At 40.8% G+C, this 144,179-nt stretch overlaps 2 protein-coding genes across 5 annotated transcripts in view; one reads left to right on the forward strand and one right to left on the reverse strand.

Moving 5' to 3' along the window:
- Positions 1 to 55,517: 55,517 nt before the first annotated feature.
- Positions 55,518 to 102,310, reverse strand: ATP6V1H (ATPase H+ transporting V1 subunit H). Of its 3 annotated transcripts, none has more exons than XM_086740808.1 (14): positions 102,245 to 102,310; positions 100,591 to 100,717; positions 92,864 to 92,966; positions 91,296 to 91,385; positions 86,948 to 87,061; positions 83,825 to 83,929; positions 82,675 to 82,728; positions 78,704 to 78,801; positions 77,006 to 77,198; positions 73,251 to 73,429; positions 72,317 to 72,442; positions 69,003 to 69,104; positions 66,512 to 66,625; positions 55,518 to 57,730 (listed from the first exon to the last, which is right to left on the reverse strand). In XM_086740808.1, exons 2-14 carry the CDS (start codon positions 100,692 to 100,694, stop codon positions 57,670 to 57,672), a joined length of 1,443 nt encoding a protein of 480 aa, XP_086596934.1. In that variant the 5' UTR covers positions 100,695 to 100,717; positions 102,245 to 102,310; the 3' UTR covers positions 55,518 to 57,669. The 3 variants fall into 3 exon arrangements, with proteins under 3 accessions (XP_086596934.1, XP_086596933.1, XP_086596935.1); XM_086740807.1 differs by lacking the exon at positions 102,245 to 102,310 and adding an exon at positions 102,096 to 102,230; XM_086740809.1 differs by lacking the exons at positions 92,864 to 92,966; positions 102,245 to 102,310 and having other exon boundaries at positions 100,591 to 100,719.
- An 8,965-nt stretch (positions 102,311 to 111,275) lies between these two features.
- The window catches only part of RGS20 (regulator of G protein signaling 20), a 40,190-nt gene continuing 7,286 nt past the window's right edge, over positions 111,276 to 144,179 (forward strand). Inside the window, exons 1-3 of one of the 2 annotated variants that reach the window (XM_086742334.1) lie at positions 111,276 to 111,398; positions 128,308 to 128,679; positions 143,204 to 143,352. In XM_086742334.1, the coding sequence (XP_086598460.1) occupies positions 111,276 to 111,398; positions 128,308 to 128,679; positions 143,204 to 143,352 (644 nt within the window). Of the gene's footprint in view, positions 111,399 to 128,307; positions 128,680 to 129,718; positions 129,878 to 143,203; positions 143,353 to 144,179 lie in introns of those variants that run through there. The other variant, XM_086742333.1, reaches the window with a different exon arrangement.

Below are 144,179 nucleotides of genomic sequence, written 5' to 3' on the forward strand. Positions count from 1 at the left end.
CTGCAAAAACATGTTTTCTCTGTTTCTCAGGGTTTCTTTCAAAAGCTCCACACCCACCCACACAGAGCAGAATTAATTCACTAGTCTTTCCATTGTTTTCACCTTTCTTGTTAGTGATTACAGCATTCAATTACAGCCTCAGGTCTGTAACTTCTGCAGAGCTATTTCTGCTTGCTTCTAGCCAGAAGAGTGCTGTAAGGGAGGATAAGGTAATAAAGATTGTTATTCTCACTTAAAAGAGCATGCACAACAATCAAGCAAATTTACATTAATATCACTGAGAATTGCTAACTTCCTCAGCCGATTCTAGAGCTGGTGTAAATTGAAGTTGCTCATTTGAAGGCAACTGAAGCTACAGTGTAGGTAGCTCCTTTGAAGTGATAGTGATTTGTTGCAACTGAGAATCTAAGCTGGAATCTGGAAAAATCAATGTTGCTGTAAAAATGTTGGCTTATGTAGAACCTACTCAATAAATAAAACATATTTGCCTTAGGACAAACACATTTCCAGGGGTCTGTTTACAGAAATATCTAGTCTGCATGGAACTAAGCATCAATTTTTGAATATCAGGTGATGCACAGAGCTGGCTGCAGTCTTCTCCCCATACCATAAACTTCCTACTCAGCCTCCACTTAGCGTGGGAGCAGGTGTCCTCCTGTCCTATGCCCAGCTCCAAGTCGTTCTGCACTGTGGGGAGCAATACTGAAGAAGCAACACTAAAAGCAACAGGGATCACACTCACTATTTACCACACTGTAGGACTCAGCTTTTAGACAAACTAGGCACTAGCTGCCCTGATCAAACACAGAAGCCTGGTTTGTAACTGGTAGCTGTCAGTGAGCTGGTCCCCTTTTATTGTCAATTGCATTTTAAACTATGAGAAAGCCAAAATACCACCCAGCTTTCCCTTCATGAATGCACTGTTCTTCCCAAGCACACATTGTTTAGACTCCTGCTTATGAAGAGACAGGTTGAGTGGAGTAGGGCATTAGGAGGTCACTCCCAACCTGAACAATTCTGGGACCTAATGCAGCAATGGCACGATGCAACCATCCATGTCAACTGCATACGCTAACCTGCCTGTTGGCTCATAGCCACCACCTTTCCTACCATCACCAGCTCCACAGGGCAGCACCTGGGAAGTCCTGTTTGGGCCCACCAAGTAATCATCCATTTTAGTGATGGTGGATGACAAACTGACCCAGGGCAACTTACCTGACCAGGGTCTGTGCCTGTCACTTTTCTTCCTTGGGCACTGCATGAAGGGTGTCTGAAGGAATGTTCCCAACCTTGACCCACTATGAGTTTTGCTTTTTTGGATGATTGCTGGTCTGGCGTCCAGTGGAATATTTCCTCAGTCACTTTGCCATGATTTTATCTAATCATCATCAGTCTCCAGTAGACCTTGTCCATCTACCGTTAGTTTGGAAAAATTGCATCTAAGGTCAACGGTTTCCTTTTGAGTTGTATCAGTTCCTTACAGCTCACCACTTCATTTTGTAGCTGTCTGGCAGGCTCTGGGTTTTAAGGGAAGGCTGTGTAGATTCCTCCACATAGGCGAGCTTCTGAAATGGCAATCATCTCCTGGAGGAAGCTCAAGATTTGCATTTTTTTTCCCACATTTTAGCACAAATCTGTTCCTTTTCATCTTGACCAAGAGTATACAAAGGCCACATGCAATGTAAAGTGGCACTGAGGGAGATGTTGCTAACTGCAGATGAATTCACAGTCCGGCCAGCTGTACATGGACCTCTCTGTTTTCAGGTTAATAACAGAAAACAGTAAGACATTCTGTTATTGGACACAGCAGGAAAAAAATGTGAAAAGAAACAGTCAGTCTCTCCACAGATCAGTTAATACAGCCTTCAAAAGGAGAGTGTCCAGTGTCTAGCCATCCTATTATCCTATCTCAGTGAGAACTGGAAACTGCTGGGAAAGAAATGAAAAGCAATAAAGAAAGGAATTGTGTAACAGGACCTCACAAACAGGAACAGTCATTTTCCTAAAACAGACTTCTCTTTCTCTGATGGGATCAAATATAGTGAATTAATACTTTAGCCGAGAAGTGGTTCATGGTTTCCAGAGGAACCTTTCTGGAGGAAGGGATGCATTCCCCATTTATAAAACTGATACTTTAGGGGACAAATATAGCTACAGCTCTGTTTACTGTTATTTTAATATAGTTACCATGTTTTGGGAGAGAGAAAAAAAGAAAAGGAAAGGAAAAGGTCAGCTTTCTGTCCTGACACGGTAAAACACTGACAGGCTTCAACTGGAAAATGCTGCTGTTTCCCTAGAAATGTTGTATCTCTGAGTTCTATAAACCCAGGAGGTTAGCAAGCAATAAACAAAAGTATTTTTGTTATTAGCTTGTGTCCTTGCTTTTATTGAGTCTCATGTTTCTTTGTCGGAAAGAATATTATTAGTTTTCCTCCTTTACCTCCCAAATGTCTTCTATGTGTACAAACTGGGGGGTTTATTCCTCTATTACACTTTTATATATTTCTATAAAAATACATATGTATACACGCATGGAGTGGGAGATAATTTTTATATAATATACATAGATATTAATAATTAATAATCATTGTTTAATATCTATATTTAAGGGAGATTCATGTATATGTATATATGCTATTGTGGCCCAGAAGGCCAACCGCATCCTGGGCTGCATCAAGAGGAGCGTGGCCAGTAGGTCGAGGGAGGTGATTCTCCCCCTCTACTCTGCCCTGGTGAGACCCCACCTGGAGTACTGTGTCCAGTTCTGGAGCCCCCAACATAAGAAGGACATGGACCAGTTGGAGAAGGTCCAGAGGAAGGCCATGAAGATGATCAGAGGGCTGGAGCACCTTTCCTATAAGGACAAGCTGAGCGAGTTGGGGCAGTATTCCAGGGGGCCTACAAGAAAGACGGGGAAAGGCTGTTCAGTAGGGCCTGTTGCAGTAGGACAAGGAGTAATGGTTTTAAAATAGGGGGAGGTAGATTTAGATTGGATATTAGGAAAAAATTTTTTACAATGCGAGTTGTAGAACATTGGAACAGGTTACCCAGAGAAGTGGTGGAAGCCCCATCCCTGGAAACGTTCAAGGCCAGGCTGGATGAGGCTCTGAGCAACCTGATCTAGTCAGGGATGTCCGTGCTCCTTGCAGGGGGGTTGGACTAGATGACCTTTAAAGGTCCCTTCCAACTCTAACCATTCTATGATTCTATGATTCTATATATCTAAAAATCTTTTGTGGAAAGATGCATGGCATCAGCATTCAAAGTTCCTGTGTATTTCAAAGAGTTTTGCTGTAATCCAGTGTCATGTGACTAAATTCCCTGTGTTCCCAGTTCAACCCATTTCTTCACTTTCTTTTGCTTCCAGTACTATGAATAAGGAAAACTATAACAGCCTCCCATCTAAAGCTTTTTCTAGAGGTCTCCAGTTTAGAAACACTGTACAAGTGCTAAATGTTTGGTATTAGGAACGTGCAAACCCCCTCCAGGTTTTGTAACCTGCAACTGGTGAAGATTTCCTGGCCAGGGAAAGATGAAGTTTCCTAGAAACAGACTCCTGAGCCTTACGTTGGGTCAGTCCTTTGTGATAACTAGGGAAACCATTTGGCAATTTCAATCAACTTTGATTTTGGAAGAGGTGCACAAAGATACATTCCTACATATAGTCCTGTAAAAAGTCATTTTAACATATTTATACCCACATGAGTAGAAATATTGAAGGAAGGGAAACACCACTATATTATGGACTGCTCACTACAAACAGTTAATTTAGTGAGCTTAGTTCACCGAGTATTTTTCTTTTAAATGGTTATTTACTATCTGTTCTTCTCCTTATCTGCCTGCTTTTCTGCTGATCCACTTCATTCATCTTTGCAAAAAGGTTTTATACAGGGTTTTTTTTTTTTAATTTGAGCCTCCAGATAAATACGTACTCAGAAATTCATTCTCAGGATGTCACTCCCATACAGTTTTAATTTTATACAATACATATATTTGAAAAAAAATAGCAGTGAGCTTTTTCAATTGATTTAGCTAATTTTATTAGCTGTGGGAAGCAGCAAAGTAGTCACCTCCAGAAAAAAAAAAAAAGAGTAGATGTTGCATGGAGGAAGGGAGATTATTTTCCTTTTTATATTCAGCATCTGCTTTAATCTTCTTTGACCTGTTGAACGATTAAGCTCCGGCAAGACTGTTTGCACTTAGATCTTCCTGAAGCCTCCCCTCAATGGGAAGAATTCTGTGTCTATTAGGAAGGATTTGATGATCTACCTATTCAATATTAACATCTTGCAGATAATCCTACCACTTCTTTATTTTCAAAAATAGCACGTTCCTTTTCTGTCACCTGGTCACTGCTGTGCGTGGAACAAGCAGCCCACTGCACTGAGTGTTAGAACATTTTCCCTTTGTACAACCTTTGCTTGTAAACTTAGGTCAATAAGAAAAGGCATCATAAATATACAGCATAAAGTAAAAAGGCTAGACTATGTGCCTGTTACCATTACACAATAAAAGTTTTTCATCTTGAAAATGCTAGCATCTGAATACTAATGGCAGCCAAGTGACCTTCGATGATCCTTTTTAGTTGCATGCACCAGTTTTATCTAGGCTGTGCTTCAAATGCAAATGCTGGGCATGTAATTACTGGTGGATGCAGATTTTCACTGACTGAAATAAAGGTGGACAGAAGATCTGGCTAAAGCTTTGTCCCAGAAAGCACATTAATGATGGAGTAAGTATAATTAAGCAAATAATTTCTTCAACGCATTTTATTTCTTTTTCTTGTATATGGAATATTTATTGCTAATAAGTATATATAAAATAGAATATAAAACAACTTTTCCTCACAGGTACTTATCCAACACTACAAACAGACAAGCTGTATCTAGTGTTCCTTCAACAGAGGCATCCTCCATCTCACACATTTGATCAGCATGAAAGCATGGACTCATTGGTGTCATTTAAACAACTATTGGTGTTACATTATTGGTGTAAGAGGAAGAACTGAAGGGATACTGTCCTCTCTAATGTCAAGTATCACTGTGAAGCTGTACTCCCTTTACTGTAAGGACTCAAACACACAGAGGTAGCAGTCAGTATCTGTGTAAGCATGAATATTCATGGAAGACTACTACAAAAAACTATATTACAAAGGAAAGTTTACATTTTATTTTGAAGAAATGGAAAGTCTATTCTTCTTTCTGTCCTGTAAACATAATATAATCTGGAAAAAAAAAAAAAAAAAAAAAACAAAGAAAAGAAAAACTAAAGAAACAGACGCCATAATGAAGAACCTTGAATCTTGTTAGAAAGCATACTTTTTATGGTGAAAAAAATTCTATTGTCATGCTCTCACAGATCTCATCAGTTATTTTTATGAGTAACTCCTAAATGAATAGAGCCCTCCCAGGCTGGCAGCAAGGCTGAGTGAAGATGGATGAGTAGGAGGAAGAGCCAAAAACGCCACTGTGGCCAGCCAGCCACTCCGACTCCAACTCTGCCGCATGCTGCCACTCCTGCTGAGACACTCACGTTCCACACCCACTCCCATGCATGAGGGACAAGGGATTAACCATGTGTAGGAACAACATGACTCGGGATCATGTCTTCCCTACTGCCTTAAAATGGCTGTAGGGTGAAGAGCTCTTCTTCACCTGCCTAGGAAAGGCAGGAGCTGCATGTCTGCCCCATTTACACCACAGGCAGTGAGACGTTTTTGTCTTTAGGATAAATCTTGGTCTCAACCCACAGAGTTAAGTGGGATCTGCTGAGGCACTTACCTCTACCAGCAGACGGATGACAGATGGGCAGAAAACAGAGGCTGAGCTCCCCAGAAGCAATGAGGATTGCTGGCCTTAGGTTTGCAGGGGCAATGGAGCACTAATTTCCTGCTCAGAGGAAAAGCAACTGCCGTGCATCACTGCTTTCACAGGCCCAAACATTTATTGCACTATGTAGTGTTTTGAATTGGACTGAAGAGATAGTTTAATCCTCAAGTGTATTTCAGATATCTTTTGCTGATCCTCTCAAATTTCCTGATAAATGTCAGAAAATGTGTATTTTAAAACACGTTTCTGTAATTCCGCACCTGCAAGGTTGATGAGATACTAGACAGAGGAGATAACACAGTGCATTACCACGCTATCCAGACACTGGCTGGCAGCTCCTATTCACAGCTATTCAGTACTTCCCTGAATAGCTTTGTCCATCAGAACAGGACTCAAGGCAATCACACTTAATGAATGCAGTTATTGTTTGTATGAATCCTCATTTTAATTGCCAGCTTAGTGGCCTTGCACAATTCACTTCCCCGACAGTTTGCTTCGGTTTCCCATTTTTGTAGATGGGACTGTGATAGAGGCCTTTCTGTGAAGTGTTCAGGAGCTGAGCTGAACTGATGAAATGGGTTGGTTGAAACAGGAGCCCTCACACAATTACTGTGCGATGATGATGATAATAACAACAATAATAACAGCAACATTAATAATAGTTTCATCTGGTCATTACAAGGACTGATTTTTCTCCTGCAGCTTGAGCACAGACATTCCAGAAGTCTTTCCCAACAGACTGTGCTGTATTTAAAAGAATGTCTCAGTAGCATATGCTACCATAAGATTTAAATATGGAAAAGCCATAATTAGCAGCAAGATGTTAGTGTTGTTGGTATCTGAAATTAAATTAGATCTTGCATTCAAATTCAGTCACATGTGTATGCACATGCTTGGTTTCTTTTCATATTTGCATTTTTTTTCAGAAGGACAGCTATCATCTTTCCCTTAAAACATCACCATATTATTTCCTTAAGCTTTAATGATTCAATAATTTTGTCCCCCTAAAATAACAGGTAGAGTATCTTGTGTATCTTACAACATCAAAATATTATCTAGGTTTTAAGGATTCAATAATTATGTTCCCCTAAAATAACAGATAGAGGAATCTTTCCATTAGCTATCAAGAGAGGCTGGGCATCTAACTTTCACCAGACATCTGAGTTTCTGATGACAAAAAAAAAAAAGTGTGTTAAACGGTATCTAAGATGTGTAACAGTTAGCATTTATAGTAAATTCAAAAGTAGAAGCTGGAGACCAGTGGAGTGAGGTGAGAGCATGACACATGTACAAATGACCCCCAGTGGATTGTGGTAAAGGAAACCAGCGACATGAACACCATATTCCTCCCAGCAAAGGACTCCAGATGCTGGTGATGTGCCTCACACCTCTCTGGACACCAAACCCCAGGGTGAAGCCACTGACCTTTGGACCCAGCAGAGAAGGGGAAGAGTGAGCATAACCCCAGAAAAAGGGGTAGAAACTAAGTGTGTGTGTGTGTGTGTGTGTGTGTGTGTGTGTGTTACAGTTTTAACTGCATTATAATTATTTATTTGTCTGTAACAGCTAGATCTGGCCTAACAATTAGACTCTTAAGATTCCAATTATACTTAAAAAAAAAAAAAAAAGAATTCTTGGCTGTGTAGGAAGGTCACTATTCAGTTGTGTTCTGGTTTTGTTAGTGAGGGGGGGCCTAAGGTGGTAGCTTCTGTAGGAAACTGCTAGAAGTCGCTCCCCTTTGTTCAGTGGACTCGGCCGGGCCTAGGGCGGACCCGCTGCTGGCCAAGGCCGAGCCAATTGGTAGCAGAATGTCCCGTGATAACGCCTCTGCGATAACGTATTTAAGTAGGGGAAAACAGGAAAAAGAGGGAAGAGAAGATGTGAAGCAGCTGAGCGGGGGGCAGAGAGGGGGAGGCGCGAGCCTCGTGGGCCTTGCAGGCCTCACCCTCTGGCCTCCTGCCGGGCAGCCGACTGGGCCCAACTCGGCCCGGCCCGGCTGCAAGAAGTGGAGAGGAGATGAGAAGTGAATAAGATGTAAAAAGGATCCTGAGAGGTGTCTGCCAGCCTGTTGTGAGGAACGGCTGCAGACGCCAAGGTCAGTGAAGAAGGAGGGGGAGGAGTAATGTGGCTCCTGGCCAAGATTCCTCTGCAACTCGTGGTGAAGACCATGGTGGAGCGGGTTGTCCCCCTGCAGCCCATGGAGGTCCACGGAGGGGCAGAGATCCACCTGCAGCCCGTGGAGGACCCCACGCCAGAGCAGGTGGAGGCCTGAAGGCGGCTGTGGCCCGTGGAGGGCCCGCTGGGGCAGCTGTTCTAGAGGGACTGCACCCCGTGGAAGAGATGACCCACGCCGGAGCAGTTTCACGAAGGACTGTGGCCCGTGGGAGGGACCCCACGCTGGAGCAGAGGAGGAATGTGAGGAGTTCTTCCCCCGACGATGATACAGCGGCGTAAAACAACGCGTGATGAACTGACCGCGACCCCCATTCCCTTTTCCCCCCCCGTGCCGCTCGGGAGGGGAAGGTAGTAGAGATAATGTTAAGCCCGGGAAGAGGGAGGGGTGGGGGGGAGGTTATCTTGTTCCCTGTCTCATTCTCCTGCTAATTTTAGAAATAAATGAATAGTTTTCCCCAAGTCGAGTCTGTTTTGCCCGTGACGGTAACTTTAAGGATTTCTCCCCGTCCTTATCTCAAACCTTGAGCCGTTTTTCTTATATCATCTCCCCCTATTCTCTCGGAGGGTGGGGGGAGCGAGAGAGAGACTGCGTAGTCTGGTCCTGATCGGGGCTGAACTACGACAAGTTGCTAATTATAAGCTTTGTAGCTCCTGTCCAGGCACAAATTCCTTCTCATAACTGCACCTCTGTTCAGCAACGTGCAGTTCCAGGAATATAAGAACTTCTTTTATTAACGTGGTAATATGTCATTTTCCTTCATTCACTTAACCCTCGCATAATCTTAATATTAAGGCCAGGCTATTTTTTTCACGAAGCTAATAGTAAAGTAACTCCTTTATTCATATGAACATTACTAAAAGTTACAAGGGGAATAAAGGTTTCAGTTAAGGGAAACCTGTGTGTACAATGAGAAACCAGGAACTTTGACAGAAAGATAAAAGAAAACTTGAACAAGTTCATCAAGAATCCTACAAAGAATTATTTCCATGTCTTTCAAATGAAAAGGAAAAGTGTTAATAACATCATATTTAGAGTAAGACATTAAATTATTGCCCAGCTGAGTCCACTGGTCAAAAGGGAAACTACTTCTAGAAGCTTCTTACAGAAGCTGCCACCGTAACCCCCCCTCACTAAGTAAAACCAGGACAATTCTTGGTAAATCACATCCCTCTAGCCTGAGCCTTTAATCAGAGCCCTACCCTGCCTACTAGTCAAAATTATTGCACGTATCATATCCATCTTCTGACTACTGTCAGTTTCATCCATGCAGATCATCCCAAATCCCTGTAAGTGATAAGCCGGTAAACTTTTCAAGACAGAAATGAAAACAGATGCAATGCCTGAAATCTCTTGCTATAGAGTTATGTGTAACAGAGGTCAGATCTTAATGTTAAATCCTAAGCCATGCCTAAATTTAGCATCCAAAAAACAAGTCTAGATAAAATTCTATCAGATAACTTCAGGATTTTCAAAGAGAGTTTGGTACTTAAATCCCTTTGAAAGTCAGATGCCTTAAGCGCAATGAGGACTCTGTTTAATTTAATTTAGGGCTATTAACTGTGAATGATATTGATGCTACAGATCTCAAGGATTCTATTGGCACTTTTAAGATTTAAAAATCAATCATCAATCAACCAACTGTTGATACTTCGCATAGATTACTGAAAAAAAAAAGTATAACTGTCCCATGCCACTTGTCCTCAGAGCCAAGTTCTTTTAGCACAGTGGCCCATAGCCACAGCAACCATCTACACAGCATTGCAATTGGGAATGAACCAGAAGCAGGACTGCAGCTTTCAAGGGCCAGGCAGGGCACATTTCAAATGTGACAATAAGTACATCGGAGTATGTACATGCGCTTGTATTTTTGAGAAGTAGTTATACCAGTGAGATGAATAAAATGAGTAACTGACTCATGTAACTTCTGAGAATATGTACAAAAATATTTGTCAGAAAGCCCACTGTCAATTTTGAAATGCTGGTTATTTGGGTGAGTTTCCAGACTGGGCAGATGAATGTGCACCTCAGAAACCTGGAGAGGACTCAAGAAATGTAGCTGGTTTATTTTAGTTCCTTCTAAGCAGACATTTTTATATTTCATCATTCTCAAATAATACAGAAAGCTATTATTCATATTTATACCTATGAAAAAAAATGTGTAATTCTGGTCAGGATTCAAAGTGTTTATTAAATATTCTACACCAGCTTACCAGTTCAAAGGGAGGCTGGGCATTCCAACCTTACAGACAGATAATTTCTGTTTCCAGAAAGTTAAGATTTTCCAACCCCGAGATTTTTATAGCAGAACCTATCTATGTTTTCACATTCAGAATTGTCATGAGAACAGCAGTTCTGCAGCTGGAAGGACTGTGGATTTCGACAAACAGCAGCTTTTTCTGCCTTGCCTGTCCCAGACCACTGGATATCAACTGCCATAATTCATGGAAAATCAGATGTACATGTTGGTATAGACAGAGCAAAGAGGGGAGATGAAATTCGGAAGTCTCCTGCTGTGATTCTTCAACCTGGAGCAGCTGTTCAAGTCAGGGTTTGTCAGATCCGATTCTGTGCTAGGCTCATTTATATTGGTTTCTCTCATTAAGATGAGCTATTATTCTGGAAGACTAAGTCCCAGGAAAATTCCCTGAATGGTACAAAGCTAATTTTGTACACCATTTCTGTACCAAGCCAGCAGCTTGGGGTGTACTGAGACACTGCCAGGTTTCCCTTATCCCTGCCTATTGCAGACACCACAATGTTATTCTGCAGTTGTAGGTACTCTGACCCAAATTAAAATCAGCAGTGGGGGAGAGTTCTGGTGCATATCAGAATTAACCTGGCCAAGAAAACAACAGGGAATCAATAAGCCATCTTTAATTTTAATTTTCTTGTTCTAAAAATAAGCTAAGTTGTGCTGATAGATCAGATTCACCAAATGCAAGATGCTCTCATGTAGCCCCGATGGTTTTACACGTTTTGCTTGAAAAGGGCCCCAGGGAATATGGCCACACATCGCATTATAGCAGTATAAGAGGGAAGGCATATGCAAGAGACGGCAGGTAAATCCTTTGCTGTTTGTTTAAATTCAAGCTGATTTGCTTGAAATAAGCTCTGTGTCACACCAAAGGCAGAGACTTCTTCTGTAATAAAGCCACATGCCAATGAAGTTTATCTTACCCTTCTACTGTATTGACCTGATATTTCCCTTGCTCAGGTCTTCCCTGGTGCAAACAGCTCAACTCTCAAATGAACTTCAGCTTAGAAGCTTTAAAGCTACCCAAGTCAACAACTTCAACTCACCACAGGTGTCAAGAACACAGTCTGGAGCCCTTCACAGCCTTCAGGAGCTCTTTCTTTTGGACCCAAAAAGCACCCAGCTGTGGCTGGATACCTATCTGCAATAGCAGGCGGCTCATTTAAAGTAGCCCTTTAGGTTAAGGGAACAAAATAGATCAGCTTGGCAGTGTGCTACCAACAGATTTTTTTTTTCTGCTACTCAAAATACAGATCCCAAAACACCAGTAAATCAATTAATAAATTAATTGCCATACAGGAACACTTCAAAATAATAAGAGTATCAGACATACAGACTCATCTTTCACATTACTAATAATTCACACAGTATTTAGAGGAAGAGAAAAATTCTCCCTGCTTCCCTACTTCCAACATGTTCCTGGAAGAAGGTCAAAGATTGTTCTGCCTCCCAAAATAGAGAAGTTTTGTCAAGTAGGTTACATTTGTTACACAAACAGATCAAGTCTGATTACTTTTTTCAAAATTTTTTTAACATTTTGAACTACAACAGTTAGCTTGGAACAACCCTAAACACTGATTTTGGCCTAGATTAACTCTCTTTCCTTGCCTTTTTCTGCTAGGAGGAAAAAGACCAATTCAGTGCAAAAACACAACTTAGCCACTCTGAGTTTCTCAACAGGGAAGCCTGTTCTCCATCAGCTGTAGAGAGAATGCATTTAAAAATTAAACTAACATTTGCTTTTGCTTTGGGTTGGTTTGTTTTTAATTAAAGTGCCCAAGGTTTCCCAATAATTTTGCAAGAATGCTTTTCCCCACAAAATGAGTGCTGGGAAAAGATTAGATTTTTCTCCAAAATAACTTCCATTACCACCTAAGGAACAGTAGGAGCAAATGCGCAGCTTTCTTGGGGAACCTGAAAGTCATCAGTTTCAGGCAACTTGAACTGTGAAGATCTTCCAGTATACCAAGCACCAGCACAGCTACAGCTACGATATATCTAAAACAGGAGTCATTTTCTGTGTATATAATGCTCATCCTGGCAGAGAAGAGGGTTAGAAATCAAATCCTGTGCCTGTAGCCAGTGCCCTGAAGTGGGGATATCACATGGGGAAGAAACTTTGTCAGCCTACCACTCCTAGAAAGCCCTGGAACAGGCAAAGTACGAGTAGTCCCTTTGTCATCCTCACCACATTTTGGCACTAACCTGAGTGTCAGAGTTATTTGATGGAACAGAGGAAGAAGTCAACCTTGGGGAGCTTTTTCCTCAGTGACAAATTAACAATAATAAAACCAACGATAGTAATAATAATTCCATACAATATAATTCAGACAAAACTATTTTGTTTTCCAGATCCAATCCTTCAACATGAAAAATGCTAAAACTGGGATGATCTACATAGCCTCCAGGCAGGCCTCCTGGGTACCATATTCATGTGTTCAAGTAATATAATTGAATTCTCCTCAGGATGCCTGCTTTATCTGGTGAATAGGATGAAGAAATTGTTTGAGGACAGGAAGTGTGCTACAGAAGTCTGAGTGGCTGGAACTACACAGCTGATATATTTTCATATAGATGGTATTTCTACCACAATGTCTGCTGTGCAAGGTCTGTGTGGGACGGTTTTATTTATCTTTAGAATAATCTAAGCCATTCACAAGTGCTCTATAGACAATCTAATTTAACTTCCAGATGGAGAGCTCAATTTCTTCTGAAGCAACTTATTCAAGAACAGATAAATGAAACACCCAACTCTGCAATTGGTTGCAAGTTCCTACAAGTGTTTTTAGAAAAAGGAATAGTGGAAAACAACCTGGCAGACAGAGCAATGTCATTTTTCTTGACAGAAATTTAGCTTACTTGCTTTAAGCTGAAAATAAATTATTTGGTCTTGTCAATATTCCTGTATGTCTACGTACAGTGATACCAATCACAGATCAGAACTGTATCTAGGTCAGTGTTGCTCTTATGAGTGACTGAAAAACTTACACTAAAATCTGAAGGAGAATAAGATCTAATTAAAGGAGTAAAAATAAATTTAGTTTAAGAAATATTTCAACAGAAATTTGTACTTTACAATCTGTAGCATTAATATTTTTGTTTCTAAAAGTAGGACATACACTTAGCACATGGACAGCCAATGCTTTAACTGCAGAAAACAGGAAAGCACATTAGTAAAAGCAATATTTCAACTGACTAAAAGCACTACTTGCATAAACTGTCCCTTTCACATTCTAAATGCAATGAACAAAAATTAGACATCATTTCTGCAAGCTGCCCCCAGTTGCATAGGAACTTAAGTGGAATTTCTGACTTTGCTGTTGAAGCAGTTTAACCCCAGATCCTTTTGAATACAAGGAGACGAGTCATATAATGAACACATGAAAAGGAAAGGGAAAAGCAGAATGTAGAAGAAAAGCAGACAGATGAAGATGAAACTAGGGGACATCCAATCATATTGTCTCTTCACAGATAAATTCTTTACAGGACTCCATTGTTTCATTTCTGGTATTTAAATTTTTTCTGTTTTTTAATAAACAAAATATTTCCCTTGCTATTAATTAAAACTTGTGATTATTTGGGGTTTTTTATTATTTTGTGTTCCCTTTACTTATAACATCATGAACATCAGATTTCTTTTGCACTTTTCTCTGAGCCTTCAGTAATGAAGAATTACGCTCTATAATTAAAATAGAATTGTCCTGTGCTCTGAGACACACTGTAAATTCTCATTACTGTCTCAAGCATGTCTTTAAAAACATGCCTTTGTAAACAGCAAAGTTATCCAAGGATACCATTTCAGTGATATTTGGTCTGTGAGGCTTTGTCTGTGTGTCATAAGAGAGGGGGTAATATGTCAACAGTAAATCTTATATGGGCTTGCAGCATTTCAGTATTGCAATTCTCTGTATTTAAAGCTTCCAAAAGTGTAACAGTATTCCATTTTAGCTTTATGTAAACCTCATTCTTTACATGGGTTTTCTGTCACCTTTCTTCAAAGAAAGAAAAACAGTAAACCAATATGAAAAAATTGCACATAGCAATCTTAACCAACAGATCTTTACACCCATGGCACTGAAGGTAAACTGAAAAGGAAAAGAAAGAAAAAAAAGAAAGCAGAAACAAGATACATCTTTTGCTTCAATCCAGGAAGACGCATCAACACTTTGAGCTATACATTAACATACATTGCTGCTCTCAGTTCAGTACAGAAAACAGTATCACAGCATAGAAAGTGCCTGCTCAGCATCAGGGGGACTTCAGGGCCCCATTTCTGAGGATGCAGCAGAAGCAGGGCCGCATTCCGGCCACACTCCCCTCCAGCCCCTCTTCCATGAAAATATGCCTGCAGGCAGCATCCGTCCTCAGTGCAGGAAGAGATTCTTCACTGTGATCACAGGAAGTATACCTTAAGAAAGGTATACTTGTCAAAAGGAAATTTTGTTCAGAAAGTGATTAAAGGAACAGGTGAGCAGGGGAACCACCACTCTGCTGTACGAGAGCAGGACCATAGCAGAAATTCAGATAGGAAACCAAAATGGACCAAGAGTCCGTATCTGTATTATGAGGCACTGAAAACATCACCCCAAACTGATGCAGGATGAGTCCATTAACTCCCTTCCAGACCAGACAGACATCATCGGCCCAAGGGGACAGACCACTCTAAGAAAGAATCTAGACAACATTGCCTCCATCAGCACAGCAAGTTGAAAACAAAATATCCATGCTGAAAACAAAACATCCACACCCAGCCCTCTCTTCTGCCCCAAAAGCCCAAGGCGTTGGCTGCAGGTACAAAGGATGCACGGACTCACTGGCTTACTTGCTGTTCTGGGGTACATAAATCTTCTTCCAAACCTGACCATGATTTCCAGGTTGAACTTTAGAGGCCTGTAGGGGCAGGTTTGATCAAAACTATTCTGTTCTACAAAGACACAGACACAAACCCTTTGGAAGACATTTTCTGACCAAACTGCGGGGTGGGGGGGGGGGGGGGATGTTCAAAATATTTTGACCAGTTCAGCTTCCTCTAAAAATTAAAACCTTTGTGGCCTTTTGTTAGCTTTAAACAGTCAGGCATGTCAGGATCAACAGTATATGGATGAAATTTTAGGACTGACTCCCTCAATGTGTTTGAACACTTATTTGGATGGGGAGAGGAAGGCTTTATGATTTATTTTTATTTCCCAGAGTTTGATATAGGAGGCTGGAGAGCTGCCTTTACAGCTTGGTAAGTCAGAGACACAACAGGGACTTTAATGCAAGCTTTTAAAGCCATTTCACAATTTTGAGATAAAATATAATTTCCATCATTTGTTCCAGATTCATTTTAGAGGAATAAGTGGGGTTTTCTTTTTGTTGTGAGGACAGGGGTTCTCGGAGGGACAAACCAAAACTTTATTCATCAGTTGCCTCATTGTCCTGTATGTCTCAAAGAATGTAAAAACAAGCTATTTTTTTTCTGCTTTCTGGCCCTTGTAAAAAGGGGTTTGTGACTGTACCGAGAATATGGACTATGCTTCTCTGTTAAGATGATCACAGTGCAATTCATGAAGGTTCCATTTGCTACAAGATTGGAATGACTCTTCCTTTTTAACTCACAAAATTGAAGACAGATACTCATCAGGAGATCTGAATGCAACTGGCTTTTCAGACACTCTCCTGCATCTTCATTTTTCATCAACAATAAAATAGTTACATAAGAAAGGGACTGTAATGATGCTGATGATGACCAAGGTAGAAGAGCTTCAGGCAATACACACCACCACAGTACCATTAGGATAAGATACAGCAGTCATAAGATGAGGCAAAAGTACTTCTGACAATGAATAGACAAAAGTCTCACCTACTTGAATTTAAACACAAGCATTCTTCATCCCCCAAAAAAATAAATTAAAAAAAAAAATCCAGTTAGATGAAAGGACGGGAGATCTCTCATAGCAGACTGAGGACAGAGGTGTTGTTGAGGGTTTCTGATATTATGCCAGAGTCTTTGGGAAGAGGGGAGGGCTGGGAAGGGGTAAAGTTTCCAGACACAGACTGAGGTACCCAGTACAGAAAAAAAAACTTTTCAGAGACAGCTATTTAACACTCACACTGAAGCAGCTCCTTTCTATTTCCATTCCCAGTTCTCGTCAGTGAGATGAGACCAGACTTCCTAAAGATGCTCAGCCCAGCCGTCCCTAAGGCAGTAAATTAGGGCTTGCCCACCCAGGAAAGCCATTGTTAAAAGGAAAAAAAAAAAAACAAAACAAAACAAAACCACACCTTAGGTGTCAAATGAAAGTGCATTAAGTAGTCAGTACCTGCTCATGTCACCAGGCTGGTTTGGCACACTAATGGCCCTGTTGTTCAATTTCATGGAAGACAGTCAACTTACCAAAAGGTTATTGAAGTTTAACTGTTGCAGACCATTCCCATGTGGTCACATCCTTCCATAGCAAACAGACAATGTCTTAGAGGAGGAAATCGTGTAATGATGCACAGCCTAGCACATCCGGCAACATTTCCGCCGTCCAACCCTCATCAAGAAGGACATGTAAAAAGAGTGTCCAACAGCAGTATTTCTCACCTTTCCTGGAAGTGAAGAACTACCTGTCTGCTCTAAAAGACAATCTAGCTGCCATCCCATGCTCTGATGCCATAGTGATTTTCATTTACAAGTGGAAGCTGCAGTGAATTTTGAACATTCATTAAGATCAACCTTGTACTATTATATTATGAACCTGTATTTTCTTCCTGTTTACCCTACTCATGCATACCTGCATGGCAATATAATGTTGGTTTGGTTTTTTAAGGTGGGATATTTTAAAAACAGTTTTGTAGTCTTTTCAGAGGAATTCTGGAAGTCTTCTAGGCAGAAGTAACCCTCAGGCTACAAGAATATCACTGCTCTAAAATTTACTCAGGCTAAAAGGGCCTGAGCAGAAAGCCATGCTCAAGCTAACAACTCCTGATGCAGTCCAAACTGAAATAGATTGCAAGTATTTTGGCAGAAGGTTGTAGGCCTTTGATCTTAAGTCTGAAAAGCTTAGCAAAGTACATGCCACAGAAAAACACCCTGAACCTCCTCAAAAAGGAGGATTTTCCCAGCATGCTTTTAATGCTCACTGTTAGGTCCATAAAGCTGTTTAAGGGTATTTCTCAGATGAAAGAACCCTTTTGGCAACACACAGCATGCCAGAAGTAGGTGAAAAATGGAACTGAACAAACCAAGGATGCAGGGAACAATTACCCACTGAAATGAAGAAATCAGATGTCTTTGCCTGTCAAAAAATCCTTATAATTTGTTATTCCTTTGGAAAGTTACCAGTACTTTAGCTTTGCAGAGGGTAATCTTGTTTCATGCTCATTTGTTTTCCAGTTTAAAATTTAAAGGCAATTTAAATGCTTCTTTGCAATAGTGTAGTGCTTCCTTTAATTATGTAGTCGAATGAACAACTTTCAGAAGAATGAATAAACTGAGAGGATGGCAATTGATGCTGCTCTAATAAAACATTTTTTGTTTCACAGTAATGAAGACTTAGAGGTTTCAAGCAACAGAACTATAACTGCTAGAAGTGGAGTCAAGTCATTTTGGTATCAGTAATATGTTAATTTTTCATAAGCAAGACTACCCCAAGAACTTCTCAGTTAAACACTCACCACCTGGATCTTGCACACTCTTGAGCTTTCCTTGGTCATGACACACTTGTTGGGTACAACCCCTTGAGGAATCATAGAATCATAGAATGGTTTGGCTTGGAAGGGACCTTCAAAGGTCATCTAGTCCAAACCCCCTGCAAGGAGCAGGGACATCTCCAATCAGATCGGGATGCTCAGAGTCCTGTCAAACCTGGCCTTGACTTTTACCAGGGATGAGGCATCCACTACCTTTCTGGGCAACTTGTTCCAGTGTTTCACCTCCCTCACTGTAAAAATTTTTTTCCTGATGTCTAGTCTGAGTCTACCTCCCTCTATTTTAAAACCATTACCCCTCATCCTATCACAACAGGTCCTGCTAAAGAGTTTCTTCCCAAGGGGAGAAGGGTGTTAGCGGTGCAGAAAAATAGTTCAGGCACTATGTTACGTTCTGGACATCCCAGAGCATAAATTTATACTGTGAGAAAAGTATATTGACTCCATATATAGTTCTTGGTGAAGAGTTCAGTATCACAGAAGTGGACCTAAGAAAACCAGCATGTACAGCAAGGCCTGCAAAATGAAGCACTCCATATGAAGTCAAACAAAATGTATTTTTCCACCTAAAAAGAAAAATTCTGTGGAAAAGGCTGAGGGAGAAAAATAGAGAGCAATCAAGTTTTCCACACTGCCCTCTTCAGTGCCATCAAAGTCTGATTGTCAGGCTGGATACTTCTCAGGCTGGAAAAGCAAAAGGAGGTTTAAAAATACCCCTAATGGCAGCATGGTATAGAGTGGAAGCCATAAGGGGTTGCTCTTGGGCAGCATGTTAGCTGTAAACAGGCTTGGAAGTGTGAGCAAGGCAAATGCCTGCCTACCACTAGGATTTCAGGCTAATGTGGGATGCAGGATGTGCATATTCTTTGTGAAGAAGTCATGAAAAATGTCTTTGCAATTTTTCCTCCCCACAGGGCTAATCCACCTTGCCTCTACAATTAGCTTAGTCCCTAACAGTTGCGATAACATTAACTTTGTGCCTTCACTTTAAGTGTGACATCAGAGCAGAGAGAGTTATAGTATGTGAACGCTAGATGATACATCAGAGGGAAAACTTAAAACAATAAGGCTACACCACTCTTACTCTCAGGATTTTGCAGAAGGCTCCAATTTATTGCAAACTCAATGGAAAAATAACCTGAAAAGTTGCACATATAGCTTCTGTTTGAGATGGCTCCTCAGAAGGAAGCACTGCCTAAAGAAAATCACAGCCAAAAGCATTAAGCCTTTATAAAACAATCCCATTTAAGACAGTGATATTTATTGCGTATTTAAAAGCACTATAAATTCATGAAGCATGTAGTACAGTATTTTAACACAAATACTTCTGTATTAAATTCATCATCTTTAAGTATTCAAGTGTGGCAAAACGTATTGTGAATAGCTAAATTTTAGGCATAGCTTTCATGAAGTTTTATGAATCTATAAAATAACCAAGAAGTTTAAAATTGTATTTCTCAACAGCCTTACTGCTCTGGAATAACAACCATTTAAAAAGTTGCAGCCTTTTCCCACATCAAACCTTAAAGTTTATAACACTTGCATTCTTCCACTGGTGCCTGCATGATTCAGAGGCCAATCAGTTGATGGCACCTTTAGAAAATTATTTAGGACATGGAAGTCATGATGGAAAGAAAGATAAAGGTGGAAAGAAAGATTGCAAACAATCATCTCTGGATTCCGCGTCACCCTCTTCTGATTTAATCTTTTCACAGATGGAGAAAAAAAAAGGTTCATCAGCTGCAAGAAGAAATCACTGATCACAGCAAGATGCAAGTTCACTGCACCGTTTCACTTGAGCCTGCTAGCATTAGCTCCCTCATGATGCTGAATTCAGAGGCTATTTACTCATGGATAATAAATTAGTAGAGATTTTTTTGTCCTTTTCAGCTTTTCTGAATGATTGTAGAAGCTGTAAAGTCAGCAGTACTACAAAACTACATGAGCTGCAGATTTACCGAACTATTTTATGGAATTTCTTCCAGGTGCAAAATACTATTAACAGTTCTGGGATTTGCATGAAAATAATTCAGCAAAAGTACCTGAGAACTGCCCACTCCTCATGCAAGATAAACACAAGGCATCTGCAATAAGCACCGCTAGTATTTCAACAGAGATAATTCTGTAAACAGTTTCCAGTGTAATCCAGTTCATGCAAGGAAATTAAGACACCAAGAAGTCATAAAACCACTTTTCAGGTAAACCAAATTAGTTTTCCAGGAAAAAAAGAAGGTTCAGTGTTGTGAAACCATCACATGGCATCACCTTCTTTATGGGATCTCCTGTCTGAAATAAGTACAGACAGCTACTGAGTGTTCCTCATTCTATCTCTTGCATTGAAAGTCCAATTTTCTCTGTCCTTTTGAATGCTATGGGGTTATCCTTTAGACATCTAAGATGTCATTCACATTTAAATTCAGCACTGTACCAGTGTGCAGTCAAAGGAAGAGTTTGGCTGTGTCAGAACAGACTCTCCGATCGTAGCCACAATATTTTAGTTTCTTAATTCTCAGCATTTCCTAAGGGCCAGTTCTTCTATTGTATGTTAAAAAGGGGGAGAAAAAAAAATGTGTTTTCCCTCTTTTTCTCTTGTTTTTGTTTCCAAATTGTCTCCACTTGAAAAGACTACCCTTCTCAAGCACATAAGTGTAGCCTTGTCTCACTCAGCCTTTCCTTAGTCAGATCAAGTGGGCAACCTGGAGATTATCTTCTCCAGCAACACTGGAGATCAAAATTAATCAGCACACAGAGCTACGCCAGGATATTTTTAAACAAATGCTATTATTAATATTGCAATAATCTTACCAGAAGCTCATAACACACTTACTGGAAGCAGCAAGAAGAGCGAGGCAGTAGACCCCCCCCCCCCCCCCCCGCACCATTTTACTATTTTGTGCATAGAAAACTTGCTCCACCTTTTCTTAGTGATACAGTTAATTAAGATGATAAGGTCCAGACCTGCATCTCTCTGAATGCCTTTATGAAACTGATTCATCTTTAAAATATTCAAATAGCCTCTTCTACCCTTGAAAATGAAACCTTGTTCTTGCCCGTGTGCATGCCTGGCAGCTCTGTGCCACATTTGAAAGATCTCAGCAACTTTGATATGAAGAATTTACTTTAAGACAAACCATTTAGTGGGCAGGACTGCAGGCACATTAGGTCAGGTGAGGGAAAGGTCTTGTGAGCCCAAATGAGTAGCAAGATTGATTTCAAAGTGTAAAAGTGAGAACTACTCCACTATCCTAACGCAGACTCCAGCACTGGGGCTAAAGCTCTGATGCCTGGGAGGAAACAGGTTAAGCACAGTCAGATACCAGCTCAACTGGGAGATGGCCATTTGCAGCTGAAGGAGTGTGGTGCCGAGGATCAGATGCCCTCTCTCCAGCTGTTAGTTACCTCACCTGAGGCCAAAGCTCTGTGCCTAGCCACGCTGCCCAAAGAAAGAGGTCAAAGCCCATCTAGAAGATCTAGCTTTCATATCACAACACCCAAACAAAGGGCACCCAAGAGCTCAGCAATGGGGTTTAACAGTGACAGGGTGAGAAACATGCTCACACCAAACGTGTAGAACAGGCATCACCTACACCAAAGTCAAATTTTGCCAAATCTACATATTTTTCTCAACTCTTTTGTCTCATCTGGGTGAGTTTGCAATAGCCAGCGTGAAATTCTGTAACTACCTTACACATCTCATCCCACTAATACTAATGAGCCTGCTGGCATGAGTAACAAACAGACTTGTAAGGAAAGCTTGTGAGCTTTCTAGATGTTGTGGAGACACAGACAATGGACATAAGAGAGATTTCCAAGCTTAGGATGCATCAGAAAGTGAATACACAACTTCTGGACTAGCACACCAGCAGGTGACACCAAGCAGGTTTTTCTTGAAATATAAAATTGTCTGATTCATATCCAGCCCAACACAAAAATGCAACACAGTTTTACCTTACTGTAAAAGATGAAACTGGGGCTCCCCTGGGGAAAAGGTACAGAAAATCCAGCATCCAATCTCGATGAAATAAAAAAAAAAAGTATATATATATATTTTTACACCGTAGCCTCTGTTCTGCACCAGCGGTAACTCTCCGAAGGGAGTATATTTCCCAATATAGACCACCAAAGCAATCCTATGGAGTTACCTTGGGGCAATGTCTCGCTCCTTCAGAAAATACTCCTTTTTGCTGCAATTCCTTACTGTCAGAGTTTTCCTGTCATCTTTGATGGAGCAGATTTTCACTGCTGTTTCATGTGTATGCTTGAATTAAAACTCAAAATCCCTTTTTATAGCTGCAAAGGGGGAAACAACGACATGGGATTCGTCAGAGAGCCACTCTGCTTCTGTTTGCAGAATGGCTAAAGGGTACCTCCCCTCAAGCCTCACATAACCATGTGTTCAAGGCCTTTCAGTTCCAGTCCACCCCATGCCCTACCCCTGTTCGATCTCTGAAGGCAAGGAAGTGGTGGGTTCCCAGGGGAGAAGCGGCTGCCCTGCAGCAGGGCCTGTGCAGGACCACTGCGGCATCAGCCAGATCAGGCAAGGGAGCCCCAGGAAATTCACTCAGGAGATGGCAGATCTATAATTTGTTGCTATGTCTTCTGTGGAAGACCAATTTCACTTCTACTTTTTTCGGACCGAAGCTTTTGCCTTTGGAGGAGCAGGAAAAAAAAATTGGAAGCACTATGATGGAATAGCATCTACAATTTATAAAATGCATCTCTCATCAGTGTGTTAGTCATCAAAGACACTACTGAAAATAACTTAGACAAACTACACACTTTATTTAATTTCATTTTTATTTACCTCATAAATTGCGAGGTAACAGTTCATCTGTAATTGATGCATTTATATTTGCATTTCTGTCCTGGTTTTGGCAGCGATGGAGTTAATTTTCCTCTCAGTAGCCAGTGTGTTTTGGATTTCAGATGTGAAGAATGTTGATAAACACCCTGATGATATGAGTTGTTGCTAATGAGACCAAGGACACTGTCTGGCTTTCTAGGTCTCACTAATGTGCAGGTGCAGGAAGCTGGGAGGGATACAGCCGGAATAATTGACCCAAACTGGCCAAAAAGAGAATTCCATGCCATAAACATCATGCTCAGTATATAAGCAGGGGTTGCTCAAGGAGCGTTATCGCTCTCTCTGCCTCGCTGGCTCCCTCTCACTCCTTTGCTTTCTGCTCAGTTTCATTTCCATGATCGCTACTCTGGATGGGCTGTATCGGTGATTGGGACACTGGGTGGGGAGAAATCGTGCATTGTTCATTTTGTATGTTTTAATATCTTTATATTCTGTTATTATTGTCATTTTCCTTTGCTATTCCAGTAAAGTGTCTTCATCTCAACCCACAAGCTTTCCTTTCTTCTCAATTCTCTCCCACTGAGAGGCGGGGGGGGTAAGCGAGAAACTGAGTGGTGACTTGGGCTAAACCACAACAATTTGAAAGGAAAGTTGACTGCATGGTGAGATAAAGGTGGTTTTAAAGTTTCCTTTTCTGAAGATATATCTGTGTTTCATTTTGTAATTAGGATGTTTCTCACGCAAAATCACACATGACATTTCTTTGGGCAATAGTTTCAGAAAGTATCTCAAAAAAAAAAAAAAAACGGTTGACTAAAGCAAAATGCAATCTACATACAAGAATTCCACTTGATTTATGCATTGAAACAATTACTCAGTGTGACTGACAATAACTACCAAAAATTAACTTACCAGACATATATGCAGTCAAAAGTCTGTTAAAAAGCATTTGTTGAAAAGCATTCATTTTAATTCAGGGTTTAAAAAGAAAAGAAGAAAAAGAGGAGTGGGATTTTTCCATTACTTCTAAATTGCCCTGGAGAGAGAGTAAATGCATTTCTAATGAAATTTTATTAGTTTAAATAAATAAAGGCTAATTCCAGCTGCCTTTGAATGAGAAGAATAACACTGGTTTTGAACCGAAGCATCTTGTAATCCTTCTTTTCCTATGTAATTTGCCTGACTAACACTTAGACATACCATAATCCAAGCAGGGATTTTTCCTGTGGCCATCCTTATCAAATCCTTGCACAAGCTATGGCTCCTGGTCAGTATCATCCATCCACCTCAGGATCAGGCTGTCCATCGACCAGCTGGAGCCCACAGAGCCTTACCATGAAGGGTCAGAGCCAGGGAGAGACCCAAAAAGCTACATTTAAGACCTTAACATCCTCTAAGCCTTTCCCAGGAGGGCACATCATTGTTGGGCACAGTTCTGAGTCCAGTGGATCAGAACAAGGTGAAGACTCTTGTTTGTACATGAGTTAGCCTCATGTACAAGCCAAAAGCCCATTATCTTCATCATGGAGCCTGGCCTCACAATCTTGGAGCAACAATTCAGGAGTAAAACTCTGCAAGTTTTTGTGAATCTAATGTTTTGAACAGCAAGGGTACAATTTTGCAGGTACCACTGGCAGAGTGCTGAGCAAGGCAAAGCCTCAGAAGCTCCTCTAATTACTTCACGTTTGGCCTGTTAGATTGTAAAGTCACAGACTTTGTACATACCAGCTTTTCAAAATCAAATTAGTTGAAAAGTTAAGTAATTGCAGACTACTAAAGAACTTTTGCTAGAAAAACATGATTATGGTCTTCCCATAAAGACTGAGGCACAACAAGGTGGAAGTTGTGCATTGACTAGGAGATACAAACTGAGTCGTCAGCTGCCACCCAGACTGAGTCATTTGCCAGGATGAAGAGTTGCAAAATCTTGCAATAGCACATGGGGTTTCATTTCACAGAAGCTCAGCTAAGAACGGGCAATGAAAGGAAAAAAGTTCACTTTTTGCAGACCCCACTTTAGCTAGGAGATTCAGCTCCAGCCCTGTAACTGACTTGAGAATCTGCTTGGATGGCTGTAATGTAGAAACCTGCTTGAAGTCAAACCAGCATGAGACTTACAGGTGTCATCTTTCATCATTTCATTGCTCTGCATCTGTCTTTGAATGAAGGAGCAGATTTCTTAAACTTTACTCTCTGTTCTTACCTTAAAGTTTGTCTGGAGTTGAGACTGGTTTGGGGTTGGCAAATAGCACTCAGGAATCCCACCCTTGGACAAGTCCCCAAAGTGCTAAATGCAAGGTCATAAGTTGCCAAGGTGTCACCCAGAGCCCTTCACCACATCGTATCAATGGACCTACAGGGGAGGGGACAGCAGGGTGCAGGGGAGAGGATCTGATAGTTATGCAATTCCCCTTGGAAAGTTGACAGAGACATTTTACGCATACATTTTGGAAACCGCATTTATTTTTTTTCCTCTATTTTTAGCAAAGGTTTTGCAATTTGTGTAATGGAGGTTATAGGTGATAATGAAAATGTTTTCTGTAAAATACATCACGCTGTTTGTCTAACAGCCTGGAACAGAGTGAACAGAGATCAAAAAGGGAGGGAATTTATCTTGTGCTCATTCATCAGTAGAGAAAGATTATTCTAATTAATTATTATAACTCAGCTATTTGACAAGATACACTGTCATTTATTCATGTCCTAGAGTGCAGCTGAAAATTTCCCATCAGAAGTCTTTTTGACTGAAGAAACTGAAAGATGCAACAGGAACCACAGGAACCACTGGATTTAATGTCAGGAATTTACGACAATGGGAATGTATATTTCAATGAGCCACACTTATTTTAAGAATTCACATTCGTTGCTCATTCACCTCAGAATAAACATTACCAGAAGTGATCCCACTCAAGCCAAAGATTGTCCTGCGGATAACGGCTGAAACACAGGTTCTTACAGCAACACAGGGCTTAGCGACCTGCAGTAGGACCTTTGGACTATAATAGTTGCTCCAGAGCATCAGTTCTACCATGGTATGCAGAGAAGTGGTGATGTCAATTTTAGGATGCAAGTTTGTATTCTGTATATCTTTAAGGGTAACATGAGATGAGACCAGGCCTGGGAAACATACAACTTCTGTGAAGCTCCTGTGAACACCAGCTACGTCAGCCAGCTTTCAACAACGCAACGGAGTGCAAGCCCAAGACTGATGGTAAAATTTAGTTAAGAACTACACTTTAAAACTGACACGTCTTCAGGAAAAACTGTACCTACTAGGGGAAAAACCTGAACTGCTACATGAAACAGTGATTTGTGGAACACACCATGCATGTGGCTGCTTTCATGCCTGCCTGGCAGTACAGTACATACATGGCAGAAGCATCCTGCTATACCCTCACAGCGATCTCCCACTCTTCTTTGGGACCACAATAAATGTAGCAGATCTCTGGAAAAATCTTCTTGATTCATCCAGCATGTGGAAAACAGAAGAGTTTTAAACTCCCACAGACATTCAATGTATAATTGCTTTGTTCTTCAGTGTGTCAGCAATGTTTTTTTCTCCAGCAGTTGCAAATGCTCACAGCAATTTATTCTGTATGTATAGCTAAACTGTTCCTGTCTCTTGGCTTTCCAAGCTTAAAATGGATCCTACTGATCTACATTACCATTTAAGAGAAACACAGATGCATATTTCTCCTTTTAAAAGTGCTTGGTTTAGGTTCGTCATGTCACAGTCTGGTCCATTATTCATCTTTACTGAAAATCAAGTCTGAATAGGTGTCATCAATCTCTGTGGTAAAAAAAAACTGATGTGAAGAAATCATGTCACATAACTGACAGCACTTACTCCATGGTGGTACCACTTTCCTGCAAGCTTTTCGCAGTCCAGTCACTACAAAACACACACCTGGTTATTTTTGTTCATCTCTGGCCCCATGCTCTTCAGTTTTCCCATTTTGCTCGCCTTTTTTAATTCCAACAAGACACTATTAACACATCTTGATTTCAGTGGGTTGGTCTCACCACTTTTGGCAAGATACTTGCTGAGATCTCATAATCTCTTCCTACTTGAGCTGGCTATTTAGTCAAAGTGTTAAACATATTTGTTTCTCCTTTTTCCTCATTTTGTCCGGGTACTGAAGGACTGTGATACTGTAATCTCAAACTCAAGCTTACATTTCTCTCAAGTACTCTTCTCTAATAACATTTTTAAGAATCCATATGTTTGCTTTATTGTATTCCCCTCCCATAAAGTTAATTCTATCTGCATTTTGAAAATGATAATCGAATTATTAGTTACACTGCAGTTTATAATCTGCAGTAAGCACTTCTGTAAGGAAGATTCTGTATCTGTCACTAGCAGAGTTTCTAGTTCTTGACTTCTCTGGTAATAAAAGCACACATATGATTTATGATAAGATCTTTTCTCTTGCACTTATCTTCCTTTGTATCACAAATAGCATATAAATTACTCATTAAAACACAAGATAGATCTCAGCTGTTGTAGAGTAAAGCAGGACTCGATCACTCCAGTGTTCCCAATTGCCAGTCACCTTTAGAGCCATCCCTCACCCTCTCTTCCCACACTTGAATGTCTATCCAGTAGTTTAAACCCATTTTAAACTCTGTGCTACCGATTTTTTTGAGAAACCTTCCTAAGACTGGCTGACACGCTGTCAAAAGAAAATGTTTGCAAGCCAGCTTTCTAGACAGGCAGCTAAAAATGACAGCCAGACATCAAGCAGAACTTGATATCTGGCTGTCATTTGTTAAAAAGGGGAGAAACAAGCCTGAAGGAGAATGGCTGGCTGGCTGCAGAGAGCTGGGTAGCTCTCCGATCACTTAATTCTGATTAACTAACCCTGCAGCAGAACAGCAAAATTAATTGTATTTCTAATTCCTCTCGGAATGCTAAAAAAAAAAAAAAAAAAAAAACCAGGATAAAAGCCTACCAAAATATTAATTAATGTCAAATTTTCTCACAAGCTATTCATGCATACGTAGGAGATGATCACAAGTGTAACTCCCTGCAGTCACTGGACTGGCTGAACCCTGGCTGTTTCAGTTGGTGTGAAACAGATTTAGAAATTTCTTCAGTTCTGTTTTGAAAAGAAGATCTGGAAAGCCATTGAGTTTGGCTTCCTTTAACTTAGAACCCTGCAGTGTTGTTTAGAATTTAATTTTAAATGATATTTCTTCATCTATAAAAATGTTATCTTTGCTATATTTCATGAAAGTTGATAATAATCCAGAACATACAGAGCTATTGCTGGAATATTCAGATGTGATGTTGTTGTAATAGTCATTATTCTCATTTCAATTTTAAAGTGATTAAAGACAGACATGTTTTGTATGAGATAGTACCTTGTCATTTCTAAACTGCAGCATCTCGTTTCCATTCTCTTTTCCTATTGTGATTATTTCCAGGATGAAAATGATCCTCTCAAAAGCCTGAAGCACTAACCTTGGAAGTGGCAGATTTGTGTTCACATACTTGTTGCAGTGAGTGGGACAGTCGCAGAAGAAGAGACTGAGAGGCTCATTGCAGAGTATTCAGGAGTTTTGTAGTTGGCACTTTTCCCTAGGATGCAGATCTGGAATCAGTTCCTAGCTCAAAATCAAGCAGAATGGAAAAAGATTTTCCTCCAGCCCAAGAAGCACCTTATCCACTGGTTTGGGGAATCTAAGGGACATGTGCATGCAGTACCAGAAAATATGTTCTAGGGTCACTTTTTAGACATGGAAAAGAATATTCACTTTTACAGCAGACTGGGCTCCACAAGCAAGGTAGACCTGGCTTAACAGTCGTACTAGTTGCCGCTTAGCTGTGGGCTGTTCAACCGGCATAATACAAATCCAACAGCACTGTCTAAATGTTGGCCATTGGCCATAAGACCCCTCTTGGACTTAGATAGTATTCACTAATGAGCTGAAGATATGGAGGGGAGGGGAATGCACCAGTGCTGTAAAATGCAAGTAAAAAACAGCTTCTCAGTTCTGTGCAGAGAAGCTCCATATGGCTCCCCAAGTAATTCCTGCGGATGACAACATAACAAGTAGGGAGTTGCCACATAAATTGTGCTCCTGTTGCCTTTTGACTGTTTCCTCATTCCCTCTGAGGAGAGGAGTCTCCCCTGTGCAGCATCTTTGAATACATTAGAAGTGATGTAGGGCTTGCAGGCAAAACTGCGGTAACAGCAACTGCTACAAACATTGGCTGGAGATTCTTCAGTGCATTGCCTGAAAATTTCTATTCCAAAACATTTCCTAGAAATATATCAAGTAACATTTGCCATTAAGAAAGATTTTGCAGTTCCGCACTGGAATATCCAGCTGCAGAACAGGGGCCTCCCCAGCTCCTCCACACCAGAATGAACAAGATCCTGAGAAGCTCCTCTTGGTTAGAGCATTACCCAGGGTTGTGAGAAACAGTTTGACATGCCTGATCTAAAAGAAGGCCTTTAACAGGAATACCCATGTCCCAAGTGACCTCTGGATTACCGGCTCCATCTTTTTTCTAGGAAAAGAAAAGGTTCATTCCTGAGAAAAATAAGAACATATTTAATTTCTAAAAAGTAAAGAAGCTTTTCACACATTAAAAGCAGTTAGTGAAGTGAAATGGTCTGTATAGGTGTGCATGGTGGGGAGTAGTTTTGACAGTACATAGTTAAACATATCAAATATTTTTTATTAAGGACAGTGGAAATATAAAATGGGCATTAAAAATGCATATTTATGAAAATTTACTAAGATAATCATGGGTATAATCATAAACTTAAATAGTTAGCTGATTAGATTGAGACACTTCAGAATAGTCTTAAAATTAGCCTGAAATACTGATTAATTCAGAATTAATAGTTTATCCATAAATCACTTATCTTTCAAATCATTGAATATAATTTTAAAAACATATAAGTAGCTTTAGAGCCTAAGTACCACTGATTTCCAAAGACACTCACATTTCTAATGCCTGTTACAGACATAAATCTAGATCCATAGATCACTTAGGCTTTTTTGAAAGCATAACATATTTATTATAACTAACACGTGTGTGATTAAATGATTACGCTATTTTCTTATCCCAAAGTTGCTGCAATATGCGGGGAAAATATAGTCATGTTTCTATACAATACATAGGCATTACTGCTTGTTCTGTTAACAAAATAATGTTTATTTTGACAGAAGCTGCTGGGAATCTTGTGAATACCCTAATCTTCCTGCCTACCTATTCCTTTGCTACAGATTTTGATGAGTCTGGCAACACAGGCACCTCCAAGAACAATGAGATGTTTTTAAAGATCAGCAAAATCCTTTCCTCTCTGTTTATCCCCCTATACATCTATTTATCCTCTTTCATGAGAGGAGATTTGACGGGTGTGCTCTGTGCACCTGCGGGGTTTGAGTGCATTTCAGGTGAAGACTTAGAATCATAGAATCATAGAAAGGTTTGGGTTGGAAGGGACCTTCAAAGGTCATCTAGTCCAACCCCCCTGCAAGGAGCAGAGACATCTCCAACCAGATCAGGTTGCTCAGAGCCCCATCCAACCTGGCCTTGAATGTTTCCAGGAATGGGGCATCTACCACCTCTGTGGGCAACCTGTTCCAATGTTGTGTCCAGTGTGCTGTGTCCAATGTCACAGCTGTGACTTTGAGAAGGGGCTATTAAGGAGGTGAACCGCAAGCTTTCCTGTGAAGGGCTGACCCCTGCTTCTCTCTGCCTTGCCCTGGGGTCTCTGGGAAGGAGGCAGTGACCAGGCTGAGGTCCCCAGCCCACATGGACACCTGGACAGATTGCTGTGGTTGCAGAAACACGTGGAGCAGCACACACGTGTGGGCACAGCACACCCAGACCCTGCTGTGCTGATGGGCACCTCACACCTTGCTCAAACAGCGATGGGTCACGAGGGACTAGGGTATATCTCCAAACCTTTCTCAATGTCTCAGCCCACCCAGGTGACAACCTCTGTTCCTCTTTAAGGCATGATGCCAAGGAGGCAAAAACATCATCAAGGCTAATCAAGGCTATGGCACATGTGTATGTACCTCCTGAGAAGCAGAAGCGACCACAGCCTTCATAAAAGTCTCTAAATTGTCTGCTATTGATTCTGCAGTCACATTATTCCCCATTTCCCCATCAACACCACTCTATTTACTCTCCCCTTCTCCCCAAGCTAGCTCTTAATCTTGAATAAAACACTACAAGAAGCCCTCAATTTTCTAAATCATCCTGATTTTCCCGCCTAAATGAGCTGCTTTGGCTTCAGCCACAGCAGCTGCTGTTTGCACCACTCAGCCTTTCAGGAGTGTTTGGCTCAGCAAAGCCCACTCCAAAAAAAGGGCAAGAGATATCTTTCTCATTTGACAAATGCATGTATGTGAATAAAAGCAGAGCTGCCTCCCTGCCTCAGAGAAAAGCCGTGTGCTCTCAGCAACTCTCTAATAACACGCACGAGTCTTAATCCAGGGCTAAATGGAATTGAAACATTTTGCCTTCTGCATTACATCTCACCCTGTATGTTTTTACAGTGGATGGGTTTAAAATGTCTATTTATTCCCCTGGGATTGTGCTCTGTGGCCACTGGGCATATGAGGAGTCAGAGGCCTCATGCTGCAGAGCACCGATAGTTTCAGTTCCTTTACGATACCCAGAGGAAAGCTGCTAATCCACAGTCACGCGCCACAAGGTCTGGTTTTCTGGTGACCTCCCTCTTTTACTGTCAGCAGACAGAAGCAGCACAAATAGTGCAGAACCCAGGAGAGGGGGGAAGACATTTCACATGACTCATTTTGCCACCCCATCAAACACGAGAAGTATTCACTACAAGAGGCTCTGGAGCTCTACTCATAAATTTTGGTGTAGAATTGCAGCTGTTTGGGCACTCATTTTGACTTTATGTGACTTTAAATTATTGCATAATCACATTTGGCAGGGTAGTTGAGCTACAGTGAACATTTGTAAGAGCTAGAGGGTATCATCCAGCAGAAGAAATGAATAAAAATGCAGACAAACAGGCAAAATACAGAGGCTCAGTTGTTCATGGTGCTTACATCACAGAAGTGCTAATTACAGCAATTTGATGTTGCCCAGATTGTAGCACTCCAAGTTAATGAATTTTAGCATGGTGATAAATGATTTTTGTTTCTACATAGGCTGTACAGTATTCTCCTTTCAGTGAAATTACTTGAAACCATTAAAATTTCAATTAAATTTCAGGAAAAAAAAAATTGTGCATGTGAAGCATAAGAGCATTTTGAGAAAGCTTTCTCAATGCTTCAGCTGTCTATTTAAAAACACATACAGTTAATTTCTGTTAACCAGTCCTGCCATTCGCAATTGCAGCTAAAACATGCAAGTCACATCATTCTTTATACATTTATACATCATCCATAGCACCAGATTGTGCAAAAGACTCTTTAAAGAGTCAAGGAGGTAAAGGAGGTATTTAGATTTGAATGAGTCATTTCTGTATTTTCAGAGCACGAAAATATGCTGATGAATGAACAACCCCACAGCTGCAGAAACAAATGGTGGTTTTCCTCCTGACTGCCTCCACCAGCATCCTCGCAGATGACTTACACACCACTTTTTCTGAATTATTGAAACACCCTGCTTGTACAGCTGTATGCATGTTGATGTTCTGCTGTTATCAGATGCTTACACTGCGGAACTTCTAATTACAGAATCGGATGCTGCCTAGATGATAATCTGTCAAATTAATAAATAATAACACAGTCATTTATGGCACCACAAATCCCTGTTGTGGTTTTGGAGGGGCAGTTTAAATGGTTTTGATTCAGAGCATAAGGATGTTAATGACTTCCTCATAGACACCAAGAGTACTATTACTTCAGAAAAAGACTTATGGGCAGGCTTGACAGAGTTGAGGCTGTTCAGCTTGGAGAAGAGGAGGTTCCAGGGAGACCTTATAGTGGCCTTCCAGTACCTAAAGGAGGCCCTACAAGAAAGATGGGAAGAGACTCTTCAGTAGGGCCTGTTGTGATAGGATATGGGGTAATGGTTTTAAAATAGAGGGAGGTAGACTCAGACTAGACATCAGGAAAAAATTTTTTACAGTGAGGGAGGTGAAACACTGGAACAAGTTGCCCAGAAAGGTAGTGGATGCCTCATCCCTGGTAAAAGTCAAGGCCAGGTTTGACAGGACTCTGAGCATGCTGATCTGGTTGGAGATGTCCCTGCTCCTTGCAGGGGGTTTGGACTAGATGACCTTTGAAGGTCCCTTCCAACCCTAACCATTCTATGATTCTATGATTCTATGATTCTATATTTATAAGGCATTCAGGGGCTAATACAAAGAATGCAGCTTCTTTTAGGCATGGGTCAAGCATTTTCTCTTTCACATTGTGTCTGCTTCAAGTAGAAATAACCAAAAATAAAAGAACAGGAGTCAAATGATTTAATGACTTGGGGGACACAGACCCAAGTCCTTATTTACAGGCAGTTTGATCGGGGTCTGTAAGGTGCTGCGCACTTCTTGCGAGGGAAGTGAAGGAGAGCCAGAAGACACCCAGCACCCCACAGGGCTAAACTCCGCTGGATAGTTTCTGCTAAACTCACAGCAGCAACCTCTGCTGACAGTGTGTGAGTGTATACTATGGCAGGTCAAGTTCATCCTTATGAGAAAAAAAAAAAAAAGAAATGGTTTTCAAATCCTAAACTACATGAAATTCTGCAATTTTTGGCTTTTTTTTTTCCCCTAGTGTAAACTTACACAAATTATAAGAATTTCCTCACTCCTGAGTGCAGGAAAGATTAGATTTTTAATTTCATCAGCTACAGTGGAAAAATCTAATAAGTTATTTTGATTAAATTAAGTTTCAAATTAATTATCTTGAAAGAAATAATTTCACCATCACCTCTGTTTTATATTAGCAAATAAGGGAAAAAAAAAGAAAAAAAAAAAAACTATGTGGTATGATATGCACAGAGGATGGATGGATGGATTTGTTTTAAAATTAATGAGCTAGGCGCTAACAGTAATGAAATAGAAGAACAAATAATCCCCCTGTTTCTTATGTGAGGATGACAGATCCATAAACCAAAACTCCAAGGACAATCAAACTCCAGTAGGGAGAAGCAATGCCAGCCCTGCAGCCACCAGTGCCCCCGTGCTGAAAGGCTAAATGCCCATCTACGTGTATAAGACCTGACCCTGAGCAAATGCTTTTAAATTCTCTGATCCTCTCTCAGGCTTTGTATCTGTCACTTGGAGTAGCGATACTTTGGACAATTGCATCTCTGATGTTCTTACAGAATCAGTTTTCCCATTTGAGTGTGCAATTCTTTATCTTGACCACCCAGTAAGAACACAGTATACCCAAAAGCACCAGTCTCAAATTCCATGTAATTCTACTAGTTTACTGTTTTGTAAATAGATGTGCATTTAGGGCTATTGCAAATATTATAAACCCTTATGTCTACATATAGTCGACAGCCAAAAGAGACAAATTAAGATGGGATTTAACACATTAGCTGTAGCCAGATGGCCAGGTATGGCTAAAACCAGAATCATTCCAGTATGAGGTAATAATGTATGTTTGCAAAGCATGCCTGCTCATCTGACATGATGTGTCCAATATGTTTTATTGCTGTAGCAGCCAGAGCATTTCTTTAGAGCCTCGCAGAGCTGCAATCCCACAGCCACGGAAGCTGCTCCACCATTCAGCCCTGATGCAGAACTGCATTCCCAGACTTCAGCTTTCTTTTGAGCCATTGGTGCATTTGCCCCAGACATGCTCCTGGAGCCTCATGGTGACAGAGAAAATACTGGAAAGGTGAATTACTAACAGCCCTGAGCTTTTTCTAAAAAAAAAAAAAAAAAGACAACATTTTTCTGGTATTTTTCTTCTTGATCATCTATAAAAGGTAAATGGAAGACGCAAACATCATCATGCTTTATAATTCCTGTAAGACAAAATCAGATTTCACTCTACAAGTTTTAATTGCAGTGCTGTCTAGATACTGCACGATTCCCTGTTTAAAAGAAAAAAAAACAGTTTAACAGTTCAAAAAGGTGTATGTAATGTGTGTTTTGCTTCAGTGACTCTAACCTTTAAAAATATTCAAGCTACTGTTTGATTTAACATTTCAACAGCAAATACATTTTAAAGCACAGAGGACCGTTCTCAAAGTTCACAAAATTGTTTGGATAGATGAGAAAAGGACAAAAAGATTGTAACAGAGGAAAGAAAAAAAAAAAGAAAATAGCTGTAGGCTGCTTCCAGGCATAGAATAAGCTGAAACCAGCATGTTTGCTCATGCACAGTCTGACACCGCACACTTCTGTCCATCCCCAGCTCCAGATCAGCATCTTATAAGCAGCTTGGTTCAGAGTGCACACAAATCACCAGGAAACCTTCCACAATTTCAATGGACTAGTTCATTGGATTAGATCCTTCTCACTTCCGTTAGGCATCTTCTGCAGCTTTGTCGCACAGCAGAAGCAGAGATTTTTGTGGAAAGAACAGACCTCTCATGAGGAGACTATGTGAAGACACCAGAATACAGGAGAGGTTACACCATCACCATTCCCTGGCCCCTGCCCTGACTGGGGATCACGCTCCAGTTCACTTGTTTTACTGACATGTTTACACACAGCATGACTCCAAAGTCAGATCCCTCTCACTTCAGCAGAAGTACTTGCTGTTTTTCTGCATGTGTCTTACCGGTATTTTGGCTTCCATTACTGTTGCTTAGATCCTACTGTTGCATCTCTCATGCCCTGATCTACAGCTTAATTCAGTCACCTGAACATCAGCACCTGGTGCCACCTGAGATGCCTCCAGGAATCCTACCCGCTGGCACAGACTGGCTAGTATGACTGATAATCTCTAGTTGCACTTGATGTGCACTTGAACATCTCAAGTTGCACTAGACACCCTCACTCGGGTAACTAAAATATGTCCATGCTGTTAGAAGCCTTCCCACTCACCTCCCCAGTACATTTGTGACCATATACCTTGACCTTGCATTGTCTCCACACCATCCAAGCCTCAGCCTTCACTCTTGTGCCAGGGACTGGCAGGGCTCTCAGCAAAGCGGGGCCATGAAGACAACACTGTGAACGAGGGCAGATCTTGGAGGCTCAATCTTCTCTCTTCTTGGGTTGAGGACAGGAAGCCCATCCCATTGCCCAGCAGTCACAGTGCTGAGCTCCTGCTGACAGCACATGGTCCGTGCACTGAGGAGCAACAGAGGGATGTGCCAGACAAGACATTTCTTCCTCCCTGCAGGATACTGTGAATTTACACACTCGTTCTCTTTATGACGGTTCACTCCTTCTAGCAAGAGCTAGACAGAGAGGGTTTCCTTCCTTGCAGGCAGCAGTATTTTCAAGCTCATGACATCCAACTGTCATATACATATTTGTTGTACATGGACTCTACTGAGGTTTTCTTTTTCCTGTTTATATTTAATTCCCAGCTCACTATTATCCTTTTGTAGACCCCATAGGGTACTATTGTAATATAGAGTGCTTCAGAAAAGCACTCAGCACATGAAGTGCTGTTTCTATTTCCCCCCCCCGCTCCCTTCACCAACATTCCTCACCAGTCTGAGGGGCTTTTGCTGATACAAACAATCATTTATGCCCACTGGAGCTATACTGGAGGCAAAGCTCCCAACTAAAGCCATCAAACTTCATCTTTACATTAAAAAAAAAAAAAAAAGAAAATCTATGCTTGCAGGATTTTTAAGGGGTTTTTGGTTTTGGGTTTTTTTTGCCTTTTTTTTTTTTCTTTCTTCTTTTCCTGCCAAGTCTGTGAACACTTAGTTCTTTTACCCCACATCTCCTGGTCAGTTCAAGCTCAAGTAGGGCTTGAACCAAGCAGCATGTGGTGTGCCAGCACTGGCCATGTGTTGATGGCTGCTTCTGCATCTTTGATGCTGCCAGTTTTGTCACTAGCTTAGACAGCTCAAGGTCTCTCATGGATGCAGAAGGTACAAATCCCTTTTGGGTTTTTGGTCTATCATTAGCAACAACTGAACTGAGATCTCTTCAGTTAGAACAAAGCAGCAGGGAATATGCCAACACTGGACATCTCAGTGCCTTGGATGGCTGCTTCTGTATCTCTGGTGCTGCCAGCGCCGGGATGAGTTCAGATGGCTAAAGGTCTCAGGCAGACCCAGAAGGAACAATTTCCTCTTGGACTTTTGGACTGTCACTAGCAGTATCTGAACTGAGACCTCTTCAATTAGAAAAGCAGCACTATGAACAGAACAGTCTCTACAAAATATTGTCAGTCTGGGGCTTTGTTTTTTTTTCCCTTTACCTAAAATAATGCACATACATTATTGTCAGGCCATGAGACCCCCCTCCTGTTTATCTCAGCTTTTGCGACAGAAAGCTAGGTGTGTTGTTTCTTTTTCCTAGGTCTAGTTGCATAATACTGTTTAATCTCTCCAGCTGGGCAACTGCTGGTTTTATGGATGTTGTTTATCTTTCTCTGCTGTTGTGGTATTTAAACATTCTGTCACAGACAGTGGCTGTCAGGCTAAATATTTTAAAAATCAATAAAATATTACTTGGGGAGGGGGAGGGGGAACTTTTATCATGACTGTACTGGATTTCACTTTTATGGTAGCCAACCTTACTGATACTCTGTTTATGCTTGTAGACATTTGCAGCTAAAAGTGAGCTTCAAGAAAAAAATACTAATGAAATATTGGCATGTATACTGGAAATTATTCATCAAGTTATTCATCAAATTATTCAACTCAATTCACTTTTGTAAATGTATTTTGGAAAATTCAGGAGCAACAACACAGCATAGGAGGAAACTGAGACCAAGAATCCAACTTATCCTTGGACTAATGCTCCTTTATCCTGCTCTCTAAGAGGACAGACAGTTCAAGAACAGGTTTCATTGAAGGGTCCAAGAAAGCTTTCCTTGCCTTCAGTATATGAAACTCTGCCTTTATTGAGGAGGGATTTAAATTACTGCTATCTCTCAAGACTTACAAAGCAAGAACACGTTCACAGTTCTTCACAATAATTGACACAGTGACCAATGCAGCTACCAATGTTTTTACTTATTCCAGAAAGTAGTTTTCACAGCTAGAAAGAAAAGAAAATAGTAATAATAATAAAAAAAAAACCTTTGAGTCTCTTTATTCTCACAGAAGTGCAGCAAGAGCGAGCGTGCAATTGCTTTCCAACTAAATGCTAACAGGTCAAAGGTAAAACAGCAAAAATAGAATAATAGAATCATAGAATACTTTGGGTTGGAAGGGACCTTTAAAGGTCATCTAGTCCAACTGCCCTGCAAGGAGCAGAGACATGTCCAACCAGATCAGGTTACTCAGGGCCCCATCCAACCTGGTCTTGAATGTTTCCGGGGATGGGGCATCCACCACCTCTCTGAGCAACCTGTAAAAAAAAAAGTTCTCTGAAAAATTAGTTTGAATGCTCATAGTGTTTTTTATTCCCAGGAATAATTTTGTCACCGTGCCATGCTTCACTGAGTTGTGTGGATGCTTCCTGTCAGCATCTCTCCAAGATACAGTAATACTGACAGAGAGGTGGCTCCAGGAGGGAAGCTAAAAGTCTGAACATACGGAGCATTAACAATTTGGGGCAGAGAGGGGGAGAAGAAAACAAAACAGGTAATTTCTTCAACCAAGAGGTGGTTATACTGGTGGACGAGAAGTTCAACATGAGCTGGCAATGTGCACTTGCAGCCCAGAAAGCCAACCGCATCCTGGGCTGCATTAAAAGAAGTGTGGCCAGCAGGTCAAGGGAGCAGCCCCTCTGCTTCACTCTTGTGAGACCCCACCTGGAGTACTGTGTCCAGCTCTGGAGCCCCCAACATAAGAAGGATGTGGACCAGTTGGAGAGGGTCCAGAGGAGGGCCACGAAGATGATCAGAGGGCTAAAGCACCTCTCCTATGAGGACAGGCTGAGAGACTTGGGCCTGTTCAGCCTGGAGAAGAGGAGGCTCCGGGGAGACTTTATAGTGGCCTTCCGGTACCTAAAGGGGGCTTGCAGGAAAGACAGGGAGAGACTGTTCAGTAGGGCCTGTTGTGACAGGACTAGGGGTAATGGTTTTGAAATAGAGGGAGGTAGATTCAGACCGGATATAAGGAAATTTTTTTTTTCCAGTGAGGGTGGTGGAGCACTGGAACAGGTTGCCCAGAGAGGTGGTGGATGCCACATCCCTGGAAACATTCAAGGCCAGGTTGGATGGGGCTCTGAGCAACCTGATCTGGTTGGAGATGTCCCGGCTCCTTGCAGGGAGGTTGGACTAGATGATCTTTGAAGGTCCCTTCCAACCCAAACCATTCTATGATTCTATGGCTCTGCCATAGGATGTTTTAACTATGAAGAGTTGGGTTCAAAAAGGCACTGGACAAATTCGTGCAAAACAAAGTAAACCTGAAGATTATTAAAGATTTTGGTGCAAACAGAAATAAACCCCCTCCAGAAGTCCCTGAACTTTACTGGATGCTGGTAAAGCGCTTCAGGACATTATCAAGGTTACCCTGCCCTTTCCCTGCCCCCTGGCTTTCTGGGGCCACCTGCTCTTTCTGTGCCAAACAGACTTTAGGCCTCAGCGAGTGCAGCCTTCCTCACGGTCACATGCTCATCCTCCCAGCACTGCTCCCCCAGGCAGCTGGCAATGAGCTGGGAAGGCTGCTCCGATACAGCAGCAGCCAGATGGAAATAAAACAAGTCACTAAAGGAGCTGTAAATATAACATTTTGGTTATTACTTCGTAACTCCTCCTAGGAGGCCAGTCCTACAACAGATCAAAACTTCACTGACAAAAAGCTTTGTCAGAAAAATGTCGAACGACAACCCTCACAACATATTTTTCAAAGTCCTCCTGCCAGGCGCCTCCAGATAAATAACATCCCAAGTCATTTGTGGCACAGTCATCTTCCCACAGCTATTTGTCCAAAGAACAGGCTTGAAATAACCACACAGCTCTTCAGTGCTTCAGCAGTATTTTACAGAAGAATATTTATTGATTTTGCCTTCCAACAGACTCAAGTTTTCAGCCTGTTATCTAGCATGAAGGTCCATATCCCCCTCTTAAGTCCTGCCAGAAAAGCAAAGGATTTCTGCCAAACTAGTTTATTGCTATTCTCTTTGCCCCATGGCTGTCGATACCACAGAGACCTGTACATCAGCCTTCTGCACAGGAATTGATTTTACCCTCCCGTCTGCCACGCGGTGGGTGCGGCTGGTGCCTTCCTGATGGACCTGCTTTTCCCCCAGGGTACCGCTAAGAATGGAGCACCCTCTTCACCCTAATCCAACTAAACTTTTAGAACCAGTATTCGTCCTGCAAACTGCATGCATATACTTTTATATGACAGAAGCAACCATTACAAGAAGAGGTACAATCCAGCAATGCCACCAGATGATTTCTCATACAATTGATCTTATTAACTCCAGCTTTGTTCAGTGCCAGGCATCCCAAAACCAGGAGAGCTAGCTTCATAAACACCTACTGCACTTCATTAAAAAAAAAAAAAAAAAAAAAAAAAGACGTAAAGAAAAGATCTCAACAGCGATCTCTCTTTCCCTGTTTAACACCAGGTCCAAGATGAACACTGGAAAACTTCCTTTGAAACAATTACATTTTCACTGATTCGGCTTCACAAGCTCCTTGTTCATTGCACCCTGGCACTCTCTGCACAGTGCATGCTTATAAAGCTGTTATCTAAATCTGACAGTTTACATTCCCTGAGGTTTTGTCCATGTACGTTTAACATAACGCTTATCAGCTGTAAGTGCCATCGGGATAGGATTTTTAAATTATTCCAAACAGCCTGTAACTAAATTGGCCAAATAAATTGCTATCATTTTAGGTTCAATTCATCATACACATAATTTTGGTGCTGTTATTCACAAAAAGGCCCTGAAGATGCTTTGCTTGCTGTCCACTTATTAAGCAGAAGAATTGTGATCCAGTTTTTACTGTATTTATTTCACTTACAAAGGATTATCAACCACTGATGTATTATTGAATAGAGAAAGCAAAAATCTCTTTAAATCTCAATTTCCCTTTTTTTTAAAAAAAAATTCAGTTTTATTAATACACCTTCTTTTTGTCTTTCAAATAATTGTTGGTTGCTCAATCACAAACATACCTTTCATCATTGAAAAAGCCCACAAGTCTTGTTATACTAATTCTCCCCTCCCCCATATAGGAAGAGTAGCCCAGCAGGCATTCATTAAACCTCTCCTTTGAAGTGCTATTATTCTGATGTCACGGACGTTTCTTCTAACCTGACCTTATGAAAGAGGCAATATGCTTTTCGCTCGCTACTTTCGACGTAATTTAGAGTCCATGTAAAGCAAGGAAATGAGAAATTATGCCTCTGTAAATTTGAAAAAACATGGGTTCAGACTGTTGTCCCACCTGCGACACCAGTTCCCTGCTTCTATGCTTGCTCACAGTGCTCTGGGGACCCTGAAGCTCAGCCTCCGTGCAGAGAAAAGCAAGTGTCTGCACACACTCTAAGGGAACCTTACTTTATCCACAGGAAGACACTGACCCAGAGGAACAGGCAGGCACGGACAGCACACACATTACTCATATGCTGCTGCCTGGCCCCAGGAATGGGCCCCTACTTGGCTTTAATTGAGAGAAAACAGTTCTCTACTCCCCTCCACCACTCCTTTGCCACAGCTTCCCTCTAAACAGGTAACAAGCACATCTTCCAGGGCTCACAGGGTTAGGTGCAGAAGAGAAAAAAAAAAAGACATGACTAGTTGATGTAACATTAATGATATGTTGCAAACTCATGCACATCGTGCATCTAATGCCAGACCTGTGCACACACAGCTGTCAGCTGCATCTTCTGGAGAGGTACCACATCCTCCTATTCCACTTTGAAGAGCTGTTGCTCAAACAGGTGAGGATGTGCTCTGTAAATGTTTTTGTCACCCACAGTCATCGGTTCACAGTCATCAAGTCCATATCCATATTTTTACAGTGAGGGTGGTGGAACACTGGCGTGGGTTGCCCAAGGAGGTGGTGGATGCCCCATCCCTGGAAACATTCAAGGCCAGGTTGGACAGGGCTCTGAACAACCTGATCTGGTTGGAGGTGTCCCTGCTCCTTGCAGGGGGGTTGGACTAGATGACCTTTAAAGGTCCCTTCCAACCCAAACCATTCTGTGATTCTATGATATCCACATGTTCCCAGCAGGCTCACCCTTGGCTGTGGGTCATGGTCTAAAGTGCTGCCGTGCTACCAGCCACTGCTTTCTCTGCTTGCACAGGAGCTCGTACTTAGCTTATACTCTGTATAAAGAGCATCTTTTAGGCATTTCTGTCACAACAATACAAAATGGTTACAGCTTCCTAGAGTATCTTACCTCTCCCCTTTTGGAGTTCTGCATTCCTGGATTTCTGCTATGCCTTCCTTATTACAGCCTTTATATTCTGTCTCATTTAATTGGCTTTTTATCAACAAAATAATTTGTTGACTTCAGTCCACTTCAGTCTCCATGGGTTTTTGTGCAGTGCTAAACTGTGGCTGACTCTACATATCAAGAACACAGCAGTGCCTTTTGTACACAGCAGTGGCAGCCAGAAACTCAAGAATATCTTCTCTCGGGTATTTGGGGTGGAGAAACTCTATTAAAGGAACATCAGAGAACTATGATTTGGGGAACTGCATTTTGAAGGTGAGTTTGAAAACAGAAATGAAAACATAGCAAAGGAGTGATAACCCTTGCTTTTGAGTTAAATAAGGTTTCAATCACTTTAGCAAAGTACTGAACAAAACAGAGAGCAAATACAGATTTTTTGCCAAACAATATTTACAGAGTTAACATGATCCTTCTGTGCAGTTTGAAGTCCATGGTGGTCTGCACATGCTAGTCTATTTCATTCTGAAATTCAGATCATAAATTATTTTTCAAAATTTCCATGGTCGATATATATTTAAATTTTCCATTAAGCAATTCTTTGTCTTTTTCTCTCTTCTTATTTTTCAACCTTTAAATAGAAAAGGAAAAAAAAAATCCAACACTTTTTTGGATAAACTTATTCTTCCACATTCTAAGATTATAGTTTTTTCATCCTTGTTCCTGTATCTTCAGCATAATTAAACTGAGGAAAAAAAAAAAAACAAAACTTTTTATTCTGATTCTCCTGTTTCACTAAACAGACTACTTGGGAGCTGACCAGGTAAAAATCATGTGCCAGCATTCCGTTTCTGTCTGTATTTGAAAATGAGTAACAAAGTGGTAGCGTTTCAGTAAACCTCTGCTACTCAGCAATTATTTCTAGAGAATTCCTAAAGATCTAAATGCTTTAGGCTGACTATCAGTCACTAATTTTTACTTTAACTAATTCCATAGGAAAAAAAGCCTTATGAGGAACACAAAATTCAATGCAAGAAAATTATAGTGGAATCGATTGCTATTCTTACAAACAATTTATCTAATTACTTCAGTCAGCCTTCAGAGAACAAAGTATAAGGTTTAGAATATTCATCTGTAATAACAAGTGACCTAAAAAAAGAAGGAAAAAAAATATGCTTAAATACACTTTTTTCAAAAGCACTGGAAATTCAACAAATAGGAAATAGCTTGAAATAAATCCTGATTTGTAACACTGGATTCCCCATGATATACAGCATAAGGAGAAACAAATCTGAAGGGCTGAGGGGAATTTTGGTATTTTTTATAAGCATCTCTGTTTTAATAGGCAAATGTGTATATTGAAGAACCAGAACTTTCCTTTCCAGAACAGAAAACCAGGGATGAGTATTGGAGATTAAATAAAAATTATATTGCTCAGACACCATGGAGAGTCATTCATTTCACCTTTGTTATTAGTGATTTTCTGTATCACTGAAGAGACATTCAGAGAGAATACAGCCTCAGACTTAAAAAAAAAGAACCAAAACAAAACACATAGTCCCCCAGTAACAAGCAGATTATACAGCTCATTGTAGAGATGCAGATGAAGCCACCACTAAAGATACATGCAGAGGATTCAATTCTCCTTTTGACCTCAGCTCTTATGTGCCAATTGTCTGCCTTGTTTCAAATAATTGTTCCTCAGCCAGTGAAAAACACCCGCTGTATCCATAGATGTTAGTCTTTCCACAGCCAAACAGAAGCTCTGCTCCAACAGCTCTGTCAGAGAATCCAAGGATTTAAGATGCTGCAGACACCCATTTTCCTGGGCAGCCAGAGCTTATTCCCTTTCCAAAGCCAGGTGCACAGGTACCACCAGAAGGACAGGACAAACCAGGCACAGCAAAGCCTGCAGAATGCTAGCAAAACTCTTATTCCCCTGTCTGTGCAATTCAGGTCATAAAATATCTTTGAAATCCTGGAATCAAAAATGCAAAAGGCTCTGGGGAGACCTTATTGCGGTGTTTCCATATGTAAAAGGGGCTCATAAGAAAGACAGAGAAAGACTTTTCACCAGGGCCTGTAGTGAGGGGGCAAGGGGCAACGGTTTTAAACTGAAAGAAGGTAGGTTTAGATAAGGAAGAAAATTACTTATTTATTTATTTTCACTGTGATGGTGGTGAGGGACTGGAACAGGTTGCCCAGAGAAGTTGTGGATGCTCCATCCCTGGAGGCATTCAAGGCCAGGTTGGATGGGGCTTTGAGCAACCTGGTCTAGTGAAAGATGTCCCTACTGTCCACAGTGGTGGTGTTGGACTAGATGATCTTTAGAGGTGCCTTCCAATCCAAACCATTCTACGGTTCCCTCTGTTGGCTTTGCCTCAGTTTGTGAAGGTTCACAGCAAAATTCAGGAGCTGAGCATCCAAGATCATCTGTTAGGACTCAAATCGCATTCAGAGACCACATAATAAGGGGGAAGCTGCTGTTTCATGATCTAAAAGGTGAAACAGCTTGCAGCTTTGCAAGAAAGCACATTAAGGATTTCTGCTTACAGATTATTGTAATCTTGTAAACAGAATGGCTGCAGAGCTGATGTCTCTTCCCACAAGGAGCCTGACAGCTGACAGCTGCTCATGGGGAAAAGCCTGCAATAAGTAAAAATTATCAGAACAGGTATTTTTCCCTCATCTGTTCCCCTTCCAAACTAAATCAACGAATTAACATTTGTTATTGCCCACAACTTCTGGTAATTCATTCTATGCTGTATTTTATACACCTAAGGAAGGAGGCTGAGGAGTAAATGACCATCTTGAATGTGGCCACAGTTCTTTTTCTCTTCTTCCCAGAACAAGAAGAGAACCCACTACACATACTCAACTTATAATCATAAATAAAAGTGCTCAAACATTTAAACCACCAAGGCTCTGTAGCTGATACAGCATATATGGGATGAAGGGCCCTATTTCAGACAAACAAGTAAGATGCTGAATGCCGAGCAAAAAGGGCAATAGCCCCCATCAGGGCAGGGAGAAACTACTGTAATATCAATAATTTGCAAAAGATTTCATTTCAGATCTGAACTCAGAACAGATCTAAAAATAAGCTATTATGTCTAGGATTGACATTTTAGATTCCACTTAGGTCAAGAAAAGTTCCCTGATCTGCTTTATTTACTTTTGCTCCCCAAGAGTCAAATCCTTCTCCCCATCCCATGGCTTTGACTTTTTCTCCTAATTACAAAGCTGTTTTCCTCCTCCAGTCAGGATATATAAGTGATAGATTGTGACTTATGTAATTACAGCAGCTCATCTAGCTTCAACTGATGGCATCAGTTAATCACATAACTGCTGCCAACAATAACAGAGAGGAACAAAACCCAGTTCTAAACAGAAAATTAAGTCAAATAAATTAAAGAACAAATAACCCTGATGGAATCAGAACCTGCTCGTAGGCATTTTATGAGCAAACTTCATCTCAATAAATCAAATAAATTCTGTAGTTATCCAGTCAACACTGTTTCTATCCAAGTGGATGAAATTTTACAGTGAATTTTAGAGAGAAACAATAAGCTGCTACATTAAAAATCAAGACAGTATTATATCAGCTCTTCTGTGTGCATGAGAGCCATCTCCTACCCAGGTGTTAAGTGGATTAACTTATATTGCCATATAAGATGAAACCAAGTTTGCCTGGCTAGATTTAATTTCCATACTATTTATGGAGAGTTCCCATTAACTCTGAAAAACGTTTAAGCTATTTAGGAACTTAAGTCTAAATGGAAAAATCTGCAAGTCTCAAAATAATGGTTTAACTATGCATCCTGGTTGTGAATACTCATGTTCAAATATCTCACCTACTTAATTTGTAATATCAATTAGAAACTACATCTCTCTCTGTAGAATGTTGTGACCACCAGCCTAGTGTTCTTGGGAAGTTTCTCCATCTGTTTCACTGGAGCAGCTCCATTTTGTATAGCTTATTCACTGAGACTGATATAACCTCTGTGTTTTGTGTCTGTAACAGGTGCTCAGACTACTTTGTTCCATTCTCTGCTCTAGTGCTTAACTTTCTATGTCAGGTAGAGAGTAGTGCATCAAGAGACAATCGGTTTCCCACATCAGCTCCACTGTCCACTTGGAGCTGGATACAAACTAGAACCATCCAAAAATGCTCACTATGATTTCAGACTGAGAACCCTCCAGGCCTTAGTTCATTATCTTGGAGAGCCTCGCATTTGCATCATCAGTTCAACAGCTATTAACGGCCTCAAGTTGCGGCAGGGGAGGCTTAGGCTGGATATTAGGAAACGCTTCTTTACTGAAAGAGTGGTCAGGCACTGGAACAGGCTGCCCAAGGAACTGGTGGAGTCACCATCCCTGGAGGTGTTCAAAAAACGCGTAGATGTGGCACTCCAGGACATAGTTTAGCAGGCATGGTGGTGTTAGGTTGACGGTTGGACCTGATGATCTTGGACGTCTCTTCCAACCTTAAAAATTCTATGATTCTAGAATTCCTTTTAAAGTAAGCATACAGGAGAGTTGGTATGATGCCCAGAGTAGTTACCAATACCATAACACTTAAGTAATTCAGCTAAAGTAACAAATCACTAACAGCTCATCCCGTAAACAGTTTTTGTAAAAATACAAAAAAAAAAAAAAAATCATGCTGTATTTACAATCAGCCCATTAAACTTTGGAAATATTTCAGGGCAATTCAGCTCAGGAAGAAGACTACAAATCCCCTTAATTAGAGTTTGTTATGTAGCTACATGCATGAAAAAAACACTCCTGCTTTTCAGGAAAACACGTTAGAAGACTTTTAAGTCTTGCAAGCACACACAGTAGTTAACCTCTTCTTAGCTCCAAAATGAGAGAAAGCAGAAAAGCTTCGTCCTCTCTGCTAACAAAGTTAGCAACACATACGCAAAGAGAAATTCTGCCCCTGTATTCTATAATCTTCCAAAAGCCTTACAAGTTTTTGCAGGATTATACCAGTTATCCCCATCAGGAGCACAGATGGTGCTCATTCGCCACAGTCAAGAATTAGGTTATGATGGCCCGTGTTCTGAGATACCAGCCAACGAAGGCCAAACAGAATGAATGACTGAAATAGAGGAGGACAGGCAGAACACAAATACTGTTGCACAGCTTTCATACTGATGTGAAATGGGTCAGCATAGGAAAGGCAGTAACACTGCCATCAAGGAGCATCTAATTAATAAGCAAGGTAGCACAGAATTATCTTGGATTGAACACCTACTTAATGCTATGTCTCTTCCCCTCATAACTTCAGCTGGCTATGCACCAAATAAATTATGAGGCCACTGTGAAGGCACTGATGAAGGAGGAATACTTATGTGATGGTAACAGAATATCATAGCACTTACATCAGAAAGAAACTATTCAAAGAAGAAAGACCACTTGTCGGAAAAAGATTTTGAGACAACAGAAGTGACTTTCCCTATTATCTTGAAGGAAACATTATCATGGGAATGGAGTAATGCAATAGTAAATAATACCTAAGTGACTTAGGATGGTTAAGGGGGAAGTGAAGATTGACATATTTGACCACATAGTCCTCAGGGTGCAAGAGAAAAACAAATTCAGGTAACAACATACGAAAAGTGTATTGTACCGCAGGGTGGTTCATTCTGTTTGAAAAAAAACAGTCAAACCAGCAGACTCAGTCACAAAAAAAATTATAAAGTACCATGTTTACAAAAGCTGTTTTTCTCCCCTATAAAAACAAACAAAAAAATACTTGCCCGCGTAAACTGCTTAATTAAGGCATTTTTAAATTTACATATAATACTGCAACCTTCCCCAGAAAACCACAAGTCTGACCCGGCAAAGTCAACAGACACATAGTGTATCAGTTCAGTAACTAAGGCTCCACTTAAGCACCAGCTAATTAGTTCTGCCTGTGCTCCTCATTCTTAAGATTTCTCTTTGTGTGAGGAGGTATCAGCTCCGTTACAGATAACACAGACACAGCCCGTGTCTTGTAAACCGGTTCCCTCTAACACAAATGTGAGGTTCACGAGGACTTTCTGATCCCTCTAGAGCATCAAGCCTGTGGGGCTCTTAGCTGTTTGCATTCTGACTGGAGGAAGAAAGCAGACTTTGCAATACTATCAAGCCCCATTAGAGACAGAGGTAACAGTTTGTAAGTGATTTCTCCCTGAATGACTTCAGGAGGTGTTGGGGGACAGTTACTGCCACCGAAGGTTAAGTAGCTATAGGAAAATATCAGCACAAGAATAAGTTACAATATTCTTACCATAGCTTCAGTTAATTTGAAAGCAAGAAGGTTTAAAGCCATGAGAGGAGTGGGGTTCTGGTCTGTTCTCCCCACAGGAAGAGTAGGAGCAAGAAACACCACTGATGCTAAGACAAAGGCAATTAATATTGCAGCCTCTGAAGACAGAGGACTAGAACCAACAAGCTGAGCTGAGCCCTCGCTGATCTTTCCTGAACCTTTCCTACAACCATGAGATAACGCTCTGCTTCCACAAATTCAAGGATTTGCAGCCCTTCAGGGCTACTGGTTAAGCCCTAGGAAAAATTAATGGGGAAACTGGGGAGTGGTTTTGCTTCAGAGCCCTCCCTCTCCCAGTGCAAACCTTCTCCATGCCTTGCTTCATCACTGCCTTGTGCACAGACACTTGTGCTGGTTTGAATGCTCCAGTTCAGGAAAGGTCCCTGCAAAGATCTGCCCAGGGAAACCAGATTGCTGAATTAACCTTTAAAAGGGACAAAATCAAGAATAACTTCTCTGCTGCAGGCAATCCACCAGTGCAGGTCCCTCAGCGATGCCCAGCTCATGCTGCTGTAGTGGTTTGGGGAGCAAACTCTCTGCACTGCTCACAGCATCTGCTAAAAAAAGCTGGGCCCTTCTCAGGAAAACTTTGTTGTTTAATGGAAAACAGTTCTTTCTTAATGCCATACCTCAGAAGGGAGGCCACACGGCAAGTTAGCTGTGGAGCCTGCTCTGTCTGTATGGCATATAACCAACTATTTTCATAACAAATTGCATCAGAACACATATTGCTTTTGTTTAGCCTCTTTGGCTTATTACAAATCCTGCGCTGCACCAGTGGTGATTAAATAGCATTCCCAAGAGCTGGTTTAATTAAGCAGTATCACTAAGTTATTTATGCCAGACAGGAGCTCCTGATAACATTGCAACCTTTATTTTTAACTCCTTTACTGCAAAGTTGTGCTGAGAAAAGCACCATCTGTCCTCTACTTTGGTCAGCCCCTTGGTATTTGCCAGACATCCATTTTCATTCTGCCATTTCAAAACACGTCAAGAGAAGGGCATGCACTTTTGCCAAAGTAATGTTTACCATAAGCAAATTCCCAAACACTTCGAGATGCTTTATGCAGACCCTGTTGTAAACGCCTATCATGGCAATTCTTGTATTCAAAATACGATAGCCAAAAGGTGTTTTAAATGGACAGATGATTTGCTACCTGGTCTGGCAACAGCGTTTCTAGAAGCCCAGAGAAGTTCATGAAAATATTAAGGGTTTAGCCTTTGGTCATCTCCTCTGAAAATAAAACAGAAATTATTATGCATACTGCTTCAGGTATATAAGGCATCAATTAACTTGTCAAAGACCAATACCAGAAATTCAGCCAGGATGTTGCAGCTTAGGACAGATGAAATTACTGAAACAGCAATCCAGGCAGAAGCTAGAGAGAGCTGCATGTTCCCCCCCAGTACCACCTCCCAGTGTCCAAACCTCAACATCGCATGGACCCACGTTGTTCCTGAGGCCCCTTCAGCCTCCTGTCTCCCTGCCGCAGCTACCCAGCCAGGCTGTGGAAGCACAGCAGCATTCTTTATTTGCAAGAATCTTTGCTGCCGGATATTTTTACCTGCACAGCCCAACCCGTTCGTCCTGACCTCACCTGGATTAATGATGCCCTCTCGGGCATGGTGCACGCATCAGCCTAAAGGTAGAAAAAGCTGCAAGGCTATTGTCAGCCCCTTGGATAATTCTCAGAAGCATCATTTGATCAAGTCTGTCTCTATTTCACTTGCTCCCCAGGCACTTCAGGGAGGAAATAGCTTGCCTACCACTTCATAAAATGACATGTTTTGTCTACAACTTCTAACAGCTTCACATAATAGAAAAGATAAAAGTAATAGAGATTTTTAAAAAGCAGCTTTAAAGGAAGTACAAACAACTCTCACCCCTGGAAAAGCTGCATGGGGCTCTTTAGCCCTAACTACACCGAGATGAAATACTGTCTCTCCTGCCTTGCCTGGTGTTTATGCCTCAGAGGGAGCAGGTTTTCCTGTGGTCATGATGGCAGAGAGAAAAAGGACAGCAGGCAACAAGCTGGCAGCAATGAAATATATTCAGCACAAGCCACGCAACCCCTTCGGCTGCTTTGCCAGCCTCCCAGAAAGCCAGAAAGTTTAAGTGGGAACAGCGAGCAGTTCTTCGCTGCCCTAGTCATCAGCATCTGAATGAAGACACAGCATGGAAGCAGGGTTAGCCACATTCGGGAGAACAGTGAAACAACTGCTGCACGCACACTACGCTGAAGCCTCAGCACAGCTTCTCAAGGGGTTTTCTTTGTTGGTTTCTTCCAAGGTAAGCAATGTGGTAGCTGTATAAATTCTTTTACAGCTCAGACAAGGCCATGCAAGCTGTTGACAGCTGAAGTGCGGCTTGAGAAATCATGGAATGGTTAGCGTTGGAAGGGACCTTTAAAGATCATCTAGTCCAACCCCCCTGCAAGGAGCAGGGACATCCCCAACCAGATCAGGTTGCTCAGAGCCCTGTCCAACCTGGCCTTGAATGTCTCCAGGGATGGGGCATCCACCACCTCTCTGGGCAGCCTGTTCCAGTGTTCTACCACCCTCACTCAAAAAAATCTTGTCCTTATAGTCAGTCTGAATCTACCGCCCTCTATTTTAAAACTATTACCCCTCATCCTATCACAACAGGCCCTACTGAAGAGTTTCTCCCTGTCTTTCCTGCAGGTCCCCTTTAGGTACTGGAAGGCCGCTGTGACATCTCTCCTGAGCCTTCTCTTCTCCAGGTTGAACAGCCCCCCAACTCTCTCAGCCTGTCCTCATAGGAGATGCTCCAGCCGTCTGATCATCTTTGTGGCCTCCTGTGGACTCTAACAGGTCCATCATCCTCCATTTACCAATCTTTTTTGGAAGCCATTTACCTGTCAGACATCCCCAATTCAGTTACTTCTATGGAATACAGATTGGGCACAAGGGAGAAGCAAACAGCTAGAGATGTCGCACCACAAGCGTTTTGAATGAAATACAGCTTGAGATGCTGAGCAGAGGCAGGAGTAGATGGTGCAGAGCCGTTTGTTTCGACAAAGCCTAAGGTGTAAAGGGCTTTTGCACAAGTCATTAGCATCACCAAGCTGCAACAGAGTTCAGTTCTGAGTGTTTCTCCCGAAGTAGTTTACACTTCACTGTTACTGATTAAGGGTAGAAAGGGCACTGATGAGGAAAAAAAAAGTTACCTTTGTATTTTTTTTTATTACTTTATTTCAGAATTTTATTTTAAATTGAGAATACATTACTGATTTCTGGTAGGATATGGAGTCCAAGGCAAACAAATTAATTTCCAAGTGTCGTGCTGCTGATACTGCAGAGCCTGGATCTTGTGAGATATGACCAGAGTGACTATAAAATACTTCTGTTACAAGCACTACATGGAAAAGAAAAAGGTCTTCAAGAATATGCTCTTCAGAATCGTAGCTTTCCAACATCTGATTCTTCATTCAGAAATAGTATTGGACAGAATTTGAACTGGAATGCATAAAGAAAACAGGGAAAATACAACAAGAAAGAAGAGGCAAAAATTACTCTTTTTTACCAGAGAAAGATAACTGTTTTTTTTTCTAAAACATCTCCCTTATTCTAGGTTTGATCCATCACCTCCTTGACACACTACCATGATGTATTTAGTTAAATTAGGAAGTACAACTAATTTTAAAAGATATTAGAATAAAATACAGAAAGAACTAGATGGCACTAAGAACTGGCACACTAAGAGAGGAATGACATTCAGAAATACAACAGAAGGTACAATTTGTGCACTTCGCATTAAGAATTTTTCCTGTAAGAGGACTTCACTAGTTGAAGACATCCAAGATGGATTTCAGTATCTCACCAGTGGGCTCATGCCCATACATTGGGATAGCAAAGGACCAGCTCAGTTCAAGTGTGCCAGCTGGGGAAGTCACACACAAAGTGATTTTTTTGTAAATGCTTTGAGATTAAAATACCCTGTGATCTCCTAGAGGAAAAAAAAGAAAAAAAAAAAAAAAAAAAAAAGAAAGTTGCAACACTGAAAAGTCTTGAAAGCAAAAAAGATAACATTTTGAAAAGTTATTTTTCTACTCAGTATTTTATATCAAAATTATTTTATCTTTTTAACTGATGACCAAAGTATCTTGTCTTGTGTTTGTCGACAACCCAACTATCAACTGTGATCCCCACATTGACAGACTCACAATCCAAAGCTGTATTTTAGCCACCTGAACCTGACAGAATAGGCTTGTTTTGCACACTTCTTTTCATGGAAGTTATCCAGAGAATTATGACCTTCAAGTCTACAATTCATCCTGTTTTCTTGCTACAAATTAATCTGGTACTGTAGCAGCTCTGTGATTTCCAAATCAATAGGTTTTAACTGTCATCGCCACAATCAGCTATCCAATTTCTTCGCCCATTTTTTGGCAAAGCTGGATCTGTGCAGCCTTTTTAAAATAGTTTTATGACGACACTGAAAAAGTTACTTAAATTTTCAGCTTGACAGTTTTGTCTCTACACAGTAACCAGACAAGGCAAAGTAATGGAAGAGTCTTAAAAACATTTTATCATGAATATGCACATCATAGCATCAAAGAATGACTCATGAAAAACTTAATTGCCCCCTTCTGCAGATTTAGTTTTCATGCAGAGGAACAAATTGTGCTCTGAGCAACGTGATCTAGTCGGGGATGTCCCTGCTCCTTGCAGGGGGGTTGGACTAGAAGATCTTTGAAGGTCCCTTCCAACCCTAACCATTCTATGATTCTATGATTATCAGGTTGAAAAAAAAAGATAAAATAAAATAAAATTGTCCCACTGCCCACTTTCATATGAAGAGGGATTTTTTTGCTTTTTAAGTTTTCTCCCCAAGAAAAATTACGTTCCCATAGCACAGAAGTCTTCTTGGATACAAACAAGTAACAGAAACAAGACACTCTGCAGAAGTCAGCCATGATTTAATTTCTGTTTTTTATTAGGCTCCTTACTGTACAGTAACTTAGCTTACAAGCAGCAGTAAAGCCAAGGGGCAAGTCATGCAAAATTTTCTTATATAAAGGATATTAACAGTTTTTAGCACATCATTTGTGTTCAGCAATGTCTGATGCATCTCAGAACTGGCTGTACTGATGAAATATGCACATCCCAAGGTAAGAAGAGTTCCCAGGTAACTCCCAAATTGCTACACCTAACATTTGTAAGCAAGGTTGCTGCTGTCTGTGGTATTGGAACGATAATACCTTCAGCCATTTGAAAATTTCAACAGCAGTTCAGATTTTTTGACTAATCATTTTGGAGTCTCGGAGAAAGTGAGTATAATCAAGTTAGTAACATATCTGGTCATCATGCAAGCACTAGCTCTGTCCTCAACGCTGACGCAGCATGTGGTTCGAAAGACAACTCACAACTACTCTGCAGAAGCTGCCAAAAGACAAAACAAAAAGGTTCCTTACAGAGATGAGTCAACAGGATTCCTTCTGACCCCTTGTCACTCACTGGGCTAAAACTAGCATGTCATATTCACCAAAAAAAAAAAAAAAAAGATTGACACAGCAGGTCTGAGTATTAGAAATTGTTGACAATCTTCATCTGTTCACGCAGGTGCACAAAGACATTTCTGCAGTTCTGATGAGATACTGAAGAGAGGTTTGATGCAGTGTGGTACATCCAGGGCCCAGGCAGCTCATCTCCTGCTCAGCCCTGGTTTGTTTCTAGCAGAGTAGCTCACACTGGGTGAAACCAAGATCAGGTCTCCTCTTCATCCAGCTGCAGGCGTTACGATCTTAAATGGCTTGTGGGAATAAACATGCACTAAGCATAGGATTAAAGCATTTTCCTGCCTTAGTTCCAGATGGCAGTACTGTTTTTCCTCACGTTTCCCCTCCATCCCTCCTGCATTGAGTTGTGACAGGTTTAAATTATTTTTACAGTTGCTGCTTATCTTGCAAACTTACTCAAATTTGTTTCTATTTATATTTCAGACTGAGACCGTTTAGAGAAAAATCATTTAAGCAGATGTATCATGAAAAGCAAAAGAAACCTCAAATGCAAAACTTTAAAGTCAGCCTATAAAGATTTCAAAGACTCTATTACTTTCATTATAGGACAATTAAACTCCATTTATTCTTTGATGCAACATAAAAGTGAAAACAAAAATTAGGAAAAATGATAAATCAATGTTCTCTTCACAGATAGAAGACTGATTACCCTGATTTGGAGGAAGGTAACTATCTCCTAGTTTCAGAAGCAAGTTAGTCATTTGGTCCATGGCAGCTAATCTCAGATCATCTCTAAAATTGCATCACCAGAGGGAAGGAAGCAAGCTGCTGGCACACGCTTCTCTTCCTAACACTGAGCTCTACCCAGGCTGCCACCACACAGCCCTAAGGCGTTCAAACTGCCACCATGGCATCTGTCTACCTGCCCCATGCCAGATTTTGGGAGAATGAGGTTGAGCATGTGAGCTAACACAAACAGGTGAATAGTAAAAGCAGTGCTCAGTAGCAAGTGTTAAAGCTAATTCTAACCTGACAGATAAAAAACAGTTGCAGCAGAAAGTTTTATGAATTGGTTGAAATTCAATGAAATCTTTTGGTCATGTTTTCCCAGCTGCCAAGATTAAAAGCTCTAGGACAGCTCTGCCCCATTTTCTCTCTTTGGGCCACGGATCCAAGGCCTTCCAGTGCCCACAGGTATAGCCCTGCCTGCCACGGGATGGGAGATGGAGAACCTGTGAATTCTGCTGGAAACCAGTCTGCAGCACCCTGCTATGCCAAGATTGCCCAGGACCCTTAGGACATGGTGAGCACTTTGACTCCTGCAGAAATCTCGGCTCTGGCAACTTCACAGTCCAAATTACTGGCTGCAAAGAAAGATCCTTCATAACCCCAGCCGCTTGAGTTTCCAGGTTTCTTACTATACAACTGTTGGCATGAACTCCTTGAGTCACCTGAATGGTACCATCAGGGGCTGGAAATCTCATGGCTTTCAGGTTTCACAGGCACTGGAGTATCAATACTGCACACATACCACCTTCTGTTTCCAACTGATTTCTGATTAAATGGAGTAGAACGCCAGGTATCGTGTAGCTTGGAAACAGACCGCACAATGAAGAATTAAAATATGCACAGGATAATACCAGCAAAGCAACAGAGGAGAGTTTATTTGTATAATACGTGAACACAATATGTAGATGTTTCAGGACAACCTCTGTAAGAAACTTTGCTTTATGTTATGAATAGCTTGGTTGTTTCTAGCTCTCAAAAAACAGGAGGGGTTGTCATCAGTAGCATTCATTGTCTTAGTCATAAAACTCAAACCCAAATCCCCTTACCAAGCAGTGCTTCAGTGTTCCCTTCAGATAAGGAAACACCACAAACTTCTCGTTTTGAAGATGGGGCTACATTTCTTCCCCATTAATGCCTTGTTGTGGTTCTTGTGCCTAACATTACGGCTGTAAAAGGTTGGTCCTATGGTTACACCACCTTCAAGATAAGTCTTCGGCTATGGTATAGCAAGAAGTGTGACATGACTATCTGACTTGCAGAGCAAGACACTTGTTGCTACAAATCCAGCTTTCACTCTGTGTGCATTTCAAAGGGCCATACTTCAAACAATATCCTACCTGGTCTGGTGGACTGAACACTTGCCACGTAGCCAAGACACATGGGATGTACATCCTGCAGTTTACCTTTATCACAGAAGAACTCCATTCATGCACTGACACCATCATGTGATGCAAATTGAAGCATGAAAAGCAGGGAAGACTCAGATTTATTTCAAGAGCATTCAACTGACCCAAGATAAAAATGGCTGTGTAGGTGCACCCTTGTTCTCCCAACAGTTTTCCACACCATCAGTATCCCTCATCACTGTGGGAACACGCAGTGCTGAGGTAAGATCCATTCAGGTAACTCTCAGCTAAAGTCCATTTAATTCTTTTCAAGCTTCACTTTCTATCCTCATGTTACTCACTTCAATATCAAAGCCTGTATCTCCTATATGCAGAAGTCAGCAATAGCCATTAATCTCCACAATTCAATTTTAATTAAGTAGATCAAGAAATCATCACAAATTTTCTTTCCCTGAAAGTCTTCTCTCTCCATTGCAACAGCAGTCAAATTTTAGTTTGATGTGATGAAAATCCAGACTGAGTAAGAAAAGTTTTCCCCAATTTGTTTTTTTAGTTGATGACAAAATACCCTAAGCTTCCTCAGAAACTTGCACCACACAAGCCTACTGAAGAGAATAAGCCATATTCTCTCAGCTTTTTCATTCTAAAAATGAGTCACAAGAATATTAACTGCTTAGTGTTGCAAGTGCTTAGAGCCAAGCTCCTAAATATGCAACAAGACTGTTTTCACATACCAATCCAATGTTATCTTTGATTTATTGATGCTTACATCTTTTTTACTACCAGGAGCTACAAATCACAGAAAAGACTGATAGCCAAATTATTTGGCTTAATGTAAAGGAAATACAATAGGTTTTAGAATGACATCAAAACCCTAACATTTACAAGTATTTTCAATAATAAAAACACTCCATGAAAGTCCAAGTTCATCAGTTATTGCGCATGTTATTAAAAAAAGAAACCAAAAAAACCCAACTTGATCTCTGATCTACAGCCTTAACACTGGTGTTATACAGCTTGACTAATAATCTTAAGCCTATCAATTTTCATTAGAGGAGTGTTTGTTTTCCTCTTCTCATGCCCAAATTTTTTAACGTAGTCTCTGACAAGACAGAAGTACCCCACCCACAAAAACCCCATACATTTGCTTTTATATACAATTTGAACACTGTTTTGAGACTTGGTATATGTTTTAGTACCAATAATCAACATTTATCAGGCTACTGCGTTTCCTACAGAACACCAAGTCAAAGCTTTATTAATTTTTCTGGAGACATATAGGGACTACTTTCTTTTCTCAGAAAGTGACAACACTGATAACCCACTAAAAGAAGAAAAACAATTTTTCTAGGCTAATTATAACATAGAAGGAATATCCTTTAGTAACATTCTTTATTATGAGAATAAATACATAAAACAAACACAATATATTAGCCACATTTCCTCATATACATTCAGAATACAACAGGAAGCTATTAGGCATAATCATCAGAACTAGTTGAACAAACAAATTTTTAATAAGCCAACAACACTGGAGGAAAGCTGGAAAGTTTATGCGCTAGTAGCAGGCAAAGTACATGTAATTTCAGTGTTTTGTTGATATTAATTTAAAGACAAATGTACTGCAGTTATAAGCATCAACTGTCGGAAGGGTTTAGCTCCGTGCGGTGGCTGTTTGAGGTTGTTCTGACTGCAACTGCTTTCCAAGGTATTCCCTGAAACACAACAAAAAATGAGATTGAGAAACATTCTGGAGAGTGAGGAGTAGGATGGTGGTGGGAAGTATGAAGTACAGAAAGAGGAAAAAGCTTTCGGTATCAATCATCTATCGCTCTGAAAATAAGATATGAACTGAACATCAAGAAAACTGTCTGGAAAACGAAAAAGCCCAGTGTTAATATTTAGAAGTCCTGGCAACTGGTACAGAACATCCATGATCTTACTTGCTGAATATACATACTAGACGCTGTTGTAAAGTATTTAAAAGGATCCCTTACCACAAGCCAGCTCCATGAGCACAAGTAACACTAGTGGACATATCGGCAGTTTAACCCATAACCTGGCAAAACAGACACTGAATGAAGAACTATATGTTCAAGCTGGAAGAAAGAAAAGATATCCAAGCCAGGCCCCCTGTATACCAACACTTCCCTTAAAGTGTTTTCCTCACCTGTATTTTGAAGTACACTGAGTCACTTATTTTTATACCTATCCTCTCAACCCTGGAAAAAAAACCACCTCCCAAAGCCTTAGCATTTGCCTTGAACAACAATATCTAAATTCCATGGAAAAATACTGTGTAATTCTTCTGAACGTTCACATCTTTCACTGGCTCCTGTTAAAGCAGCTCAACACTTCACAGAACCACAAAGAAGCTGAAAGAGGTCTTTAGTAAGATCTGGGTTGTTATTTGTTACAGAAAATAAACTTCAATAATTGTACCACTGTATCAGCTCAAAGAAAGGTTTCAGGACCTGTGAAACACAGGTGTTCTTTTTTCCATTGCTGATCATGCACTTAGCACCATAGTTTTTCCTCACTACAAAGGTATTTCAACCCACACAGGTTAAACATTAGAAGCAGTTCAGAGAATTATGTTCAGAATTAAGACTTTCAAAAAAACAAAAAACAAAAAAAACCCCTCAAGAGTATGCACTTCTGCTTTATTAAAAAAAAGAGATCACTTCTTAATACACATTTCAAATACTAGTTTTCAGTGTCCTGTTGAACAGCTATTCCTTATGCATTACAATTCCTGTCACACAATGAAGTTTAGCATCACAACTGTACCACCCAGCAGCACTTTTCTCAGTTTTAAAGTTAAGTATCTAGAAAAGCAAAATTCCTATAACCTTAACTTCAAACTCCACTAGCAAAGAAAACAACACATGATTTGTATGCTGAGCCATACGTTATGATTTAGCACCTTCCTTCACATCTTTATCAAGTGTGGCTGCACGATCACAGTATTTCAGTGCCTGGACTGCACTCAATAGGTATGACTCCCGATCATAATAGGTAGGTTACCACCCTCAAAGTAGAGACTTCTGATGGCAAAGAAGGAAATGAGCTGCTCTCTTGCGGTTTTGCAGAAAATTGTACTATTAAAATAAACAAAATTTGACAGCCATCCAAAAACACAGCCAGCAACTATGGAAGACCTTCCAAACTCACCAAACCTCCTTCTGCTGCCTCAGTGGTTTTCTTCTTTGTTTCATGCCTATATGCATGTACCGATTCTAGTATTTCTTGTCTGACATCCAGCCTTGACAGCAACTGACACTTGCTGCATACATGGCTGTGCTCACAGCATCACAAGCCCACAGAGTTATTTATTCTTAAAGCACTCATGAATTACTCTGAATGTGAAATTCCTATGCAATCACTTAGAAGTAGGAAAATCAATCAAGCTAACAATCTGTAACAGTACAACTACTGCACATAGCTTACACTGGTTCAGATGCATGCTCAAGGCTCACTAAAATCCAACAACAGTACAGTTTGTTCAGTAAAAATCTCTGAGAAAGAAGAGTAGTGACATATTTTGTAGGCAGTTGGTGCCTTAACAGACATATTCAACCTCCAAGGACATACAGTAGATAGCACAGTAGCTTCCCTATAAACCTTTTATTTCAGTCATTCATTCGCAGGTGTAAGATTTAAGTCCAGAGACAAGGAAAAGCTCTTATCCCATTTCCCCATACAGAATGAGTATCTGCAGTTATGGCTCTACAGTGCCACACTGCAAACCCAGGTGAAAACCCCATACCGTCCCTACCGCATCACTTCCTACAGCCACCACCAACAGCTCCTGAAATGCAAAAAACTGCTCTTACAAGTAGCAGTTAATTTTCTATTTGGCTACCATTTCCAGTGGAGTGTCAGTGGTTAACCTAGGACGAGCTCTTGCATGGTCTATGCCAGTTGATGAGAGGTATTCGTAAGATTCTGACAGGAGGGATTCAGACAGCTTCTCAACCTGAAGCTTTCATGTGAAGCCTTAAGAGAGCAAATTGATAGGTTATTCTGCCAGGCCTTTGGTCACTTCTCCCTCTTGTCTTCCACTAAAATTCAAGCTATCGAGTAGCTTCAGAGGGAGAACAGGAGCCTCCTATTAAAATACATACTAGAAGGACAAGAAGATTCAAGTATATTTTTGACATACTGGTATTTCATCACAGCAGGAGGTTAAGTAGCACTGTAAGCTCCAGTCTTCACACATAAATAGCACACAGGTGTACATCTCTATGCTATTACAAATCAAGCGTCTAAGAATTATTTTTTTTATCCTGCACTGTTAGTTAAATCTTAACAGAAAGACTGGGATTTTAGAATTAGTTTACCCCAAAAAATTAAAACTATCTTTAAGAATGCAAGTATTCAACACGATGTACTATAAGAGCATGTATGATCAAAGAAGAAGGACAGATCTTGTCACCAAGATAACAAATCACTTCACAAAATATTCAGAACAGCATCTGACAAATTAGAGATGCACACTACAATGGAAAGTAATGAGGTATTAGATTGGATTTTTTAAATTACAAGCAATAATCCCATGAATTGGATCACTTCTCCCTATTTCAAACTTATTTTGTTAGTCTTTCCTTCATAACCGCAGAGGTAGACCACCTTTACCATAACAAAGGCATCGTGGTTGGTCTTTTGCAAGCACATAAAGTTTCTAAGATTACTAAACTCAGAAGCAAAAGTATGCAACATATGAGTGTGGCCACTACTGGCAAAGATTTGTGTGTGCCTGATCAGCTCGTATCAGAGACTAAGTTAAAACATACCCTGCTAGCATGTGACACAGCTGAGCTTCTGGGCCTACGTACCCATTGTCTTTCCATACACAATCCTACAAGGAATATCATTTTTCCCTTTGAACCAGGCCAAGAAGATCTGCAGGGTGTCACTCAATAAGTGTTCTAAACAATGCACAAAATTCAAGTACAAAGTTGTGAAAAAGGAGCAAAATACTGTCCTGGTCAACAATAAATCCAGTCACCAATTCTTTCCACTAGAAAGCTGCTTTTTATCTTGAGTAGGCATTGTTATTGTACATAATACTTCAGAAGTCAATCAGAAGTCATAAACATTTTCTCAATACAAATATACCAGTTGTTATATAAGGCTCATTTTTCTTTTAAATCATTTAAGGGGATGAAGGGAAATTAAAATCTATGTACCAGTAGTTCAGTAATACTGAGCACATTTACACAAAATGCTTTATTCCTTAACCACTTTTCAGAAAGGGAAGAAAGTTACCACATGCTTCATGTTTCTCCCTCAAGTAAAAAAAATCTGTGCTCTCCCACATAAATAGATTTACCATTAAGCACATCATTTTGGTATAGTACCCATGCTGGGACTGGAGGGGTGAATTCTGTGGGTATTTTTAAGGTACCTTGCAACAGTTTCTAGTAGCACTAACTTGGAACTGGCGCCAGAAACCATGCAACAAAGAACAAGGTGACGATTTGTCCCCCAGCATTAATAATCAAGACCTAAAGTTCATTGAGCAAAGGCTCAAGTACCTTGGAAGTTCAAACTTGGAAGTTCAGCTCTTCATAACACATAGTTCCACCTTGATCGTTTTCCTGACACTGGACCAGAAAAGCCTTTATAAAGGTCAGTTTTAGCCCCCTTCTCACTTCCTTCGCTATAAATTTATCCTTATTAAAAAGCCGACAAAGCTGAAGAGTAACTACAAAATCCTCTATTTCTCAACCAAAGCTCAGGTCAACAAAGCTTGAAACAGCACATTTTCTCTCTTCCTTGGATACGCAGAAGTCTGATGGTGATGCATAAATAATTTCAATTTGCAAATTAAGCTTTTCATTCGTATTAAAACAGCCAAATGAGATTCCTTCCACACTAGCAATTTCCCCTTTTTGGGGCCTAATCTTTCAACACACATTTTCTGCAGTATCCAAAGTGCTTTTTCCAAGAAGAAAAGGAAACAGGTGAAGACATTAATTTGGTGCATCTCAAATCCTTATTCCAATTTGTTGCTTCATTCATTTTAATTTAATTTATTTTGTTGACATATAAGAGACACTGACATGCTCAAGCTGAAATATACTTGAGTATCATGGTAATTGCAACAAATGCTTAAAGATCATTTAGGAAAAGGCACAAGAAACTGATCCAACACGTAAGCCACCAAATTTAGCGAGCATGGAATGAGATAATTGCAAACTGACACAAGATCCTACCTGAAAATTTTATACTAATTTTCAGATTAGAATCATAGAGTAGTTTGGGTTGGAAGGGACCTTTAAAGGTCACCTAGTCCAGCCCCCCTGCAGGGAGCAGGGACATCTCCAACCAGATCAGGTTGCTCAGAATTTCATCCAAACTGACCTTGAATGTTTTCAGATTGAGCAAAGGACCATTCTCAACAACAATCAATGATAGATGGGAAAGTGGTTTTATATTTAATCAGAAGATTTAGTTGCCACAATGAATAGCAGGTAAAATGCTTTCAGCACTTGAGAGTTTTAAGTTTGCACAGAATATTTCAGAATGACTGACATAAATAATCTTTAACTGAATTTTGCCATCAATAAATCAAATCTTTAAAGTAACACTAATCAGAAATGAACCTATCAAAAAATTACTACGTTGGTGACACACTTTTTCATCATAGCACGCAAAAATGAACATTTTCTTTGAAAAAAGAAAATGCAAATTGAGCAGGATGTTTGATAATTGCAAAATATTTTCTCCACGTGAACAGAAGCTCTAGAAATATTCAAGTGTGTTCTACAACGGTTGGGATTAACCCCTTCACAATGAAACCAGGAGACTAGAGGTTCACAAATCTTACAGACAAAATATTATTCCCACTGCTCAACTTCAGGCACTGAAGCTGCCCTTCACTGCCCTGAAAAACAACTTGCTTCTCTCTATTATTCATAGAAGGAACTTGGGTTTATGACTGTAGGTGCTTTGAATCACAACATCCCATCCCTGAAGTTCAGTAAAATGTTGTGCCAGGAAGCACAAGAAAGGCATATGCTTCATCTGTAGAGATTAACATACTGAGTTTCTTTGAAGTTGTAAATGTAAGTGCTGTCAGTTTAGAACTTAATTATTTGATTCTTGTGAAGTCTGCATCATCAAAAACATCGGTCCAACCAGTATTAGGTTCCCAAAACCAGTTTCTAATACTAATATGGTCAAGTTGGGTATTGCCTCTGAACACTAGCAAAAGCAAGGAATAAGGAGATGATGTTTCTCATCACAGATTTCTCAGGACAAATTGAACACAACACACACAAAAAAATCTGCACCGTCACAACCAACTCCCTCATCTGCCAATAACAAGTTTCTACCATCAGCATGGGGTGCTGCAACTAAACACAGTTAGTTCAAGTGTAATTAAAACACAGGATAAATTACCATTTAAAGACATTAAGTGATGCTAAAAAGATACCTTCGCTCCCTGCTTCAAGTGTACGATCATTTAACATGCAAATGTAACTGGAATATTTTACCTGAACTTACCTCATCTGAAAAACTGACAGCAGTTACTGCTTTTGCCAGCCTGGTTTCACCATTAAATAGAATGTCTGACAGTCTGATTTCCCCCCCACCCCCCCCACCCCCCATTTATCCCTGACTTAAAAACCCCTAAGGAAAAGCCAGTTGAGCAGCCTATAATGAACTATTCAAATTACTTAAGAGTTAATTGTCTCCAAGTTATTAGCAGTCTAATGACACAGTTGTGTTTTAAGCAGAATGCCACTTCAGTTGCCCCATGATACACCCTCCGTTCAGGTACCAGAAGTTTTCCTTACTCTGGTGTTTCGGCCACAATGCTTGCACCAAGCCTCAACCTGGCAGAGCAAGCCCTTATTTTCTCATCCTTCTCTCTGTTAGCCTCCAGATCTAGGAAGAGCTTGACTACCTCTGTCACGTATGTGTCACAGATAGTAATGCAGAGTTGTTCCAAGAAAAAAAAACAAACAACTGCTTTTAGTAAAATAACTGGAATTCCAAAACACATGGAAGCAAGTGGAAAAATTATTATTGTTTCCCCAGCTCTGAAGATCAAGGTAAGCAATACCCTGAAGTTGCTGAGTAATCCATCTTCTGACTAAAGAAGCAGGCACTTGAACTGCACTGTGCAGCAGTCAGGGGACTCTGCTTTGTCTTCTCCCCACACAAGTTATGAAACAGAAAAGCTCCTGACACACCAAAAGCCAGATCTATACAAAGACAAATCTAACTTCCCACGTACAAACGATGTGTCACCTCCTTAGCTCAAGCTATCTGATGTCCATTCCATGGGGAACACTGCTTTGGCAAATACCAGCCAAGGACAATGTGTCCCACAGGCTTGTTCCAGTAAGAATTAAACAGGAGCGTATTCACTACAGAGATGACAATACAAATCTGAAAGTGGCACTAACAAACAGATCCTTTTTATTGACATCTCTGAAGATCTGAAACTAGATTTAATTGTAATCTCTCAGTCTCAAATCTAAGGATTCAGAAACTGTGAAAAGCATGCACAGAAATGTTCATGCCATTAAAAAAATAAGGCAAATCTAGACAACTAGATGTGATGTTTTTAAAATCAGTATGCTTAAATTGAAAATTTTAAAAAGTCAAATTAGGCACCCAGGAAAACGTTTACTACTAGTGAGGTTTGTGCTGGAGAAAGGCCAGTTTTATATTTTTATTAACAGATTTTCAAGCCATCAGAACACACATGAAGTACGACCTGGCCTCCTGTAAATTCAGTAACTAACCCTTCCACACTGCAATCTCGATTTAGCTATAGCTGGTTTATAATACTCAGAATGCTTCAAATATATCAGAACAGCATTGTGATAAAAGAAGCATATCACCAAACTAAGCAGCAAAGTGGAGCGCAATATACAATACTGCCTCAAAATTAGGTTGCACATGACCACACATTTAGCCTCTATCTCCACACACTCAGAAATTGAAAGCTATTTACTGAAGTCCTCCTTACAGGCAAAGAATGTTAACTCTGGATCTGTCACAGTAGGTTATTTAAATGTGTAAGTTTTTCTCTGCTAGAGAAGATTCTCACAGTACGAGAGAGGGAGGAAGCAGGATAAAATCTATTATAACACATACAAGAGGTAAAACTCATATCCTTCAGAAGAAAATGGGGTAAATTAGCTTTGTTTTATAGAAGATACACTGCATGGAGAGGGGACAGTTTTTTTCAGCCTTGCTAGCTTGTATTCCACAGCAAGGAGGTGACTTGAAAAACCTGTAATAACGTGCTTTGTAAACCTTGTTCCCCTACCACTTTCACGCATCATCACGACTCAGCCCTTTACAAAGATCACATTCTATCAGAAGTGAAAAAAAAAAAAAAAATGGCAAAAGTTATAGGTACTTCCAAGCACCAAGCTTTCCAGAAATAAAAAGTTGGTTTAAGTTCAAAATTAAATTAGGTGTTTGTATCGCTACATCTATGTTCCAATGTGCTCAGATGTACTGTTGCATTTTATCTAAGGCAATGCAAAATTGGAAATATGAGCTTCGGTAAAATCATAATTAATAATCAGATTAAGAATTCCTAATTAGTATTTTTAACTCCCCATGCTTTATTCTTAGCATACCTAATTAGTTTGGAAAGTTATGCAAAGTTGTCATGTGAACACTGAAGTTTTCCAGAACTTCAGTCCTTCAATGCTTCACTATAAAGGTCCTGTGCTGTTGGAAAGGCAGCATCACCCACCAGCAAGTTCTGTGGCAGAACATGCCAGGACTTCAGGGTTTCTGGAGCTTTATTAGAGAAACAGTTAGAGAACCAGTCAAACAATGAAAGAAAAAACGCATTTCAAATGCCATTCTCAGCAACTGATGAAAGATATACCAACAAATGATTTTCAACTTCATCTAACCAACAGGCCCATAAGCTTCTGCTGCTCCAAGGAGCTCAAGAAAAATTGTCCTTGCACCACTTAAAATGTCAACAGTAAAATAACAGTGTAGAGTAGGGGAAAGGACTAGAGCAAAGAACAACAATGCAAAAGAATGGTAGGGCATGCACTTTGCAAGGTAACTGCCAATTAAATACTTGAAACATCAGCTTTTACAACTACATCAAGCTACTGATTCCTTCAGCTGAGGTTAGGTAAGCTTGCTAAAACACCTACACACATCCTTAACATCTTGAAGACTGCAGTTTTGCAAGCCTAAATACAGCTCATATTAAATACTAAGCAGTTCAAATAAGTTAAAATATATTGTTCGAATGAATTACTCATGTGATGTTCAGTCATGGAAGGTGAAGCTACTCAATTCAACTGCAACCAAAATATACAGAAAAACCAGCTAAGATCTTACACATCAGAATCATATTGCTCTGTCATTGAGCAACTGCAACCTTACCACATAAAAATGTTATTTCCTCCCTTAAAGAAATCTACTGTCTTGAATCTTCTCTCCATGGCCCAATATTTCATACTGTTAGTACATGTTAAATAATCTTCACATACCAGTTGTGAACCATCAGCTTCTGCACAGCCAGTAGTGCATTATAACGAACTTGTTGGTCTTCATGATGCATGTGGTTCATTACCAGCTGTTTACCGCCAAGTTGTTCAATCACTCTGAAAGAGAGGAGGGGAGCAGATTTTTTTTTTGTCATTACTTCAGATTCTGAGTAGTTATCCTATGCAATCACTTCATGTTCAAGGCATTAAGAGGTTAAGCTTAAGCCACATAATATTTATTTATTAAAAGTATTTATTTCCTAACATATACATCTTATTTGACATGTTACAAATGCAGATCTCATACTACGCACTGAATTTTAATTTTTTTTTCAAGAACTCACAACATTAGAAAACATTTGTACTGGACTCCACTGTTTGCTACCCACTACCTACTTCCATAGATTTTGAAATAAAGAACAATCAAGGAAGGAGCTCTTTTCAGAGAGGGTTATTTTTTTTAACGCAGCTTGCTAAAGAACACAATATTAGCTTGAGATGGCTGGCAGGATACAGCACTATTGATGATTATTTAGCAGGAAGTAGCAACCTCCCCTCCATAAATCGATAATAATCGGGTCACTCCATTTTTTGCAAGAATAAAGCTGCAATCCAGTTCAGCACTGCCTAATTTAGAAAAAAATGATTGTAATCACATCAACACCTATTAAACCAGCCACCTGGTGCCCCTCACAGCGCTTTTTGCCATTCAAACTGTACTAGAGCCTCAGCTATTCTTGCACAAGATGCAGAACTGGCTGCCAAGTTACCATTTCCAGAAAAATTGTATGTTTGAGCTGCTTCTTTCACTACAAACTTCATTACAGTAGTCAGCCATAGCTATACCAAATCCTACAGGAAATACTGATGTATCATACTGATGATACTTGAATCACATGCCATGAATATATAATTTCTTAAAAAACTGGAAGGCAACACACTTAAAAGTTGAAAAACCAGGTCAGGTCACCAACCCAACCCTTTGCATGCAGCATTTTAACCTGTCATAACAAAGAAAGTTTGGAGAGAATTTGCAAGAAATACATAAACTGCTTACTCACTGACTTGCATATGGTTTTTTACATCTGTTCTCTCAGAGCTCACTGAGTAGTTAAACAATATCCTGTGAAGAGGCTGTCGTTTGCATTACACTTATCCTGATGCTATTTGGCCATTCTAGGCTTGCATTATCTGTCTGCTTTTATTTCACAGCCAAATTAATGCACTACTGCTGCACAACACCACTGCTTTCGTCAACTGCAGAAAAGCATAGGCCATAGCATGGAGATGAAAAAGATAATTCCCTTTTTCATTTCATAACTCAGTCAAAACCATCCTGGAGACCACAGGAAATATTATTTCCCAACAATAATAAAACATTTAAGGAAGTTTCATACAACAGGAATACATTCAGAAAAGTGCAATTGTTTTAAGCTGGAAAATCCTCTCCAAGAATTCAAGAAATTATTAACGATGTTCAGATTCAAAAAAAAACTTTATGTCTGCCTTAGGCTGCCTCACATTTTTAATTATGAATTAAATATAAAACCACTGCACACAAAGACAAAACTACGAAACACAAACAATACTTTTTTCTTCATTACAGGACTGACTTAAACATTGAATTTTCAGGAATTGAAAGGAGGTAAAAAAGGCACGAAACTCAAAAGCTTCCTCATGCTAGGAGCACACAAGAATCAGAACGAAATGTTAAAATCCTATAATCACAAATGGAAATAGAATATTTCAGATGACAGCACATCACTGAAATTATGGCTGAGAATATGAAGAGTCCAAGAACAGCGTTGCCATTCTTGCATAACGCTGCCTACTGATACAAAACACTTCCCAGTCACGTGTTTTAGACCAAAAAGTACGCAACTGTGAGGAAGGCTCACAGTAAATGCTGTTTTGACAGGAATTCAGGTTTACAATAAACACTAACACTTTCACCAAAATGTATATTTGTGTAGCTAAAAGAAAACATGCTAAAATAGAAGAAGGATAACTGAATCTGTGCTAACATCACCAAAATTACAACAGCAATTGTTTGTAAGAAAATCTTGTCTCAGTAGTCTTAAGTCACAAAATAGACTTAATTGTTGAAATAGTCCTTCCCTACTGTGAGTCCAATAATTACAGTACAATAGTCATAATAAATGGTACAAATGATATGTTGAATTAATTCTTGGTAGCTCTTCTAATTTCTTCTGGTACACAGCTTCTGCTTTAGTCTAAACAACTTATTCAGGACTTCTTTAGACGTAAGTTCCCTTCACTGCTAAGAGATCGTGAAATACATTAAGTCAAAGAACTACTTTGTATTTTCTCATCTGGTGTAGTTTGTGTTTTCTCATCTTTCCAGTGAATTAAACTTCAGCATAACCTGCAATCCCTAGGTAGCATATTTTAATATAAATAAGCAAAAAAGCCACAAGCAAAGTATATACCCTAGCTAGTCTCCTGAGTAACAGCATATTGACATTTTTCTTACCGTTTCCCACGGGGATAGTGTCGTACATATTCTCCCACGTCATGAGCAGCTACAGCCAGCACTTGAGGGTCATCAGAAACCTCCAGAAGTTTTGTCAGGATTCTAGGAAAGCATTTGAAACAAACAAGTCCCAGGTTTTGGTTTTTTGTTTTGTTTTGGTTTTTTTTTCATTGTTGGTTTTTTAAAACACTAATAACTTAAAATAACAAAGACTGTAACTATAAAAATGCTTTACAAGTCACTCAAACAGCAAAGCTAGAACAGAACTTTTCCCAAACATACAGTTGCACTTAAAGCAATGGAGATCCTGCTCTAATTAATAGAAATATTAAAAGCTTTCACTAGAGTGAGTTTAGTGAGCTGCATCTACGAATATCTATAACCAAGGTTTACAAAATGTCTCCTTTTTTAATACATTGTCTTCAAGATCAACAGTTCTGAGTTCAAGATAAGCTGTGCTAATGAAACATAAAAGACAGGAGTGGGACACACAAACACAAAGTCTACACAAGGCCAACAGATGCTGCTGCTTCTGTTATACAATAGACCCTTGTCATGCTTGCATGCTGTTCTCGGCTCCTCCGCTCAGGATCCTGCACTACGGATTCAGAAAGCAGTAAGGCCACGTTGCTTGTGACACAGCAAGGAGAGGGTATGACAAGCCTGCTATCCATCAGCCTTTCCCCAACTCTGTTTCTCCCCTCACCTCACAACAGCAGCCTTGCTGAAGAAGGCAGAAGGACAAAAAGGGCAAAATTTTATGCAGAACATTGTTATACAGTGTCATTTAAAAATTAAAGCCATCCTAGAAGTTGAGAACAAAGCAGCACACAGAGTTCTGTGGTCTGTGCATCTGTGAACCTCTCTCAGTTAAAGATTATCACCTTTATCTCAAAAACAAAAATCACTTGTTCAGTCAACTGTTGCGGTCTAAAAAGCAATTCTGACCTGACTCAAAGCCTGAGATGATGAAAACTATACCTTGCAATTGACTCAAATTTCATATATTTTTTATTTTGTTCGCATGAACAGAAATACAGAGATGTAAGAATTAGAAAACAGTTTCTCAGCTCCTAATATCATCTGCAGTTTTGAATTAGGTAGTTTAACCAGTTTTAGTGGAAAACAGCTACCAGTAACGCTGATCTCTAGCCAGTAACAAGGAGTGGGTTAAAAATGACACAGGTATGAAGGTCAGACGGTAATACCAAGTTTAAAGGGTTAAACATACAGATCACTCAAAAATCAGATTCATCTATGCTTAGTGAGATGACAAACATGGTATAATGACAGAAAGTTAGTAACAAGTTGAAATAATTAGGTAGGTTAAGAATTCAATTGGAATTAAAAGAAGAACGTATGAATGAAGAACAAAATTACCATAGCCACTGCCTCCCTAAAGGCCAGAAAGTGACAGATGAAGCACTTCTCATTTTACAAGAACTCCTAATTCAGACAAGAAGTAGGAGCAGAAACTTGAACCATAACACTAATTAGAAGACACTGAGGATTCATACAATATTGTTGAACAAAATACAAGCATCACTTGCTTAAGAAGCCAATAATGGTAGAAGGCAGGAAAAAGAGTAAGTTTAACAGTAAGCTTAAGTATATTGGAGTCAGAAAACAAAAAAGCTGGCAGATAAGGGAAAATAAAATTATGTGGCTTGAAGCAAGAAAGGATTGTCTGTCAAATGCCTTACAATGCCAAAGAAGTTCTGAAGTGCAAGAATCTCCCCAGCACATTGGAGGGGGAGTGGTTGGGGTTTTTGTGGGGTTTTTGTTTGTTTGTTGTGTGGGGTTTTTTTTGTGTTTGCTTTTTTGGGGTTGTTTAAGGAACTATTGTCAATCACTTTTTGTGGCAGGTAAATTCATTGTGCTTGTGCTAACAGTCCCAGAACTAGGAGAGATGAATACAGGGCCGCAAAGATGATAAAAGGGCTGGAGCACCTCTCTTATGAGGACAGGCTGAGAGAGTTGGGGCTGTTCAGCCTGCAGAAGAGGAGGCTCCGGGGAGACCTGATAGCGGTCTTCCAGTACCTCAAGGGGGCCTACAAGAAAGATGGGGAGAGGCTGTTTAGTAGGGCCTGTTGCGATAGGACGAGGGGTAATGGTTTTAAAATAGAGGGGGGTAGATTTAGATTAGAAATTAGGAAAAAAATTTTTACGATGCGGGTTATAGAACACTGGAACAGGTTGCCCAGAAAGGTGGTGGAGGCCCCATCTCTGGAAGCGTTCAAGGCCAGGCTGGATGAGGCTCTGAGCAACCTGACCTAGTCAGGGATGTCTCTGCTCCTCGCAGGGGGGTTGGACTAGATGACCTTTGAAGGTCCCTTCCAACCCTAACCATTCTATGATTCTATGAAAACATTGCAATTGCTACAGGAGATACTAAGCCTCAACATCATGTTGCAGTTGGAAGCATCTAAAATTTTTAAGTCTATCATCCTACGTATTTAGCAATATGCCTTCAAAGAGGAATTTGTCAGACTTGTTTTGGTGAGGTTTCAGGGCAGACTGAAATGCACATAAAGCTCAGGATCAGCTTGTTCTTGTCACGCCTTGTAACATCTCACATGCTGCACTTGATCTGATCTCTGTTAGGTCTGGCACTTATTAGCAAATACTGAACAGGAAGAACATCACATATTATCAGTTAATGACAATGCAGTTAAACAACTAAGAGCTCGTACAAGCTATTTAAGACCTAGACATCTTTTGAGTACATACTTTCAGAAGCCAGCAAGTAAGTCCTTGACTCCAAAAGGAAAGATGAGCTTCAGCTTCACTTCATCTAACAATCTACATACACCAAACAGTCTCAAGACAAAACAGACAAACTGCAACACAATGCAGCAAGTCAGATTTTCCATGAAACAGTACTCCAACGTTCAATTCCCAAGCACTCCAAAAAGGAGTTTATTAGTCAGATCAACGGCAACACACCACACAAAACAAAGACTAAGGTATGGTAAAAACATTTTTAATTACATCAATTTTGTAGCTATTTTTTTCAAGTGAAAGCATTAAAAGAGTCAATGGCACAAATTTGTATGCAAGTTAAGCTAGAGATATTCCATCTACCATAATCATAAACACATTTTGAGTAGTAAAAGCAAATAAACAATTCTGCTTCTGAACAAAACAGACCATACATGAGTAAGGACCATACATTCTAAAAATAGCAAGATATTCTGACCTGCCGTCATTCTAGACTTTACTTCATGTTGAAATGTAAAACCTTTATTAGATATAGGTTCAGTTAAACTTAGAAAATATTAAAGAATTATGTGATTCAAGACCTGAAAACTTACTTGAGTAGTTCATAATTCTTCTCATTTAGTCTTACAGCATTCTCCCTCCAGAACTTCTCAGACTTGTGTACAGGGCTCCACTCCAGTCTTCCTGACTTGAGCTCAGAACTGTACTCATCGAAGGAGCTGCAACACAAAAGACCTAAATGAAATATTAGCTAAGCTTCTACAAACAGAGTTTGAACCGTGTGCCCAATCCTGTCCTTAGCAAGACAAAGCTGGAGCACAACTTGCTATGACGCATTTGGAAATAAGCTCTCTGCAAAGCATGAGAACTGTTCCCTGTCTCAGAGTTCAACACTTCAAAAATAACGACAAGCATGAAAGGCAAAAAAATTTGTTTTCAAACATACCCCTCCATCCACTTCAGAACACAATTCCTGAAGAAAAAAAAACGAAAAGAAAAACCCAATCCACGCAACCACAGCAGTTGGGGATTTAATTGGCTACTTTGCCTGTTTTCTAGGTTTTAACTTTCCTAATCAAGGATCCCAGTCCTTCCCTTTCATCCAATTAAACCTTTGACATGAACTACAATATGCAGTTCAATTTATGTACAAGAGCAAGAACTAAGTAAACACTAGTAAAAACTGAGTTAATCTTGACAGCAAAATGTATTCTGATCAGGCAGTCCTTAGCTTAGACTGGAACTCCTATAAGATTCCCTCTGAAGTCCTTTAACAATTTATAAGTTACAGAGATCACATATCCAAAACTGAAGATTTATTTTCTATTCACAATTTGTACTCTGTAAATACTCACTTAGAATAGGTAACTTATATACAACTAGCATCCCTGCACACTCTACCTTACCAACTAGCATTTACATATCATAATTCTATATATTATTTGGCCTTAAAAAAGAATTTTAAAAATTTACCAGTGTTTGTATAATTGCTTTTTTTTTTTTTTGAGTTCAAACTGCAAAGCATACCTAAGGTCTTGCACGCTCTCACCAAGCTTGTCCAGTAGAAATTTGATATCTTCACTTATGTCTTCATCATCATATTTCTGCTGATCCAAATTCTCTAGCTGCTTTAGAACTTTACACTGAATCATGGCAAGAGCATATTCTTGGCGAGTTTCTCTCTCAGTAGACTTCTCTAACAAATTCTAGGGAAGTAAAAATGGATTTATTTTGTTTGTTTTAAGAAACTACGTTGAAACAAAGTGGTATTTTTAAGAATTTATTATTGGCACTTTTTAATTCATTAAGTGACAGAATTGACCACTTCCCGAAATAATCTCTCCAAAGAAGTATGAGTCTACCACACAGTGGCTGCTTTACATCTACATTTAGTAGCACAAATTGCCTGGGAATGACCTTACTACACAGAAGAATATTCATATCTGTCACTACAGTACATCAAGAGGAACTCGGAATAAAAAAAGGGGGGGGGGCGCTAAAGGGCTCTATCTTGTAAGGGCGAATTAATGCAACTGTATGTGCTTCAATATTGGAAAGTAATTCACCTGCTTCATTCGTTTTCCACATCAAATCAAGCTGACTGCAAAGACTATACAAATAAAAAGGGCTGGCTAATATCCCAAATCCCAGAGTCTCTGCCATAAACAACTAGTTTTATCTGGAATTGCCATTTTGGCTTTCTGTGCAGCAATAGCATAAAGCAGGAAGACTTAAAAAAAAAAAAAAACCAAAAAAAACCAACAAAAAAAAAAAAAACAAACCACACACAAAAAAAAAACCCTGATGTCATCTTTCCAACTCAAGAGTTACCATCTGGATTAGATCAACTTCTCTTGAATTTGGGAATATTCCAACTAGACATTTTTATTCAAACCGAAGCTTGTTGGTAAGACTAGAATTACAAACACAGAATGTAACAGTCAAGTTCCAGTGTCATTTATTCACTAAATTTCTGCTCAATTTCATCAGCTTTAAATAATGTTGCTTGGAGCTAGCCACCTGCACTTTTTGATAAAGCTGAAAACACGAATTCCATATAAAAGACAAAGTCCTTAACAAACAGAAGATGTGTTCATATAAATAAGCCTTAATATCTACAAGAAATAAGCAGTGAAACCATACAGAAGGTATTTGACTGCATCGCTCTCATTCATGCCACAGAACCATTTCACTTAAGGTTTCTAAGATATCAGACATCATATTCGTTATTAAGGCAGAACACTGCAAATAAATGTTAAAACTTGCATACTGAAAATAAGTCATATTACTGCTTTAATGGTCACATATAATTAGATTTAACATGCAAAAAAACCCCTCATTTTTATTTCAGTAAGAGAATTCAGAAGAAAAAGGTAATTTACAGAAAGTAATGCTAAATTACTTAGAGTTAAAAGTGCTAATGAGAGCAAAAGAACAAATAATGAATCTTAAAAGATAAAATTCAGTAAGTTCAAGGAGCATGTAGATTAAGTTTCCAAAGAACTCCTAGTTAAGACAATTATTAGCACATGTGGAAGCTACTCCAAATATTACCTGTCTCATACCACAGTGAGATATTCAAGCTATTATAGTGAAATTTAAAGGATATGCTAGGAAAGTAGAAACAGGAACACATTAATAAATACAACGGATCAGTAAACTACTTAGCTATTAAAAAAATCTAAAGGTACAAAATGAGTTAGAGGTAGGAAATAGACATAAAAGACAATAAAACTATGAAAAATGAGGAAAAAAAAACATTTTAAAAGGTAAAGAGAGAAAGTAATCAATTAGACAGAAGTAGACAAAAGTACTCAGTATCTGTTGCTTTATAGAAGAAAATTACATTACAATTACATGCTTCAGGCAATTACTTTGCCAAAGAGGTGAAATGGGCCAAATCAGAAGAAATCGAGTAGCAGAGCAGACGTATGCAAGTTGTCAAGACTCATGGCATACCTTCAGGAATGCATGGCAGTAGGGACGATTTCAGGAATCATCAAGCGTAGTCCCTTATGCAATTTATCTTTTTTTTTTTTTTTTTCGTTCAATAAACTGATACTGTGGCCTCTTACACAGGTAAAGGGCTATTTTGCCTATGCTACCTATTTTGATTTTGCTTCAGAACTCATAGCTCTGATGTCTGATTTCTAATCTGTTATTACCTAGCTGCTAGTTTATAACTTCATTCTCATGCCAACACTAGTCTTTAATGTTGGAGAAAGAAAATAGCTAAGTAAGTTTTCCTGAAGCCTGTAACAGAACCATCTTATTCTTTCTTAGCCTTTATTTATTAAAAGAACTTGGCTTCATTTTTGTCTCCTCTTGCAAAACACACTAAATCTAAGAATGAGCAATTATTTCTCCTACTTTTTATGACATCAGAATTGGAAGAAGTTGAACATAAACTGCTGAGCCCCTAAACTTTTTTTCCTCTCTCTTCCCCTCCCACTCTGAAGCTGTCTTGCTGTACATTCCTGGTTAATCCTAACATTAAGATCACAGAATCATAGAGTAGTTTGGGTTGGAAGGGACCTTTAAAGGTCATCTAGTCCAATCCCCCTGCAAGGAACAGGGACATCTCCAACCAGATCAGGTTGCTCAGAGCCCCGGCCAACCTGGCCTTGAATGTTTCCAGGGATGGGGCATCCACCACCTCTCTGGGCAACCTGTTCCAGGGTTCCACCACCCTCCCTGGAAAAAACTTCTTCCTTATATCCAGCCTGAATCTACCTCCTTCTCTTTTAAAACCATTATCCCTCATCCTATTACACCTACATAGGTCTACACAGTAAGTATAGCCCCTACTGAATACCTTGCGTCACTGACCTCCTTCAGAGGATAAATAGCATATTCTTATGATCTATCTTATCGAGAAATTTTTCGAAGTAGCAGATGCTTTTGGCTAGAGAGAACATTTAAGTCACAAAGTGCCTTCACCCAGCTTCTTTTTGCTGATCAGCAAATCAGTAAGCAACAATTCCCCTCTCCCCATCCTAATTGACTTGCAACATCTACTACTGGAACACAATTAGTACCCTGCAGAACAAATAGTTTCCAATATCTACATCTCCTATCCAGGGTACAAGTTCTGTTTTAAAATAGGATTACAAGTTGTTATAACACTCCTCTATCACACACAAGACACTTGACAAGTTGCACATAAAACTACGTGCCTGTGCACAATTAGCACCCACGAACACAGATTGGTACTCTGACGAAGAAAACATCAAGCCTCGGTGCTTAGTTATTCCAAATTATCTTAAATAGGATCAGTGATTTTCAGGTGCTGTGTATGCAGTAAGTCAACTAATAACTCTTACACAGATATCCTCATTCATCCTGACAAAGCCACCAAGAAAACATTTTTGGACTAGTATATAAAAATAATTTCCAAGTCAGGCAGTTGAACAAACAGACACATGTTTAAAATAACAGGTTTTTATTAAGCTTCATAAAGCAAAATATATCAGGTATTAGTAACTCCACTGTTTTACACTAGTACCAGTAAGAAAACAATCTTGAACTTAAGAAAGGAAATCACTTACACAGGTTTTTTTAGTTAGTCTTATTTTAAGAAGACATTGAATAGCAGATATCTGTTACCTGTAATAGCACGTCTATTACCTGTAGAAAAACTCAGCTCTCAAAAAAAAGAGCTGGAGAACTAAGCTTTCAAACCAAGATATTGATAAGGTCTAGCAGAAACAGCTGCGCACCAGCAACATTGAGATCTACTCATGTGAGAGAGAAGCACAGTGCAACTGCAGTCAGACACTTACCCTAAATGCCGCAAGGATGATTCTAGTTACTTTCTCTTTGACAGATTCCTGAAGAATATCCGACAGCACTGGAACAATATTGTATCGACGGAGATATTCACACATTTGAGGGCTAAATGCCAGCAGCCACACACAGAAAATCATCTGATACTGGAGCTGAAAGCCGCATTTGTTGCTCAAGACCCCCATGATACTGAAATATTAAAAGAGTATACATATGATTTTTAAATAATGACTGCATAGATTGTACTGCTCCACTGCAAAACATTAAAATAAATGGTTAGCAGGAACTTATTGGAAAGAGCTGCTGAGGATGAACATCCAACACATTTTTCATGGTATCTTGCACCAGTATTTATCATTGTACAAGCAGCTTGTTTAGAGAGTCATCTTTAACAAGATATAGCTATTTCCTCCTTAGCCTTGCAGCTATAAAGCAGCTTTTTCCTGTGAACTGATGAGGTACCACATACATCTTCAGGTTCACTGAGACTCTCTTTCTACTGGCATGTTTAGAGCATTCTTTGTCATTCTAAGAGAAACAGAGTAGCTACCACTACTACAGACAGCTACTACTTCAGAGTTAAGAAAGAGAAGGAGTAAACAGATAGAACAAAATCTACACAAACTGAACTTGTTTCCCTAATTGTGTCTCTCCACAGGAGTGGCCAAAATGAGCTGAAGGAGTCATTATTTAACAAGTGAGTTCTCAGAAAACAGCTTATAGATGTAACACCGCACAGAGATAACAAAGCACTGCTGGAGAAGAAATAATATCACAAGATCTCAAAGAAGAAATTATGCAGAAGCTTTGTTCAGCTGAAGTTTTGTAAATTTAATAAGCAATTTACAAGTCCATTCCAAAAAAAAAGCTAACCCAATTAAAAAAAAAAACACACACAAACACAAATAATTACTTGCAAGATCATTGCTATCAAAATTAAGACAAATTCAAACCTGTTGAAACACAGGCTTATTGTAATGCTTTAATAAACAGCTTCCTTGGTGAATTTGTTTCAATAGTGTCATCTTAACATCTTTTGAACTTCCACTTCACTGGCAACTTTGACTTTTTTCCATTTCAGAGTACAGGGGTATTTTTTCTTAAAGTGCAAATCATATAGCCACCATCCCAAATAGAGGCATGTACGGCAGAAAAGTTACTTATGAACATGCATTTTTTAAGTAAGATGAGTGACAACATCCTAGACTCATGCAGAGCTATTTATGACGAGAACCTGGACAAAAGAATGACCTACTTGAAGCCGTATGTGGGAAAAAAAATTCTGAGCTTAGATCTAAAACATGTTTCTCCTTTCACTAATAATTTTCAGACTGAACAACTCCAAACTGAAAGAAAAGGAAGATTAGCAGAAACTCACTTCATTAGTCCTTGTTCTATTAAATGAAAAATAGACCATATTCAGCTAAAGATAAATGGCTGTATTCCTTCCTTTTCAGGTATTTTTTTAAACAGTTCATAATGAAGAGTAAAGTAGCATTAAAGCCTCAACATTGGTGCCTATATCTGCAAGTTTAATTTGTCTATTTGACTGCGTTAATGTTTGAAAACGAATAGGTTTTTTACTCAAAAAGAGCAGCTGTTTTTTGCAAGAGAGTTCTGTTCCAAAAGAGGTCACTGGGGAACGTGCTATTGTAAGTACAAGTATAGGGATATAAATTGAAATAAATGCTTACCAATTTACTCCATCCGCTTCTACCCACGCAAAGCGATATTCATTGACCCTGAGCATCAGCTGCAGACATCCCGCAACACATTGTACATACTGGGAACTCTGAGTGAAAAGAACACATCACTTCTTACACGAAGAGTTAGGTTGTAAGCGCCAAGTTCAGTTTTCCAAACTAGGCTTTACTAGCATGCTTCAACATATGAGTTTGATGGACAGACCACTCGGTGGATAAGAAATTGGCTGGATGGCCACACTTAGAGTGGTGGTCACCAGCTCAATGTCCAAGTGGAGACCGGTCACAAGTGGCGTCCCTCAGGGGTCCGTGTTGGGCCCAGCCCTGTTCAGCATCTTTGTCAGCGACACGGACAGTGGGATAGAGCACACCCTCAGCAAGTTCGCCAATGACACCAAGCTGTGTGGTGCCACCAACATGCTGGAAAGGAGGGATGCCATCCACAGGGACCTTGACAGGCTGGAGAGGTGGGCCCGTGCCAACCTCATGAAGTTCAACCAGGCCAAGTGCAAGGTCCTGCACCTGGGTCATGGCAATCCCAGGCACAAATACAGGCTGGGCGGGGAATGGATCAAGAGCAGCCCTGAGGAGAAGGACTTGGGAGTTCTGGTGGACGAGAAGCTCAACATGAGCAGGCAATGAGCCTTTGCGGCCCAGAAGGCCAACCGCATCCTGGGCTGCATCAAGAGAAGCGTGGCCAGCAGGTCGAGGGAGGTGATTCTCCCCCTCTACTCTGCCCTGGTGAGAGCCCACCTGGAGTACTGTGTCCAGTTCTGGAGCCCCCAACACAAGAAGGACATGGACCAGCTGGAGAAGGTCCAGAGGAGGGCCATGAAAATGATAAGAGGGCTGGAGCACCTCTCCTATGAGGACAGGCTGAGAGAGTTGGGGCTGTTCAGCCTGGAGAAGAGGAGGCTCCGGGGAGACCTGATAGTGGTCTTCCAGTACCTCAAGGGGGCCTACAAGAAAGATGGGGAGAGGCTGTTCAGTAGGGCCTGTTGCAATAGGACAAGGGGTAATGGTTTTAAAATAGAGGAAGGTAGATTTAGATTGGATATTAGGAAAAAAATTTTTACAATTCGATTTGTAGAACACTGGAGCAGGTTGCCCAGAGAGGTGGCGGAAGCCCCATCCCTGGAAACGTTCAAGGTCAGGCTGGATGAGGCTCTGAGCAACCTGATCTAGTCGGGGATGTCCCTGCTCCTTGCAGGGGGGTTGGACTAGATGACCTTTGAAGGTCCCTTCCAACTCTAACTACCCTATGATTCTATGAACATACATTTCCTCAGCAACACTTCCAAGGTAAACAGGCTCACTCTTACAATGCTTTACATCACTATTTAAAAAAAAAAAAGAAATCCCACAAGAAAACATGGGAAGCAAAATATAAATGGAGAAGAGTTTTGGATTGGAAAGAAATGTTATGCAAGTGATAGCATTTTACATTAACATAACAGATTTTTATCGCCCATTTGACTATGCCTTCTTTCAGCATCTATGAATGAAGGCTGTCTTCTGTTTGATCATCTTGCCAGAGCCCTTTCATCCACAGAGTCAATTGTCATTCCATTGAGTAAACTTTGGGAAATAAATCAGCAAACTGGTTACCAAGCTTGAAAAAGTTTGCTAGAGGTCGCAGTAGGAAATGGAATCTTGAGCTCAGGTTCTTCCCACTCCCCTTCTCCAACTCAAAATAGCAGTGGTGTCATTAGAATTGTCTATTTTTCTATGCATGTGCCACACCGTAAGTACCATGCTTATCATAATGAGATATATATTTATACAAAAAAAATACCATTAGAGTATGCAAACAAGTATGCAAAATCACCGTCCCTTTAGCTTTGCATTTTAGTTTTTTCTTATTTTCATTAAAAGCTTAACACAGTACACTATGCTAAGAAAAGAATAAGACGACTAAAAAATTTGCCATCAGGAAAACTTAGAGAGGCACCAGTGAATTCTGTTTTCATTCAGACTCTTATATGAACAGTCACAAAGACAGAACCATTAAGCAGCTTTTCATCTCTAAAAGCATGTATTTTCTCTGCAGTAACACCAAGATGGGCTGCAGTTCAAAAATGGGGTTTTGTCAACATGTTGTCTCTCCCACTACAGCAACAGAAAGATCCCAAGGTACAACAGAAGTGGCATTTTATTCTCTCTTCTTGCTCAGCTTCTGGCATTATCTTCACTAATACTCAGATATGCTGCTGATAAAACGTTGGGATTTTTTTTCCCCTATAAGCCTTTTTCTTTACTAGGTGTCTTGAAAGTCTTATGGTAGATCACTCACATAATTCAAGGTCAAACTTTTCAAACATTTAGTGGAGTAAAGAAGTTAGGCAATCCCATATGAAGAGAAAAGAGAAGAGAGAATAAACAATTCAAAATAAAAATGTATTCTTTCTGCGTCTTTCAGCAGAGATTAAGATCTTTATGTAAAAACTGAGTCTGAACATCTAGGCCCAAATAATCATATAGAACATTAATTTCCCTGGGTAGGCATTCACTCACACATCACGCAAACAGAACTGCTATAAACACACAGACATTTTATTAATTTATCTGCATCACCAACTTGTGTACTACTGAACTTAGAGTTTTCCTTTTAAAGACACTGTCAGAAAAGCGTTCTCTTCCAACGCTATTACAATTGAAATTTCATGATAGATCCCAGCCCTCATTTCCTCTGTAAAATGTTACAATTGCATCTCTAATTTACTCTAAAATAAATTGTCAAGATCTGCATGGAAATCCTGCACAAGCTAGATTTGAAATCAGAACACTCAGAAAGTCAAGACAATACTTACCCAATTTAATTATTCTAGAACATTTTTGCACTATCAGTTCTGCTGCTTTGGAACCCTGCAGCAGTACAGTACATCCAAGCAGTGATACAGTACAGTGAATACAGATTTCTAAGCAAGTTAGAAGAGCTCACAGCTCCATAATGAGTGGTGTCACATGCTGTAGAACTATTTACTCTCGTAAGGCTATATGACCGAGCCTAACAAAACCTAACAGTATGGCACACAGAACTGCACAAGAAATACTGAAATACTTCAACGTCTATGCTTAGGCCATAATTTTACCCCTTATCCATGGTTATGCATAACAGTCTTTCATCTTTCTATTTTAAATTCCAGTCAGGTCGTAATTTAAGAGACTTTTCTCTACAGGAAGCTAATGCTTTAAAATGATTACTACATTTAGAAGAAAAATAAATTCTAGGTTCACATTTAAGTCTTCTGAAAAAAAACTGTGAACACTTTCAGGTTGTAAAAGGAACGAAAGATCAAACTGAATTCTACACCACCTTCAAAAGCTACGATAAACCTCCTCGTTGTGCCACAACAAAACAGAAAATCCAGTGATGATGATCACTTGCATTTGCTATACTGCTGCAGCTCATCTTCAAGCCCAACAGTCACTGTAGCTACATGAAATTTGGTATAAATGAATACCGATGCAAGAAGGACAATCCATTTTCCCCTGAATTCAAGCTATTCAAATATGAGAAACTTACAGCTTTGAAAGCACTCTTGTAATTTCATGCTACAAAGGTTGAGGGGCAATGTTAGCTTTAACATCCAACGTCCCCTTTCTGAGTTCTGCAAATCACAAGAGGCAAAAGCTTCTTAGTCTCAGGTTTCTTCTGCAAGTCCAACAGTTCAGTGTTAAACAGATAGTACTATTCAAATATTAGATTAATTGCATATAATTTTTCAAGTTTTAACAAAAGAGAATGCCAGACATATCTACAGTTTTAACAACCGAAACCAACTTGCAATATACATAATGCCACTGCTAGCATTTTCTGGGAAATCAGTGTTTTAAAAACACTTTTGTTTCTTGGCGCCATCACCTGGCACTCTGTTGTCATATAGTTCTGATCCCAAGTACTTGCTATTCCTGACACCAGAACAGCTCTGCAGCTTGACAGATTTCAAAGATATACTCACATCACTTGTGGAAACTGCTCCTGCTTCCACAGAACTCCCTGTACCACGTAGTTTCTAGAAAAAAAAAATAATAATTAAAAAAAAAAGTTTAAAATCAGAGCTGTCCTTCACCCTTACAGAACAGTTGTTACTGAGTCTCTTTCAATTCTCCTCTCTCTCTAGTCATAAAAGATTACGAATCTATTAGATATTTTTCCTGCTCAATATATTATCATAATATACTGTATTTATTTCCCCTACACACCATCATGTCTAGAAGAACACGGTTGGAGCTGATCCTGGTATATTAAGATTTAATTATTTTTATTTATGTATTTATTTAAGTGTGGATTTATTCAAGATTGTTATCCATCTTCATCCTAAAATTTGAAAACTGTTCTCTTGAATCTTTCTGAAGGAAATTGCAACTTTAAGATTCTTATTTCAAAGAAAAAAAAAAAAATAAAATTCCTTTTTAACAAACCCAGTTTCGAAACTATCAAAAATACACCATTACTATACCTACTGAATGCTCCTCTGCTCTCCAGAATCCACTTCTGCTACAACACTACCTTAGACAATGACAAATCAGTGAGTTTTGGTAAGGATTGAAGGGAAAATCTCCAAAAATGAATAGAAAGGAGAATTATTCATCTTTGAAGGACAAGTCAGCAGTAAGCAGTTCATACTGAGCTAATGCCACAAAAATACTGTCCAAGTAAGTCAGGATTTATTAGTTTCAAGAGACACAACACGACTAAAAAGTATAAGCTTTGTACTACAGTAAACTGGAAAAAAAGTTATGATATTAACTTCCTGCTGCCATGTGATTTTTCTTCCCAGCAAAAAGCTCTGAGAAACAATACAGGGAGACAAAAGACCTTCATCATGTGTTTTTTCAGTGCCCAGAAGAAAATCAATGTTAACTAACAAAAAAGGCAAAAAGTCTTTTATTTTTAATTTACATTTCAAGGACTAGAGTAGAAAATATAAAATATAAAATTAAAAACTATGTTTGAATAAAAGATATTTAGGTGTAAAAATTAGAAAGTAAAATTTAATTTTAAACAAGAAAACAAAAAAACCCCTCTTGTTTGTGCATCTATATATTCAAATTCTTGAAAAAAGCTTCCAAAGTCACTATAATGTTTAAACAGAAGTACTTTTTTACCTGTGAACTGAGCTGAGTTTTAATCCAGTTGAAATAGTAATTCAAGTCACTGCCTTCCATAAGTTCCCTCCCCCAAGCAGCCAGTTTGGCAATAATTCTTGCTGCCTGAAAAAGAATGCAACACACAGATTTTTCAAACACAACAATTTCAGGATTCACTGAGATTTCCTATAAGCTCTGGAAACCAAGTTTAGGTAAAAGATGACCCCTTACAGAAATCTACGTGTTTTCTACGTAGGGGACTCTTCATGCCTAGTAATTTTGTTTCTTCAGCTTTCTGCTGCATCTACTGCCTAGTAACCGGTATATTTTCACAATTTGTCAGACACCTGTAGCTGACGAAGTTCACAAGGCACTAATGAAGAATTCGGGAGGGGGTAGAGGGGAGCTATCAATGGGCTACTGCTGTAGGACACCATTACAGTCAGAAATCCATCAACAGTAAGACACTTAATGGCCTAACACATACATGAGCAGGCTTACTTTAAGCAACTACGGCATATGCCAACACAAATGACGGCAAAGTATTAAAGCTTTTTGTACTTAAACTGAAGCAAATCATCTTCAAGGAGGGAGAAGTTTCAGGTCCAGAAAAAGAGCAGAAAATCAAAAGGGAAGGTAGAATTTAAGAATGAAGTTGAGGAGTAAAAATGTAGCCAGGTAAAGGATTTCCATGATGCCTATGGCATAAGAATACATATAATGAGTATTTTTCCACATCAGCCTTTCCAAATTATGTTTGAAGTAACTCTACATCGCAGCCTGCAGCTTATTTGAGCCAGCGTATGTATAAAGAGGCAGTCTAATCAAGAAACTACTAAAGCAGGGGTTCATTCGCCTGCGTACAGCTCCATGATGGCAGTGAGGAGACTATTCCAGGCACCTTTCCACTATACTGCATTCAAACATGCAACAGCACCATCACTAATTCCTAGGGGGATTATGAGTGAGAGTCTGGAACAACAATCTCTACACTGAAATGCATCAACTCTACTTCTGAACGCAGCCAAGTAACCCTATAAAATCCCTTCAGCTTTAAAAAAATTAGATACTAGATCTCTAGCTTACCATGCTCCCAAGTTAAAACTGCTACCTGGCCCCTGAATGAGAGACCATTCATGCCTAGTAGAATATAAGCCTGGACACAAAGGACTAGTATTTTTTAATGTCTACGCAGATGCAATGATGTGGCATCAAAAGTCTTCCAGCATGCATAGTAAGGAGGAGAAAAAAAAGAAGAAAAAAACCAACACACCAAAACAACCTAAAACTTTGTTTTGAAATACATATGCAGAAAGAGTACTAAAAGACAAAATAAGGGAGCAAACTTAGTGTTTTCAGGTGGATTTACAGCACATAAGGTTCTCTGTGACTTGTAGTTATTTTTATATTTTTTGCAGTATCTAAAGCAAACAATACCCGAGTAACACATCTGTGAGCAGAGAAACACTGGACATAGAAAGGTCTATACTATACATTTTAAAGCCACCATTCAATGGAGACCAATTACTTTGCCCTGCAAGGATCTAAAAATTACACTTTACCTGCTTATCTGAGAAGTCAAATATTGTCTGAGTTTGCTCAGACTGCAGTTTTGCAAGGTGGGTCTTCAGCAGCAATATTACCAAAAAAAACCAAAACAAACAAACAAAAAAACCTCCCGACAGCAGCCTCCTTCAGCTGCACCAAGTAACCTGATTCCACAGCCATGTAATGCATCAGTCAGATTAAAAAAAAAAAAAAAGAAGGAAAAAGAAATCAAGACTGGCATTTTTCTTGAAAACAGGCCAGCTCACTGTTCAAATCACAGCACAGCCCCAAATAAAGTAGCACTAGCCACATCTGAGGGCAAAGAGCATGACTTGCCTGGAATTCCTTGTGCCAGTACTGCCACCGCAGCATAACACAGAGCAGGTATATGGGTTTGTAGTTTGAGCCACAAATTTGATCCTACCATACCAGCATAAAGATATGTAGTGAAGAACTATCCATAGCCCTGCTTTTTTCTCCCCATTTCAAGCCATAATACAAGTTTTATTGGTGGAAACTATGGTCTCCATTAGGAATTTACAGTAACACAACCATGTTTTCCCTTATAAGGAAAAAAAAAAAATCTGCTGAGATGAAATGGCCAGTTCTCACCACAGATAACAGAAGAATATGAAGAAAGAAAAGTTACTCCACATACACCAGCAGCATCCAGTGGCTCAAAGCACAGCAGATACCATACAATGCACATGATTGTACTGAACTTGGCTGGGATGGACTTAATTTTCTTCATAGCAGCCCATATGATGCTGTGGTTTAGACATTGAAAATATAGCAATGTTTCAGCTGCTGCTGAGCAGTGCTTACACAACATCAAAGACTTCTCCTTTTTTCACTCTACGCTTCCAGTGAGTAGGCTGGTAGGAGAGGACACAGCCAGGACAGCTGACCAAAGAGATATATTGGCTGGGCATCAGTTTGTTAGTGTTGTGTGAATGCTTTTGCATCACTTTTTTGCTGGACTTGTTTTGGGTTCCGCCCTCTCTCCCTTTTTTCCTCTTCCCTTACTAAACTGTTTTCTTGCTTCTGCCCTCCCCATTCTCTCCCCAGTTCTGCGGTGGGGGACTGTGTAAGCAAGGGGGAGCTTTCCTGTCAGCCAGCATCACCCACCTATTATTTCTTCCCCAGTATGCTTACAAACCATTTTAAGCAGATTTCAAGTGGCATTATAGTAATTTGAGCATATCAGAGAATAAGGTTCATCAAGGTAAAGATAGTTCCCTTTCATAGGATGAGAACTTAAATTCTAATATTTGTACAGCATAAGGAGCATTGACTGGCAGTTGTGACAAAAGTTATTTTTCTAGTTATGTCTTACTGTGCTTAATTAATTCTAAAATCCTAGCTTTTCTGAGCCTTTAAAACTGCTCTAATCTCCCAGAAAAAAACAATGTAACTTTTCTTTCTAAAACGTGGTCAAGTGAAGCTTGTATTAAGAATAACTCATCTAGACTGCAAAAGGAAGACTTTCCAGTCCAGTGAGTATTTCAGCTTCAAACTCCAGAATCTCCTAAAGAAAAATAAAATCAGCATTTTTCTCTACCATCTTCAGAGACAGGTTCATTTAGAACTTACCATGTGCACAGTGAAAAGATCTTGTCGATTCAACATTGGTAGAAAATAGGACCATGCAGTGTTTTTACCACGTTTTGCATAATCAAAGAAGATAGAAACACGCTGATGATTTTCCTGTAAAAATTGGGAGAAGGGAAAAGATGAGAAACTTGTAAAAGCACTCAACATAAAGCAGTTATTTGCCCCTCATTATGTTGGCATACATTATTAGAGTTATCAGAGCACATCCTGGCTTGTAACAGCCCATGGAAATTTTTCAGTTTGACCATTACTTATGAGTACAGTTCATTTCAGCGCTCCAACATTAAGCTTAGAGCCACTAGAAGTCTGCTCTCCAGGGCTTCTAGGCTGAACCACAAGAGATCACAAGTACCTGAACCTGGGCACTGTGCAGCATCTTCAAGCATTTCACTTAATAAACACTGCAAAAAGCAGCTATTATGATTCCCCTTAAAGCAGACCAGAGAGGAGGCCATAAAAACCTAAAGAAGAAAGAAGAGCTCTGCTATTTCCTAATAGCCTGGAATACAGATAGTCTTCCAGAAAATCAAATACCTGAATTCTTGCTTTTCCTAAGCATTTCCATATACTTTCTAGCCTGGTGGATAGTAAGCTTTCATTCTAAAGAGATGTCTCCTCATTGAATTCAAGCTACTACAATCAAGTATACAACTCCTATCAAAGAAGGCAAAACTATTTGAAAAGCTGTAATTGGGAAACTCACACAAGAACAGTATTTCAGTCTCTACTACCCAGTGAACTTAATTTTCAAACTCACATAGCGGAAGTGCTTTCCTCCATCTATTCAGCACTCTATTGTTAACTCTATGGACCAAGAATCAGCTCAGCAAGTGTGCTTGTTGGAACACAATCCGTTAAGTACAAGATGACCTGAATGTATCCATAATCCAAACACTGGCATCTTACTAAGCACCAAAGTTGCAACCAACCCTTCATTGAAAGTATCAAAATTACTGCACCATGTGGGCTGCAAATTGCTGTCCTGATCACTAACTGGGGAAGGTCAGGTGTCACTAGTTATCTGACAGTCATAACCCTTTACAAAGATTAATACTCTATAAGGCTCATGTCAAAAAACACTCAAAACCCCTCTCAAAATTTGTTGTTCAAGCAAAAAAAAAAAGGTAAGATCTCAGGAACACAGTGCCTTGGTGGAGAGCCTCTGCTCTGTGAGGACTAGTTTGATGAAAAATGGCAGTACGATAAAATTAATCACTGTCAGCATCTACACTTGTGCTACATACTTTCTAGCTAAAGAGATCAAAAAATAACTACATAAATGAGTTCAGTTTACTACATAACTAAGGACCAGACAGACAGGTCTGGAAGCAGAAAAGCTGAAATAACTTCAGCATGCTGTCAATCAGAAGACTAGTCTGGTTTGCTGTTAAAGTGCAGAGTAAAGACAGGAGGGAAGGAGTGGAGAACTGCCTACGGCCCTGAAATGCATTGTGCTGCATCTTCCTAGACAGCTACTGACTACACCAATAAAAAAAAAATCCTGAAGCTGTCACATCAGTAGTTGAATAATTTAGCATCTGTCATTTCTGAAGAAGCATAATGAAGCATACTGGGGTGGTACTGCTACCTGCAGCAACTACGGTGCACGTTCTTAAAGATTTCATAAGTAACAGATTGTGCCGTGTGACGAGGTCACTAATCCAGACAAATTGTTCCAAGTATTTATCATATGAATAGAATAAGAAATGTTTCCTCAGGGACTCCAGGATGCTAACACTTTCCACCTTCAGAAGCAAGCAGAATGGTGATATTCTCATAAGGCAATTGCCACATTAATTTCAATTCTGCCAACCTCCAAAATAAATCTTTCTTAGAATAATGATTAAATTCATAAGCAAAAGTGCTGGAACAATCCTAGACACCCAGGTAGGCTTTTGGTGTGCTCAAAACACAGTTGATAGGATTTTTACAACCTCACAATAAAAGCACAGAAAGATATTAGAACAACAGACAGTCATTATCTACACAGACAAAAGCTGGATACTGTTACCTATGATAGTTTCTAGAAGATTCAGCTATCAAAAGTAGCTTTCAAATATTATTTGTTCGTCTCATGAAAGTGCAGTGAACATCCTTGCTCAAAACAATTTTACTGAAAGAGTCAGTGGCACCATGACAAGCCATGTCCTTGAACAATTTCTCACTTAAAATCTTTGCACGTACTCAATTAAGACTATTAGGGCAAAGACAGGAGACTTCATATCTACTATTGTGGATTCTTCTGTCCATGTGATCTGCAGAGACCCTCCACTAAACTCACAGTCACAAAGTCAACAGCCAACGTGCCGCCTCCTGACAAGAATCTTACACCTTGAAAATGTGCAACCAAGGGTCCATAAGGCATCACTGACAGCAAGTTCTACAATCTGAACGTGACCAAAAGAAAACAGAAGTCCTGTTTCAGCCTTGCCTAGTGGAGACACAAAAGGTTAGGAAGCCCTGCAGTGATGCCGTGCAGATGCCCGCAAGCAAGCCCTCTATGCCAGCAGCAAGATATCCCTGAATAACGAAATCACATAGAGCACTGCAAAAGCCAGTACAGCCTTTCAGACACTGAAGCAGAATTTCTAAAGTGAAAAAGACACTCAATTTAAAACAAAAGCAAATATATACTGTGCACTAACATCTCTGTTCTCCTGTGTCACTATAAAGCCTACACAATTTAAAGTCATTATGTTTAACATTAAGAATTCCACACATGCCAGTTCCGTGGCAGGGTAAAGCCCTAAATACAGAAATGTCAGTGCACAACCATAAAGTCAAGAAAACATGTTCATGTAGACACATACGATAGAACCAGTATAGCACGTAAGAGATTACTCAAAACTGCTTTCTGTGACAAACAAGAACTAATGCAATTGTTCAAGAGTGGGACAGTGAAAGCCTTTACCTGTGGGATATTAACACCACAGCACAGGAGATGACGTCAGCTATCGCATATTGTAGCTATAGGCTATGTGCTAATGTCAAAGCACACAAGGAACACAAGACCTACTAACACTTACAAAAAGTTCCAAAGAAGGGCAAGTGAAATGATTACTTCTGTGGCCACCAGTGTGTCTCACACAGAAAACGAGACCCATTCCTTAGAAAAGTAGCCATAATAAACAGAGTTCTCCACACTAAGACAAAGTTTGTCATCAAATGCGTAAAACAAAACAAGGTACTCTCAACTCAGTGTCCTAATCAAAGAATGACACTGAGGCTCCCTTTTGTCTTCTCTGCTTCTTGATGTTTGTGTCACACTTGAGAAAAAGTAAATCTAAAGAAAAGAGGAAGAGGGTTAGAGTGACAAAGCTGCAGATGAGCGTGAATAAACTGCCGGCACCACCACTAGCTATTATTCTAGCAGTCAGCGCACTCACTCAGGGCTCTAAGGTACAGACAGGCACCTGAAAGAACACCAGAATCCCCATGTTGTACATACTGTGGAGAGGTTCACAGTTCTCAACTTGCCTGTTGACAATACTGAATACTCAGAGCTGGTATTAGAACTCACATGGTTCACCTCCTAGGGCAATATCCTAAATCATTAAGTTATCACTAGATACATTTCACTGTAACCTTGAAACATAACATAAAAAAGCTGAACAAAAGCTGTCAAACAGCCAGATATCCTATGTGAATACCAGAAGATAACCTCACACAACTCAGCCCATCTTTTTACACCATCCCTCCAACCACTTTCTCTTACCAGAGAGCAAAGAAATGCAAAAGCAGGATTGTCTGACTGAGTCCCAGTCAGCACAGGAGTCCTGACACCAGATTTAATAGCCTATGCTTATAAGCCAGTGTATCCTGAGCTACAAAGAGCTATATATTTCATTGAATCAGAAGGTCCTGTTTTAAAATTAAACCATGCAGAATTTCAGAACATGTCCTAAACAATATAATTTATGTTGGAAACCTGAAGCTGCAGAAACTACACCTTCTTGCTGAGGGTGGCCAAATTAACACCTTCACAGGAAAAGTTTCAACAACTTCAAGTTAGAAGTCATATCCTATCTACACAACAGGAAAGGGCTGAGGTCACAAATCATCCCTTAACATCGAAATTTTGCATCAAACATGGTTAGGAGCCAACAGACAAGCATACAGGTATGTTTTATGTCCAGAATATGAACATATATATACACAAGACTAAGTTACCCATACAATTTTAGGTCCGACAGTTAATTTCTGAAAACAAGATCTGAAAATTTAAAAGAATATATTTAATACAGTATGACAGACACCTGAAAAGACCTGATTTAGGCTAAGGAAACATTCAAGCATGCATTTAAAATAAGACAGGTTATTGACCTACTTGCAGCATATCATCAACCATAGTCAGAATGTACTGAACCGTCTGTTCCTTGGAGATATGAGTCATCAAGTTTATAAATGTTTTAGCACACTAGAAAAATAAGACACGAGAATTAATATTAGCAATTGTCTTCATTCCTTTTGATAATATAAACCAGGACCTCATTAATTCACAGTTAAGTCTTACATAAGCATTGAGCATCCTAACATCTTATTCAATTGCAAGAAGAGATGAATACATTTGACATTATATTACAAAGAAAATTTTCTGTCACATTGATCGTTCTCCTTTACAAATTGTTTTACGGCTTTCAAAACTGTTTTATGGCTTTCAAATGAAATAACAAGTACTTGTTAGTGAAAGTAGCTTTGCTGAAAGACTGATTAAAAAAAAAAATCTCCATCAGCGTCCTTTTTTATGGTAGTGAGGAGAAGAACCAAGTAAATAGACAAAACATCAACAAACTCAGACGTGGTATAAGAAAGTTTTAGCAACTTGAATGGGAGGGAGGGAAGACAGGTCACTCTCACCTTTTCACTTCCTATACTCTGTAGACAAATCTTTGTTCATATTTGAGCTGTTTTCTGCCTCCTGAACAACTCAACTCCACAATTTCAGCAAGAGATAAAATAGGCTGAAACAGTCACAATACTACTTTTTACACTTCCTCCTTCCCCTTCACCACATTCAGCTAAAACTGAAAGAAAAATGGAACTCAGAACTACTACACTGTAACTATGTAGAGGCATATAATGGTCTACATTTATGCTTTTGTCACTAAGCAAATTATGGTCCATTACATAACAGATATACAGTACAATTCAGGAAAAAAAAAAAAGAAGAAAAAAAAAAAACAAGACCACAGAACAGCCTAAAATTGAAGCAGAAAAAAGGGCTGGAAAGTTTTGTGCCTTGAGTCCATCTTCTACTCTTCAGCTTTCCCCCTGCCTCCCCAATCCTTTTGATGTCTGACATTGTCCCATAGAACCTCAGGCTTCAAGGCTGAGATTCTGCTGCTTCAAATATCATTACAGTGTCTTTGGGCATCCTGCCTGGACTCCATAAGCCAAACAGCATGGGTCACCTACCAATCTTACATCAGCTCTGTCCAATGCAGATGTCTCACATCTTACTATGCCCAAAATGACATCAGTCACCAATGTTTAACTGAATCCACCTCAGCAGTCAGTGGACTCTATTGCTGGAACTACATTATAATTGCTCAGCTAGCTAAGTGGAAACCTCACCGGCAGTGGCTCTCATCAATAAACTATAAGGAAGAAAGCTCAAAAAAGTCACTCAAGTACAAGTGTGCATGATTAAGTAACCTAGGATGAAGAAAAACTTGAGTTAGCTTGCCCCAGAAAAGAGTCAAAGTCAGATGACACTTAATAATTATTTAATAGGTTTTTAAAAGAATGTCCATTCTATATCTAGGGGAAAAAAATCATAATAGTAAGTTTCATATTTCTTTCAGAATATCTTAACTGTATACAGCCAACAATAAAATAGAGTTGGTACAAAAATTTCTTTCCATCCTCCTCCCCAAAAGATTAAAAGAAAGTTACTTGATTGCCTTCTGTTTGCAACAACTCCTGTTTTTCTTCTGGACCTCTCTTCTGTTCAAATTTTTGAATAAATTCACAGTCTTCACCTGAAATCATCTGTCCTCTGAAAAGCAAAATATGAAACCATAAGTAATATGAATGAGAAGTTATTTCAAACTGTACATGGCAAGGCTTTGGCAGCAGGGGCCTGCAGGGGCAGCTTCTATGAGAAGACACGAGAAGCAGCCTCCATGTGAGACAGAATCAGTTCCAGGTGGCTCCAGGACAGACCTGCCACTGGGCAAAGCTAAGCCTCTGTGATATTTAAGGAGTAAAAACTACTGCACAACAGCAGCCAGGAGAGGAGTGTGAAGATGTGAGAGAAACAACTGTGCAGACACCGAGGTCAGTGAAGAAGGAAGGTGAGGAGGTGCTCCAGGCACCCTGCAGCCCGTGGTAAAGACCATGGTAAAGCCAGTTGTCCCTCTGCAGCCCATGGAGGCCCCCATGCCAGAGCAGGTAGACATGCCCTAAAGGAAACTGAAGTCCATGAAAAGTGTACACTAGAGTGGGCTCCTGGCAGAAGCTTTAGCCCTGTGAAGAGAAGCCCAGGCAGGAGCAGATTTTCTTGCAGGACCTGTGACTCCATGGGGGACCTATGCTGGAGCAGTCCGTTCCTGAAGGACTGTATCCTATGGAAAGGACTCATGCTGGAACAGCTTCTGAAGGACCATATCACGTGGGTGGGACCCCAGGCTGGAGCAAGGGAAGAGTGTGAGAAGGAAGAAGCAGCAGAGACAAAGTGTTATGAACTGACTGCAACCTCCAGTCCCCATCCCCCTACACTGCTTGGGGCAAGGAAGTGGAGAAGTCAGGAGTAAAGTTGAGCATGGGAAGAAGGGAGAGGTGGGGAGAAGGTGCTTTTTAGATTTGTTCCCATTTCTCATTATCCTACTCTGTTCAATTGGCAGCAAACTAATATAATTTCTCCAAGTAGAGTCTGTTTTGTGACGGCAATTGGTGAGTGATCTTCCTGTCCTTATCTTGACCCAAGAGCTTTTTGTCATGTTTTTTTTCCATCCTCCTAATAGAGGGAGAGTAATAGAGCAGCCTGGTGGGCATCTGACGGCCAGCCAAGGTCAATCTACCACACAAACCTTATTTTCTTCAACTTCAGATATCAACAGCATTGCTTTACCGATCCCATATCCCTCAGTACAACACAAAGAGCTCCTTTGCGCAAAAGATCTCATGTACAAAGAATTTAAGACTAATGACAGAATAATCTCTCTAAAGCCTTCCCTATGCATTGCTTCAGCTAAACAGCATTCTGTAAATAATTCTTAAACTTCCAGAGGTTAAATGCAACAGTCAGTGGAAATAGTTCTAAGAACTGAAATACACACAGCTAGCATATTATGCCAAAATTATAATATATAACATGAATAATAGTCTAATGCAACCCGAAAAAAAAGTGCTTAAAACTAAAATGAATTGTTATTTTAAGTTTGCCATAAGCACTGAAGAGAATTTTACAAAGCACAGAGAACTTAGTTCCTAATGTATTTTAGCTTTCACTAATTATGACATTTTAGCTTTTCCTGGTAGCACACAGCTCATCCAAACACATGGCAAGGGGGGCTGATAGAGTAAACTGCTGTGGACACCTATATGCTAACAGATCTCTACTTGATCTTCTTTTCAACTTGAATATTCAAGGGGTTACTGTAATCATCAGTGCTATTGCAGAAAGCTGTTCACTCAGCTTAAAAGCTAGCAGAATATTGGTGGCTTTTTGTTATAACACAAAACTTACCATCACATCAAATAACAAACTTGTTAAAATAGTACAGTCAGGTACTCTTCAGGTAAGAAAACTGATTTTTAATCAAGTAGTCTTGAAAATATCCAAGACTTCAATAGGTGTCTAGCTTTACTAGTTAATACCAGGACTGCTTCAGGAAAGAAGAAAATTGTGCACATAATCATCAATACAAAAGTCACAGGGGATGAAAGTATTAGACATTGCTCTGTCTCAGTTATTTCCAAGACTCATCTCCTCTTACATTTCCACTGAGTCAAACGCCTCTTCCACTTTGCAAAGCTATGTAGCACAGATTATTTTAATCCATCTTTTCCACGTACCAGGTCAGTTTCCAGATGTTCCACAACTAGAAGTTCTATTAAAATCCTTGTAAACTTACAGGAAATGTTAGCTTTTTTTAAAAAAATTGGCTCACCTGGATTCTTGAAACACCAAAACATAAATAAGACCTACAATGTGTTCTTATCTTTCCTCTTACTTAAACTGTATGTTTTGAGGATGGCCTCATCACAGAGCCGTCTTTTACCTATTTACTTTTCGAGCCAAGAACACCAGTAGTCCAGTACCACATGCACTATTCCCGTGTTCTAGCTGCTTTATAAGAAATACCCTCATGTGCACCAAGGAAAGGCACTTAAGACTTAGTAGATGGAAGATTCATAAAGCTGGTGGTAGTCCTTGACTAGTTTCTACTAAAACTTAACTAATTATAGGTGAAAATGCAATTAGTCCATGATGACCATGCTGCTACCACATACCTTTTAGATTTACTCATGTTCTTTCTTACCTATCAAAGATGGATTTGAGTAGCTGTTGAAAGATCAGGACAATTCATCTGCCACAAATACTGGACTTAGCGACACATAACTAGAAGCCTCTCATGTTTCAGTCAATGCTGGCCAAGCCAGGGACTCCTGGATGATACTGATGTAACGTAACCAAATGAGCTGCTTGTTTATAAGAATATTGCCACTTAGGAAGCACCTCAAAGGCAACATAAGGTAAACCCTTAATTTTCAGCTTTAATGCCTGAAAAAGCCTCAGCCTAGAAAGAGAGATGCTTCTCTACAGCCAGGCTATTAGAAGAGGTCTGCCAACTGCCAAGGAAAAAAGCTTTCAAGCTTTCAATTTCATCCTACTTTAGACCACCGGGGGAAGAAAAAAAAAAAAAAAAAAAAAAACGGGAGTGGGGATTGATGACGCCTTGAAAGGAAAAGACCTTACGGTTTACTCTTTATTGCTTTCTAAGTGCCATTCAAAAAAAGACACTCTCCAACCTATACAAAACAGTAAAAGAGATTTGATAGCTTTGTTCACAAGTTTTTAATATTTTATTATGGATCTCATATCTGATTAATAGCTTTAGTAATTTCAAATGCATCTATTTCCATTCCTCTCATTTTGAAATTGAAATAATTGATTATGTGGTAAACCTTAGTATAAAAAAGCCATGAAAAAATGCAGAGCAGCCTCAGACAGCTGGTACCAGCTACCACGATGCTATTGCCACATTCTCCTCATCCTCTCTTCAAAGAGACAGGTATTTCCCAGCACCTTTAAGCAAACAATGCAAGCAACCAAAGCTTCCCTCCATCCATCTTCCTAACAGCCATTTAGCTTCTTATTTTGCAGGATATGTCTACACAGTCTTTTGCCAACAGATAAAAGCCAATTTGACTGAGCTTCAGCTGTCTGCGTATATGAGACTAGACTTCTTGGTCTCTCAAGATGATTCAGAAACTTGTGATTCCTTCTTTTTATTACACATTTCATCCAGCAGTTCTTGTTCCGTTTTTGCTCCTCCTTGCTCTATTCTGGAGGTTAGGGGTTTTTTTTGTTTGGATTTTAATTTGGTGGGGGAGTGGTTGGTTTGTTTTGTTTTGGTTTTTTTTATACTGAAAAAACTGACATCTGCAGCAAATAGGAAACTCATATGAAGCCATCATGTCAAGGCATAAATTATTTTATCCAGGTATCTACAGTACTTCGCATGTACGTAGAAAAACATTCATTTTATCCAATTAATCAACAAAATTAAAACAGTAGAATAGGCCAAAAGTACTCTACAAGACTGGACCAAATTAAAAAAAAAATTAAAAATCCCAAAATACCAAAAAAACCACACACACTACAAGTTCAGAAAGTTCTATTTTTCTAAGATAAGACTAACTTTTAAAGCCCAAGACATTTAACCCACTTTAGAAGGTCCCTCCACCCCTAAGAAAATAAAATAGATATTTTAACATCAGATTTCACAAACATATATGTAAAGTACTTGAAGACACATGGGAAGCTAAGTACAAATTAGCCACAGGTATCTCACCTGATTAAATATTTTCAAATGCTGTATACCTAGAAAACCTACAGTGCAGTATGATGCAAGTTAAACTCTGAAACAAGTTCACTTTTCCACAGATCTCTTTTACTACCCTTAGAAAGTAAAACCAAACCTGCTTCAAGCAAACTAGCACACCCTCCAAAGGCATTCTGACACCCTGAGGCAAGTGCTGAAAATGATCACACAGTACACAACAGTGAGGCACCATATTTTCAACTAGCAGAGGGCATCAGCGCCTCTAAACTGCTACAAGTCTCAAGACAGGAGGGCAGGAAAGCCTGCACAGAACTAATGGCTTCAACTACATTTTGTTTACAGAAAGTAGGTAAACCTACACATCACCTTCCACTGTTACAAGTTTTGCTACTGTCATCTCCCTCAGACACAAACTCTAGCTGGAATTCAACACAAAGAAAGTGTAAATTTTAGCATTAAAAAAAAACCCAAAAACAACTTTTTCCACAGACTAATTTTGAAGTCAGCAGTGAATACAGTGGCAAACCAGTAATGTACAGTTGTCATATCTAAATATTTCACTTTTGTGCCAACAGTATACACAGAAAACATCCAAAGTCAGCAGTTGTGTGTTAGAGTAGTTTGACATTTAGTTTACAGTTATAACCTTCAAAGATGGCATAAACAATATGCCAGTTAATCATTAGCTTAAACTGACTGTACAAGAGAAGCCAGGCTACTGGAGTCTAACCAACTATTAGGAAGCCATTTTACTTTTGCACTGAAGAACAGAAATAGAAAAGAACTTCAGAATGCCTTCCTGTGTGACCCAGACTCCAATGCTGCTGCAAATGATGCAATCTTTAAAGCATCTTTATACACATATGACTGTCAGAGTCAGATTTTTTAGGAAAAAAAAAAAAAAAAAAGCACACCACCTTCATCACAATTTCTTGTGAAGTTCTATGACTCCAACTAGATAAATACTACCTATAGTTTAAGGAACATAAATTATGCCTGAGATGATGTGTTAACTTAGGGAAAATAAACATAAAAATCTTTCCTTTAATGTAAAAACATCTGAAGACTCCATATATTTACATGCAAGCTTACCACACTAAACGCACAGACTACCAGAGGAGGAGCTCAAAAGAAAGCAAGAGAAATATCCTTCAAAATCACCAGCACCCCATCTTCCTTCTACTCTACAGACTGGAACAAACCACTCTGACTTGCCTCTAACAGGTGCATCAGAAGCAAGCAGTTTCCACTCATTTATTAGTGTGCTTCGCTCCAGAGAAGAGTCAATACAGCTGCACTAACTTGACTTTTCAACAATTCCCTTAAAACACCAGCCTCAAAGACACTGTCACGTCCAAATCTGCCTCTTGTAAAAAGGACATGTCCAAAACCAGCTCTGATTTTATTTTCTCTTTAGAAGCACCAATAGATCTGCTGTTTTCCAATAACTAATGATAAGCAAACTCCTCGGTCAAGGAACTAGAGTTATCTTCACAATGCTCCACAATCCCTCTGGCACCACTTAAGTTCATCCTTGAAGCTACCTTAGCCAGACAGCCAGGCTGTTATCAGTACATACAAGACACAAAGATTACATTTATTTCAGAGCAATAAGAAACAGGACACATTGTCATTGACATACAGAGAGCACCAAGCATTGAACAGTCTCACAACAGGATCACAAACACCAGCCAGATGTACAGTAGCCTCCAAAACCTGGTTAACCCATCAAAGAGCGAAAATAGCCATTATATTCTTCTTTCATAGTTTCTAGAACAAAACAAAGTCAAATTCTACATCTAGAATCTGCAAAAGAATAATCAACCCTGCCTCCTGGTCAAAATAAGTTACACAGAAGTTTGCTGACAGATAAACAAAAAAAAACTCCTGCATCCTTATTCAGTACCAGTGAGAGAGAACCCCAAGAACAAAGGAAAATTATAAGTGGTAGACCCATAAAGCACAGTCAAGCAGTTAATACTAATACATATTCAAAATGCAACTCCTTGCCAAACAGAACCATCTCCTACACTAACAAAAGCAACAGCTGAAACTCGCCAGCCATATCATCTGCATCACTAGAGAAGCAGTGAAAAAGACTCTCTCATATTCACTTAAACTGACAGTGAACAACTGTACTCCCACTTTCATCCTGAATAACTCAAACTAGCCGTTTACTTCCCACTAGGACAGCACAGGAACAGCTCCACAGGCTTCCTCAGGATATGCTTCCTATCAGATGGATAACAGCGCACAAAGTAATAGCAAAAGCCACCCAGACGGTTTGAAAAGTGCTTGGTAGCTGCCACCGTCAAGTTACCACACCAACCTTCTTCCGCCTGCAGAGCCACTGTAACGCCACACTATAAGCTGAACCAGGAACCGACCTATCTGAAAAACAGTCTAGAAAAAGGAAGTTTTCTTAGCAGACCGGTTCCTTAATCCAGATATATCATGCAGATATACAATGACAAAAAGAAAAAAATAACACAATTGAATGAGTAGAATAAGCAAGACACAGCACAGGGCAAAGCAAGTAGTTATCAATAAGCTTCTACTGGGTTAGCATTTCTCAGCTTGCGTGTGTACAATGTTATTTTGTTATATAGCATATATTTATGTATGTATCTCAGCAATCTGATAAAAACTATTTATTGTGAAGTGGTGTAATACTGATAATCACAAAACATCATCAGGATGGTTTGTACCTCTAGAATCATCAAGATTTCTGCCACTTCAGTTAAAAAACAACAAACACTGAAGTACTTTGCCATTATACATGGACCCTCAAGAGATAATAATAATTTACACTTCGACAATTTTCAAAGGTACCTGTCATGAGGAATGCAAGGCTGCAAGAATCTTGCATTGCACTTCAGAGTACAGAGGACTAGTAAAAGTCTGTTTCTTCTCACTGCTCCCCACCTCACGCACAAATCTATTTTCCTCAGCTTGTGTCTATACGCTCTTTGGAAAACATCTCTCTCGCTATCCCTAGTGCCATTATATAAGTTTCAAAGTAAACTCTAAGCTTATCTGAAATGGCAGCACAGCTCTCCTCAGACTAAGTATTTGTTTCAGCCTACTCCTCAATCTACTTGCTTGAACTGCTCTCCAGCACTACTCTTCCTTTAGTTAAGGTACAGCATATTTTCCCAGACTACCAGTCCAGTGTTGCTGGTACAATCTGTATTCACACAGAACGCACTTCAGCAGTAGAGACAGCATACCTACATATAAGACAACTCTTACTGTAAACTTTTCTTCCTTCAATACTCATCCAATAAGACTAAAACTGAAAATGGTGCTTGAATGATGAGGAAAAAAATTGACAGTTTTACCACACATTTGTGCAAGTTTATGTTATTTGCTATTACAGCGTTTACTTCATAAAACAGAGTTCTCTTTCTGGTAATAAGTCATAAGAAAATTTTCCCCAATCACTTCCACTTAATGTAGACTTTTTCCAACTACTTCTAGGAGACCACGTCAGAATGTTCCTTGCTGTAATCTAATGTTCCAATGTAACCCAAAATCTCAAGAAGTCTAACACTTAAAAGAGAAGGGGGGAAAAGAAAAAAGAAAAAAATTGCAGAAAGTTTTACTTACTGGAGATACGACTGCCAGTTTACTTTGTTTGCCCGAACTTCAGCAGCTTTGGCAGCAATGATGTTTGTTGGGACAGCAGCATCTACAGCCCCTCGGATATCCATCTTAATTGATAATTACAATGTACCTAGAAATGCAAGTCAGATTTGAGACCTCTCAGTAAAGTATTAAAAAGCAGAGTATCTGTCCAATATTTTAAAGAAATAAAAAGGAAAATTCATTTTCAGGTGTTCCATTCCCTAGAACTGTACTCAGTACTTTCTGAGAAACCAAAGTTTTATAAAGCATCTAAAATGTGACTTCCCTGAAACAAACAAAAATAAGTTATACCTACACAATAAACTGTAAGCAATCATAAGTTTGCTAAAATAAAAGATATATACCATTACTAAATAACTCCTAGTTTTGTAAATTTTTAAACAATCAAATGAAGTTACTTGAAGAAAAACTACTCTTCTGCAATTTCCAAGAAGTCTTACAGATAACAGAAGCTGTCTTCCTTCCAAATCAGGGTTAAAATTCAGTGCATATCCTCCCCACCTCCACACATTAGGACTGATTTAGTTCAGATATTTGTCTAAGAGTATTTAGACATCAGAAGCAAACAAACTACAACTTCAAGGAAAAAAAAAACAGTTATATAAATCAAAACCCATGAAACATAGACTAACAAGAAAATTCATATCATCACTGTACAGAAAGTAAATTGAAAAATAAATACAAACAGAAGCTCTTCATCAGGACATATTGTATTACCATAGACATTGACCTTCATCCTTCTTTCTCTTTCCTTTGTGGATTAATCTCCACCTGACTTTGATGCCAAAACAAGAAGTGTGTTTGCACAGGCCTGAGACCCAGCTGGGGCAGGAATTCCTTACAACCTAAACTGCATCAAGCCTCTCCACGCAGCCTATTTCTGGACTTTTCTGGCTCCTTTTACAGAAGTAAAAGCAAACTGGCACATTCTAACCCATTCCTAACAAGCATGCCTCACTGATATGCCTGAATTACAACACCATTCTAACAAAAGCAAACAAAAAAAGGAACTACCCTGAACAAATGGAGCTGCAGAACTGTCCTTCCTCTGAAACTACTCCTGTGAGCAGACACCCACAAAGACGACACCCTTTACTACGTCCTTCAGCCACCACTAAACGCCTCCTAGCTCTTTTAAATACTCCTCGAGCCGCAGAGGAGGGCAGGGTCGGTATCAGCGGTTTCAGGAGTATCCACGTCATAGAGACAAACCGAAAAAACCGAGAGGGGCCTGGGACAGAGGGGAGGAAGGCGCTTGGCCCCGTCCTGCCACTCCCCGCACGGGCTCACAGACACGGCCGCCCCCCGCGGGGCCCGGGGGCGCCCAAACCCCCGGGGAAGGATTCGCGCCGCCCGCGAGCCCCCCACAGCCCCCGTGATGGGCCGTGCGGCGGCTCCCTCCCACCCCGGGACATCCGAGCCACCCGCCCCTGTGACGGGCAGGGCCCGGGGCAGCTCCCACTCACCCCACGGGCACGCCGGCGGGTAAGAGCTGCGGGAGGGAGAAGGCTGCAGCCGCCCCTCAACAGGCCCGGGGACCCCACGCACCCAAAAACCCGCTCCGCCGCCCTCCGCAGCGGCCCCACAGCCACCGCCGTCATGTGACGCCGCTCACCTGATTCCCACGACGGCGGCCTCCGAGGGACAATTCGCAGCGAGCGCGCCCGGCCGCCGCCGCAGCGTGCCGGGGCTCGCGCACGTCCCCACCCGACGGCAGTTAGAGCGGGCGACCGGTCCGGCCGGGGCTGGGGCGGCTCTGCCCTCGTCTAGGCCTGTGGTGTTGGTTACTGGCCGATTGTATGCATGGCTGTAGATATTTAATTGTATATACATCTCCAGAATACCTATTTAAATATATACACACACCTATATGATTTTATATCGGGATCTAACCCTGTCCTGAGCAGGCCGATGGGAGCACGCAGCCTGGGGGTGCCCACCCGTGCTGTCTGCTGACAAGAAAGGGCTCAGCGTTTCCGCAGAGAGAGAAGAGAGGCTGGCTGGGCAGTGCTGAGAGGCTCCCCTCGGTGCTGCCCCTCAGGCCCAGCTCCTCGGAGCCCCCCCCGGGGAGGCCTCTGCGGTTTTCCCCAGGGCAAGGGGCCAACAAGCTGGGGAGGAAGTCCCGGGAGGGAAAAGGGCCAGGGAAATGGCGAGCAATGGCTCTGCCGCTGAAATGCCTCCTTAAGATGTGCCGCTTTTTTTGCAGTGCCCGGCATTTTCTTGCTTTCTGCTTCTCCTGCTATAGTGGTGCAAGCTTACTCTATCCTACAGCTCGAAAGCCGGCAGGTGTTCCTAGGCCTCAGCTTCTGGTAGAGAGATCCGACTTATTTGCGGCCTTCCAGTACCTAAAGAGGTCTTATAAAAAAGATAGGGAGAAGTTCTTTAGCAGGGCCTGTTGCAACAGGATGAGGGGAAATGGTTTTAAACTAGAAGATAATAGGTTTAGATTAGACATAAGGAAGAAATTTTTTCCAATTAGGGTGGTAGAACACTGGCACAGGTTGCCCAGGGAGTGGTGGATGCCCCCCTGGAAACATTCAAGGCCAGCTTGGATGGGGCTCTGAGCAACCTGATCTGGTTGGAGATGTCCCTGCTCCTTGCAGGGGGGTTGGACTAGATGACCTTTAAAGGTCCCTTCCAGCCCAAACCTTTGTGTGATTCTATGACTGCCTGTGCTGCCCTATGTTTGGCTGGGTCTCATAGCCTGCTGTGTCACACCTCTCTTTCGCCTCGTGAGCTGCACCAGGTTGTGTGCTGGGGGTATGCTGTTTTGTTGTTCCCAAGCCATATGTCTGGGAGATAACATCCTGCACACCTTCTTCCTTTTTTAAAAAAAAATGGCCTGTATATGTTGGGCTTTGTCTCTATAAGCGAAAGGAGCAGGAAACTTCAGACTGAAAGCCCAGGCTTAAATTTCCATGTTTCCGATAAAAAAGTTCTGTCTTTGGCTGCTGAGTCAAGTTTTCCAGTCATACCGTGATGAAGTGCGTGGACATTCCACTCCTACTCAGAAATGATCCTGAACAGTAATTCTGCTAGCATATAAGGAGGAAAGGCAGAGAAAATAGAAATGGGTCAGATAGTTTTTCATGTGAGCAGATCAAGACAGCCAATGTAGTGCTAGCCTAGAGATGTCTACAGTTAATGTCTCGTGTTGCTAGGGTCTCTGTATTTTCCATTTAGAGGATACACTATTCTTTAAATTATACTTGGCCAGCACCTCTATTAGGGCTTTTTGACTCAGGAAGGGTCTTCGTTACTGCACCACTGATTAATTTTAATTCCACTATAAGATGTTTTCCTTTAAAATTTATCTTTCTTCATATCACAGTAAAACTGTCGATTTCTTGATAACATGCCCACTGAGCTTAAATTCCAGGCACAGTCCAAGCAACAGCGTTTGCATTTCTTTATGCTTTAGCAGAAGAAAGCTTTCTAAGCCATGTGCACACTCAGTGTTATCCAGTCTGCAATAAACACATCCATTAATGTGATTCTGGAGGTTACCCAGCGAATGGGGCTTTGAAGTTTAGTCTAACAAGTTTGTGTTCTTGTAAGTTGCTTGCACAACTCCTGATCTCTAGCATAGAAATGTTCACACAATCTTGACTAGAAATTTGTTACTTTCAAAGCTTATTTGAATCTGATTTTTATTTCAGGGCCGAGAGACAGAATTAGGCCTTCCTTTAACCAGTTCCTTTTTTATGAGTGTTTGTAACTTCCGTCCCGTGACATTCTACATTTTCTGCTTCTGCTCTGCCTTTTTATGGCATGTCTCAACACTCTTCTTTTGAGTTCTTGCATCAGGCACCTAGAATAAATACATTCACCTTTTCCATAGTCATTTCAAATCACATTACCAATGATGATACATATGACTCTACCCATTTTATAAAGAAACCAAAGCACAAAGGACTTACAACATAATCTGAACAAGGATTGAGGCTTCTAAAATGAGACTTGCAGAAGGAAGGCATCAAAGCCTGTACAGTGGTCCTACAAGCTGCCATTCGGCCTTTAGCTAACCTGGAGGCACGTCAGGCTTTCCTTTCTTGAAACTTCCTCTGTTGTCCGCAATTATACTTCTGCCCAAACCCCAAAATGTCCCAGCACTGAAAACACTGGTGACTCAGTACCATCTCTTACCTAAGCCAGGTATGGTATTCTTCAACATTCACCTTTCAAGGCTCAGTTCAATAGCTGTTCTCAGAGTTTAGTTAACCCGTAAAACTGGGCCAGCACCTCTGAAAGTGCAGTTCCAGCTGCCAGTTTTAAGACACAAATAGTATCGCTCCATGTCATGTGCCTGTCCCTACGTCGAGCAAGGTAACGGCCCAAATACTTGCCTAGGCGTGCAAAGCCATTTCTTCCGCTGAGGGTCACCTATTTCCGGGAAGTCACCCAAAACACTGGATTGTAGTCAACTTTGCACAGCGTGTTTCCCCTACCCCTTCAGCATATTTCTGGCTGAACCTGAGCAGCAGTACGTGAGTACTCTGGCTGAACCCGAGTACACAGGATTGTGATTCCCTCACTTCTAGCCCCTACTCAGTATTTTTCGGTACTTTATAATATGCAATGTTCATTTGAGAAAAATAAATCCATGGTTTCAATTTGGTGCCCAATGTGGTCTCTTATTTGCAGCATGCATTAGGTCATCAGTGGTCCTTTTTTTCACAGCAGACTTTTTGTGCCTAATTGCACCACCTGCAAGAGTCTAGCACCATCCATTCAGTCTGGCTAAAAGAAGACAGCTTGCTATTTGCAGTTGAAAATTCGATACTACGGCAACATGGTCATTTTTCTATAGAAAAGAACTTTGAAAAGCTGTGATTTGGCATGTTGACCTCATCATAAATGGCAGACTCTGGCTTTATTATTCATTTCACGGGTGTTTGAGGGGCTACAGTAAAAAATATTTTCCTGTGACTTTTCTGTAACCTTGGAGTGAGACATAATGGCTGAAAGTATGCATCTACTGAATTAGCAGAAAGATAAATGCAAAGAGAGGAGAAATAATTGTAATAGTAATTAATTACATTAATTTTTTTGAAGGCAGTTCCAGGGGGCACTTAAGGAACTCCCAAACAGTAAACATTACATCTATGCCGGTCAAGTTAATAGTCTCTAGCAGAGGAATCAAATTAGTGAACACAAGGTACTATATTAGAAAATGCAAACAATGTATTGTTCCTGAATACACCCGTATAATAATATACTTAATTTATATATTTTTAACAACATGTAGGGGAATAAATGCAAAACATTTAACAAAAAGTCACCACAGCTGTGTAAGGGACAGTTGTGTCTCACACCTCTGCTAGACTTCTTTGTGCATGTGGGCAAAGTTGGTGCGAGTAGACTCCATCCACTTGGATTTCCAAATAGCATTCAGTGAGATGCATTGCAGGTGCTCTTAAAAAAATAAACTCTCCTGGGTTAAAAGGAAAGGTCTGTGCATTGATTCATAACTCTTGAACAGTATGTATACAACAGAGGGTAGGAAGAAATGATCAGCTTTCACAGTGCAGAAGGGTCTTCAACAGAGTGCAAAAAGCAGCTGTCTGGAGTCTATGCTGTTCAGTGCACTCAAATACATTTGAGAAAGGAGGTAAATAGTGAAGTGAAAGCTTTGCTGGCGGTAGTGCTGTTCCTTTGACAAGCACACGGTTAAACTGTGAACACCTTACCAGAGGATGGAGGATGTGCTACAGATTTACATGTACTCTTATCCCCATCTGCCAAATGCTTGGGCACATCTGAAAATTTTGGCTCAGTGTGAGTCACATGAGGCCCTCTCTGTGCTAAGGAACTTCGTTCCCTGCACTGCAGGGGTAGGCTCTGAGAAACAAAAACATGACATAGTCATGGAACCTGTCTCCTGTGTGCCTGTCATCACTATGACAGCAAGAGGCAGTCCTCAGCAAGCAGTACAAACCCATCATATGCCATCAACTTGAGAGAGCACCTCGTAGTGCCTTATTCATGCTGGGTGATTCTCTGAACTGGATCTTGCTAAGGGTTATGACTGGAGAAGTGCTGTGCTCCAATTTTTATAGCATTTTTTGGTTAAGCATTTTTGGTTAAGCATCTGTCCTTTAGGATTCAGGTGCCACAAAACAATTCTCATTTATCTAATTTTGGTCACGTCAGTGTTTGTCTGTTAGCTCCTGGCAGCGCAGCTTCACTTGAAGTTGCTATATTTAGATTACTTTATTGATGTGTGAAACACAGAGAGAAAAATGAATTTCATGTCAGCATGCAGGAATAAAAGTCATCGGTTGCCTGGATCACAAAGAATAAAAATGTTGAATAGTTTAATACTAGAAAAATGAATGCAGATGAGTCATCCTCATAGTAAGACTACAGACAGTTGGATAATGAGAGTATTTTTCTGTTCTCCTTTCCTTCTTGTAATAAGAGCAATGTATCATTGTTTCTCATATATTCTACAAATTACCGAAGTATTTTCACACCTGCCATTTAACCTTTCAGCATTCTGTACATCACCTGGCTGTCTCCTGCATGTCCGTACAAGTTTTTAACACATATAGGAGAAACAACTTGGAAAGTTTATCCAAGCAAAACATACTTGAAATGTCAGCAAAAGTGAACATACTTCTCTAATTCACAAAATATTCTTTACAAATAAAAATCAAAACTGGCAAAATTTGTAAAGGAGGACATTTTCAAAATTGTACCTGTACACTAGAAAAAGTCAGATCAGATCTTCTGAATGCTCAAGCTTCTACTTTTCCAAGGCTTAAAACCCATCCTCCCAGGGCCAAGTACATTGCATGACGAGGGATGGATGTGAGCCATAGACATGGGCTTTTAGCATGACTTCTATCAGCATGAAGACCCCGTGGGTGAATTGCTAGAGTAGGGCATGTTTCTTCTGTCACAAAACTAAGTGCCAGATGCACTTAGTCAGCCAACTCTAAATTAAACCTGTTCTTTTTTTTTGCAAAAGGGTTTCTATAGCAGGAGAGAGGCAACAGCAGAGAAGAAGAAATAACTATGATTCAAGTCTGCTTGGAGGTTGCAAGAGAGAAACATGTAGAATCTGGCTGGTTTTGTAATGTGTGAACCTTGAAGCCTTTTTGAGCATCAGTGGCTAAGTCCATACAACACTAATGTAAAGTAGAAGGGTCTTTGTTTTCCAGGTAAACTGAGGCAGAGAAATATGAAGAAACTAGCTCAAGGTCAGACGAATGGGGAAAATCAAAGAACATGTTGTTGTAAATCTAAAATACTCCTTTCCCCAAAGCACTGCTCCACTGTATGGAAGAAGATAATAGTGCAAAAAAGAAATGAACCTACAATAATCTGTCTTTAATACTAGGTGAGAAGAAATATATCAGAATATGTCCATCTTTGTGTCTTTCAGCACCTTATCTCATATACAATGGCTTATCGCCTGAAAAGGAAGACTGCTGGTTGTCTCCCAGAAGATAGGATTTGCTCTTCTTTTCCACTGGTGGAAATTATGTGTGTTATCTCTAAATTTCAGAATAAAATAAATAGAGCTAACTATTTAAATACTTTAATATTTTGTAATTTATATGTTTATTTATTTATAACTTTACATACATATTTTGACTACAGGTAAGAAAAAGGCAGTCACTGACTTTCTTGTTCCTTTTGATGCATTTTTGCTAAAAAACATCACATCTGAGGTACTTCTTTGAACTTTTTAGTAATATGAAGCAAAAGAGCACAATGGCTTTTGAAAAATCTCATTGGACATCTAGGTATGTCTTTAGTAGCCTAAATTATCTGAAAAAAGTCTAGCATGATCTGATATTGCAAGGAAGTATAAACATTACTCGCATACTGGAGCAAGTCCCAGTGATTTCTGGTGACCAAGTGATACGCAACTAACTTCTTATCCAGGAGAGAAAATGCTGTGACATTTGTAACATTTGAACTTATTTTAAAATTCAAGTTTCTCCTTATTTTCATCTCATGGGTTTTCCATTTAACCCATCTCTTCCAGCAGATTTCATGTCTGCCTCACAGGCATCCGGGAAGACCTGTGGGAGATGGGAATGGGGGACATCAGATTTTTTTTCTCTCCCGTTTAAGGGTGGAGGATTGTCACAGAAGAGGCTTGCTTTCACAAACACAGAAGAAATGACTTTTCGATGTGAGGAGATACAGAGTGCTTCACTGGACATTTTTCCTGAGTAATTATAGCAAAATTGGCCCACTGTGAATAGGATTTTTACTGCTTCATCTGTCTTTGTTTTCTCCTCTTATTTTGTCTTCACTTCAGTGTCTGTGTCATTGTGGGAGATCATTATTCTGTGGACATCTTTTTCAACAAGTAAATCCTGCTTTCTGCAACCAATATAGAATTGTCTCCTTGGTCATAGATAGAACTTGTCTCATTTTTCTTTTAAATTAATCAGATCCTGGCATAAAGCATCTGCTAAAGCTAATGCACCACAATTTTGCAGATGTCATACCAGGCAATCTTCATGTTTGAAATTAAATTTTGCATGCTTAGTTAAGGAACCACACATGTTCTCAATAGGAAAGGTGTTTTCAAAAGAAAAATAAACTAACATTTTATTGGAATAAATACCTCTTCAGTTTTTTCCCCTGGTAGAATGGAATAATGCTATGCTGTCAGAAAATTGAAAGTCAAGTACTGTGCAGAAACAGGAACAGAAAGGCCAGAGCAAAACTATTTATAGCTGGGGTTAAAATTGTAGATTATATTATTTTAGGGAGTAGGGACAAGTGTTTCTCTCTGTCTCGTGAATACGCATTTCTGTATGGAAAGCTGGAGGGTCTTGGAGTCTCCAGCCCCTCTTTGCAGCCTACAGCATCTCTCCTCCTCTCACTGTCAAGCTCTGCTGCTTTGTGCCAACAGTTCTTGTCTGGACAAGGGGGCTGGTACCTGAATGTGTAGAAGGAGCACCCTTCTGTGGGAAATTGCTGCAGTACCAGGTGAAGTAAAGCCCACCTCTGGGTTAAAATAATAATTATTTAAAAATAGATGTTCTAACTTCATTGTCTCTCGTGGGAAAAAAAAAAAGGTAGATCAGAGTAGTAGATTATTGGAGGAAAAAGGAAATGCTGAGCTACCCAGTGCTGCGAACAGTAAGCCTGGCCAGAGGAGAGAGAAAAGGTTACCCAAACCTCAGCAGTAACTGCTAAAGTCAGACTTATTACCAGAACTTATGCAACAGCTTTCTTACTTGATGACTTCCAGTGCACTTCAACTCATCAAGCCAAATGCTGGGGAAAAAAAAAAAAAGGGTTCTCTCATTGTTCTTTATTTTTCTCCTCAGCACTTACTGGTTTTCTCTGAAAAAGACAGAGATGTGACCAAGGCACCTCTACTCACAAGAGGTGCCAAGGACGCAGATGGTGTTATCCCTAGCTTATATCTACAGTCATCAATGATCAAAACTTTTGACTCTTGGCAGAAAGAAATGTTGGTTTAGACATATTGTTCAACTTGGAAAAAGTTGTAAACTTTCAAAATAGAATATCCCATTAGACACTTAGAAAATGGAATCTGTCTTGGCTCCCCACTTATAGTAACTTCTCATTTGGAAGTTTCAACTAATTCTAATGAAATACTAATTTAAAATATAAAATTATTAAAACTGGAAGTATTTTGAAATGCCAAGTAAATTAAAAGATTTCTTCTTTTCAGTGAACACTAGCATATGTATAAGCTTGACTTTCTGCTGTCTCCAGGATAAGATTTTTTAATATACTCCTGAATGCTTTCCCACACAAGGAACACTATTACTTGCTTAGCTCTCACTACAACAGCATTGCTAATGTCCAGAAGTATAAATTATGTTTAAATAATTATTAGAATGAGAAGTTCATAACAATTTAATATTCCTCCTAATTTTTCTGTGTTTCTCCTACCTGTATTTTGAAAAGCACAAAAATTAAATAGTGAGTGAATGTTGACAAACAGAAGGCAAAAGCCTGGCAGCCCTCTGTAAAGCTAAGAGAAATAGTCTATTAATAATCTACCTGGAGCCTTAGTCTTTATATCTAGCTTGTCTTTATCCGCAGACGTGGGTGCTGCTCATGTGGTGTTTTCATCGGGGCTGGAAGGATTACCAGTAGACCATCTGTTCAGTCGGTGAGAAAAAAATGTGATTGACAGATGCCACCGACCTAAGACAGACATCTCCATTTGGTGCTGCCTGCAGAGTATAACTACATGCTGAGTTGCTTCTTCCTTCAAGTTGTAAATTAAATACCTTCACTCTGAGGTGGTAAAATGTGTTTCATGATTGTTCCAGCCTGTTTCTCTGACATGTGCTCAACCACTATGCACCTGTCTTCCTCCTTTTCAACTTACTAAAACCTACAAAGTCGTAAATCTAATCTCCAAGCTGGCACGACACTGAGGGGATGAGACACCGCAGATATCTGAGGGCAGATAATCCTGTTTGTCTCCACAACTGTGGAGGCTGCAGGAAGAACTGGCAAGCTGCAAGAGGCCCTGGCATCTGCCCATCAGTGTAAGGGCAAGCCATCTCTATGTTGTTGTCATTCAGCCCAATGTCTGGGATTTGGTTTTGTTTCATCGTTAAATAAAAGCGGTGCTTTTTCAAAAAAGGTCACTGTAAAATTGGATTAAGGAACAGCCTTTTTATTTCTCAATGTGGAGGCAAGTTTTCTTCTACTTCAGGACTCACAGCTATCGTGCAGACAGCTATCAAGCAAAGGAGACCCTCCAAAATGAAGATGAAGAGGATATTAAAGCAGCACAGCGACTTCTCAAGGTAAGGCAAAATCCAGGGTTATCCAAATGTCCTGAAGGAGGGGGGAAATGGTGTCTCTGGTAAGAAGGAGAAAGAAAGTGTTAATGTAATGTATTACAGTCGTAGACTGTTTCTCACCAAGATATCGGTATTCATGTAGTTTTCCATTATTTCTGAGCCTCATCTTCTGCCCTCTGTTCCTCAGCATGTTGCAACCACAGTGACATAGGAGGTGGTGATCCGCCTTCCTGTTAAGTATCTGCTTTCAAACAACAAATTAAACACAACCATCTAGCTCATAAAAATGATTCATACTTTGTAGAGCTGATCTGTAGTTAAAAGGGTGAGGCGAAACACATTGCTTCATGGTTTTTAGACACTGAAGAGATCTGCATTTTTAACCAGTGCTACCTCAGATGATTTTTATTGGTACTTAACAAAAGAAGATACCCCAAAGAAAATGAATGCATTCTAATACTAAAATCTATTAGGGTGTTACAGTAAATCCTCTTTTGTGAACCTGTAGACCTGAACCATTTTCCTTAATTAAAAACAACACTCACTTGTCCTCTAGATTTTGTCAAAAGCCTGAAAGCTGCCTGAGGGGCAAACCAGTGGTATTTATCGTGAGCAGCACACTGCTGTGCGGCTCGACAGAGCAAGAGGGACAGGTGCAAAAAACTTGTATCTTGTTAAAACTTTGATGCAGAAGTGGTGCACCCTGGTGCACAGTGGGAAGAGAATGTGATAGCAAAGTCACTCACTCTTGAAACCATTAAATCTGGGGATTTTTCAGACTAACTTAGCACCGAAGTGGAGAGGAACCAGGGTAGCCAGTTGAGGTTGTTGGCAGGGTGGTGAAATGCAAGATGGGGGAAGAAGCCATTCCCTATTCCACATCTGTCCTACAGACATTCAAGTTAAAGCAAGAATTGGCTTCTCCATCCCATCTCCTTAGCCAATGCACGTCTGTTTCTGGGAGGCTGTTTCATTTGAATTCCAGGAATACACTCATCAGAAATCCTAAATTACTTTTGCTGCTTTTTCTGAGAGGAAATACTCAGCCTGCTTTGCCACTATCAGGAAACTGTTTCTGATAATGAACCAAGTACTCTCCTTTCAGAATTTCATGTCATTCTGTCTTGTTATCTGTCCATTTAGCACACCAGCCCTCGCACTTCTTGGCCCTCTTGAAGGCAGAGGGGGTTTTGTCACAGGCACAATGGCTCCTGAATTTAACCCTTGGTAGTCATAACTTCTGAAACCCATATACTGAGTTCTTCACATCTCATGTCCCTAGTCATTTCTCATTTAGCTGTTCCAGGTGAATAGTTCCTTTCAGCTTGGTGATTGCTTTTATGGCTCTTTTCTGAAGTTGTGGTTTCTTGCCAAGACTCAGACAACATGGTGCACAGGACTAAGTCAGGGACCTCACAGAGGTTATTTCTCTGCTCTGAAAAGGGATTTATCTACAGAGCAACCTAAATGACACTGCAAGGTCCAGGGCCACTTACTGTTCACAGTTCCTTAAACACCAGTGCTGCCAGCTTCCCGTCTCCCAGTGGCTCTCTCTCCCATTTATTTGTTCTGTGCTGATGTTTCTAAATGCTGCAGCTCCGTCGATCTGACTCTCATCTCTGGTAGCAGGGACAGCCTGCAGGGACAGCCCAGGAGATGCTCTGTAACCGCTTCATGAGCTCAGCTGAGGTGAAATTGCTGTTGTGTGGAAGCTCTTGTATGAGGCTATACGCTCAGGGGGAACATGTCACCAGAACTTCATAGAGCATATCAGCAAATGATCCTTTCACACATGTAACGTAAGCAGTGTTACTAGTAGTTAATGGGTCTGCAAGGACTCTGTTAGTGATAGGAAGTTAGAAAACGTACCTGTCTAGAAATGTGTGCAGCCCTGAGGCTGGAGAACTGAAATAAGTTGCAAGCTTTACTTCACATAGGAGAGAAATACCTTTCGTTTTACTGATAGGGAAGCAAGGCACAGAGGGTTTCCATGATTTTCCAGGACTTAGGAAATAAACCTGAAGTTTGTAAAGTTCAAAACCAATTTGTCACTTACACTCCCAGAATAGACAAGATCACATTAAAACTTTTTTTTTTTTTTTCTGGTGACTTTGAAGCTTGAAGAAAGTTCAGATTCTTTCTGGTAGAATGTTTCTATATGTGACACTAATAGCTATAGACAAACTGTGTCCTTAGACCCATAAATTTGCTTGACTGAGAGGGACTTTGATCAGACTGATTCCCCAGTCCTTATTAATTGCCATATTCCCTTCCACCTTAGGTGAGGTTTTGAATTTGATGCTTCTGAACATGAGCGGTGGCTGCTTCTGAGAGCAAGTTGCCATCTAATTCAACATGCCAAAGTTGAAATATTAAATACATTGAGATTAAAAAAAAACAAACCCAAAACCTTTTAACAGCACACTTTACTTAGGTTTATTTATTCTTGAACATGCTTTAAAAGAGAAACTAACTTACAAGAGAAATGTTTTTGAAAAGTGGTAGGCAGAATTTCAAGGCCTTTTAAATTCTCTTCATGACATTTAAATTAACTCAGTGAGTTGTTTATTTCTAATCTCCATTTACATTGCTTAAACAGCCTTTCCCTCTGACATGTTTGCACCTTTATTTATAAATATGCTAAAAAGCAAAAGTGAATAAACGTTTTACAAGTCTTATCACGAAGATGCAAGGACTTACTTAACCCAGAGTTAACATGGACCCATTCTCATGTGCTCCCAATATACATTTTGTCAGTTAACAAAATAAACACGCCAGAAACATTACACCGTGCAAGGAGATAGTGAGAGGTTGCAAATAATTCACTATATTTTCCTAATGGCAAAATTTGGCCAAAGTCCTGTTACACAGAGCTCATTGCCATCATTTTGTCACAAGAGGATGAGACTCTTCTCCACAAAGATGCCACATTTTAGTTCATGTCCAGATTATATCTGGATAGGACTCATTTCACTTCTATAATGTAATTATGATTTTCTAAGGTTCCAGATTTGGTTGGTTTTACATGAATAATACACCTACAGACAATAGGTAACTGGGTAAGCACAGATAAGACAGCAGTGTCAGGGCTCTGAGGGCACTAGGAAGCATCAATGGCCCTGACCAGCGTCACCTAGGACCTCCACCCTCACCCATGGGCTCAGCAGCTCTATTTAAGCTCAGCCCTGGCAACCTAATCTCTGCCTTCCTGAGCTGTGCTGATGGAGTGCTGGGCAGAAGCTGAAATGGCCGCAGGCACGCTGTCTGGAGGAGCAGCTCAGGGGAAGTACAGCATCCTTCTTCCTTCACCTAGCTAATCTCAGCTCTGCAGAAATCCTTTGGGTTTGGAGATGTCAAACATTATTCTATGAACTGCATGTAATGTGAAAATCACTCGTGACCATGCATGGCTCATCTGAATTATTCAGCAACAGCTATGAATCGTGATTTGTTTGTGAAAATAAGGATCCATTCACAAACAGCTCCAGAAAGGTCAAAAATCATAAGAGATGTTATTTGCAGAGGACAACATACCAGTTGAATGATTGCACTGCTTTGACAAGTACTCCAGTGTCTTCAAGTGATGAGTTCTGTCAGTCCTTAATTACTATTACTGTTCACAGTCCTTCTGAAGTCAGGTATTGTCTTTAACTTTTATAAGATTAGGAAAAGTCCTGATATTAGTAAATATACCCACCCTGTTCAGTCAATATAATTTTCCCAAGTACATTTTCATGTCAAAAGTGTTTATTTGGTGAAGTCTGTTTTTCATACTTAGTCACGGTAGCATTTGTATGTCTTAAAGCTTGTGATTGTGTCATAGTGTATTAGGAACAAACCAAGCAATAACTTATACCAAAACCACATTTTTTTCCGTTCTTTTGAGCAGGTGTTGTGCTTAGTTAAATAGACTAAAACATAGTGTAATAGTCACATTTTATCTAAGTCTTATGTTTGAGATGGGCAGAGGATGCAGACTGTATGGCTGTGGATTAAACCAGCTGGCAGCTAACATTCTTCATCTTTGCCAAAATACTTATTCTTACACAGCAGATATAAAATTTTAGATATGTTTGATGCTCTGTTTTATTCAGGAGCAACAATTTCAAAGGGAGACAGAATTCTCAGAGACAAATAGGAGTATTATAGGGTATTCAGGACCGCCAAATTATGGGCATCTAGTCTTATTGACAACTTCTTTGATAATACAGTATACTTTTAGGTAGGGAGAAGAGTGGGTATTTTGCTGAATAGATTAAGATAATGAGGTAAAAATCACATGCAGTTGGTTTTAAAGGTAAGCAAAATTATTTCTAGGACAAGCTGGAGAACATTATTTCTCTGTGGTCTTCTGTGCTGGTATCAGTCCTTTTGAGACCTGCAGTGTTCAGCAAAATATTGGTGCACGTCTTATCAGCAGACCTATTAGGAGGTTTAAGACCTGTCGGCCCCCAACCCTGCAAGAGGGGCCAGGTAGAAACTGTAAGTGGATTCTCTCGTTTGCAAGACAATTCCTCTGAGGAAAAAGTTCTTTTATGAATTGCTGCTTTCAGAAGTCACAAAGCAGTCCTGGGGCACAGGAGTATTTCAGGGTTACTCCATACCCAGGTCTGTAGCACTTACTAGGGTCAGGTCATCCATGCTGTGAAAAAGCTGTACTAGTCTTTTGAGGGGTTAGAGTCCTCCTTTTATTGGTCATCTGGAGTAGGAGATCTGTTAGCTTAACTATAGTACTTGCAACTATGGTGAAGACATTTAATCTTTGAAGGATTTGCATTCATTGAATCTGTGAGTCGGGTAAAGTTCCTACAGTTTTCTGTATTGGGTGAGGGAAGTAAAACAAACCAATAAGTTGAAATCAAAAAGTATAGGACTGGAATCCAAAATAAACATTAAAATAATTATTCTTACAGCTAAAAACAGCACCATCCACAACAAGCCATGGTCACCCAAGTGACCGGCATTGCTGTGTGCTGTGTTGAGGTGCACTGGTGTCCCCTAGAGCGCACATGTCTGAGCTGGGGACTAGGTGTCTGCGCTTGTATCAGCAGAACTGAGTACATAGGGATAGGATATAAAATGCCACCATTCTGGAGAGGTGGCCATCAGCAGAAACACCCAATGACATTAGAGATAGACCTCTCCTTCCGTCTGTGAATTACGGACCTGAGGCACTCCTGAAATTACACCTCCCTGTCCTGAGGCAGGACAGAGGAGTGCTTTCTCATTTCACAGCCCAGCACTTACTGCTGTTGCCCAAATTGTGGGAAGATAAGGTTCAAAACTTTCCCCTGAGGTAACTTGAAACCACGTACATCAGAAGAATAACCTTACTACTTGTGTCTGTGAGAAGGATAGGAGGGGTCTCTTCCTTCCCTTGTGTTGAAATCATTCTTTGTTGTATAATAATTTAATATTCCTTGCATAGAGGGAGTGGTGATGCTTTGCTGTGTTTAAGCCACTTACGAAGCAGGGGTGGTCTGACATTCACTGAGAAACACTTTTATTTTCCTTTTTAGCAGGTATTCAGTGAGGCCAAGACCAAAACCCACAGGGAGGTTTCTTGCAGATAGATTGGAAAGTTGTCCTCCTTCCCCTCCATCTGTTCAGCCGTGTCCAAGCCAGGGAGGGCACTTCTGAAAGCTGAGGCTGAAAGACCGGCTCCAGCATCTGGGCCACCAGCCTAGGAGGTCAACCCACGCAAATTCAGAGTGGAAGAAAGATCTGAGTCTGTATCTCCGACAAATACGCTAACAGCAGCATTTAGATATGTAGGTCTGTGGGTAGGGGGTGGGTGGTATCTGGGCCTATGGCTCCCAAATGAAGGGTGATGCACATACAGTGCCAAATCAGGCCCATACCTTCTTTTGAAAGATGCAGCGTAAATGCTGTTTCCTGTGTTTAGGAGTTTCTTCTGTCCCTGTGAGGCAACTCCTCATGCACTGTGTTGGCGTTTTTTGGATGGCATGTTTAGGTACCAGCTGTGTCCATGCAGGATGAGGGAGCAGGCACTGGTACTTAATTCAGCTCTATGGGTCCTGCTGGAAGCTGTGGAGGAGCGCAGTGGGGCACCTTTAGCAGGCCTAGCCCTGAAAGACATGCAGCAAGCCACTGGCTTAGCTAGTATCCGTGGATAGGACTCATTTTCACCACTTACTTGCCCATTTTCACCTGGGCAGCCTAGCAGAGATCTTTCATGTTTGGTTTGGAGTTTTCTTCTCCCTCTGTCTCCTCTGAATGTCCATAGTATGCTAGTCTCCTCCAGGCAGCTCAAACCATTAAATATAACTCCTTTAAGAAATAATATATTTTAATCTTTAGCATCATACATGAAAGTAAGAACAGATGAATGCAGCTTGTACAGGAATTATTCTATCAATCAGGCAGAAAAAGTTGTTTGTTTTTTTTACTGTGAGGGTGGTTGAACAGTGGGACAAGTTGCCTAGAGAGGTTCTGAAGTCTCCATCCTTGGATGTATTCAAACCCTGCTCGGCACGGTCCTAGGAAGCCTGAGAGTGGGAGGTGTTGGACTAGACGATCTGCAGAGGCGCCTTCCAGCCTCAACTGCTCTGTGAAACAAAGAACTCTTCACAGCGTCTTTCTTTTTAGACTGCTCTGTAATTACATGGCATAATAATATTTTTTTAATTCATAAAAGATTTTTCTTTTGCATCCAGAAACACGGTTCTGAGAATAGCTAGCTGTTTTGCTCAGCGTTGTCTATGAGCCAATAATAGCTGTGCAGACAGCAATCAGAGGGCATTCTTTTGTAAAAGTTGTCAAAATAATAATGTACTACACATTAATGGGTGGATTACTTGCATATTAATAGTGTGCAAATTTTCTAGTCCTCAGAGGTAATTTGTACTAATTTGCAATTGTGTGTTTTTCCAATTTAGTGATTTACGTATTTTACCTTTGAAGTAGCCCTAAAACTTCCTTTTTAGCTGGGCACCTTTGAAACAGAAAAATGCAGAATCCCGGCCTGATTAGGATATTACGGTCAGAAAGAATTTAATGCATACAAAAAAAACAAAAGATAAACTGTTTTTACACTAGCACTGGAAATTTTATAGCAAGACAATCCTAGACTGACCTGAATTACAGAGACTATTTTCATTAATATAAGATGACCTTCTTTAAGAGGAACAAAATGTCATCCTGGTAAATAAATAACTCACTCAGCCTAAATCTAAGTCAACTAATTTGAGATATGGGTAACTTCAGATTTACAAATATATTACTTTAGGATACCCTTTCACCAGCAAGAATCAACAGTTTAGATAAAAAGATAGTGGGGAAAAGCAACATATCTCTGAAAGACCATGGAGGCTGCCTTAAAAAGGCATCTAGTTTGGGTGTCTGTGAGTCAGGAGGAATTGGCCTGTGCTCCATGGTATGTCTCTCACACTTAGACTGATGAAAGTAAATGATTTACAGTAAAATACAAAACTAAAATGAAGTACCTTTGTGCATCACCAGCCCCAGAGTGATAAGACAGTATCGTTGGTCTTGCTCTGATTTATGGTTTTTCCTAGAGGCCATCATGCGGTAGAGATCACCTGAGCACAGTGTTCGCATCACACCGGTTTTATTTCCAAAACACCTCATGTCCAATTGAAAGAGGAATTGTGGTGTGGTTTTTTTTCAGCTCAGATTTCTCAGGGATTTCTGAGCACCAGAGGAATCCCGAAGTGCCAGAATAAGTCGTGCCCGGGTTGCGGTATCAGCCAGTCCACTCTAATTAGCAAATCCTTCTGGTGACCAGGAGAATGACGTGAGGTGCAGTATCATTGAAGACGGTTCTGAGTGGGAGCTTGACAATGTTATCTGACCTTTGCTGCTAGGATCAACCGTCCTCAAGCCCTTCCTGGCACGGGTTTACCTCTCCTGCTCTTTAAAACCTCAGTAACACAGACTCCACAGTCTAGGCAGCCTGCTCCAGAGCTTCACCATTCTACCATTAAAAATTCAGATATAACCTAAATATCCCTGCCTACTGTTTAAATCCATTACTTCTTGCTGTATATGTAGTGAGGATGAAGAGTAATTTACTCCTTCCCCTTACCTGTTTGTATACAATGCATGCTACCTGACAGGCATTTCCCATGAGTGGTGCAAAGACACAAAAGTCATGAATCACATACATGCTTTTTCACAGCAATTACTTTCCACAATAAATAAATAAATAAATAGATAAATAAATAAATAAATAAATAAATAAAAGACTCTGGGGAAAATAAATGTTTCTTTCAAGCCATTTAGAGCTTACTCAGTCCTACATTTGCTGGCCCCTTCTGTGCAATAACAGGACAACTTTTTACTCCCGTTTATTAGTGTCTCATTGTAAATCAGCTTCATCCAGTCAAAAGAAAGATGCAAAAAGAGATCAGAATATCCTACTACAGATGTCTTCATTTCAAAGCCCAGCTCAAAGTTGCTAGGTGACAGCTAGGTGCGTCCACCTGAGAGCAGGTCAAAGCCAAAGCCCCACCAAGCCAGGAGATGCGAGGGAGAGACCATCACTCTTCTCCCAGAGGCCACACAAGGGATGAAACACCTTGTTTATGTACAATGTAAGTAACTATATGTTTTATCACAAGCATTAAAACTAAACAGTGAGGCAAGCCACATCTAAAAGGTGTGCTGAAAGGTAACGCTTGGGAAATGGCAAGAATCTGTGAGAGGTGAGCTAGTGAAGCCTGGCTCACAATGGGTCTGTGCCTGCTTGCTGACTGATTTTGATGTCTGAGGAGGCTCGGCCTTTCCCACAGCCCATCCCTACGCGAGGCACTGATTCCAATGAAGCTCTCAGGAACTTAGATGTTGAGATCTTTAATTTAACAGATCTTTAGTCTACCACCAGCTGTGGTTGGAAACAGCTCAGGAGGCTAATTGTCCTCAATATTATACTTCTAGTGTTAGTCTCCAAATAAAGCAAATCGAAAATACTGTATTAATTGTTAAAGGTAAGAACAGACTGCAACAACCAGGAGCTGCCCAGTGACACCATCCAAGCAGTAGCTGATGACCTTACAAAATGTCACACCAGTTTTCCTCATTCACTGTTGTAAATGCTTAGCTACGCTCACAAAAAAGATGAAAATTAGTCTCAGGAGTCTAGAGGTGTCAGGTGTAGGCTGAGGAATTCATACAGAAAAAGGGGAAGGGCTCAACTTTGTTTCATTGTTCATTCAGTTCCATTTGTGAACACAGTCTAATTTCAGGAAGCAGCTGTGATTTTTGCCATAACATCTTGTGTGATTTGCTTTAGGGCTCAATAAAGAAGAAAGCAGTTTTAGTGTTCTGACAACTTCACTGTTTCATTTGAGGGTAATCAAGTTAAGAGCAAAAACACTGGATCAGACATAGACCAAGACAGGATAAAATATTTGTTCTTGAACTGCATAACGATTGACATTTGTTTTGAGAGGCAGGAGGATTATAATATTTTAAAGTATCAGTTTTCTTGCAGTGCTTGATTTGGTAAAATCTGTAGTCTCATCTTTTTATTACCAAACTGTTTTGTTTAAACACAAGCATTCTTCTGGGAAGGATGTCTTTGGGGTAAAGAATCTCCTTTTAGGGACTCCTTGCCAATCCTGGAATTTAGTTTCCCAAATAAGCTTTGACACTCGCACCCTTTGTGCCTTTTGGTTCTTGAAACTTGTGCTCAGATTTGCATGGGTACTTAGACTGCGCCAGGGAAGTAGCTGAGTTTCTCCTCTCTGTCCCTTTGTCCTGTTTTTCTCATTTGCAAATTTTTCCTCCATTTACTGCTCCACATTACCCAGAATTCTGCATGTCAATAAATGGGACATCTATAACATCTGTATAGAATATAGGCTCTAAATAAGAGGCTTAAAGGGTGTTTCTCGGTTTACATCCAGATCCTCTGGACTATTTGGCATGGAATAGCTGGAATAGTTCTCCAGTCAGAAGGTTGATAAAGTGAGTCACAGCCTTAAATGCCAGGGACATCTCTTCAAACTAGCATTTCTTTATGTTCACTGAAACTTTTGATTCTGAAAGATAGTTGCTATTTTTATGACAGACTAGCCTTCCTCACGGCACTGTGTTTATTCTTTTCATACAGACCCTGTGCAGATAAATGCATGTGCTTCATTTAAATACAAGAATAGCATCTGTTTGAATGATTTACCTGACCAACAGTGGCATGCTCTGACTATAAAATTGTTTGACTCATAAAAAAGCGGGGCTCTCTCAAGTGTCATATTGGGTTGTAAGCAGACACACTTTAAACAGAAAGAAAAGCCAAACTCTACTGGTTTCTTACCAGCCTTTCCAAATCATCAAGAGAAATAAGTTAAAGGTGTTAAATCAGATCAGAGAAAGTAGAGGCTATTGCAGACAGGACACTTTCAGTCCCATTTAGTCTTTCCTGTGTTTGGTCGGGAGGTAGGTTTGACATGAACGGCAGAAAGGAGATTGGGAGGGACGTTTCGTCCGCTCAGAAGGAGGACATGGTCTTTCAAAACAGTAGTGTAAAGGAGGGAAACCGCCACGAGTGTGGTCTGCTAATGAGTTGTTTTGAACAACGATGCATAAAGATGGGATATAAAAAGGTTTGTCTGAATTTCTACCCATCTGGACTGCTGTTCTCCCTCTCTTAGGACACCTCTAGAAGCACAGCAAAGTGCAGCGTGGTTCCAGTTGCAGGGAAAGATGACAGACAGCCCTGCAGTGGCCAGAGGAAAAGGTCCAGCCTGCAGAAAGGAGTGTCAGTCTCTCTGAGCATCAGACAGGAGAAAGGTGGTTTCACAGGAACACATCAAGTACCTTCCCAAAAAACTCAGTAGCTCTGAGCATTTCTTTTTTTTTTTCTTCTTTTTTTTTTTCCTTGAGGTTCTCTGTATCTATAAGCTGTAACTCAGTATCTGTGGCATTAAGGGAGACCTGATACCATTTGTAAGTCTGCTCCTAAGCCTAAAGCAAGCATGACATTTAGCCGGTAATTTGTGCTGTCTGTAATCACAGTCTCTCTAATCCAGGCATGCCCTTCTATATGGGTAAGATCACCTAAGACCTCTCTGAAGGAAAGATTAGTAGAGATTCTGCAAGGAAGCCCTAGGCCTTTCTGCTCATTTCCATGGGAGCAGCTACGTAACAGGGATAACCTCTAAATCAGTTTTTGTTCAGTTCCATTGATAACTTAGTACACTGGGGTAGATGTCACCTGGAGTTTTCCCATTTCCCAAATACCCCTCCTCACCATCATTCTTATCAGATCAGCTCCTCTTCCTCTCATCATCATTCAAAGGTCTTTTTAAGATACTGGGGAGATACTGCTGGTCACCACCTCAAACTAGGCTGCAATGAGACAAATACAGAGATTGCTCTTCATGCCAGCATCTGTCAGCCTAGAACATTCTTGTTTCTGGGACTATTGTTTTGAACCTCGTACTCTTTAGCAGTCTCTCATTGCCTGCCCTTTATTCTTTTATTCTTCTTTTTCAAAAGAATTATAAGGTATTTTAGCTCTGGTGTCTTTTCATGTTCTCCTACGCATCCTGTGAGTGAAGGATATTTTCTCCCATCAGCCTTTTAACATGGCTGCATAATTCTCCCAGTTCCTCCAGATTTTCTAAGGTCCAAAATCTGATCAAGAGTCAATGGCAGAAGTCACAGTGGCTTCCTCAGGCATCTTGTCAAGCTGGAATATTACTGTGCAGCCACGTTGAGCAACTGGGCTTTCAGATACACTTTGTGCTACTCTGAAACCTCAAGCTGTTCGGGAACATTGGTTCCAAATTGCCCCATTAATCTTCCTTTCTGAAATATAACTACTTTCTAGACCTAAAAATTGGAGTTTTTTCTGTTTTGGATTCTTCTTTAATTTAACTATACTTATTACTTACCAAGTGCCTGTGTGGTAAAGATCCTGCATGATTAGGTTATGTGTGACCCAAAATATCAGGAATATTTCTGCAGGTCATGATTGGATAGGTATCTCTTGAGTGAAATTGGTACTATGGAGATTTTTTTTTTTCTTTCCTAATCATGAAAAGAGGAAAATGTTTGTGTCCTCAGTTTTGATTCATTTAATTTCCTTTACGGGCAAAGAGGACCTCTAATAGCACAAGGAGGAAGAGTGCTTTGGCACGATGTTCAACTGTTCGAATTGTAGGTGCACAGTGACACCTTCTGGAATCTTGTAATGAGAGTTACTGAGCAACGTCCCTCCATCATCTGGAAACTCAGAGTTTTTATATGTAGAAGTTAATCTTTTTTCTGGTCAACATTTTGCCCAGATCTTTGGTACAGGTTTTCTGACATCATCAGGACATATTCTAACAGAAGGTTGTTGTGATGGGAGAATTTATTTTTTTTCTTAATTCAACCCAAACCTGTGGGTTCTTTTAATGATTCCAAATAATTTAAAGGTTTATGCAAAAACAAACAAACAAACAAAAAAAAATAGAGCATAGAATTAGAGATGTATGTTAACCTCATGAGTTTAAAAACTGTAGTTGGGCTTTCATTTTAAACTGTTTATTGACATACGTAAAGTGAGAGGGTCAGACAGAATGTAGTGAGGCTTCAATTTGCCAAACGCAGCAAATGAAATGGATGACACAGTTTCTTAATGCAGTTGTACTTCAGCAAAGCATTCTTTTTTTTTTTTTTGTATGTGTCATATTGCAATTTCTAATTAGACCTTCTTTGCCCAAGCTGCTGGCTTCCTGGGTAGTCTGTCAATCTGCCAAAAATTCTGAGTCACCAGGGATTTTAAGCACACGAGTTGTGCCACAGAACTCTTGTCCGAGGGGGCTTATGAACCCCATGGTGCCCGCATGCATCAGGTGGATGGAGGCCAGAACGGGGAGCAGAGCCGTCACTGAGCTGACTCTGATGCGCTAAAACCCAGCATTCAGTCCTGTTACTGGAAAACATCTCCTTATTTCTAATATTTAATTCCATCTCAAAGATTATTTCTCTTTAAGCTTAGGAGTAACAAAATGTGATATGTAAGAGTGGAAAAGAAACAGGGTTATGCGTGGAGACAGCGGAGGCTCGTTTTCAAACTTCCTGAGACTTCGCAGTAGGAGCTGACTGGTATAAATACTGAGGCTGAGAGTTTTGGCAGAACATACATCTGGGATTGGCCAACCCTGAGAAAGTACATCACCCTAGAAAATAACCTTACAATGCTGAAATAATGAGCAAAGAACTAAGCAAAACCATCAACAGCAAACAATTCTGGCTGCACTGAGCTCTAAGCCAAGTCTGACCATTACAGTAACTTTTCAAGCATTAGTCCTAACATAATGCAATCATAAGTTTTAGCACAGGACCTTGAGGAAACTTAATCCTCCAGCAAAAGACTAAAAGAAACCCTGCGCTCTACATCTGTGCTACTGAACGGTTAGGTTTGGACAATTTGAATGACATGGCACAGGGAACTTCCCAGTGGGACTTTCACACTTGGGCTTACACAAAATAAAATCCACTGGGAAATTAACACATTGCTATTAATGTTGATGAAAAAAATCAAGTACTAATAGGCATCCTTGCATGTGGGTAAGTTAGTTAATCCTCTGTGGACTCATGCAGCTCCATGGTTTGTTTTACGTGTTTGAAGACTCCGGTTTATTCTGCCTCCCATCAACAGTGAACCTACATCTTCTATTTGAAATCAATTACTAATAGATCCATTAAGAAAAATTACTGACACCTGTACGTAACTAATGTTGAAAGAACAGAAATATTTAAAAGTTCAAGAAAGGTGTTTCCCCTAATACCACTGGCATTATGTAAACTTCAAAATGTGGTTACTTAAAAGGCATCTTTTAAAAACACATATATTTATATGTTAGGTTTTTATTAAGGAATAAGATAAAGCAAATACTAGAATACTGTTGATATATTAAAAGAAAAAAAAAATCAAAAAACTAAGTTCAACTGAAGTCCCTGGAAACTCATTTTACTTCTGAAAATATCACCTCTCCCAGAAAAGCCTATCAGTCTTCAAAGTGATTTGTAATAAGTGCACTTTCATGTCAATGAAAATAGCCAAAAATGGCAGCTTACTTTTTGTTTGAATTGCTCCCTAATTCACTATGAATCAGCTCCATTCAACGGTCTAGAAACTCTCTATCTAACAATTGAAGTGAACAGGAAACACTAAAATAGACCAGTACCCGTAAGCCGCCATACAAATGTCTGTGACCTCTCCTTGGGCAAGGAACAGAAGTTCAGGTGTGAGGCCCAGCAATCTGTCCCGACCCCATAAAGCAAAACCGGCCCCCAGAGAGCCAATATGTGCATCACGTCACCCGTTGAAGCGTGACTGCAAGGATGTTGGAATACAATGTTATTAAAATGCAAATGCACGTTCTATATTGCCTTTCTTATAACCTCTTCTTAACATTTTCAATGAGAATACATTTTTTAAAAAGCCATACGAGTTTTCAGTACTAATAAAATTAATTAATAACAACAACAATAACAGGTTTCATCATTTCCACAAAGGCAAAATTAGAAAAATGTATTAACTGGACAAGTCTTCAGAAAGAGCAAGGCTGGAGTCTAAGAAACACACAAAGGAACAATATTAAATAGCAAGGTCACCCCTAGATAAAGCCATTCCTTTCTGATGTAGAATAAAAGAAAATTCTTGCATGCTGGATGGACTTCCCTCCTACAAGTTTATCAATAACTTATGTAGACTTGATGTGAAATGTTCAGGAAAGTCTAATAAAGAGATTTTTTTAATTATTTTCTAGTGACTTATGTGGTAGTAGCTAAAATCAATATTGAGTCCTGGTTTAATATTTACCTTGTATGTTACAAACAAAGGTGCCGCTATGTGGCATGATTTTATTAAATGCACAGTTCATGTGTAAGCACACAATTTTCTATAATGTATTTTGGGAACAGAACCAAGACTCAGGCCCAATACCCCGATACCAAACTAGATTGTCAGGCTGTACACGTTTTGCTTTCTCTCTGTCCTAGTGAAGTTGAATTAACCCGGACAAAGTGGGGCAGCAGTGGGCACTAAGAGTACGGTAACAGACATATGCACACACAGAGTAAGCTACTCTGATGCCTGAGGGATTCAGCATCCATTACTCAGGGAGAAAAGGGGGAGAAGATGCCTGTTTTAGCAATTCTGAGAGGACTTTAGGCCTCCAAGCCGCTCAACAGTTTCAGGATTTAGGTGGTTGTGTACATGTGGAATGATGCAGATGTACCTGCCAACAGGGCTAGGCAGAATTACCTACAAACACCAAACACTGGAAGATGCTCAGCTTAGGTGGCTTTGTTTATCTGACACCATTCATGCTAGGGAGCATGAGTACTGTCTTTTTATACAATACTATGCACTATCACTATCACTACTATTAAGGTTGAAAAAACTAGTCATGTTTAAGAAGGTGTTAGTTGATCATTAGTTAGTTTCTCCCGAGAGAAATGCAAAGGATGGAGCAAGACCATACCTTCCAAAGGGGTTACACTGGGCCAGCACCTGTACTTGTTCAAGCATTCCTGCTAAGATTTAGAAAGCTACTGGGACCATAGCCTAGAGATGGCTTAGCACAGCCACTCACTGGTCTGAGAAATGACTGCCCTTCTTGGCAGCTGACGAGGAGCTGGATTCAAAGGCCAGTGGTGTTAACAGGTGTCAGAATACATGAAGAACGACCTTGGTACACTTACTTTCTTTCCTTTTCTCTGCCAAGAAGTGAGGCGTATTATTTAATCCTAATTGTCAAGCCTCCCTAGGTCCTGTCTGGGCCTTGACAATTGTAATTCAGCACAGAAGTGTATTTAACATCCTAGTCGTGTGCCACAACCAAAAGGGCAGAGATTTGCCACCGGGCAGGAGAAATACCAAGGCAGGGGTGGGGTAGAAAATGAACCTTTTTATTTTTTACGCTCTCCTGGGAACAATGTCCAGCTTCCACCCTAGTTCACCTCTCCAAACAGACCTAGGGGAATTCTCTGCTGCTAAGAAACAGCCAGCTCTCCTTGTGTGCAGGAATGGTTCAGCTCTAACAAGTACCTTGCCCTAGCACCACTGGCGCCACATCTGTGTTCTCCCATTGCTGTCGCAGTGACTTTTAGCCTTCAAAGCTGTGCCATCACTGTGGGAAGGGCTTTCCTCTGCCTCTTTGATGTCAAGAGATTGGTTGCAGGCCAGAAATGGAGAAGGTGTTTTGGCAAGGACCGGGCCTTGATGAGAAAATGGAGCCCTAAGCAGAAACATGCAGAATTCACTGCCATTCGGGCTCTGCCTCCCTTTTCTCTAGCAGGGAGAAAGTAACTTCTCTCCCACCCCGGGCTTAGGCTCCAGTAGAGTGGCTCCCTCTCTCCAGGGCCATCAGACCCAACAAGGAGGGGGAAGATGCTGCTGCCCTGTCGCAGGAGAGGCGAGCGGCGGTGGGGCCGTTTCAGGACCCTGGACAGGGGCGGGCGGCGGCGGCCGCGCCCCGGGGGATCCCGGGGGGTCCCGCCCGCCGCCGCGGCTCTGCTTGGCTTTTTTGGGTGGAGTGCTGTGGGGTGCTTTTTGCGTGTAGATTGCAAGCGGCCGACCTCGTCCCCGTGCCCCTCTGGCACGTTGTCCAGCCTTGAACCGCAAGGGGCACCGGTTCGGTACCAGAAGTCTCCTCCGCTCCGCAGCTGAAGGGGAGACATAGAAAAGTTAAAAACACAGAGCGTGCCCTGGGTGGGGGGCAGCCCCGAGTACCCAGGGGCCCACCTGTGGGGGTTCAAGTCTCCCACCCCCCGGATGAGCAGCGCGGTGGAGGGGCTCCGCTCGGGGCTGGGCGGTGCAGGGCGCCCGCCGGCCCCCCCGGTAACGCTTATTTTGTGGTTTTGTTTTTTTTTTTTCTTTCTCTCTCCCCGCCCCGTCCCCGCGCTCCCACACCTCCCCCGCACGCCGCAGCCTCCGAGGCCCGCCGGGCCCCTCGCCCCGCTCTCAGCTCTGCTCTCCAGCCCCTTCCTGCGGTCCCACCTCCCCGCCCGCCCGCCCCGCCCGCGCTTCGTCTCGGCGCCCCGTCGAAACGCCCCGGGCCCTGGCATCAGCCCCGCCGGTTTGGCCGCGCTGCTGTCCGGGAGCGGGGCGGCCGCCCGCTGCCCTCTCGCCGCCCTGCTGCGGGGCCGCTGGGCTGAGCCACCGCTGGTCCCCGCCCCGGTCCCGGTCCCGGCCCCGCCGCTGCCACCGCCCAGCCGCCTCTCCCCGGAGCGCCGGAGATGCCCGGGGTGCCACGGAGCCCCGCCACCGCAGCCCCGCGCTGCCCCCCAGCCGCCCGGCGCTGTGAGTATCGCTCGTGGGGCCGCATCCGCCCCTTCCTCCTCCTCCTCTTCCTCCCCGCATCGGGGAAGCCGCTATCCGCCCACGTCCCCCCCTAGCCCCCAGCCGGTAGCGGCGTGGGAGTCTCGGGTGAGCTCCCCTGGCTGTGAGTCCCGGGCTCCGCGGGTAAATCCCCGTCGCTCCCCATCACTCCCCGGGTCCGCGGGTTCCTGCGGCCGCCGCGCCCCGCAGCCGGTGCGCGAGCGGGGGGGGAGCGGCCCCGACGGCAGGGGCTGCCCGCCAGGTCTCCCGGTAACTGGGAGCCCAGCTCCGGAGGCCGGGACCCGCAGGGCGTCCGTGCAACAGATCAGTCTCCTTTTCACGGGAGGACCGTGTCGCTCCGCCCGGGGACGGCGGTGACACAAGCCAGCCGCTGCCGTCCCGTTAAACCCTCGTCCCGCCCTCCCGGTAGACGGCGGTTGGGACTGCCCGGGGGAGGGGAGGGATGGCGCGATGGCGGGACGATATCGGTGAGACAGTCCCCAAAACGTGGCGGGGCTGAGCCGGGCGCGGAGCCCTGCGCCGCTGGAAGGCGGGAGGCGGCCGGGGGGCGGGAGGGAAGGGGCATCCCTGCGGTTCCTTGAAATGCAGGCGTGCTCCAGTCCCGCGCGTTATAAGCACGGCTCTCACTTAAGGCATCCATCAACATTAAAGCACCGGTACCGAGCCCCGCGGCGGCACCGCCGCCTCCTCGAGCCCTTCCCACCCCCTCCCCCCAGCGCACACTCACACTCACGCCGGTTTCTCCGCCATCTCTTCCCCCGTCGCTGGCCCCATGGCTCCCCCTGCGTCCCCCCCATCTCCCCAGCGCGGTGTCGGCGCTGCGGTGGCCGCTCCCCGTGCAAACCGCCCCTGAAAGCCGCAGCGGCCCCCGGTGCTCGTCTCGCCGGGGGCGGCCGGCCTCCAGCCCGCCCCGTCGTTACCGGGGAGCGGAGCGCGGGCTGCCGGCCTCGCTGCCCACCCGCCCCCCCACCCCCGCCGACACCCGGCTCCGGCTACAGCGAGCGAAGCCCACCCGCGTTCGCGGCCCGCACCGTGAGGGGAGCCCACCGGGGCCGAGCGCATGCGCGGGGCTGGGGAGCCGGCGTCCCCGGGCGCCCAGCTCGCCGCTACCGGAGGGGAAGCGGGCGAGGACTCCCGGCGGGGCCCCGCCGCCGACACCGTAAGTACCACTCGGTCCAGCGACGGGACTGGATGGGCAAGGAGCCGCGCCCGTCCTCCCCGGGAGGAACCGGCTCTTCCCCCCCCGTCTCCCGGCTGCCCGCCCCGTCTCGTCCTGTCCCATCCCATCCCTCCCACGGGCTCCCGCCGCCGCTCCCCGGGCGAGATCGCGCCCCGCTCCGCGCCGCCTCCCTCGCCCCAGCGCGGGTGACGCCTCGGCTCGGCTCCCGCCGTGCGCCCGGGGACTCTTCCTCCTCTTTTCAGGAGTGAGGATGAGGATAAAGCAGCACGCATCACCTCCCCCCCGCACCTTCGAGAAGGGAGCCCCGCGGCACGTCGGTTCCCGGGGTCCCCTGCTCCCCTGCGAAGGGAGGGAGATGGGCGGCAGCGGGCGAGTGGGCTGTGCCCATGTCATCCCGGCACATCGTGCGAGGCAAGGACCTCTCCCTGGGCTCTGCCATTAGTTACCTGTCAGCAGGTTCACGAACAAGCAGGTAATGAAACTTGGGACACAACTGCAAAAATTGAAATACGATTGTCCTTGTACCTGTCAGTAAGAATTACAGTAATTTAATACCGGTGTAATTTACTTGATGCAACCATTCCGTTATTTCATTTTTTGCTGTTGAAAAATGTAAGATCAAAACTTTTCATACGGTGCCGTCGCTCTGACGTAACAGTGAGGAGTCTCCTTGTACCTCTGCGCCCGTTGCACCAATGGGACAGCAGCATGGGCTCCAGCGCTCCGCTGAGCTGTGCACCCTGGTGCCAGCTAAGCTATTGCTACATGACAGGACCAAAAACCAGTAACCAGTAGCTCAACTAAATGAAGCACCAAAATCACTCTCAGGTAGGAGAGTCCTAGTTGTGGTCAGGTGAAAATTAGGAGCGTTGTGATAGAATTGGGAGTGTCTTTCCTAGAACTAAGAGCATGCTCAAGCCAACTAGCGCAATGTTTTATAAAATACTCTAAGATGAGAGAGCAGTTACTTTATTTCCCCTTGAATTTCTTATCTACTTCCCCGCCCTGTATCTTTACCCTGAGTCCCAAATAGTTAATCATGGAAGCAGTGCCTCGGCTGTCACACATCTCTTTATCCCTTGGAAAGAAAAGCCTTCGTTTGGTTTTTTGTTGTTGTTTTTCAGAGTGAGTAGTCATGTTTGAGGGCTCAGCCTAAAGGACCAGGAAGGAGTTTGCGGAGTCTGAGGTTTCTGTGTCTCTCGGAGCCCAGGTCACAGGCTGATGACCCTGAAGCGTAGGCAACTACCAGTACTCAGTCACTTGTTCATCTCCTCTTTTCATCAATAAGAAAAGTTATCACGAGGAGGCAGCAGGTCTTGGAAACGCTGGGGAGATCTTCTAGCATTCAGAAACAACAGAGTATTCTTAGTTGAGAGTCATGAACCTCTAGCTATCTGTTCATAGGCATATTTCAAAATTTGTCAAAGCCAGGTGAAGCAACCAGAGAGTGTCGTGACCAAAATGACAGCCTGCTAAGTCCAATTCTGACCTTACTTCAGCTTTACATTGACTTTGAGTAATTCCTCTCCTGGCTGATACTGCTCCCTTGGGCACCACAGCCGAGGCAGAAGGCAGCTCCCACTGTGCCCACCCTGCCAGAGGAGCCAGATGCCAGCATAGTACAATCCGAAGCGAATCGCGACAATCGGAATCAGTATGAACCGGTATGTGAATCACTATTTAATGCACTCCAGGGTGAGTCATCCGGATTCAAACCGGGGTTCAGACCAGTACAATGTCAGTCAGCTCCTCGCGCAGTTCGATATGAGTCAGATCTCAGCACCAAGTACAATATGAAATGAGTCACTCACCAGTACAGCCCCACGTGACTCCAGTACCCAGTGTGAGTTGCTGGAGCTTCTGTGCAACGTGAGTCACTTCGTAGTACAGTGAAATGGGCTTTTTGGAGACCATTCATAATTAAGCGCGATGCAACCAAGCGCTCAGTAGGAGATACGGGAGTGAGCACAGCAGTCTGCTACGTGCACCGATTTCACTGTTTGCATAGTAAAAAGAGGTTTGTAAAATGTGAGGCTGAATGATTTTTTTTTTTAAATTCTTTTAAAAGTGAGCTGCATAAAAAGAACTAGACGCAAATACTTCCTCTGATATTAAAGCCAGCCAAAGCAGGGCTGAAGCAGCGGTAAAAGTCCCAACATTGGAGAAACCGGGGGGCGGGGGAGGGGGGGTGTTTGTTTTTGCTTCTGAGAGCACTGATCAGCCACTGTATACAGAAGACAAGGCAAGGGATGCTGACAGTCTGTGCCATGCAGAGGAGAAGGACTTGACACTGATTTCACTTAATTGCAGTTTGCAATGACTTGGCTTGTGGAGGGACTCAGCACGGGACAAAGTTATTATATCCATGCTTGCATTCGTACTGTTCCACTGTCACAGCACCCAGACTCTGTTGGACCAGAGCAACAAGTTACTTTTTCTATGCAACTGGTAAAAAAATCTCTCATGTCTTTCCTGTATTACAGGAGAAATAATGACAGAGAGTGACCCTGCTAGTTGCATGTTAGAGTAACATTTTCAGTAAAGTCTCTTGTGATAAAATCCAGTGCAAAGAAAGGCTTTACAATACTGCCAGAGGAGACACAGGGCACCCCTCTGAAAAACAATAACCCACAAAAATCCCACTGAAACCCTAAGTAACTGCGTTTCTTAACAAGAAAGTCAGTTTTTACTCAGAAAAATACTTTAATGCAGGAAGTTTTTTGCAGACAGTGGGCTGGTCCGGTGGCCAAATATGCAAACCTGAATACCAAAGAAAAAGGAGCAGAAGACATCTAAGCCCTCAGTAGAAAAAGACCTCAGTTACAGGTGACATGATCAAGGCACCATTACCTGTGACTAGGTGGCTGTGACACACTTTCAGCCGTTCCTTTTGAAATGTAAAGCAATGCTTTAGTCTGGACAGATGAACCCAGCTCCTCTGAGCTGCTGCTCCTTTGGAAAAATAAATTAAATAAAAAAGGTAAAGGCACTCAACGTCTGGATATTTTACAGAAAAGCATCCCAGAATTGTTAAACTCATAGAAGGATACTACTTTCTCTTGCAATTTTATCCACTTAAGCCTTTGACAGACCTAGGTGCAGCAGTGACATAAGCAGCTGCTTTATTCTGCGTGGCTGCCAGTCTCCTCCCTGCTAACCTCTGTCTGGCATTTGTAAACTCTCAACCATTTCAGTCACCCCACTACAAGATCTAATAATAATAAAAAAAAAAAACAACTTTCAAAGAGCTCTTGCTCTTAACTCGCGAAGTGGGCAATCCGATAACTATGCCTAAAGCATGTGCGTATGTGTGGGTGAGTTTATTAACATATTATAATTCTCCTCCATCTAAAATAGTACATTGCTTAATGCATTGTGTGTCAAATACATATTATAATTCTTCTCTATCTAAAATAATACACTGCTTGATGCCTGGGTGTCAAATTTGTCAATGAAGAGGAAGAAGCATGAGCATCAAGCTTCCTGTTCGTACTTCAGTTGACAATAAACTGCCACAGGCTTCAGTAGGAGTAGGCTGGAGCCCCAGGTATTTCTAAATTACTAAAATACAGATTCAGAGATTCACTTGGGGCTTGACCCCTGTTGCAAGCCTCTTGACAGTAGTAGATAAGGACAGAGTCTCTTTCTTGCAGCTCACTGGTTATCATCATTGGGGGGATCCAAAGTGAGCAGGATTGGCGAGTGTTGCTAATCTCACCTAAAGCTCGCTGAAACCAATAGGTGGTTTTCATCGCTTTAATGGAGTTTGAAGGCCTAAAGTATTTACTGAAAAATAACTGGACTCTGATGATCCACATCCGTGCACTCACTCCAACTGTCTGTCAGCTAGCGTTACAGCCCGGGGCTTTGTACAAGTTACTGTGAAAGCTTCATGCTGTGGCCGTGCAAATCAGCCCTGAGGACAAGTTAAGGCTTGCACGCCCGCCTGATTGCAATGTGGACAAGGAGGAAACATTATGTCCAAGTAATTAGATTTAAGTAATAGAATCTTTGCACTTTGAGCTGAGAAAATGTCACTGCACTTTAGCATAAAATGAGGATAAAAGTATCAAATCCTTGTCTACAGTCTTTTCTGTGTATTCTTGTGTTGTTGGTTTTTTTTATTATTATTTGGTTGGGGTTTTGTTTTTAAATTTGACATTTGTAGCTTAGATTTTAAATATTCCTCCTTTGGGAAGGCTTTTTTCTTGGTAGCCCACTTTTCTACTGAGAGATTAGCAAATACTGTAAATGGTTACAACTAAGCCAAATATCATCCGAAGTGCTTTTAACCAGGGAAATAATTTTCATTCCTGACTTTCACAATCCTTTGCGTTTATAAGGGTACATACAGAAATGCCTCATAATCTGAATGTCAGATAGGCGCACCTTGGAGTGGAAAAGGTATGACAGACATACTTATTCCAGTACTTCAACATTATTCTTAAGACATAGAGTCGTTTTTCCACTATTGTCAAAAGTAGCATTTCAGATGTTTGCTTAAATCCCTGGATTTCTTTTTTTAATTACTTATTAACATTCAATAATATGAGCGTGTATTTTTTATATGAATCATAGATGCTGTCTAGCTGGATAAGAAGCAAGAACACGTGCCATTATTTTTCCTCTATTTTTGGTTCATTGCTTTTTAGGGACAATTTTATAATGGACTAAATTTATTGTTACCATTACATAGAGGACCATTACATAGGACCCCTGGAGACCCAGAAACTCCGCAGCTAGGCATCTGCACAGATGCCACATTAGATTGACTTGAAACAGTGAAACAAGCTGATCAACTCAACTCTTACTCCCCTTTCTCCATTAAGTATTTGACTAACTGGTGCTCCCCATGCGGGATTTGGACAGTTCTGTGGATTCCTCTAGGCAGGACTTGCTGTGCCTAGACAAGTTACTTTATGTTTCCATGTGCTGATTAACATCCAGAGTGGAGAATGTAGCCCTTCCAGAGACTCCAAGGCTGCAAAATTGATCTGACTCTACACGGGTAGTCAGAGGAGGCATGCACGTAGCCACTTGTAAGTAGTCGGAAAAAAACTTCCTGCAGATGCAGGAAGGATCATGTAGGCTAACCTTTTGTACACAATTTAGGTAGTTGGGAGTTTTGTGTGTAGCTCAGGATAATCAGTAGGGATGGATCATGCGTGTACTGGAGTGGTCCCAAGGAGCCCAGGCCAGCTGGATGCAAGAACTGCACAGTGAAGCACGATTCAGGGAGGCTTATCTGGGTCCAGCCAACACCACCACTACAAGGACTTTTGCAACAGAAACTCCTATTGCCATCTGGACACTGACTGACTGTCCTGTGCAAGGATTTGATTCCCCACAGTGACTTGATATTAGCCCAAATCAGAGCCCATTGACTACCCAGGAGCCAGCAGAATAGCACCTTAGTCCTTCCTTATCCATATGAACCAGAAAGTCATATTTTTTCCTATTAAATTATGGCTACCCAAGCCCTCACCAAGCAGACAGAGGTGTCTTTGATAGCACTGTCAGTACTTTGGGCAGTCAAACTGATACAATTGGACACAGAGATACACTTGATCTTATAGCCATCAATTGGCTAAAACTGTACCTAGAGGTTAAACAATGCTGGAGATGGTAGAGGTTCAAATCCTTTGGCTAAAGGTATCTCACCCCATCCCATCAGTAGTCTATAAGTACTCCTAGATTCCTTAGAAAACATGTACAAGATAGTGGTCTGTCTCCAGTTTTTAATTCCCCTGTGTTTTCTTCTCCAACTCATTTTCAAACAAGGCACATAGCTGCTCCAGATGGTGGGGACAGAGAAGGCAGATCCCGTTCTCAAAGTGCAGAGAGCATCCAGCACAGAGGGTTCTCACACAATTTGTTCGTTTTCATAGCACCTTCTGAGAGGTCTGGAAATGTGAGAAGATAAAGGAGGCACAGGGAATGCAGACCAGTGAAATACCTATTTTGGTGTGAGGGAGATGACCTAGAGAAAGAAAAGCCGTTTTTGATTGGCTTATTCTTCCTCAGCGAGGCAAATTTTAGGGTGTGGATCTCTCTTGTAGTACAGCAATCTAGTAAGGGAGTTCAAAGTAATAGGGAGTTAAAAAAGACCAAGAGACCATGGAGCATCCAAGGTTTCTGAAATCCGGGTGTATTAGGGGATAAACCTGTCACAAACTAGGCTGATGAATCCTTCCATTGGGGCTCAGAGGTAAATTCTCCTCCTGGACCTTCCTCTCTTAGCTTGAAGCAGCAATATAACCTTGCCTCAGTCTTAAAGAGGGAAAGCACTAGAGCTCAACGTGACTACCCAAGTGACTTAAAAACCAACCAAACAAAAAAACCCCAACCAAAACTAGGGCAGTAATTTGAGCTTGAACCTGTGAGATGTTGGTTCTCCTGAATTTGCAAGGATGACAATGAGAAGGAGAACAGCATCTCATAGGTCTGAATCTTTAACTATTTAAAGAATTGTATCTAAAAATGTAAACATATTTAAACTACCTTGGAAAAAATAAAAATATCCATTTCTAAATTTACTTTATAGTCAAAACAGTAAGAGGTCTCTCAAAGAATAAATACAAAACTGTTCAGAGCGGAAATAGAGAACAATAGTTTATGCGCACTGATACACATTCACCCTCTGCATCCTCTTAGTAAGATGGAAAAAGTCACTTTCAGTCATAAGATGAAACTCTCACAGTTTGTAACCATCTGTGTAAATGCATTCAGGAATCAGAAGGAGGATTTTTAAACAACATATTTATACAAATTTCAAAGAAAGGCATTTCAGACAATTCATAACACCTCTGCTTAGCACCACCTGGCATTAAGTCCAAACCAAGATATGAAGTCACTTTTCTCTGCAGCATAAATACACATAGCAGATCAGATCCTCAGCTAGTATGAATCCCCTTGTCTTCACCGGCCACAGCGATGTAGTTTTTCAGCAGTTGAAAATCTGGTGCACACTACCTGTAATCAGCATTAATACTTCAAAATGGAATGTTTAAAAACTAGGATGGAATTTTTTCTCATCACAATGAGATTGTGATGTTCCGAAGAAAATATCCTCTTTGTTGATGGGCATACTTATATTTGATTGCGCAGGAAACAGAACAGAAAATATTTGACACTGGCCAGTAAAAAATCCATTTAAAAGCAGATATTGATTGCATGCCATGCAAACTGAAAAGCTTAGAAAGAACACCTCCACCTCCTCCACCTTGTTTCTATTTCAGAGTATCAGCTGACCAAGCAAGCAACTGTCCTGGGAGGCTGGCGTGACAACAAGCTGTATTTAACAATTGCCATTTTCGAAGTGCACACCTGGTAATAAGGAACAGAGCATTTTTGCTGATGGAAGAACAGTTGCACCGATGTTCCAGATGTTTATTCATTTTTTTCTGACTGCATTATAAAATTTCTCTATGAGGAGAAATCTTTTCAGTTCAATTGCAGGTTCTTTCCCACCCCAATGCCATATTGACTAAAAACCACATCTCCTGTCAGATTTGAGTGAGAGACCTGGGAGCACCAGGTGTAGGAGGATGGCTGTACACCTTGTTTCCCTCAGGAATGCACCCTTTTGTTCTACAGCCAAATAATAGCTCTGAACTATCCCTCACCCTTGAACACACTTGCTTTTATACACACTTCAGCTCTCAGGGCTCCTCGAGCTCCAAAGTCTTCCACCTGATTCCTAGAACTAATATCTTCCCTGCCTGGCTCTGTACATTCATTTCTCTGCAACATCATACTGCTGGTTTAAGAAAACAGAGATCATTGTTTAAGCATCACAGTCAGGTTGTGGGGACAAGTTTAGGCCACCTCTTATGCTACTTACGAAACGCAACTGCTGGTGGGGGAGTAATACCCACATGCCTTTTATTCTACTTCCCTACTCCATCACTTGTAGGTCTGCTGAATGTATGCTCAACTAGGACAGGGAAAGAAAAATATTTAGCTAAATGAAAGTATCACCATATGCCATTCCCTTTAACAACCTTAAAGTAAGCTATTAGATCAAAACGCTGTTGATGATTCAGATTTTTCATTATTAATGCAACCTGATCACCCACAATATCAGCCTAGAAAAACAGGAAAGCCCTCTTACAAAATTAGCAGTCACACTTCCACTGGTTTTGATTGCAGTTGGTTGAGGCTCTTTGGCCTAATACTGTGGGATAAGAAACTGGAAGAGGTCACCAATCACTGGTACCATGTACGATAGCAGTAGGAGCCACAGGTGAATAATTCTTCAACTAATATGTATTATTAGCCTCATCATTGATGCAAAGAACACAGGCACTAGATTTTCTGATTGGTTTTACACTTACTGCATGACCCAGTCAGACCATCTGATGTCCCAAATTAACAATCATAATATTATATGAACAGAAGACCTTTTTACTGGGATGTAAAAAAAAAAAAAAAACCCTTTCCTTTTTGCCCTTAACGTCTGAAGTCATAGAATCATAGAATGGTTTGGGTTGGAAGGGACCTTCAAAGGTCATCTAGTCCAACCCCCCTGGCATGAAGCAGGGACATCTCCAACCAGATCAGGTTGCTCAGAGCCCCATCCAACCTGGCCTTGAATGTTTCCAGGGATGGGGCATCCACCACCTCTCTGGGCAACCCGTGCCAGTGTTCCACCATCCTCACTGGAAAAAACATTTTCTTTATGCCTAGTCTGAATCTACCTTCTTCTATTTTACAACCATTGCCCCTCGTCCTATCACAACAGGCCCTGCTAAAGAGTTTCTCCCCATCCTTCTTATAAGCTCCCTTTAGGTACTGGAAGGCTGCTATAAGGTCTCCTCGGAGCCTTCTCTTCTCCAGGCTGAACAGCCCCAGCTCTCAGCCTGTCCTCACAGGAGAGGTGTTCCAGCCTCTTATCACCTTTGTGGCCTCCTCTGGACTTGCTCCAACCCCTTTTCTGGTCTCACTCCAACTGTCTACTGAAGGCAAAGAAATAGCCACCTCCATTCCCACAGATCCACAAGGCAGTGAAGCAATTGTTTACATTGTTGCTTACGTAGCTTGTACTGTAAAGAAGCAAGAAATTTTGTAAATTCCTACAAATAATATTCACTGGACCCATTGATAAATCTACTGTCCACACCACAACACAAACCAGTAATTTGACCGGTTGTCTGGCAAGGCTCATTACACAACTATGGTGGCTGCAGCAAGGAGCACCAAAGCGTGATGGAGAACCTCGATGACCCGTAATGAAATTCTGGATATACTGAAGGTGGCAGAAAAACAACTACAGACATAAAATAAGGCTTTTCTGTTTGTGTCCCATTAGTGGCTCTGCGATTAACTCACTGCGTGATCTCAGACAACTTGCTTCATCTCGATGACTTTTGTTCCATACACCTTCCAAGATCATTATACTTCCCTGTGTACAGTCATACTCAGACAGCCTTAATACTTTTTAAGGTGCTTTTCTTTGAAAATGAATACTTAGATTACTTGCACAAACTCAGTGTCTGTGCCTGTTCCAGCCAAGGAGCAGTTTATGGGAGAGCAGAAGGAGCAGAACTTGTGCAGCTGCAAAACTGCAGAGTTTGTTTCTCTGTTTACCTTTTTAAAAATTACATCTTTTTTAAAAAAGCAAAGAAATCTCAAAAGCCAGTGTATATCCATGAATATACATACGGGATTATGACATATACTTTAGGCCGAGCCTATGTCTTACTGTGCGTTTAGGTCTCATGTCTGGCATTACACTGTCTCAGTACAATCACAATTGGGATATACATTTGCAACAAATGGTGCTGCAAACATGAACATTTTAACTTTATTTTGCAGTTCTGGTTAGAGGACGAACCACAAAAACCTAGACTTTTAATTTAAGACATCCACTTCTCCTGCAGATCAATCATTCTTATGTGGCCAAAGGGAGTAGGTCCAGGTAGAAGGGTAAAAAGAAAGATGTGCTTGAGAGCCAGAGCTGCATTTAGGGAAAAAGAAAAAAAAAAAAAAAAAAAGCAAGGAAGAATGAAGTTCGAAAAGCAATGCTGGGATGGATCAGTTACTCATTGCTTGTTCTGTGAACCTGGACCAAACTGATATGTTTTTGTCTTATGGGTCTTAACATGATCTGTGTCAAAGGAGTTTCTACAACTTCGTAATAACCTGCACCACTGCTCAGCTCTCTAGCTTGATATCCTATAAAATTAAGCCTAGATTTTATTTAGCCCAAACTAAATCATTATTTATCTCTGAAAGAAATGGAGAACAATAGAACATCATAATCTTTTACTGATCAGAACATCAGTATGCTTCTCAGTTCTCCTTTCTAGATTAACAACTCAAACTCCTACAGTTTTTCTGCATAAGTCATGCTTTCTAAACATCTTGTTAGATGGTTAGATAGATGCTCTATCTTTCTTGGAATGTGATACCCATAGCACTCGCACAGAGGAGTAAATTACTTCCTATATCTTACCACAGTATTCTTGCTAACACACCACAGAAAGTCACATCCTAATTAGTTTGTGATCCACTCCAAACCTCTATCAAATGTACAAAATGTCTGTCAACTGCCACAGGAAATACATGCACAATAATGACTGAACAGCTCTGTAATTCAAAAGCTTCGTCTGTTTTTAAGCCAACAGATATATTCCAGTCCTCTTTCTCTTATTTCCCGTTACTCTAATACAGCTCTGCTATCATGAAAGCATGCTTTATCTGCTAAAAGTATATTTAAAAAAAAAAAAATCTCCATCACGTAATGGACCAAAACCCACTTGCTTATTCAGTAAGAAAGCTGGTATACATTTGGCCAAATAAAAGATGAAAATTCATTTAATCTGAAAAAACGTGTCTTGAACGTTTGTGTTGCTCAGTCCTTCACTTTCAATAAACTGGGTGAGAAGTCATGCAATGATGAACATTCATAAAAACCTATAGCACCAGAAACCTTCTAAGTAAGGTGTATGATTCAGAAGTGAAACAAAGACACAGTGCTGCTGGGCAGTTTTTGCCGTACTACATACTCTTCCCTTTCATTAACAATGTCACAGAACAATTCTGAAGAACAACATGAAATGGTGTCAACGAATTCAGAAAGATCTCTTGATTTAAGCCACAGTGGCATGAGGTGGGGAGGAAGAGTGTGTTCTTCCTACTGCCGCTATCCTTCACCTTTTTCCTTGAAAAAGGCAAACAACAGGAACCAGCTTTTCTACTCAGACCACGATGAGTGCAATTTTAATGTGGATTAGAGATATGAATGTGTGAACTATCCACATAAAGCATCTCAAAAGTAAGAGTGGATGGATCAGGCTGTTTCAACCTTACATACCTGAATCCAAGTTACACTTTTCTAATCAATAATAATTGTTTACTGTACAGAGCAGCCTGAAATGTTGTTAGATCTAGTATCATTCCAATAGTGCTTTATATGCTATCAATTTCTAACTGAAATATGAAGATGGTCTACTTCTAAAAATACAGGTATCTGGAAGGAAATTAATACTTAAGGCTTCATTCTATTCCTGTGAATCTGAAACTCTGAAGGAAAGAAATCTGAATTTACAAATGTGTTCTACATTTCACATTTATTCTTCTACATTTTGAAACAAGAAAGGTTGTGGGGGTTTTGGAAGCTATGTTCTTTTTCTAATTTTCTATTTCTGGGCATTTAGGCACTGCTTGTCAGATTAGGTCTACAGAGTTACAAAATGGGTTATCATTTCTATCTGTAGTGTTGTTATATTTTATTTCTCCTGCAAAACAGGTGCATCTTCTGCTCAGCATGTCAGGCATTTTTCTCTTGGGAGAGTGGGTGGTTCTCACAAAAACAAAAACTATTAAGCTCTGTAAGAGAGAAACAAATTCAGCATTAAGAAAAAAAATCCAGCAAAATTTAATGCTGCACTCTGCTAAAATAATCTCCTTTCTTCTCCTGACACTTCTGTCAATCTGTGACAATGTCTCTGCATTCTCCCTCAAGTTACAACAATAGGATTTCCTAAACCTGGCTGAACATTTTAGAAAGGAAGGCAACTTTTAACCCTCCAGTATTCAGCTCATCAGATTATGTTTCAAGTCTGGTATTCAATCATCAATTAAAAAAAAGAACTCAAAACTGGTAGCAGCTAATTTTAATTCCCCTACAATTGTCATCCCCTCAAAAGGAGGTTTAGCAGCCTGGAAAAAACCTACACACAAAGGGATCTCATAACACAGGAGGGTGACCAGTTATGTATCCAAATATCAAATACAATCAAAATGAAGAAAGACATATTCCTCTTTGTACAAGCTGGCATTTCATCTGTAAAAGACATCTGTCACTTAGACATGGCACAATGCTCAGCATAATAGGGAGAGCATCATTAAGTGCTGTAGAGCAAGTATGAAGCTCATAGAGAGGTCAGAAAAGGACAGGGACTTCAAGGGGACTTGTCATTTCATTAACACCACTTCTCTGCACAATCTGCAGAATTCAGGCTCCAAAAAGGTTTCCTAGAACACTGCAAAAACCACAACCAGTGCTTCCACCAAAAAATTGTTTCATGCTGTCTTCAGCTGGGAGAGGTGGCCAAAAACCTGCATATTAAATATTATCAGTCATGTTGTTTTCTCCATTAGTAACTCCTCATTTTCACAGAAGAACATGATTCCTTCTTGAGAGAAAAACATTTTAAAAAAACCCTGTAATGGAGAGATAAGCAGTAGCCCTTCCCCTTTGCCACAAGGCACCAGCAAGTTTGAGACATCCTCAATACTCACCGAAGGCCAGATTTTCAGGAGAGCTCAGGTGTCTCACTCAAGCATCACTAAGCCTGTGCATTAGCTAATCAAGAGAAAGGAAATAAGAAAGGAAAAGAAAGAAAGAAAGAAAGAAAGAAAAAGAGGCTCTAACTGCCTCTATTCTGTACCATTTTCTTTAGGACTGACCTTGAAGTCAAAACCTCAGGCAACCCTTTTCAACTCCTAGGCTGATATACCACTGTGCTAAGAGCTGCAGGTCTCTGAGAACCCTCCCTTCCACGTTTTGCTCTCTGCATCACCACTCTCTTCTCTTTGTATTCCCACCCATGTGCAGAATTCATTATCCCTTTGCCTTCCGTCACAGCACTTAAATAAAAGGTGTTGAATCCTTTGGGAGATTCACTCATAAGAGCTTCTGTGGGGAAAAAAAAAAAAATCAAGCACTCAGCTTCTCAGTTTCTTTGGAGCTGTGGCCTTCAACAGTTCTTGGTAAGACTTTTAAAGCAAACAAAAGCAAAAAAAAAGAGAGATAGAGAGAGATGTTTCTTACTTCCCCCTTGTCCTGCTGTCTTGCAGCCCATGGGATCAGAGCGGATGGAGATGCGCAAACGGCAGATGTCTATGACCCAGGAGACTCCAGGCTCTGCACAGGCTCAGCACAGCACAGGAAATCGAGGGTCCAATGCCTGCTGCTTTTGTTGGTGCTGTTGTTGCAGCTGCTCATGGTAACTCCTCTCATTTAATCTAGGGAACAGAATAGCAGGGAGGGAGGCAACAGCCAGTGTATAGAGCAACATAAGCCAAACCAACCACCTGGGTAATCCTGCAAGTCTGAGACTGAGAGATGACTGTGCTCCAGTACTAGATACAACCTTCTACTCCAGTTTATTCATTTTTTTCCCGTCATTGAAATAAGAGATTAATTTTTTTTTTAACCTCTGTACTGTATCTCTGTTGTACTTTTGTTGTCAACACTGTGTACAATACAATACTGTTTCATGCAGGACTGGTTCTCCTCAGTCTTGAGCTTCACCAGGGCTTCCACTAAAAGCTGAAAGCAATACCAGAATTTGTCACAGCTTCAGAGTTAAGACTGGGATTTAACAAACAGCACAGACTGTGTTAAATGGAGCTAGGAGAAGGTAGAAGAATTTGTAGGTCAGAAAATGAATAACCAGGTGCCCAGCACTGTTCTTTCATTTTGAAAGCAACTGGATGTGTTGTCCTTTATTAGTGTTGCCAGCTCACAGCATCTGCAACTCATGAAGTTAATTCTTACGATCAGAGACTTTAAACACTGTGGGTATTTGCTGAAGGAGAAGTTAAGCGGAATGTAATTCACAAGAACACCCATTACAAGGTGTTAAGAAGGACAATTTATCAGGCAAGCAAAGCAAAAGAGGAAAGGAATCACTCTATTCCTTAAATTAATGATGTGCTCACATTCTCTCTCTTACCAGCTCCTCCAGATCCAAATTATTTCATTCAAAAGAGAAGTAAGGCTTCCCATACTCAGAAGTCTTGTATCTATTTGAGGCCAAGCGTTAATTAA

Source organism: Chlamydotis macqueenii, chromosome 2, assembly GCF_036417535.1.
Source record: "Chlamydotis macqueenii isolate bChlMac1 chromosome 2, bChlMac1.mat, whole genome shotgun sequence".
In the NCBI taxonomy this organism is placed as follows: Eukaryota; Metazoa; Chordata; class Aves; order Otidiformes; family Otididae; genus Chlamydotis; species Chlamydotis macqueenii.

Excerpts from the sequence above, each read along its gene's own strand:
- ATP6V1H (XM_086740808.1), bottom strand. The coding sequence starts at position 100,694 with ATGGATATCCGAGGGGCTGTAGATGCTGCTGTCCCAACAAACATCATT. Across the intron at positions 92,967-100,590 it reads AACTGGCAGTCGTATCTCCA|AGGACAGATGATTTCAGGTG; the intron begins GTAAGTAAAACT and ends TTTGCTTTTCAG. Across the intron at positions 78,802-82,674 it reads GAGCAGTTTCCACAAGTGAT|AGTTCCCAGTATGTACAATG; the intron begins GTGAGTATATCT and ends CTTTTCACTCAG.